At 41.8% G+C, this 102,610-nt stretch overlaps 1 protein-coding gene across 4 annotated transcripts; it reads left to right on the forward strand.

The window, feature by feature from the left end:
• Positions 1–308: 308 nt before the first annotated feature.
• On the forward strand, positions 309–78,256 carry adam9 (ADAM metallopeptidase domain 9). Of its 4 annotated transcripts, none has more exons than XM_021606716.2 (23): positions 328–851; positions 10,241–10,344; positions 14,086–14,144; positions 24,733–24,811; positions 40,426–40,502; positions 47,045–47,261; positions 47,360–47,425; positions 50,517–50,588; positions 52,411–52,580; positions 52,941–53,022; positions 61,316–61,449; positions 61,704–61,875; positions 62,792–62,884; positions 66,788–66,983; positions 67,200–67,305; positions 67,436–67,619; positions 67,900–67,980; positions 68,076–68,181; positions 68,523–68,664; positions 70,281–70,359; positions 74,174–74,203; positions 75,447–75,514; positions 75,602–78,256. In XM_021606716.2, exons 1-23 carry the CDS (start codon positions 767–769, stop codon positions 75,660–75,662), a joined length of 2,463 nt encoding a protein of 820 aa, XP_021462391.2. In that variant the 5' UTR covers positions 328–766; the 3' UTR covers positions 75,663–78,256. The 4 variants fall into 4 exon arrangements, with proteins under 4 accessions (XP_021462392.2, XP_036836283.1, XP_021462391.2 ...); XM_021606718.2 differs by lacking the exon at positions 328–851 and adding an exon at positions 1,201–1,284; XM_021606717.2 differs by lacking the exon at positions 74,174–74,203 and having other exon boundaries at positions 309–851.
• The last annotated feature ends 24,354 nt before the right edge of the window (positions 78,257–102,610 follow it).

The raw sequence follows: 102,610 nt of genomic DNA on the forward strand, positions 1-102,610 counted from the left end.
CCAGACAAACTGGGCTTATTGATTATTGATCAGTTCTCTAATTGCCTAAATTCAGCACACCTGGTTTTTCAGGTTGGTTATATCAAGTGCCAGCGACACTCCAGGATCACTGTTACCTAAACCTTTAATAGTAGTTATATTTGTGCTTTTCGTAACGTTATAGTATGCACGTAGGAGTGCATAATTTAGTGCATGCAACTGTCACAGACGAGCTATGTTATTTTGGTTGGTACACGCTTAGGGATTTCCACTAGATAACACAGCCACAAAGTCAAAATTGTATATCGTAAAAATTCAAGAAAAAACATACTTTTTGGTCTTCATTTGAGATCAGCGTTATGGGTTATAAATGGGAGGGATATATGACTTACTGGCTGGCAGCTAGTGACGACCGCACTACAAAGTCTGACGCATCAACACGCATGCGCTGTTTTATCCATTCTATTCGGGTTTACTGGATATGACATTAGGACTCATTTGATCTAAAACGAAACTCGATTAAAAAAGATTAGTAAATCTGTATTATTGTTCACTATTATAGTCACTGATCATGCGATCCTGCTAGATCTATCGTCTGAAAAGAGCCAAAGCCAGCAGCAGTAAAGCAGTTGCTTGTTGGTGAGCTAGCAATAGTTGTTACGATATGGCAAGGTAATTGTCTAAAGGATTTTTACAGAATGTGGAGAAGGCACTTCGTAATTGCTTGGAAGGCAACGCCTGGATAAGAAGATCCCTACTTCAATATTTTGTTGACAATTAGATAAACATGGGTATGCCGTTATTGTCCCATCCGTGCTTTAAAGCAATTTGTGTCATCGCTTTACTCAATGGGCTTGGCGACTGCAGCGAGGGTGAGTGAACGTTACATTATAGCGAGCAACGGCTACAACATAGCCCGAGCGGCTTTCCTTCTCGGATATTCTAGGTTTCCAGTCACAAAGTCCAAATTGTCTATCGTAAAAATGTATATATAAAATGTTGCTTTTGGGTCATAATTTTAAGTCGTGGTTTATTACTTTGTTAATGTGGTAACGACCGCTACTATGTAGCAAGAGGGATTCTAGAATTTGGCTAACTATATGAGAAGGGTGCAACTGCAGCCCGCTATTAGGGGCGTTCCTGCATCTGTAGGAACCCCTCTTTATACTAATATTGGTAACTTGTTAAGCTATGACACCAGTACATGGACGGTCCACTACAGTAGATGACGCTAATGCACCATTAGCATAATGTTGGATGCCAACCGCTGATACACCTCAGAAGAGGGGGAGGGGGGACAAGACGGTAACTACCTATATCTACTACATACTGTCTAGCGAAAGATATTGTGCTAACTTAGCCAACTACTCCCAAGGAGGACACTGGTACACAGCAGGTGGGGGCGAGGGTGACATTGTCTGCTAGTACTGTTAGCTAGCTCACGTGTCGCCCGTGCCTCCTGTATACCTGCGTAGCTAGCGGTAAGCGGGGGAGACACCGTGTGCTAGTTACCTAGTAAGCTAGCACACAGTGTCGCTCCTGCCCCTGCCTGCTGTACTAGCGAGAGGCAGGGGGCGACCGGAAGAGGGTGACCTTCGTCTCCGCCTTTCGGGCACTGTTTTCCATTAGTCCTGTGAAAGCGGGAGCGAAGGACTCTGTCTATCGGTATCGCTAGCAAAGAGGACTCCGTTACACGGTGGTGAATGTTATTTTTATTTCCCTTTCGATCCACATTCAAAAGTGTCACACCAGCATGAAGATGTTGTGCACGAGGCGGAGAGTTTATGAAGGAACCAATGGGATGCGCGAGGGGGTGTTCCTGCAGATTCATAAATGCCCACATGCAGGAGCACCCCGAATTGCGGGCTGCAGTTGCACACAATTGAACTACATCCCTGCACGTGCTTTGAATGTTTTCTCAATCCAGACAGATACACGGCCCAGTCTAGTAATGGAAGTAGTTGGCCCAGTCTAGTAATAGAAGTGCTAACTACGCTACCATGAGCTTTCTACTTCCTAGACGTCATTATTTGACCAGTGTGTTGTTGGTTACAACATTAGCGTGAGCAACAATAGTGGAATTGGTGTTTCACCTTTAAAAGAAAAGTCCCTAATTAGTGGAATCAAGTTATTTTAAACTACACTGCTGTTTTATATTAGTAACACCTTAATTAACCACCAAGGCCTTATGAGTATTGCCATGTGTCATTGGTACAATTATAGTAGCCCAAGGCTATCAAAAGCTTTGAAACCTCATAAACCCAATCATATCGCTCATGGGTATTCAACTGGGGGTCCGCAAAAAATATTTTATTTGAATGTTTTTATGAATATCGCTAGCAATAACAGAAAAAAACTATTTTGAATTGCATACATACAGTAGAAAATAGGATAATATCTTTCTAATAATGTCAACTTTATTTATCAACTCTTAATATTGGGCAAATTATCCTCATTTGAGCCAATTACTCACTGGAGTATCTGACATAGGCTTTGACAAAGCACCTGTGAATAGGCTACCAGTGTGGCAAGTGCTGCTGGTAAGCTTTCTTGACTTGGACATACATTTTTGGCAACACATGGGTAACCTTTGTTTAAACAGCTGCTCTCAGTGAAAATGTGTTTTGAGTTAGTCTATTAGTTAGAAAGATATGTTAGTTTACACTTCCAATTCCAATTATGGGGGAGGTCAAAATAAACTGTCTACCGGTGTTGTAGTACTAAACTGCATGTAGTTCAACTTGTAATATAACTACACTTTGCAGTAGCTTGGTGTTAGTTGAACTAAATTCAAATCTTGCAATTGTTTTCAGTAGTTAATACATTTTATGTTGTATTGGTGTAGCTAAATACTGGAACTGCATGCTATTTGTTTTGATAAAATAAGATCTGGGTGAGTAGACAATTTCCTTTTTATTTTTGGGTTTCAGACCTGCCTAATTGTTACTTGAAACCATGTTTGTATTTTAATAGGCTTAATTACACATTCTGTTAACACCTGACACCAGAGTGATCTGTTATTGCAATTCATAGTCAATGTAATTTATTTTAGATTTAGATATGATAATTTATCAGAAAGTAGTTTGGATGTAGTGAACTACTTTTTCAAAGAAACAAAGTAAACTATATATAGTGTAGCGTATCTTCTTCCAGTGTAAAGTAATTGGTAGCTTGGTTAACTATATATATTTCTCCAACTGTCTACCAAATCTATTATTTTTAAAATGTTAGTTACTTCTCCTTGCCATTGTCATTCACCTGTATAGACAAGACTGGAAACATTAATGTTTTTGCTGAAGTGTGATACAGTCCCTGAGTTGCCGGTTTGCCTGGGAGGGGGTCCCTGGAAAAGAAAAGGTTGAAGACCCCTGATATAGCTAACAAACTCCCACAAGTGAACATTTTCAACAGTTATCTTGGTCAGGTGTAATATTAGTCCACTTTCAATAGAGTCTGTAGGCTACTGTCAGCACTTAGGCCTATATTACCAAGCTTGCTATGTTGGACTGGACAGGGTTGTGTACACACTTAACCATCTTACCACCTTTTATAAGGACTTACATCTAGCCAGCATATCCAACCCACTTGCTTACAGCTGCACTAGGTTTGAACAAGCCTCCTGTTTAGATTAACACACAGTGGAGATGGCGCCAGATATTGGTCGGAAAACGTAAAAACATGTACTTCCCTCTTTGTTAGGGCTGGGCGATTTATATTGAATTACTTAGATTAATTAGAATTTGTTTTTTCATGGTATTCCAAATGCCTGTGTTGCAAGAATTAACGCTGTTATAGTTTGATTTTTTCCCACTCGTGATGTCTTATCTCCTTCACTCATTCTGTGCTGTGTGTACCTTCCCATTTACACGAGGTATCTGTATATAATGATGAGATGCATATGTCTCCGCCCTAACAATGGGAATTGTTGTCCCTAAGGCAGGCGACAAGCTTAGGTCTAAAATAAACCCATATAAATGCATTGGGATTGTTTTGGAAAGATTTTAGGGAGAGTGAAACCTCTCGCTTTGCCTCTTCCTCTCTGTTTACACGCACACACCAAGTCCCTGCCACTCACAACAACAATGATGAGAGGAATTCTTCCTCTCTGACAAGCTGTTTCAACTTGCTATTTGAGGTTTGGTCTAACATAATCGGTCATATGGACACTGAAGCACATTGAGACATTATTTTACTGTAAAATGGAAGTTAACCTTTCTAACGATACCTTTTTATGTCACACAACTCATTGTGTGCAGAGCATACTACTAAAACAAGAGTATCAATGAACCTTGATTCTGGAAAATCAATGCTCAGCTTGTTGCGCACAGCATTGCGTTACTAAGTACTGTTAGGAGCATCAGGGTTGGGGAGTAACGGATTTCCAAAGAACGGTAACTACGTTACCAGCAAAAAATATTGTAATAAGATTACAAATACTTTTGAAAAACTAGAGGATTACTTTTAAATTCTGTTTTCTCAATGACATTCAAATTAGCATTGAAAAAAGGTGCAAGTTTAAGTTTGTTCCACCTGAGAAAGTCTTACCACAAGTCAGAGACCACTATGATGACGCACCAAATGGGTTTGATGGATTACAGGAAAATAACAGTTATAGGCTTTTGTAGGCTACAGTCCAAGCTATGTCTTCCAAAGTTGCGACTGCTGTCGGCATCCAAAGATGATCCAACTTGAATAAACTCTGAGGTAAGGATGACTGCAATGGTGTAGTCTACGGCGATACTGATATCACTTCATATTGATATCTACATGGCGCATTGATGTGAATCACTCTGCTGCTCTCTCATTTAGCTATTTGCGCCTTACGGATTGTGGTTGTTGTGGATGGCTGTTCACAAATCTCAATGTGTATTTGAACCCAATAATGGGTTGAATTCAAGAAGTTTAAGCTGCCTATCAATCTTTGTTTTTGAAAACAGTGGACAGCCAGTGAAAAATGTGCTCTTGCAACAGCTGCACAGTGCAGATCCAAGCCTACGGAATAAAGGTGGGGCTTTTATTGCTCAATCCAATTCATACTTAAATCTATGCTGGTTCTATATACACACTCTGCTGGTCAAAAGTTTTAAATCCTTGTATGTGTTCTTTATTTTTACTATTTTCTACATTGTAGAATGATAGTGAAGACATAACTATGAAATAACAGAGTGTGCAAAGGGTGACTCCTTTGAAGAGTTTAAAATATATTTTGATTTGGTTAACTTTTTTTTTTTTTGTTACTACATGATTCCGTATGTGTTTGTCATAGTTTTGATGTCTTCACTATTATTCTACAATGTAGAAAATGGTAAAAAATAAAGAAACAATTGAATGACTGGTACTCTAAATATATTGTGATTTGCCCGTAAGTTGGAAGAAATGTTGAGGATTTTCAGGCCATATCTCCCAACCCTACTTTTCGTCCTCATGCTAAGTAGCAGATGCCACAGCAGTCATTTTGTAATGGCCCTAGAACAGGGGTATTTAACCGGGGGCTAGGGGTTCACAAGAAAATGTGTTTTTTTTAATGAATATTGCTATCAACAACTGAATTAAAACATTTTGAATTCCATACCTACAGTAGAAAAGGGAATATCTTCTCTGCCATAATGTTGAGCAAATTATTCATTGGAGTCAATTACTCACTGGAGTGACTGACAAAGGCTTTGAAAAAGCACCTGCGAATAGGCTACCAGTGTGGCAAGTGCTGCTGGTACGCTTTCTTGACTTGGACATACATTTTTGCAAACACATGGCTAACCTTTGTTTAAACTGCTTCAGCCCTGCTTAATTGTCACTTGGAACAGTTTGTGTTTTAATAGGCTTAATTACACATTATTTTAACATCTTATTCCAGTGTGATCTGTTATTGCAATTTATAGTCTTTGATATTTCAGTTTTAGATTTAAGAATTTATCACAAAACAGTTTAGATGTAGTGAACTACTTTTTCAAAAACTTTTAAAGTATATTTTCTTAAGTGTAGCTTAACTTCTTCCAGTGTGAAGTAATTTGTAGCTTGTTAAACTATATTTTTACAGTAGCTTCCCCAACACTGTCTACCAAATCTATTCATTTTAATATGTTGATTACTTCTCCTTGCTATCATCATTCACCTGATGATAAAAGACATGGATTTTTTTTGGCTAATGTTTAAGACCCCTGCACTAAAACATTGGGTTGATCTACAAAGTATAGTCAGCCAATCAGGCTCCATGCGGACTACATCTGTGGAAATGTCAAAATAAAATGTCTTTGATTGGCTGACTATCCTTTTGTTGTTCAACGCTATGTTCTAGTGCCATTCCAAAAATGGCTGCTGTGGATTCTGCTACTTAGCATGATGACAAAGTGCTTGTTTTTCCAGAACTGCCGTCGTTCAATCTTCTCTGGGGGATAATGGCTCAGAAAATATACCTGAATTGTCCCATGTCTAGTGCCAGCTCCGCAGTGTCTTAATCTAAACAGGAGGCCTGTCTGAACCTAGTGCAGCTGTAAGCAAGCGGATCGGATCTTCTGTCTAGCCTACATCCGTCTCAATATTATATTCCGTCTCAATATTATCCGTCTCAATATTATCCTAAATGTGCCTATTTCATTTGTTGCGGACTTAATGCCACTTTTGCTTCAAAGCCAGACACGACTATGCCCATTGAGACGTGTTCCAAATGGCCCTCTTCCCTATAGTGTGCTACTTTTGACCAGGGTCCAGAGAGCTCTGGTCAAAAGTATTGTACTTTAAAGGGAGTGGGGTGCCATTTGGGATGCATCCTCAACAGGAAGTGGTGGTGGGTCATGGGAGTTTTCAGCTATTAGTTTTTCCTGCGACAGTGTTTCCTAAAAGTATCAATCAAATCAGATAATATCATTGGATGGACAGATGGCATGGGCACCGGAGTGAGCAGGGACTGGAGGTGTGTAGGGTCAGTGTTTGTGATGATATAGAGAGCTAATCGGCCTACCATACAGTTGTTAATTTCCTAGATGCAAGGCATTCATTTATAGCTTGACGGCTCACACTTTATTCTTCCGCTGCTCTGTCGTTCGCTACATACTTTAGACTTACAGGCTGACTACATTGCTCGCGTCACTTTGCAAAATAAATGTAGAAATCTATATCATAAAATTTTTGCACCCACACTGCTCATGCGCGCCAACCAGCGTCTGCGTTGCCAAGGGCTTAAATAGAATCAGTTCTATTTCTTACGCAGATCGCTCTGCAAGTCCTGCCTCTCCCATCTCCTCACTGGTTATAGTCACGTGGGTGACTGAAAGACGAACAAGGTCAGTGGCGGTAATGCACCTAATTTATGGAAGTTGCCAATCGCAATATAAAGTCAAAAGTCAAGGCCTGGAAGGAAGAGAGATGACGAGAAACGATTCAGTTGGCCGTTTTATGTGTGGATTAATTGTCTGAGTAGAGGACCTTGTGCATTTCAAGTAAAATAACAACTCAATGTTTATATCCCAGGACAAATTACCTAGCAAAAGCAAGCTAGCTAAAATGGACAAATTAGCTAGCATGTGCAAACTAACTAGCTAAATTGCCATAAATGTTTAATCCTTTTCGACCTGTCTCCAAATTAATATAATTGGTTGAGTTTGTTTTGATATTTTAATCTGCGTGTCATGATCGCGTTTGGTGTGGGGGGACAAAATACATTTATGGACGATGGCGCACCGCGCAGCCAGTTTGGGTTCTGTGTTAGACTGCCATCATTGAAGTTGTATGTGGTGACGAGGGGTGATGTATAAAAAAAAAAAGTAATCAGCGATTGGATTGTCTAACCAATCAGAGTATCAAAGCCAATGACAAATTTTCAAACCATCGCTTTACCCACGTGTTCTGGCCTAACCCATTGGTTTCTGAACCAACCAGATGGCCCCAAAGTGTTCACATTTGAAGTGTCGGAGGTACCTAGATCAATACTCATTGTGGAGAAGAAACTAACGTTCATGGGTGTGGTGTAGAGTTTGGCCGTAGCCAGGAAAATTAATTTAATGGTGAAGGTCCCCTTTCTGTGACAAATAAACCAAGCCTAATGGCATGTTGTGGTTATGTAAGTGTGTGTTTGTTGAGCAGGGACAAAGCCCTTACTGTATGTTACATCGACCTTGGTTGTTTAGTTTTTTTGTTGTCCAAGATGCAACCATAGTAGACCAGTCTGGGCAACTTGATCGTTTCAAAACCTGTAAGGATGTTGAGTAATTGAGATGTAGATTGTTCCAAAATCCAGCACAGATGTACACTCCAACAGGATGTGACAAGGTTGCCATTTTTACTCGTCAACACAGACCTCACCATCCCCTCCAACCCACTGAGGTATAAAGAACTGGAGATTGTTTTCAACGTAGTCTACTCTCGATTGCGTATGCCGATTCAGGGACCGGCTATATCCGGGTTGCATATAAACAACTTCACATGCACTAGCACTCAATGTGCACAGGGAGCAGCGTGAACAGTGATAACATTCCGTTGTCCAAAAACATGGCAGACATTAACTTTTTATTTTATTTAACTAGTCAAGCCAGTTAACTTTCTTATTTACATTGATGACCAAACCCTACCCTAACCTGGACGACGCTGGGCCTATGGGACTCCCGATCACTGCTGGTTGTGACACAGCCTGGGGCTGATTATCAAATGTTAATATATTTGGCTGTGAGTGATGGGGAATAAATCTAGTCATCACCTTTGTGCACAAAATATACATAAGAACATTTCTATTAAGATGGGGAAGTCAAACTATGTGGCCATCTATGGAAATGGTTTTTCTAGACTGAGCATCAGTTAAAGTGCAGTACCGACGCAAGACTGTAGGAGCAGTCAAAACCGTGATCCTAGACCGGAACCTTGGCCCGTTGCTTCGTGTGGGTTGAAGCAACGAGGTGACACTCCATGGAAAGTGTGACAGGCGGAGTTTCACTACACAGTTACATCTCCACACACCCATTGGCCTTTACTAGACAAAAGAACCAAAGAGACAGTGATGTTATTGTTGACCAGGCTCATCATATTCCTGTCTGCTGTTCACACACAACCCACTGTCTTTTATGTTGTCATATAACCTGGAGAGTTTGGAAAACAGCATCTAGGCCTAACATTAACTAATAGGATATGTCAGATAATAGTCCCTATTTCATGTTTGTAGGCCCTATGCACATGTTTGTTATCCACCAGTATTTTTTGTAAACTGAGCAACATGTCCTAGGGGCTCAGCTGCTTATATGCGTCACTGTTTAATTACAAACATCTTTCCCTGTCAGTGAGTTTAGCCTTTCCTTGAACGGAGTGTTGGGACTCTACTGTACATTATGTAGCCCTATGGGATTGTGTGGCATTTTCCTTCCATTTAGCCTTTCAGGAAACACCAATGACCCCCACAAGCCAGGTGACAGAATAAACGAAAGAATGCCTATTTTCTTGCTAATCTCTACAACAAAAATGATTTGGCCACTGTTTGAAGAGATTGTAATTGTTTGTTGTCCATCTCTCACAAAATGTATCTCCGTGTAGGATTGCTCTCATCCCGAACTAAGATGACGATCTACCAATATTTTCCCCAAACCAGACATGGTCGACGCCTACTATATAATCTGTTGTTTTTCGACTCAAAGAATAATTAATAAATTTGCTAGATGTTAAGTTTGAGCAAATATTTATAGTACTATTTGTTCTACGACTCATTCTCTATAGGCCACCCCACAAGGCAGCTCAGGTGAGAAGAAGTAAAAGAGTCAGTTGTCCTTTTGTGTTTGGGAAGGACACTCACACAGGAGGGGCCAGGCTGTGAGCCAGCGCAGTGTTGGCAACCAGGCCCAAACGTATGCTTGACGTCGGGCAGCCGGAGAGACTGTGGGGTTAGCATCATCAGCACTTCTATCTCATATCTTCAGAGAGCAGTTTTCCTGACTGTGAGGGGGATGGAAGATGCCTGTATTTTCCCCTGCTCTTTGCCCTGACCTCAAGCCTCCAGTGAAACAGTGGTCTCTCCCTCTCACTCACAAAGCCTCAGTAGGTCACGTAGCAGTTGAATGAATATAAATGATTTGCTATAAACATGACCATATACAGTAGCGTAGACTGAAAAATATTTCTCACATTGGCAATGTAGTGGTATTTCTAAGGTATGACTGCTTTGATACCACACTGCTCCTTGACTACTGTTATGGTCCTCTGAAATTACTAATGTAACTGTCTGTTGATGATCTATTGCAATACTATGCACAATATAACAGTCATAATGGTGTTATTCCTCTTGTAGGGTCAGCATCGCATCAGACCTCGCAGTTCTCCTCATATGAAGTCACCATACCCAAGCGCTTTGGGAAGCAGAGGAGAGACATGGATAGTTCAGATTCTAACCAGGTAAACCACGGCAATACATACAGAGAGAAAGCATTGTTGCTGCTGTTCAGTCCTTGCTGTCAGCGTTTATCAGTGTGTGTGGTGCTGATAGTGAGTTAGTTTCCTCCTGACTTCCCTCCCTGTTTTGGGATCCCTGTCTCTCCCTCTCCAGCTCTCTAACAACTCTGGCAGGAAATGTCAGCGTGGTAATATTTCTAGGTAGCCCACTGCCACTTCCTATTCACTCTGACCTCAAACTCTGAATAAGAAATAACTCTACAGTATTTGTACTCTGAAAAGCCATCCTCCACATTTTGTTTGTAGATTGTCTGTGATGTCACATCTTCGAATTCTGGGAGTCGCTGGTTTTATGTTCTAGACTCTCAAGACAGTGGATGAACCAGAGTTTTTACTATGGTTGTGTATTAGCTGCTTTTCCTTCCTGGATAGCGTGTTGGAGCATGTTGCCTTCCAAACAGACAGCCCCCCCCTCCCCCCCCTTTCGTAGAGACTTTGAGGAGTGGGTGAAATGTGAGAATTCCATATGAAGGAGTGTGAACGTTTTGAGGGTGTGTTCAGACAAAAGAGCTCTCATTTCTTTGTGGACCTTGGACTTTGAATCGCCGAGCCTACTAGGGGAAAAATCTCTGCCCTTGAGCAAGGCACTTAACCCTAGTTTCTCAATCCTAGTTCCTCCTGTAAGTCACTCTTAAAAATGACTAAAATGTAGTGTATGTGCACCCTTACATAAGTGACTGGAGTTTATTAATTTGCATGGCTTGGATGGTCTAGCCTCTAGTGGTCGGCATGAGTTCGAACCTGGCCTACTGCCTTGTGACACATTCTCTCTCTACCCTCTCTGTCATCTTGTCTATCTCTTCCCACTCTTTAAAATATGGTGAATTTGCTAACTCAAGGCATTGCAGTCATAAACCCTGGGTGGTTGAAGATGAGAGGGTGAATATCAGTTTTTGGCTGTGGTGTGTGGATGGATGGATGGGTGTTGGCCTCAGTTATCCTGGGACTAGAAGGCACTGGGGGGGGGGGGGGGGGAGTGCTAGACAGTGCTAGGGGAATGTCAGTCAGCCTCAAAATGGCTGAAGCAATGGAATTGACATGGAATTGACAGCATTTAGAACACCTGTCCAGAGCACCTCTAGCCTATGCCAAAACTTCTCCAACCAGCCGTGCTGCGGATTTTTCACAGGAACCATCTGTGAGAAACAGATGCCTACACACTATGGGGGGGTAGGAGGAGTCTGAAAAAGCACCAACACCTGTGGTTAGCCTCCACCTCATGTCACACCTGCTATATGGCACAAACAAACAAGGGCTTTTCTCCTGTTTTCTAGAGTATTTTAAAAAATGTATATATTTTTTTTATTTAACCTGGCGAGTCAGTTAAGATTTTGTTTTTACAATGACGGTCTTCCAAGTAAATACAAGGCCAGTGAATCAAGTTGACAGCTGCAGACCTGGCCCTGTCTTTATTGGTCCCCTACACCCAACCTAGGGCTGGGCAGTATACTGTATTTTACTATATACTGGTATTTATGCACAGACCGGTTTGGGTTTTTACTTCACCTTCTATAACGGTATTTTAATGTTTGGTTTGTTAAATGTGATACGCTGTGTGTAACGTCCATTGTTAGAGGTTACTCCACTACTTGAGTCCTCTCTCACACACACACACACACACACACACACACACACACACACACACACACACACAGAGATCTAGTCACTCAAGGAGTGCATTTGTTGTTGCTTGACCACGAGACACATTATTTCATTCTGCATGGTCAATGCAACAATGTCGATGACAATATAAATCCATAAGCGTTCTATAATTACAATATTAGATTGTGTTTCTTACTCCTGCAAACAACAAGTTTGTATTTTCTTAGCAAGTTAAGCTAAATCATGTTAGCCACTAATGCTAATCGCTAGTTAGCTAACTAGCTAATAAAAGTACTGTGTCAGAGCAAACGTAACTAGCTAATACAGCCTGATACCAGTACTGGTGGAGGCTTAAATCAGCATGTTGTTTGTGCAACAGTATCTTCTAAATCAAAGAGGAATAGGCGAAGCATGAATATGTTGGCTATGTAAATAAAGATTTAATTTGGCCAAATATTTATAGGGTCCCCTAGGAAACACTGAACATCACTTTGGAGCCTACCCTGTCACAATAACTCGCCCATGGTATTTTCATTTGTTGTCATGTCAAACAACACTAATCAAAGTGCCCACCATTATTTATATTTTAACTATAGAATTAAAATAAACATATTTCCATGATTACATAAGTTCACCCAAGTGTTTTGATCTAAATCGCAATTGCAACATTTGTTTAAAACTAAGGCCTAGTATTTTTGCCCATATCGTGGCAGTGTGGAAATGGTTTCAAGTGAGTGCAGAAATTGATGGAAATGCAGGAAATTATTTTAGATTGAAGTTGAATTGAACAGTATAAAACAATCCGAATGGAGAAAGACCCATTTTGAAATCATTTAGAATATGTTGCCACTGTAGGGTCACGCACTACTCATAAAGCAAATTTAGAGCTTTTATTAATCAAAAACATAAAATACCATCATATTTGAAAAATACCATACTGTATTTTGGCCTTATCTCCCTGCCCTACCCCAACCTCATCTACCTCTGTCAACAAGGAAAGATATGTTTTTGTCACTAATTCACTCACTCATTCACTCAGACAAGCACACACGCTTGCACTGACTGACTGGCATCAGCAGAACTAAACTAACTAATCTGCCTCCAGTTACAACTGGTCTTCCTCTCTGCAGCCTCCTAATGTCATGATTGAAAGGTCAGAGACTAGTGGCACAATTACACAGTTCAACCATCTGTCATGCCTCTGAGGCTGCTTCCCAAATTACACCCTATTCCCTATATAGTACACTACTTTTCACCGGAGCCCTATGGGTCCTGGTCTAAAGTAGTGCACTATGTAGGGAATGGGGATGGGGTGCCATTTGGGACGCAGCCTCTGTAAACCCTGATGAAGGTCTATTGACCAAAACACTGTTTCAAAAAAACAAGAACTACTAAATTGTTGGTGGAGCATTCAAGATGACCAGTGTTTACTGTTTTCGGCCTTCAAATGCATCTCGAGGGTTTGCGCCTCGATGAAAGTGATTAATCTGTAACCAAGAGACGATTCTGATTCACTGGAATAACTGTGTCAAAATTAGTCTCTTCACAGGGTTTCACAACACACAGTGCCTCAGAGGCACTGTCAATGTCCTTTCAGGCTAGACAGCATTTAACCTATTAAGAAATTCTGACTCCAGACCGAGGGCACTGACTGACTGGCTGCCTTCTATTTTCTCAGCTTCAATGACAGTATCTTGAAGACATCTACAAATAGCTTTGGTCTTGCTTTTATTTGGTTTGCCTTGATTGGTGAGTCATATAGCCCATGTTTATACATCGACAGGCATCCAAGTACTACTTGCTTGCTTTCATTCCTCTGGGGTCTGTTGGTTACACACCTAAGTACTGGGTACATTCACTAGGAACCAATTGAAAGCAAACTGCCTGAAACAGGGAGGTACTAGCCTGAACGTTTTCGATAAGAAATGCTTGTTTTTGTTGCAGCGTGTTTCTCATTGCAAAATGTTTTGCTACGGTGTGCACTAATGAATGCACCCAATGACTGAGTTACCCTGCCACTCCCCTTTGTTTGTCCATCCAAATCCAGCATTGAAATGACTCTAGTTGTCTTTGCTTTTACAGGTGTCCTATATCATCAGTGCCATGGGAAAAGAGCACGTTGTTGTCCTGGAGAAGAATGAGTATGTATTGACCTCCCATGTTCTCCTTTGTCTTCTCTTGTAGATAGGCTTAGGCGGTATCCAGATTGTCATACCTTCATACTGACCTTGCTCCATACCAGGATATTTGTTAATACCGGCACTGAATACAAGGGGCGCTATTTTCAAACCCCATTAATCCTCTAATCCAAAGCTTAGCAATGCTAACAAGTACACATCCAATGGAGAATGTTAACTAACTACTAACAAGCACTTTGCGTACATTTTATCCATCCTCTGACCCAAGTATTTGCAGGACAGATAGCCCAGATCATTAAGTTATACAAGTAAATAAAACATGTTACACACAGTTTGCATCATGTACAAAACAAATACATTGCTCAAAAAAATAAAGGGAACACTAAAATAACACATCCTAGATCTGAATGAATGAAATATTCTTATTAAATATGTTTTTTCTTTACATAGTTGAATGTGCTGACAACAAAATCACACATTATCAATGGAAATCAAATTTATCAACCCATGGAGGTCTGGATTTGGAGTCGCACTCAAAATTAAAGTGGAAAACCACACTACAGGCTGATCCAACTTTGATGTAATGTCCTTAAAACAAGTCCAAATGAGGCTCAGTAGTGTGTGTGTGGCCTTCACGTGCCTGTATGACCTCCCTACAACACCTGGGCATGCTCCTGATGAGGTGGCGGATGGTCTCCTGAGGGATCTCCTCCCAGACCTGGACTAAAGCATCCTCCAACTCCTGGACAGTCTGTGGTGCAACGTGGCGTTGGTGGATGGAGCGAGGCATGATGTCCCAGATGTGCTCAATTGGATTCAGGTCTAGGGAACGGGCGGGCCAGTCCATAGCATCAATGCCTTCCTCTTGCAGGAACTGCTGACACACTCCAGCCACATGAGGTCTAGCATTGTCTTGCATTAGGAGAAACCCAGGGCCAACCGCACCAGCATATGGTCTCACAAGGGGTCTGAGGATCTCATCTCGGTACCTAATGGCAGTCAGGCTACCTCTGGCGAGCACATGGAGGGCTGTGCGGCCCCCCAAAGAAATGCCACCCCACACCATGACTGACCCACGCCAAACCGGTCATGCTGGAGGATGTTGCAGGCAGCAGAACGTTCTCCATGGCGTCTCCAGACTGTCACGTCTGTCACGTGCTCAGTGTGAACCTGTTTTCATCTGTGAAGAGCACAGGGCGCCAGTGGCAAATTTGCCAATCTTGGTGTTCTCTGGCAAATGCCAAATGTCCTGCACGGTGTTGGGCTGTGAGCACAACCCCCACCTGTGGATGTCGGGCCCTCATACCACCCTCATGGAGTCTGTTTCTGACCGTTTGAGCAGACACATGCACATTTGTGGCCTGCTGGAGGTCATTTTGCAGGGGTCTGGCAGTGCTCCTCCTGCTCCTCCTTGCACAAAGGCGGAGGTAGCGGTCCTGCTGCTGGGTTGTTGCCCTCCTACGGCCTCCTCCACGTCTCCTGATGTACTGGCCTGTCCTGGTAGCGCCTCCATGCTCTGGACGCTACGCTGACAGACACAGCAAACCTTCTTGCCACAGTTCGCATTGATGTACCATCCTGGATGAGCTGCACTACCTGAGCCACTTGTGTGGGTTGTAGACTCCGTTTCATGCTACCACTAGAGTGAAAGGACCGCTAGCATTCAAAAGTGACCAAAACATCAGCCAGGAAGCATAGGAACTGAGAAGTGGTCTGTAGTCACCACCTGCAGAACCACTCCTTTATTGGGGGTGTCTTGCTAATTGCCTATAATTTCCACCTGTTGTCTATTCCATTTGCACAACAGCATGTGAAATTTGTCAATCAGTGTTGCTTCCTAAGTGGACAGTTTGATTTCACAGAAGTGTGATTGACTTGGAGTTACATTGTGTTGTTTAAGTGTTCCCTTTATGTTTTTGAGCAGTATATTAGACAGCAAGGCTCTTGATCCAGGATGGGATTCTTTGCTGTTACCAAAATAAGCTTGATTTTGGAAGAAGCTAACCACTTAGCTAGATCGCCATCTGGCTACTAAATTAGCAAACCGTAGAGCAGTTAGTACATTTTTGACAGTTAACTTAATAGGTATAAGATATCTAGCTGGCAAACGTTTAGTTGTGAATTCCATATTCTAACTCGATCACCTGGTGAGTGCTGCACAACAGTGTGTGACTCACAAGGCTCCGATCTTGTCGTTGTGTGCTTGTTAACAAACACCACGTGACTGGGACTACCAATGATTTTTCGTTATGAAGTTATTGTGACAGGTGATATGAAGAACGCAATGAACTTTATCTCTAAACTTATACCTGCAGTCTAAATTGACTGCAGGTATTTACTTAAAGTATCTACAAATATTGCAATTTATTTAAAAAAGACCTTCCCGTGGCTATTTCCAAATATCCCGGTATACAGCCCAAGCCTACTTGTCGAAATTGTTTATCTAATTTAAAGTGATTTAATGTAATGGTGTTCCTTAAATATCTTTAACAACAGTCATGCAGATGATTATTGACAGGGTTTTAGTATAGCAGTATCACACACTGATTTCAAATCTACCTCTAGTCCCCAATCCCCTGCATGTAGGATTTGTTGGAAAATGAACAGAATTTGGCGGACGATATTCTGGTCAGAGGCACTCGGCCACTATTCTGTTGTGTTTCTCTCATAGTTAGTATTAGCAATATGTTAAACTCAACCTAGCTTATTTAGAAGTCAAGGTGCAGTAATGACAACATCTATGATTATTTCTGCAGGAGTAACCAGGGGTTAGGGGTTGATTTTGGGATTCAGCAACTGTCCAATAGCACTCCTGTCAAGTGATGTGACAGGTTGTTCCCGACCAGGGATGGGGCAGAGTGCAAGGGCCTTGGGCAACTCGGCCTGCAGCCCATTAGACCTTTTGAAGGGAATGGTTTATGAAGCAATTCAATATACACCGCAGCATTTCTGTTTCATCTATAAAAGTTGCAGAGCTGCCCCCAAATGAATTTGCGTTAGGCTGGTCTGTGGCTAGGTCCATTATGCCATGTTATCCTGCACACTGCGTGGCTAAGAGGCAGTGCTCTACTACCAGTCTGTTAAAGCTACAGTGACGCTTTCCTCATAGTGATATCGGAATCCAAAGGTACACTTGTAGTTTGTCTTTTGGAGAGCTGCCCCCACGGCAAACTTGAGGGTTTTCTGAAATTGTGCACTTTGACAGAGAAATGCAGAGTTGACAATTTTCTAGTTGTTAACACTACCTGCTTAGGAGACTAAGTTTGTCAGCTCAATTGTTGTCAGCCAAGGACATGGCCAGAAGTTACAGATGCAGTTAAATGATAGTTTTGTTCTTATAGGCTCTGTTGTTCATAAAAAAATACCCTGCCAAAGAGCATATGCTAATTGTCTGCTATTGTGAGGTGGGAGGGGTGACAATATTTGACGTGTGTCCTTAAAAACGAGGGCAAAAGTGACAATTTCATGCTATGCGAATGTGACTGTTTTAAGAGCCACAAAAAAACAGGTCTTAACGGTAACGCAGTTGATAATGACATGGATTTTGAGTGAGGAAGTGCAGCCTATCTAACCATGATGCACAGTTCCCATGGAAGGAGAGCTGTGCCTTTTGGGCCAGTGAATTTCATATTGATAAACATTACGCTGCTCTTGATAGTATCACTGATCTTTAATAAGCTTACGTATCAGCCTCACGGCCTTCGTCAGAGCTGGATAAAGGCCGAAACGTAAGCTTATTAAAGATCAGACATACTATCAAGAGCAGTGTGCGATTTCCGTTTTCCTTCATCTTGTTCAACCATGACCTGTAAAAAAAAGATTGCTCAGATGTACGAGTGCCTTTTTTGAATATTGATAAACGATTGCTTTCCCCCCATTTTCATTTATATTGATTTAAAAACCAATCACGGCCTACCCTCCCCTTAATCAAGGCTGGTTTAGCAGCATCACATAGGTGCGTCTTTTTATCCTGGTCATCAGCCAAAAGTAGCCTATGAATAAAGGGTTTTTAAAGGGTCTACTGAGCGTGCGTTGAAATATTTTCGTTCTTTTCCCCCCTAATGTGTTTTCATTATTCACATGCATTACTGTACCTGCATTTTGCTTGTACCTGCGTTTTGCTTGTTTTGCTTGTTCTTCTCTTGTTTTCAAAGAGTGCCCTTCGTCCCATTACCAAAGACACGCTCCTGGCTGCTCTAAAGTACTCTATCCTCCTACATTGCCATATCAACGGCAGATATACAGTACCAGTCAAAAGTTGGGGGACACTTACTCATTCAAGGATTTTTCTTTATTTCTACATTGTAGAATCATAGTGAAGACGTCCAAACTATGAAATGACACGAATGGAATCATGTAGTAACAAAGTGTTAAAATAAATCAAAATATATTTTATATTTGAGATTCTTCAGTAGCCACCCTTTGTCTTGACAGCTTTGAGCACTCTTGGCATTCTCTCAACCAGCTTCACCTGGAATGCTTTTCCAACAGTCTTGAAGGAGTTCCCATATATGCTGAGCACTTGTTGGCTGCTTTTCCTTTACTCTGCGGTCCAACTCATCCCAACCCATCTCAATTGGTTTGAGGTCTGGTGATGGTGGAGGCCAGGTCATCTGATGCAACACTCCACTCTCCTTGGTCAAATTTCCCTTACACAGTCTAGAGGTGTGTTTTGGGTCATTGTCCTGTTGAAAAACAAATTATAGTCCCACTAAACGCAAACCAGATGGGATGGCATATCGCTGCAGAATGCTGTGGTAGCCATGCTTGTTAAGTGTGCCTTGAATTCTAAATAAATCACTGACAGTGTCACCAGCAAAGCACTATCACACCACCACCTCCATGCTTCACGGTGGGAACCACACATAAACTCATGTATGATGTCGATGTGGTAGTCTTACCTTACTATTAATACTGCAACAACCCATCATCAGTAGGGTAAAACTAACCTGACCAAGTCATCCATTCACCTACAAAGGCACAGCGGTTGGAAACAAAAATCTCAAATTAAGGACTCATCAGACCAAGGGACAGATTCTCCCCTGAACAGTTGATGTTGAGATGCCTTCTTGAACTCTGAAGCATTCATTTGGGCTGCATTCTGAGGTGCGGTTAACTTTAAGGAACTTGTCCTCTGCAGCGGTCCTCATGAGAGCCAGTTTCATCATAGCGCTTGATTGTTTTTGGAACTGCACTTGAAGAAACTTTAAAAGTTCTTGATTTTTTTCCCCCTAATTGACTGACCTTCATGTCTTAAAGTAATGATGCTGTCGTTTCTCTTTGCTTATTTGAGCTGTTCTTGCCATAATATGGACTTGGTCTTTTACCAAATAGGGCTATGTTCTGTATACCTCCCCACCTTGTCACAACACAACTTGTTGGCTCAAATGCATTAAGAAGGAAATAAATTCCACAAATTAACTTTTAACATGGCACACCTGTTAATTGAATTGCGTTCCAGGTTACTCCCTCATGAAGCTGGTTGAGAGAATGCCAAGCGTGTGCAAAGCTGTCAAGGCAAAGGGTGGTTACTTTCAAGAATGATGGCTACTTTCTCACATGATTCCATATGTTATTTCATAGTTTTGATGTCTTCTATTACTCTACAAAGTAGAAAATAGTAAAAATAAAGAAGAAAAAACCCTTGAATGAGTAGGTGTGTCAACTTTTGACTGGTACTCTATATAGTGCCCATTTAAAATCAGTGTTGCAGAGAATGCAAACGGATTTCAACAATATAAAAAAAATAAAAAAACTTGACTTGAACTTGGCAAGAAGTCAACTAAATTACAACTAAAGACATAAACAAAATACATTAGTGATTTTTGTTTTTTCCTGCAAATTTCTGAGATGCCACAGGAATGCCCGTCTGCATGCGTATCTCTACTCTTTGTGTAGCCGTTAGTGAAGATTCTAATGATAACCCTGGTAGAGATGGAAAGGCTTTCCCAAAAAAACTAATTTAAATGTTAACTAGTATCCTATGCCTTCCTGGCAGAATTATGTAATGATTATTTGTATAAATCCAGTGGCCATTTGTTTCGAAAATGCTGCAGTCACATGAGCGCTACAGAAACCTTGCGAACCAAACCACATTCTCTTGCTGGTGCGCACTTGTATTGAAAGGTAATTACACCCAAAAATGCAATTTCTTCTATTTTTGACAGACCTCAAAAGTGGTCTCCTGATGTGGTTTAAGCACATCCAATTTGGTTGTTTTTATAAGTATGAATTTGAGAGTGAGAGTGGAAATCTGGTAAAACGGAATCAGGCAAAAAAAATAATAAAACCAAGCGTTGCTCAGTTAACGTTTGTGTTCCCCCAAGAAGTGCTCCAAGGGAAGGGGTTCCCCTTTACGGTCATTGGATCCCTCTTCCCACTTATTCCCCTCCAGCCCAGAGAGGACTTCATGAACATGCCGCTATCTTCCAAATACGTTTTTTTTTAAATACTCAAAGCTTATTTAAAACTCCAACAATGCCTCATTGTTTTCTGTGCGCTATTATTAGTCTGCTTATACTGTGGTATTCTAGTAGGAGAGTGTATAAACATGTAGTCAATGTAGTAATTTCTGATAATGTGCCCCACATCCAAAGTACACTGAACTAAAATATAAACAACAATTTCCAAGATTTTACTGAGTTACAGTTAATATAAAGAAATCAGTCAATTGAAATGAATTCATTATGCCCAAATTGATCGATTTCACATGACCACCATTTGCCTCATGCAGTGCTACACATCTCCTTTTTCATAGATTTGATCAGGCTGTTGGTTGTGGAATGTTGTCCCACTTCTTTTCAATGGCTGTGCGACTTTGCTGGGTATTGTTGGGAACTGGAACACGCTGTCATACACTTTTGATCCAGAGTAACCCAAACATGCTTAATGGGTGACGTCTGAGTATGCAGGCCATTGAATAACTGGGACATTTACAGCCTCCGGGAATTGTGTACAGATCCTTGCGAAATGGGGCTGTGCATGAGGTGATGGCGGCAGATGAATGGCATGACATTGGGCCTCAGTCACGCTATATCTGTGCATTCAAATTGCCATCGATAAAATGTAATTGTGTTTGTTGTCTGTAGTTTATGCCTGCCCATAACCCACCGCCACCATGCGGCACTCTGTTCACAACGTTGACGTCAGCAAACTGCTCGTCCACACAACGCAATCTGCCTGGTTACAGTTGAAACCGGGATTCATCTGTGAAGAGCACACTTCTCCAGCGTGCCAGTGGCTATCGAAAGTGAGCATTTGCCCACTGAAATCGGTTACGACGACAAACTGCAGTCAGTGGTGGTGGCGCTTGGCTTGCACGTGCAAATAGTGTTATTGTCAAATAGTGTAATTTGACGTGTATCTTTTTTGACACGCAAAGACCCAAACGGCGTTCCATAGTATGTCGTGAAGTTAATAGCAGTGACACTATTACTGTAACTCCGGTAGGGCAACATCTGAAAAATAGCACACTTAGTAGTGTGTACTGGTGCTCGACCATTCACGAAAGCAAACTTCACCCACGACAGAGAACGGTTGATTGTCAAGGGCGATGAATACCATTATCTTGGTGTTAATGGATTTCGCCTTTGAGTTGTCTCGCTGAAATGTTCTTACTCTTTCAAATGAGTGCTTGACTTGTTGACTGCTCGATCCACACAGCAGACATTGTTGGCTAGGTTAGGAATGCTGTGTCGCACATCTATTGCAACATTTTACGTGGAATCATTGTCATGTGCATACCTATATAAAGTAGGTACGTCAGGTTTGCCATCAGATTTGCACATCGGCGTTAAACTAGACATCGAGACAATATTGATGTTGGAATTTTTAGGTAATATCGTCCAATTCTGATATGTTCACCTATATATTGTGCATCCCTAATAATTACCTTACCAACGTTCTCTAGTAATACTATTCCCATGCTATATGTCTTTGGTCACGTGCATGAGACGCATACATGTATCACGTTAACTGGGCAAGAGTTGAGAGAATAAGGAGTATTTTTCCTAAACAAATTAGAGATTTCGGTAACAACTTTTCAGTCACAAATGGCTGTAATTAGGTTCCAGCTTCAGCAACACGGACAGCGCGTTTAACACTTTGATGTTCTGTGGTGGTCGCTGGAGCAGGGAGGAGAGCGAGACTTGCTGTCTTTTTAAAATATATATATATTTTACATACCGCAAGTCTGAGCTTAAAGAATCAGACAAGCTCAGTTAATATATTTGATTAAAACGCATAGGATGTGTCCATATATGGAAAAAATATGTTTTAAAAATGTTAACCAATCAATACGTTGCAAGAACCGAGGACTTTTGGTCATCCAATATATGGCTTCTGGACAAGTCTCTGAATGTCCTTGAGTGGCCCAGCCACAGCCCGGACATGAACCCGATCGAACATCTCTGGAGAGACCTGAAAATAGCTGTGCAGCGACGCTCCCCATTCAATCTAACAGAGCTTGAGAGGATCTACAGAGAAATATGTGAGAAACTCCCCAAATACAGTCGTGGCCAAACGTTTTGAGAATGACACAAATATAAATTTTCACCAAGTCTGCTGCCTCAGTGTCTTTAGATATTTTTGTTAGATGTTACTATGGAATACGGAAGTATAATTACAAGCATTTCATATGTGTCTCAGGCTTTTATTGGCAATTACATGAAGTTGATGCCAAGAGTCAATATTTGCAGTGTTGACCCTTCTTTTTCAAGACCTCTGCAATCCACCCTGGCATGCTGTCAATTAACTGCTGACGGCAGCCCATTCTTGCACAATCCATGCTTGGAGTTGGTCAGAATTTGTGGGTTTTGGTTTGTCCACCCGCATCTTGAGGATTGACCACCACAAGTTCTCAATTGGATTAAGGTCTGGGGAGTTTCCTGGCCATGGACCCAAAATATTGATGATTTGTTCCCCGAGCCACTTAGTTATCACGTTTGCCTTATGGCAAGGTGCTCCATCATGCTGGAAAATGCATTGTTCATCACCAAACTGTTCCTGGATGGTTGGGAGAAGTTGCTCTCGGAGGATGTGTTGGTACCCTTTATTCATGGCTGTGTTTTTAGGCATAATTGTGAGTGAGCCCACTCCCTTGGCTGAGAAGCAACCCCACACATGAATGGTCTCAGGATGCTTTACTGTTGGCATGACACAGGACTGACTGTAGCGCTCACCTTGTCTTCTCCGGACAAGCTTTTTGTCCGGATGCCCCAAACAATCAGAAAGGGGATTCGTCAGAGAAAATGACTTTACCCCAGTCCTCAGCAGTCCAATCCCTGTACCTTTTGTAGAATATCAGTCCGTCCCTGTTGTTTTTCCTGGAGAGAAGTAGCTTCTTTGCTGCCCTTCTTGACACCAGGCCATCCTCCAAAAGTCTTCGCCTCACTGTTTGTGCAGATGCACTCAGACCTGCCTGCTGCCATTCCTGAGCAAGCGCTGTACTGGTGGTGCCCCGATCCCGCAGCTGAATCAACTTTAGAAGACGGTCCTGGCGCTTACTGGACTTTTTTGGCCGCCCTGAGGCCTTCACAACAATTGAACCGCTCTCCTTGAAGTTCTTGACGAACCGATAAATGGTTGATTCAGGTGCAATCTTACTGGCAGCAATATGGATATTGCTGCCAGCAAGATTGCACCTAAATGAACCATTTATCGGTTCGTCAAGAACCTCAAGAAGAGCGGTTCAATTATTGTGAAGAAGGCCTCAGGGTGCCCAAGAAAGCCTGTGAAGCCCTTTTTGAGCAAAGAAATGATGATAGCACATGTTTCCTTTTTAAGTAACTATGGTTGACAGAGGAAGAACAATGATTCCAAGCACCACCCTCCTTGTGAGGCTTCCAGTCTGTTATTTGACTTAAATCAGCATGACCGAGTGATCTCCAGCCTTGTCCTTATCAACACTCACACCTGTGTTAATGAGAGAATCACTGACATGTCAGCTGGTCTTTTTGTGGCAGGGCTGAAATGCAGTGGACATGTTTTTGGGGGATTCAGTTCATTTGCATGGCAAAGAGGGACTTTGCAATTAATTGCAATTCATCTGATCACTCTTTATAACATTCTGGAGTATATGCAAATTGCCATCATACAAACTGAAGCAGCAAAATTAATATTTGTGTTATTCTTAACTTTTGGCCACGACTGTACAGGTGTGCCAACCTACTCGAGACTGTAATCGTTGTCAAAGGTGCTTCAGCAAAGTACTGAGTAAAGGGCTGAATACTTGTGTAAATGTTATATTACATTTTTTTTATTTTGATTTAAATTTTTATTTTAACTTTTTTTTGCTTTGTTTGGGGTGTTGTGTGTAGATTGAGGGGGAAAAACATTTGAATCCATTTTAGAATAAGGCTGTAACATAAAATATGGATAAAGTCAAGTGTTCAAGTAAATATGAACTGCTTTAACTACCACAACAACAAAATATAACCGGTAAAGCAAGTCTCACAATTTTACTTAATTTAAAATTACCATACATTTTTAATCAGACTTTATGATGTTGACTCTTTGCCCGGCCCTGATACTTATGTTCTGATGTGTAATTCCTGACAGAGGGTGTAACTTCAGCGTGTGTTTTGTTTTGAAGGCTACTGCTCCCCGAGGACTTCACTGTGTACACACATGCCAAGGATGGATCTCTAATAACCAACAGACCTCCAATGCAGGTAAGACCGTTTAAGATAACCTAGGGGTACTAAGGCTTGGCGATATCCATATTTTCATATCAATGATATGTCCTTGATGTTGTGGTATACATTAGGAACACCTGCTCTTTCCATGACATAGCTTTCATCTGGTCAGTCTGATCCCTTATTGATGTCACTTGTTAAATTGACTTCAATGAGTGTAGATGAAGGGGAGGAGACAAGTTAAAGAAGGATTTTTAAGCCTTATAACTGATCAATTATGTAGTACATCGTGAAATCATGCATGAATTACCCTACACCATCGCAAAGCATGTGAAATATATTCACATGCGTGCTGCCTAGTTTCAGCGGAATATCATCTGCAGGCAGTAATAGTGTGACCTAAAGTTTGGCGTGTAACTGACAGCGTTTTAACTACTTAGACGTGTTTGTGCCTTATCCAAATCATGTCCAGTCTATTTGAATATTCCCCAACCAAAGAGCGAACCACAGCTTTTAACCTGTCTAGCGGAACCCCTCGCCTACAACCAATGAAATTGCAGGACGCCAAAAACAAATCAACTGAAATCTCATAAATCAAATTTCTCAAACACACAAGTATTAGGCACCATTTTAAAGATAAAAGTCTCGTTTATCCAGCCACAGTGTCTGATTTCAAAAATGCTTTACAGCGAAAGTTCCACAAACGATTATGTAGGTCAACACCAACTCACAGAAATACCCAGCCATTTTTTCAGCTGAAGAGAGGAGTCACAAAGCACAAATGGAGGTAAAATTAATCACTAACCTTTTGATCTTCATCAGATGACACTCATAGGACTTCATGTTACACAATACATGTATGTTTTGTTTGGGAAAGTATTTATATCCAAAAATCTTATTTTACATTTGCGTGTTACGTTCAGTAGTTCCAAAACATGCAGTGATCTTGCAGGGAGCCACATGAATTCAGAGATATTCATAACTATTATACATGGAACTTTAGATACACTTCTCCTTAATGCAACCGCTGTGTCAGATTTTTAAATAACTTTACGGAAAAAGCATAATCTGAGAACGGCGCTCAGAGCCCAAACCTGACAGAGAAATATCCACCATGTTGGGTAGTCAACATTATTCATAAAAAGCATTATAAATATTCACTTACCTTTGATCTTCATCAGAATGCACTTCCAGGAATCGCAGTTCCACAATTAATGCTTGTTTTGTTCGATAATGTCCATCATTTATGTCCATTTATGTCCAATAGCTTTTTTTGTTAGGGCGTTTGGTAAACAAATCCAAAAGCTCGATCTGGTCCATTCGGACGAAACATTCAAAAAGTTATATTACAGGTCGAAGAAACTTGTCAAAATAAGTATAGAATCAATCTTTACTATGTTTTTATCATAACTCTTCAATAATGTTCCAACCGGAGAATTCCATTGTCTGTAGAAAAGCAATGGAACGAGAGCTACCTCTCAAGTGAAAGCGCGTGACTGAGAATGAGGCTGCAGGCAGACCCCTTGGTCAAACAGCTCCCATCTGGCCCCCCTTCACATGAGCAGCCTGAAACAACGTTCTAAGGACGGTTGTCATCTAGTGGAAGCCTTAGGAAGTGCAAAATAACCCATATCCCACTGTGTATTCAATAGGGGTGAGTTCAAAACCTACAAACTCAGATTTCCCACTTCCTGTTTAGATTTTTTTCCCATGTTTCTGCCTGTCAAATTAGTTTTTTTGTTATACTCACAGACATCATTCAAACAGTTTTAGAAACTTCAGAGTTTTTTTTCTATTCAATACTAATAATAATATGCATATATTAGCATCTGGGACTGAGTAGGAGGCAGTTCACTCTGGGCACGCTATTCGTCCAAAAGTGAAAATGCTGCCCCCTATCCCAATGAAGTTAATCAGGGCAAGGTGACTGGAAACATGACCGAATACAAACAGTGTAGTTATTCCCTCCGCAAGGCAATCAAACAAGCTAAGCGTCAGTGTAGAGACAAAGTAGAGTCGCAATTCAACGGCTCAGACACAAGAGGTATGTGGCAGGGTCTACAGTCAATCACGGACTACAAAAGAAAAACCAGCCCTGTTGCGGACCACGGTGTCTTGCTCCCAGACAGACTAAACAACTTCTTTGCTCGCATTGAGAACAATACAGTGCCACTGACACGGCCCGCTACCAAAACATGTGGGCTCTCCTTCATTGCAGCCAAAGTGAGTAAAACATTTAAACATGTTAACCCTCGCAAGGCTGCAGGCCCAGGCGGCATCCCCAGCCGCATCCTCCGAGCATGCGCAGACCAGCTGGCTGGTGTGTTTACGGACATATTCAATCAATCCTTATACCAGTCTCCTGTCCACACATGCTTCAAGAGGGCCACCATTGTTCCTGTTCCCAAGAAAGCTAAGGTAACTGAGCTAAATGACTACCACCCCGTAGCACTCACTTCCGTCATCATGAAGTGCTGTGAGAGACTAGTCAAGGACCATAACACCTCCACCCTACCTGACACCCGAGACCCACTCCATTTTGCTTACCGCCCCAGTAGGTCCACAGACGACGCAATAGCAATCACACTGCCCTAACCCATCTGGACAAAATAAATAACTATGTAAGAATGCTGTTCATCGACTACAGCTCAGCATTTAACACCATAGTACCCTCCAAACTCGTCATTAAGCTCGAGACCCTGGGTCTCGACCCCGCCCTGTGCAGCTGGATCCTGGACTTCCTGACGGGCCGCCCCCAGGTAGTGAGGGTAGGTAACAACATCTCCACCCCGCTGATCCTCAACACTGGGGCCCCACACGGGTGCATTCTCAGCCATCTCTTGCACTCCCTGTTCACCCACGACTACGTGGGCATGCACGCCTCCAACTCAATCATTACGTTTGCAGACGACACTTCAGTGGTAGGCTTGATTACCAACAACGACGAGACGGCCTACAGGAAGGAGATGAGGGCCCTCGGAGCGTGGTGTCAGGAAAATAACCTCACACTCAATGTCAACAAAACAAAGGAGATGGTTGTGGACTTCAGGAAACGGCAGAGGGAGCAGCCCCCTATCCACATCGACGGGACAGTATTGGAGAGGGTGGAAAGTTTTAAGTTCCTCGGCGTACACATCACGGACAAACTGAAATGGTCTACCCACACAGACAGCGTGGTGAGGGTGCAGCAGCGCCTCTTCAACCTCAGGAGGCTGAAGAAATTTGTTTTGTCTCCAAAAACACTCACAAACTTCTACAGATGCACAAACGAGAGCATCCTGTCGGGCTGTATCACCGCAACTACGGCAACTGCTCTGCCCACAACCGTAAGGCTCTCCCGAGGGTAGTGAGGTCTGCACAACGCATCACTGGGGGCAAACTACCTGCCCTCCAGGACACCTACACCACCCAATGTCACAGGAAGGCCAAAAAGATCATCAAGGACAACAACCACCCGAGCCACTGCCTGTTCACCCCCCTATCATCCAGAAGGCGAGGTCAGTACAGGTGCATCAAAGCGGGGACTGAGAGACTGAAAAACAGCTCCCATCTCAAGGCCATCAGACTGTTAAACAGCCATCACTAACATTGAGTGGCTGCTGCCAGCATACTGACTTATGTTGGCAGCAGCCATACTGACCAATATACCACTTTAATAATGGAAAATTTATGTAATAAATGTATCACTAGCCACTTTAAACAATGCCACTTTATATAATCTTTACATACCCTGCATTCCTCATCTCATATGTATATTCTGTACTCTATACCATCTACTGCATCTTGCCTATGCCGTTCGGCCATCACTCATTCATATATATTTTATGTACATATTCTTATTCATTCCTTTACACTTGTGTGTGTATAAGGTAGTTGTTGTGAAATTGTTAGGTTAGATATTACTGCATGGTCGGAACCAGAAGCACAAGCATTTCGCTTGCATTAACGTCTGCTAACCATGTGTATGTGACAAATAAAATTTGATTTGAATTTACCACAGGTGGAATCCAAGTTGTAAAAACATCTGAAGGATGATCAATGGAAACAGGATGAACCTGAGCTCAACTTCGAGTCTCATAGCAAAGGGTTTGAATACTTATTTATATAAGGTATTTCTGTTTAATACATGTGAAAAAATGTTGAACAACCTATTTTTGCTTTGTTATTATGGGGTATTTTGTGCAGATTGCTCAGGATTTTTTTTTTTAAATGTAATCCGTTTTAGAGTAAGGCTGTACCATAACAAAATGTGCTGAAAGTGAATGTCTGAATACTTTCCGAAGGCACCTGTATATACTCCTTACTTGAAACATGAATATCTTAACAGCCTATCTGTTATTATAGACATGTTTGCACAGTGGCGAACCAATAGGCCTTCAGTGTGTGACAGGTTTTTGATTCTGAAAGGACAGAAACCATAATGCCAGCGCACTCATGTAGGAGTGCACTTTTTGTAAAACGCGAAGGGCCAGTGTTGTAGACGCAGGTATAATCCGTATACCCACATTTCGTTCAGTGGGCATTGCTTATACTCACTACTTAATCCCTACGGATGTGTATCAAAGTAGTGTAGTGGAGGTATACAGTGGAAACGGGTTCTCTGGAGTGATGAATCATGCTTCACCATCTGGCAGTCTGAATCGGGGTTTGGCGGATGCCATGAGAACACTACCTGCCCCAATGCATAGTGGCAACTGTATTGTTTGGTGGAGGGGGAATAATGGTCTTTGGAGTTTTTTCTTCGTTCCACTGAAGGGAAATCTTAGATTTCAAATGGGTTTCCATGGCACACAATCCATGTCTCAAGGCTTAAAAATCTTTCTTTAACCTGTCCCCTCCCCTTCAGCCACACTGATTTGAAGTGGATTTAAAAAGTGACACCAATAAGGAATCATAGATTTTTACCTGGTCAGTCTGTCATGGAAAACGCAGACGTTCCCAATGTTTTGTACACTCTGTGTGTGTGTACATGCACAGTCAGTCAGGTCCAAAATTATTGGCACAAATATATAATACAGATACTGAGCTATATTGCATGCTCAAAATTTGGGAAATTATATTCTTTAACTAATACATCTGTTTTGAATACCTTGAGCCTTTTTCTATAATGTTTTATGAGATTGGAGAACACATTGGGAGGGATTTTAGACCATTTCTCCAAACATAATCTTACCAGAACCTTGATATGCTTTGTCTGCGCTTATGTACTGAGATGGCCATTGCAAAATGTTGATTATGTGGTCAATTAATAATTTCTTTGTGGATTCTGATGTGTGCTTGGGGTTATTGTCTTGCTGGAAGATCCACTTGTGGCCAAGTTTCAGCCTCCTGGCAGAGGCAACCAGGCTTTTGGATAAAATGTCCTGATACTGGAAAAAGTTAGAGGCCATTGTTGACCTTAAAAAGGGCCCCAGGACCAGTGGAAGCCAAATAGCCCCATAACATCAAATATCCACCACCATGTTTTGTAGTAGGTATGGGGGTTTTTCAACCCAAAACCCACCACTGGTATGTATGGCCAAAGAGCTCTGTTTTCATGAGCAATTGTATTAGTATAATAAAAATACATTTTAGCTCAGTATTTTAATCATTTATTTTATGCAGTCTTTTTTGTTCATCTTTATAATCGGTGCCAATAATTTTGGACCTGACTATCATTTATCGTGATATCATGGATATATGATAATACCGGTATGCTCATCACCTAACCCAACAGGGCACTGACAATGTATCACCCATTTAACATCTCTCAAATGCACTTCTTTCTCATAGCTTTTTATTGACTGATTTGCGACTGCCTTGTATAGAAACGTGTGCTGTGGAAATGGCCTCTTCTACCCAACCTGTTTTTGTGTGATTTAATGGATAACTATGTTTCTTTAAAACAGAAACTCATGTTAAAAGTATCATACAATCCGATAAAAACAGTCACTTCAGTACAACCATCCACAGTGAATTCTTAGTCTTTTTGATTGGATGTCCTATTTGTATGAGACCGACTGGGTTGAACTTGGGTCTCCTGTGCGCTACAAGACTGTTACAGCCCTGCTGTCAGGATCGTGAAGGTACAATAAAATAGTTCTATCTACTAATTAATTGGCGTTCATTTCTAGGGATGCACGGTATATCGGAATCAGCCGATATTAGCTAAAAATGCCAGCATCGGTATCGTCCCGATGTCTAGTTTAACGTCGATGTCAAAGCTGACGTGCATACCTATATAATGTAGGTACATGAGGTAATGATGCCACGTAAAATGTTGCACTACACCTGCCACACAGCATTCCTAACCTAGCCAACAACGTCTGCTGTGTGGATCAAGCAGTCATTTGAAAGAGTAAGACTTTCAGCTAGACAACTCAAAGGCGAAATCCATTAACACCAAGATAATGGAATTCATTGCCCTTGACAATCAACCGTTCTCTGTCGTGGGTGAAGTTTGCTTTCGTGAATGGTCGAGCACCAGTACACACTACTAAGTGTGCTATTTTTCAGATGTTGCCCTACCGGAGTTACAGTAATAGTGTCACTGCTATTAACTTCACGACATACTATGGAACGCCGTTTAGGTCTTTGCGTGTCAAAAAAGATACACGTCAAATGACACTATTTGGCAATAACACTATTTGCACATACAAGCCAAGCTCCACCACTACTATTGGTAGCACTGTCAAAGCTGTAAAAAACATTATTCAAACAAGCTAACACCGGCCACGAGCTATGTGTTTACAATGCCACGTTGGTAATAAAGCATTATTTGTTCGTCCACAACTTCTGGGGTAGCTAGCTTTAGCTTGGTACCGAGCTAGCATCAATACAACCAGCCTGAAAACAATGCCCAGTAGAAACTGCAGTCGTTTTCATTATTCTTAGAAATGATTTAGGAATCTAGGTAGTCACTTGTTGTTCGCCAAATGAACTTCAGTTCATGAAAATACATAGCTAGCCTGCTACTTAACCATGTTGCCCAAAGCCAATGTTATAAGCAGGCAGCTTGCTTGTGAGGCTCGACCTGACCGGGTTATGTGTCGTGAAGCTAGCCACAATAAGGATTAGGCACAATAGGATAATTTGTGTTTTGCCTTCAAAATTAAAGTACCTCTTTGAAAGTGATGAAGGTTACAATTGGTGGAATCATGCCATATTTAGACTAGATAATGTTAAACACGATTGGAATGTGAAGCAATGATATGGGGTATCCGTCTACTCGGTGACAGAACACAACTGTGAAGAGTTTACCCAAATATTAGCGTTGTAGCTCTTTTCGCATGACCTTGTGAAATCACCTCCCCAGTCAGCCTATTGTGTGTATTGACATTCACATTGTACAGCTTTACCTAAGGATTGGGGATCAATGACATGGGGTAACAGTCTACTCAATACTAGAGGTCGACCGTTTAATCGTCATAGCTGATTTAATTAGGGCGGATTTAAAGTTTTCATAATCTGTAATCTGCGTTTTTGGATGCCGATTACATTGCAATCCACGAGGAGACTGCGTGGCAGGCTGACCACCTGTTACGCGAGTGCAGCAAGGAGCCAAGGTAAGTTGCTAGCTAGCATTAAACTTTTCATAAAAAACAATCAATCTTAACATAATCACTAGTTAACTAGACATGGTTGATGATATTACTGTTTTAACTAGCTTGTCCTGCGTTGCATATAATCAATGAGGTGTCTGATAAATTAACATCGAATCACAGCCTACTTCGCCAAATGGGTGGTGATTTAACAAAAGCACATTCGCGAAAAAAGCACATTCGTCCCACAAATGTACCTAACCATAAACATCAATGCCTTTCTTAAAATCAATACACAGAAGTATATATTTTTTTAACCTGCATATTTTGTTAAAATAAATTCATGTTAGCAAGCAATATTAACTAGGGAAATTGTGTCACTTCTCTTGCGTTCAGTGTAAGCAGAGTCAGGATATATGCAGCAGTTTGGGCCACCTGGCTCGTTACGAACTGTGTGGAGACCATTTCTTCCTAACAAAATCCGTAATTAATTTTCCAGAATTTGAAATAATTATGACATAACATTGAAGGTTGTGCAATGTAACAGCAATATTTAGACTTAGGATTGCCACCCGTTCGATGAAATACAGAACGGTTCCGTATTTCACTGAAAGAATAAACGTTTTGTTTTCAAAATTATAGTTTCCAGATTTGACCATATTAATGACCTAGGCTCCTATTTCTGTTTGTTTATTATATTGTAATTAAGTCTGATTTTATATTTGATAGAGCAGTCTGACTGAGCGGTGGTAGGCAGCAGCAGGCTTGCAAGCATTCATTCAAACAGCACTTTCCTGCGTTTGCCAGCAGTGCTTTGCAATGCTTGAAGCGCAGCGCTGTTTATGACTTCAAGCCTATCAACTCCCAAGATTAGTCTGGCAATACTATAGTGCCTATAAGAACATCCAATAGTCAAAGGTATGTGAAATAGTAATGGTATAGAGAAATAGTCCTATAATAACTTCAACCTAAAACCTTTTAACTGGGAATATTGAAGACTCATGTTAAAAGGAACCACCAGCTTTTATATTTTATGTTCTGAGCAAGGAACTTAAACGTTAGCTTTTTTACATGGCACATATTGCACTTTTACTTTCTTCTCCAACATTGTGTTTTTGCATTATTTAAACCAAATTGAACATGTTTCATTATTTATTTGAGACTAAATTGGTTTTATTTATGTATTAAGTTAATGTTAGTGTTAATTCAGTATTGTTGCCATTATTACACATATAAAAATCTTTCCATTTTAATCGGTATCGTTTTTTTTTTTGGCCCTCCAATAATCGGTCTTGGCGTTGAAAAATCATAATCGGTCGACCTCTACTCAATACCCAAGATTTTCTCCCAACGTCCTCAGTTATCGGACTCCAAAATATCCATGCAGTATTGTTTTTCCTCGGGAATAGTGTTCAATACACATAGGTTGACAATAAATTTGGCTCAATAAACAGTTGTTTCAGTCCCACAATAAGAGCTATGATAATGTTCTCTGGGTGTCACTGAGTAGACTGAAACCCCCATGTCATTGATCCACAATCCGTAGGCAAGGCTGTACAGTGAAATAAGTATGCCCCCAATGAAATTCTAAAGTATAATACATCCAGTGTGATTTCAAGACTTTTGTCAAATTAACAAATTGCCTTTTGTTGATTTTATGTAACAACATTCCAACCTCATTTAGCATGATCTTTTCAATTATTGCTTAATTCTACTATTTGTATGCATTTGCATCACTGTCAATGACACTTTTTTTGAAGGCTAACCGCAAAGTCCACTATTGTGGCTAATCCTTATTGTGGCTACCTTCAACTAGATGGGTCCGACCACCATTAAACAAATAAGAACTGTCTTATAAATTAGGGTTATTTTAGATGACACCTAGCTATATAGTTAGCTAGCTATATTTCAGTAGCTATATAGTTAGCTAGCTAACTATATAGCTACTGAAACAGATGTCGTTTTGCTATGTTTTTGGAGAACATTCTTTGCATCTATGAGCTAACAAACTTTTTATGACCAGCACCAGCGAGACACCTGAAATACAATTGATAGTGTAATCAATGTGTAATAACTACGTAAACAAGGTATGAACGTGTTAAATTATCTGCAGTCATATTCAGGTCCTGATTGGTCAACAAGCTTATTGTTAATGTATCTTTTTTGACATGCAAAGACCCAAACGGTGTTCCATAGAAATCCTGATTGAGAATGAAACGACTGAACAAATTAACAACGAAACAGCACAGCAAGTAAGTGAAAGAAATGGGGACATACGTAAATGCCAAAATAACTTTTTGGTCAATATGGTGTGTCTAACCTCTAACTAGGAAAGTCAGTTAAGAACAAATTCTTATTTACAGTGACGGCCTAACCCGGCCAAACCTGGACAACGCTGGGCCAATTGTTCGCCGCCCTATTGGACTCCCAAGCACAGCCAGATGTGATAGTCTGGATTCGGATCAGGGACTATAGTGACACCTCTTGCCCTGAGATGCTGTGCCTTAGACCGCTGCGTCCGTGTGTGTGTGACTATTTAACTGTACTAAAATGCTTTAAAAGCCGCTAAAATTTTACATATCGGTTATAGCTATTGTTTTTTTTGGCAAGGAAAATATCGGTATCGGCCAAAAAAATGTAATATTGGTGCGTCACTAATTTCCTTTTCGGATGGAGCCAGAACAGGCGGAAGCAACTCCCATTCTGATGGAGGAAGGGAGTTGTGTTGGGTTAAAGACACACACATTCATCACGTCATCATTGTTGTCCTCCACACTATTTACTGCTGACTCTGTTTTACTTCCTATATGACGCTGACATTTTAGTACTGGTATCAGCTATGTTTTGTGGAAATGTATGCATTTTGCAGAAGAAAGCGTATGGCGCGTTCTTACTTTAAGCACTGGTTTCCCCCTCTGCATATTCATAATGAGTCCAAACTTAGCTCACAAAAATCATGACTAAGAGCAGCAGTTCTGGGAAGATGATGTAACAGTCTGGCATACAGACAGACCTACTGTACAGTCAGGAATGCTTTTAAACGATTTAATTTGAAATAAAACATGTTTTAAATGTGTAGTCTTTTATTGATCACTGAAGAAGTGATGGAGAGGGACATAGAATAGAACTAGACCATCCCCAGCACTTTCTCTCCTTTTTGGCTAGACAGATGAAATATGGGTGGTGTGTGAAGACGTCCATCTTCTGCATTTGTTTTACATTGAGAAGGTCACAGAGATGGTAATCTTGCCATGTTAACAGTATATCACAAGACATTACAGAGACGGGGGCAGGACGTTTGTAGACTCTTTGTTTGACCCCTAGAGGGTGGGACTGTAGAAGGCTGTGCTGTCCGGTTGTCATGATCCCCCGTCGTCTGACTCAGGATCCCCAGGGAGCCTATCAGAAAGGGGGATTTGTGGATCTGGATTAAAGGCTCATGGTCGTACTGGCATGTTGTGACATCGCTGTCTAATGACAAATGCTGAGTAACAGGAAACACACTTAAATATTTTGATTAAAATCAGTACTGTTGTGATCAAGTCAGTCAAATGTTATTGTAATTGACAATCGGGAGTCTCACATGTTCCTTTGTTCACAGCAGGAGGCAAGAAATGGCCTATCATATTATTTTTGTATTGCCAATCTCATTCAATTCTACATCAAGCCTATGTTGGAACTGGTCTGTTTGATGCCTCCATGCCATTGCCTACATTTCAAATGCAACCAAATTATGATTCCTGAGCCATAAGGGCATCGGCAGATGAGCTATATAATCTAATTGTGCAGACTGTCGTGAAAATGTTAGCAAGAGCCTAGAATGACAAAAATTGCCATATTCTGTCTGTTGTAGAAGGCTGTTCCTATTATCAACACCTGGAGAACCTTCTCACAGACACTGGGCAGGGCCATGGCGCAATGTGACATTCTCAGTTGCAACATACGACTAGAGTTTTTTTTTTAGGATATTTTTCAGTTGTCTTATTCTGTTTAAACATCTCAAAGCGCAGAGATTTAGACATGGTGTACAGTGCTAAATACTGACCTTTTCACTTTGGCAGTTTAAAAATGACACTCCTGTGAACAAAATGTGAATGGGGCCTATACTTACTATATTCTGATATACTATTTTTATTATACAATACATTTTCCTCAGCCATGCTGGAGGACTTTTTGTTTTGGTATTACTGGGAAGAAGTCAATGGAGGATGTCTGGAAAAGAGGGGATTTTCCTGTAATGCTTTAACTTGGATCCCTTCCCTTGATATAGCTCACATATCTTCCCTGCTCTACGACTGACTTTTTTTTGTGCCACAAAAATGAGTCTGATTTCGAAGTTGTCGGCAAACCAGAGTTTGCGGGTATTTTCTCGTCACTGGATCTGGGGCGAAATAGTAGGACAAGGTTGATCAGGATCAAGAAATATATGTTTGTGTTGGATACTGTCAGTGTGCTATAGTATGATGTCTACCCAAAGTGGGTGAAAACACACTTTGGTGGTAACTTCACTTCCTTATGTTATACATTTTACCAAGACAAATATGATTATTCATATATTTTTCAGTGGGGTCTTTCTCTAACATACTGTATCATTAACATTATATCCAAAAAGTCAGATTTCGTAACCTAATTTCTTAACCATCTGATAATAAACACCAAGCTCTGACAGTGCAAGTTTCGTGTAACAACTTTTGAGGATTTTACATTTTGTGGTCAAAGTTGTTTTTGCGGGTCGAAAAATGTGCATGACACGAGCTGAATTAATTAAAAAGCTTGGTATACGCTCAGTGCTCCGTTGAAATTTCAGATACTCTTGTTTTTGTGAGAAATCTAAGAATTACAGGAATTTCTAATATGAAAAGCATATACTAAAATGCTACATGTAATGTCTCAATCGATATCCATCTTACCTTTTTATAGCTTGTCCTGCGGATTCAAGAAGGAAGATTAGTGTAATGGGAAAGTGAGCTTGTCAGGTAGCCTTTAATTCTTGCACAGAATCCAACACAGCTGACATGGTGCATACTTTTTTTTTCTCCTCTGAAATACGGATTATGCTCAATACATGAGGTTTGGACCATTAGTCTTAAAGGATTATCGACACAACGACCATATTATTTTACCCATTGGTCAAAATGTGTTTTAGATTGGGCACCCTAATTCTAGTATTTCAGCTCTCAATCTTTTTGATAGTCTAACATTTGTTAGTGAAAATGCAATACAAATGAGAACATTTTTAAATGAAGTCAAAGAATTGAGAGGGAAAATTCTGCTCTACGTGTGATTTGTTAACTTCATATTGTTTTGTTATTTTAACAAACCTTTTATGGAGCGAGTCACAGGAAGTAAGAAATGTGACCGTCCGGCTCAAATCGGTCTTATGTAACCAAATTTGAAATAGTTTTTTACTTTGGATAAAAGTAGAGAGACAGAGCCAGGAAATTGTATATCATACACTACAGTTGAGGAACAATGGGAAGATAATTTTGGTTTGAAAGTTGATAAACTTGTAAACTCACTTTTGAGAAAACGGCCTTTGAATGTTTTGGTACTACTACTGGAGAGCCTTTCTTTGTCTACACCCATTCAGCATCGTTCACACCCTCTTAAGTTTTAGCCCCACCCATCTTTTTAAAGGTTTATCTGAGCGTTCTGTACTAACAGCACTCAAGCTAACTTGCTAGCTACTTCCAGATGCAAATGCCCGAACAGCTCACATTTAACATTACTCGCCCTTACAGAGCTGGTTAGGCTGTTATGTTATCCAGAGCGTTGGTGACTGCAACTGTGCTGTCATATTGTCCGTTAATAAATTCAAAGCATTTCGCTCTCGGAGCGTTGAGCATGCACACCGGACACTCTGGCCGATGAGTAGGGTTGATCCGAATGTTCTGACCTCACAATGGCAGTCAAGCACCCAAGCTAACATTGGCTAGCTTGCTAGCTACTTCCAGACACAAATGAGAGAACCTCACTCTGACCATTTTACTCACCCTAGCAAAGCTGGTTAGGCTGTTTTCATGTTATCCAGCGCTTTGGTGACTAACTGATGTTGACAACAATTGAATTACGCTTTTTACTGACACAACCATATTTTAACGGATGTTGAGTGTTTGTAAATTCATCAGTTATTCACTTAAATCAGTTCTACCAAATCTCTATCAACATGTTAAATGTGCAACCAGAGGGGGAAAAATCTAGATCACCTGTACTCCACACACAGAGACGCGTACAAAGCGCTCTCTCGCTCTCCATTTGGTATATCCAACCACAACTCTATCCTCCTGATTCCTGCTTACAAGCAAAAATTAAAGCAGGAAGCACCAGTAACTCGGTCTATAGAAAAGTAATCAGATGAAGCAGATGCTAAACTACAGGACTGTTTTGCTATCACAGACTGGAACATGTTCCGGGATTCTTCCGATGACATTGAGGAGTACACCACATCAGTCATTGGCTTTATCAATAAGTGCATCGAGGACATTGTCCCCACAGTGACTGTACGTAAATACCCCAACCAGAAGCCATTCGCACTGAGCTAAAGGGTAGAGCTGCCGCTTTCAAGGTGCGGAACTCTAACCCGGAAGCTTACAAGAAATCCCACTATGCCCTGCAATGAACCATCAAACAGGCAAAGCGTCCATACAGGGCTAAGATTGAATCATACTACACCGGCTCCGACGCTCGTCGGATGTGACAGGGCTTGCAAACTATTACATACTACAAAGGGAAGCACAGCCGCGAGCTGCCCAGTGACACGAGCCTACCAGATGAGCTAAATCACTGCTATGCTCGCCTCAAGGCAAGCAACACTGAGGCATGCATGAGAGCATCAGCTGTTTCGGACGACTGTGTGATCACGCTCTCCGTAGCAGACGTGAGTAAGACCTTTAAACAGGTCCACATACAAGGCAGCGGGGCCAGACGGCTTACCAGGACGTGTGCTCCGGGCATGTGCTGACTAACTGGCAAGTGTCTTCACTGACATTTTCAACATGTCCCTGATTGAGTCTGTAATACCAACATGTTTCAAGCAGACCACCATAGTCCCTGTGCCCAAGAACACAAAGGCAACCTGCCTAAATGACTACAGACCCGTAGCACTCACGTCCGAAGCCATGAATTGCTTTGCAAGGCTTGTAATGGCTCACATCAACACCATTATCCTAGAAACCATGCAATGTTCCAATATCTATTGGAAACCCTTTCCAGAAGAGTGGAGGCTGTTATAGCAGCAAAGGGGGGACCAACTCTATGTTAATGCCCATGATTTTGTAATGTGTCTTGATACATTTGGTCATGTGTATATCCCTAAAGTGTCTGTGTAAGATCTAGGATCCGTTTTGCCTTTAAGATTATATGGACAGAATTATTGATGGGTCTACCATACCATCCGATTGCCCTATACTCTGAGAGGAAACTCTCTGAACCTTTGTTTCAGTGAGCTCCCATAGTTCTAACTCTCTACATGCTGGGCATGAAGGCTAAGACAATTAGCTAATGCTATTGTTAGAGAGCAGGGTGCTGCCAAGAATGCTTAAAAGGATAGGACACAGCATTTCCCTATAGATAGCCAGGGGGAGATTACAGACAAATGCCAAACATGTTTAATGGTGTTATTTAAATTGGAACTCAATTAACCCCTACAACACTGTCAGTTCACGTGAAACCATTTCAGTTGACTTTTTAAAATCATGTCTAACTTTGAAAGGACATTGCTCTGAAATATGTGCATGGGTTAGAAGTAGGCCTCATAATTTATTTGCAAACCTCGACATGAACTCAGGACCAAATCTCTACCTCCACGTCAAGCCCCATCTTGAATCGTCAACATTGAGTGACGCGCTTGCCTGGCGCTACACCAAATCAAGATTCATCACCTCACCCAAAGATTTCACATTTTCTGTCACAAGAAATTAGGCTCTTAAATTGACTGTGGCTAACACGATGATATAACTTGCCATGCAATTTGAGTCAACTGTAACACTGACAATGGCCTTGCCAGGTTGACATTACCTCATGTAGGGGCCTTGCCTTCGAGCATCTCCCCTATAGCCTCTCTTGATACATGTGGTTGTTTGACTCTTTAAGACATTACTGAGCCGCCATTCTCTTTTATCCCTTCCGCAGGATCACTGTCACTATCGGGGCTATGTGGAGGGCGTGGAGGGATCATCTGTGGCCATGAGTATCTGCTTTGGACTAAGGTAACCCTTAACAAAAAAAAACAGGCTTCTGGCCAATCTTTTGCCAATTTGCCGCAAATTTGGGGTAAGCTAATTTGCATGTAAAAATATGAGTTTTGTGGAAAACTGTTGCGGCAAATTTGTGCCGAACATTCTGTTTGCTGAAAATTTGCTGCAAACTCATTATGGATATGCCAATTAGATCAGGTTTTTGGTTACTTTGTGTATTAACAATATTGAAATGTTGTATCTCCAAACCAACTCGCATAACTTTAAAGGAAAAATCCACCCATAACCAATCATTCCTTTAACTTGTTCTCACAGTGTTCTCCCAATACAGCCTCTTCCAACACCACGGGTAGGGGGAGAGTATCCATCTGCAAAAGTGAAAGTTTGCTTTGATGCCAAGTCAGCTCATATTGTTGCTACCTTAGCTGTTGTGCTAGCTAACATGCTACTGAACAGTGACACTAGCATATTGGCATGCATATTATTGGTATTAGCTTAAAGACAGCAACTTAACACCTACAAATATCAGTGTTTTAAGCAAATCATTAGTTAGTTAGCTAGCTATCACATACATTTTGCAACATTTTGTATTCTTATTGTCCATAATTTTGTTGCGTTGTTGAGGAATCTGCAAAAACGCATTTTGTTGGACGATGTATACCATGCGTACCTTTACATACTACTAATAACATTTGAAACTTGAAATATGTTAACACCAGCTAGCCAGTTAGTGGTGGTGACAGATTGATATAGCAACAAAAAGTGTTGCACTCTATCCCATAAAACATGACATTGCTAGCCACGTATCAATTAGCTAACACAATTTAAGAGTTGTTTGGAAGTTGAATAACTTGGACAACTTCGGTAGGTAGCTAGATAGCTAGCTAGCTTGACTGGTCGTTAACAGTTACTGGTTTTCAAACTCGTGATCACAAGAAATGGCTTCTGGTAATATTTTTCCTACTAGTGCCAATAAATATTGTTGCCACGTGTGCCCCAGATTCACAACTAGTGGCATATATTTGCAAACTTCTGCCGACATTTTGTTGCACACTATTTATACTGAACAAAAATATAAACTCAACATGTAAAGTGTTCCATGAGGAGAAATAAAAGATGTCAAATGTTCCATACACATATTGTACATTAACAAGTTAAACCATCCACCTGACTGGTGTGGCATATGAGGTGCACCTTGTGCTGGGGACAATGAAAGCCCACACTAAAATGTGTAGTTTTTGCTACAGATGCCTCAAGTTTTGAGAGCGCGCAATTGGCATGTTGCCTGCAGGAATGTACACCAGAGATGTTGCCATAGAATTTAATGTTAATTTCTCTACCATAAGCCACCTCCAACATCATTTTAGAGAATTTGGCAGTATGTTCAACCAGCCTCACAACTGCAGACCATGTATAACCACCCCAGCCCAGGACCTCCACATCCAGCCCCTTCACCTGCTGGATTATCTGAGACCAGCCACCAGGACAGCTGAGGAAACTGTGGGTTTGCATAACCTCAGAATTTCTGACATTGTCAGAAACCATTGCAGGGAAGCTCATCTGCATGCTCATCGTCCTCACCAGGGTCTTGACCTGACTACAGTTCCTCGTCGTAACCGACTTCAGTGGGCAAATGCTCACCTTCGATTGCCACTGGCATGCTGGAGAAGTGTGCTCTTCATGGATGATTCACAGTTTCAACTGTACAGGGCAGATGGCAGACAGACATAGTGTCTGGTGTCATGTGGGCGAGCGGTTTGCAGATGTCAATGTTGTGAACAGGGTTCTCCGTGGTGGGGTTATGGTATGGGGCAGGCATAAGCCATGGACAACAATTGCAAACACAATTAGCATTTTATCAATAGCAGCTTTAATGCACAGAGATAACGTGACAAGATCCTGAGGCTCATTGTTGTGCCATTCATCCACCGCCATCATCTCATGTTGCAGCATGATAATGCACAGCCCCATGTTGCAAGGATTTGTACACAATTCCTAGATGCTGAAAATGTTTGTTCTTTCATGGCCTGCATACTCACCAGACATGTCACACACTGCGCATGTTTGGGATGCTCTGGCTTGACATGTACGAGAGAGTTCCAGTTCCCGCCAATATGCAGCAACTTTGCACAGCCTTTGAAGCTGAGTGGGACAACATTACACAGGCCATAATCAACTATATGCGACGATGTTGCACTGCATGAGGTCACACCACCTTTTTTTGAAGGTATCTGTGACCAACAGATGCATATCTGTATTCCCAGTCATATGAAATCCATAGTGTTATGAATATGAATTTATTTCAATTGATTTCCTTATGTGAACTGAAATTGTTGCATGTTTTGCTTATATTTTTCAATCTAGTTTGCAGCAAATTTGCAAGAACAAATACTTTTTTTGTGTGTTCGGTTATAAAGTGACAACGCTCTGGACTTGAGAGGTTGGGGGGATTTAAGCTGTCAAGATTACCAGGACGGTGTTCAAAGCCTGTGGTTTAGTAGCAAAACAAGGTGCTATCAAATAGGCCTCCCCACCGGAGAGCGGGGTTCAAACCCCATAATGACGAAGCAAAAGCAGTTATAAAAAATATATCTAATTTACACAAGTATTCAGACCCTTTGCTATGAGACTTGAAATTGCTCTCCGGTGCATCCTGTTTCCATTGGTCATCCTTGATGTTTCTACAACGTGATTGTAGTTCACCTGTGGTACAGTCAATTGATTGGACAGGTACACAGCTGTCTGTATAAGGTTCCACAGTTGACAATGCATGTCAGAGTAAAAACCAAGCCATGAGGTCAAAGGAATTGTCCTTGGAGCTCCAAGACCGGATTGTGTCGAGGCGCAGGTCTGGGGAAGGGTACCAAAAAATGTCTGCAGCATTGAAGGTCCCCAAGAACACTGGCATCCCTCATTCTAAAATGGAAGAAGTGTCAAACCACAAAGAATCTTCCTAGAGCTGGCCACCCGGCCAAACTGAGCAATTAGGGGAGAAGGGCCTTGGTGAGGGAGGTGACCAAGAAAACAATGGTCACTCTGACAGAGCTCCAGAGTTCCTCTGTGGATATGGTTGTCCTTCTGGAAGGTTCTCCCGTCTCTGAAGGACTCTACCCATCAGGCCTTTATGGTAAAGTGGCCAGACAGAAGCCACTCCTCAGTCAAAGGCACATGACAGCCTGCTTGGAGTTTGCCAAAAGGCGCCTAAAGGACTTTCAGACCATGAGAAACAAGATTCTTTGGTCTGATGAAACCAAGATTGAACTATTTGGCCTGAATGCCAAGCGTCACGTCTGTAGGAAACCTTGCACCATCCTTACGGGGAAGCAACATGTTTTTCAAGGACAGGTTAGGATCGAGGCAAAGATGAACACAGCAACGTACAAAGAGATCCTTGATGAAAATCTGCTCCAGAGCACTCAGGACCTCATCCTGAGGCGAAGGTTCACCTTCCAACAGGACAACGACCCTAAGCACACAGCCAAGAAAATGTAGGAGTGGCTTCAGGACAAGTCTCTGAATGTTCTTGAGTGGCCCAGCCAGAGCCCGGACTTGAACCCGATCGGACATCTCTGGAGAGACTTGAAAATAACTGTGCAGCGATGCTCCCCATCCAACCTGACAGAGCTTGAGAGGATCTGCAGAGAAGAATGGTAGAAACTCCACAATTGTGCCAATCTTGCAACGTTATACCCAAGAAGAGTCGAGGCTGTAATCACTGCTAAGGGTGCTTTAACAAAGTACAGAGTCAAGGCTCTGAATACTTATGTAAATGTTACTGTTTTTTTTATTATATTTTTATGTAATAATTTGCACAAAATAATTACCTGTTTTTGCTTTTGTCATTATGGAGTATTGTGTGTAGATTGATGAGAAGAAAAACAACAATTTAATCCAAGAATATATACACTACCGTTCAAAAGTTTGGGGTCACTTAGAAATGTCCTTGTCCATAAAAATAACATCAAACTGATCAGAAATACAGTGTAGACATTGTTAATGTTGTCTCAACGTCAACAGTGACGCTACTCCAGCTACTCCGGGATGCTGGCCTTCTAGGCAGAGTTACAAAGAAAAAGCCATATATCAGACTGGCCAATAAAAAGCAAAGATTGATGGGCAAAAGAACACAGACATTGGACAGAGAAACTCTGCCTAGAAGGCCAGCATCCCGGAGTCGCCTCCTCACTGTTGACGTTGAGACTGGTGTTTTGCGTGTATTACTTAATGAAGCTGCCAGTTGAGGACTTGTGAGGTGTCTGTTTCTCAAACTAGACACTAATGTACTTGTCCTCTTGCTCAGTTGTACACAGAGTCCTCCCACTCCTCTTTCTATTCTGTTTAGAGCCAGTTTGCGCTGTTCTGTGAAGGGAGTAGTACAGAGCGTTGTACGAGATCTTCAGTTTCTTGGCAATTTCTCGCTTGGAATAGCCTTCATTTCTCAGAACAAGAATAGACTGATGAGCTTCAGAAGAAAGTCTTTCTTTTTGGACATTATGAGCCTGTAATCGAACACACAAATGCTGATGCTCCAGATACTCAACTAGTCTAAAGAATACCAGTTTATTGCTGCTTTAATCAGCACAACAGTTTTCATCTGTGCTAACATAATTGCAAAAGAGTTTTCTAATGATCAATTAGCCTTTTAAAATTATACACTTGGATTAGCTAGCACAACGTGCCATTGGAACACAGGAGTGATGGTTGCTGGTAATGAGCCTCTGTACTCCTATGTAGATATTTCATAAAAAATGTGCCGTTTCCAGCTACAATAGTTATTTACAAAAAAATTGCTTTTCTTTCAAAAACAAGGACGTTTCTAAATGACCCCAAACTTTTGTGTGTGTGTGGTGTATCAGTTGCAACTTGGACACACCTACTCATTCAAGGCTTTTTTTCTAATGTAATAATAATATTGAAGACATCATACTATGAGAATAACACATGGAATCCTGTAGTAACCAAAAAGTGTTAAACAAATCAAAATACATTTAATATTTGAGATTCTTCAAAGTAGCCACCCTTTGCCTTGATGACAGCTTTGCACACTCTTGACTTTCTCTCAACCAGCTTCATGAGGTCGTCACCTGGAATGCATTTCATTTAACAGGTGTGCCTTGTTAAGTTCATTTGTGGAATTTCTTTCCTCAATGCATTTGAACCAATCAGTTGTGTTGTGACAAGGTAGGGTTGGTATACAGAATATCTCCCTATTTGGTTTAGGACCAAGTCCATATTAATGCAAGAACAGCTCAAATAAGCAAAGAGAAACGACAGTCCATCACTACTTTTAAGACATGAACGTCAGTCAGTCCCGAAGATTTCAAGAATCTTTGAAGTTATTTGGATTTTTACGAATTATCTTTGAAAGACGGGGTCCTGAAAAGTGGACGTTTCTTTTTTTGCTGAGTTGATGTCCATTTTAAAGTGTTTAACATTCATTACAATGTTGGTGATAGTATGATTAACTGAAGAAAATATACATTTTCATCAAGTGTTTGACCTTTTTTTAATGTGTACTTTTTTGAAAATACTCATATTAATGGACCAGAATACCAACAAATCTCATAATGTATAGGTAGAGGCAAAAATGTAATTTCAGTTTGTAGTGCCTGGCCTAAATTGTAATTAACAGGCTCAGTTTTCAAGCTGTTTTGTTTTTGTCTTTTTCACCTACCTCCCACACACCATATGATCATGCTTTCATGCTTTTGTATCACAGCAAGGACAAGCCAGTTTATGCAATGTTTTGTGGGTGTGGAACATTTAACATCTTAGTTAAATGACCGTTAGTTGATTATCTTTAGGAAAGAACCTGTACCATCCTTCCTCTTAAAACTGCTAATTATTCTGTTCTGTATGTGCCATTCCCCTACTAAACTAACTGAAACGGGGAGGGACTACCCAGACTTGTTAACATCCACTGAAGTTGCTTGAGAGATTACTATATAGCTGCAGTAGTTGCCCTGGTAACCAAACAAACATACTTGCTAGTTTTGCTAACCAAATATCAGTCCTTGTTTGCTATTATGAACATCTACTTCAACAATGCCAATGTTTTCATTTTGACTTTTGCATTCAAAAACAGCTCAAACATTGAACATGTAACAATGAACTATAGCCATTGAATTCTACCATGCTGATATACCATGCATTATAGGGAAAAAATGGACCCTCTCGAATGCCATTCAAGCCAATCAGAAACGAGTATTTAACAATGCCATGGTGTAATTAAGCAATAAGGCCCGAGGGAGTGTGGTATATGGGCAATATATCACGGCCAAGGGCTGTTCTTGTGCAGGATGCAACACAGAGTACCTGGAAACAGTCCTTAGCCGTTGTAAATTGCCCATATACCACAAACCCTGAGGTGCCTTATTGCTATTATAATATTGTTACCAACATAATTTGAAGAGTAAAAATACATGTTTTGTCATACCCATGGTATACGATCTGATATCCCACAGCCTTTTAACCAATCAGCATTTAGTTAATAATGAATAATATTGACCCCTTATGACTCTGGTGTGATCAGCCTTTTGTGTTTGAACCTCCAGAGGGGTGCTCCGCATGGACAACTCCAGCTATGGGATTGAGCCGCTGGTGTCTTCCTCGGACTTCCAGCACCTAGTGTACCGGCTGGAGGACGTGGTGTCGGAGCCGCTGGTGTGTGGCACTCCACACACGGAACAACTAGCCCCATCTGAACAGGACCACTCAGAGCATCACACCCACTCTGACACACACAAACAGCCTGTCAGCCACCTCCTCAGGGTGAGTTACCACGGTGTGTATGTGTGCGTGCTAAGTGTGCCTGTGCCTTCGTGCTGATTTTCTGCTTATGGTACTGTATGTGCTTTCTCTCCCTTCAGAGAAAGCGGGCAGTGCTGCTCCAGCCACACTATGTAGAGCTGCTCCTGGTGGTGGATAATGAGAGGGTGAGTGAATGTCCAACGACTGATAAACCTAGACTGTGTTTTATACATCATTTAAAATCTCTTCCCTCAACAGTACATTTTGGAAAGCAGTGGATGTGGTTGTGTTTAAAGCGGTTTTGATTGAGAAGTGTTTTTTAAAATTCCACATCTTACACCACAAAACCGTCTTGAGTGACAACAAATCTGTCCAATTAGCTGATTCGCTTTCCATACACCCACTCGCCCAAACTCCGGTCGCCGTATTGGACGGCAGTTACACATACTTGTTTTTTTGGGCTGGCTTAATCAATACAGTGTAAAACAAAACATTTTTTTATTTTTTATTATTTTTATGGAAGAAAGATTTCAGTGTAAACTTAAACTACTCAAATCAGACAAATGATGTAGATAAGATAATGTACCCTACTGTTCAAAAGTTTGGGGTCACTTAGAAATGTCCTTGTTTTGAAAGAAAGGCAAAAAAAAAGTCCATTTAAAATAACATTAAATTGATCAGAAATACAGTGTAGACATTGTTAATGTTGTAAATGCCTATAGTAGCTGGAAACGGCTGATGTTTGAATGGAATATCTACATAGGCGTACAGAGGCCCATTATCAGCAACCATCACTCCTGTGTTCCAATGGCACGTTGTGTTAGCTAATCCAAGTTTTTTTTTAAATGTAAAGGCTAATTGAGCATTAGAAAAAATATTTGCATTTATAGTAGCTCTGCTGAAAACTGTTGTCCTGATTAAAGAAGCAATAAAACTGGCCTGCTTTAGACTAGTTGAGAGTCTGGAGCATCAGCATTTGTGTGTTCGATTACAGGCTCAAAATGGCCAGAAACAAAGAACTCGTTCTTCTATTCTTGTTCTGAAAAATGAAGGCTATTCCAGAAATTGCCAAGAAACTGAAGATCTCGTACAACGCTCTGTACTACTCCCTTCACAGAACAGCGCAAACTGGCTCTAACCAGAATAGAAAGAGGAGTGGGAGGCTCCGGTGCACAACTGAGCAAGAGGACAAGTACGTTAGAGTGTCCAGTTTGAGAAACAGACGCCTCACAAGTCCTCAAATGGCAGCTTCATTAAATAGTACCCGCAAAACACCAGTCTCCATGTTAACAATGAAGAGGTTACTCTGGGATGTTGGCCTTCTCGGCAGAGTTCTTCTGTCCAGTGACTGTGCTCTTTTGCCCATTTTAATCTTCGCTTTTTATTGGCCAGTCTGAGATATGGCTCCTCTTATCTGGTTAGAGCCATTTTGCTCTGTTCTGTGAAGGGGGTAGTATGAGATCTGTATTTTTTTTAAAAATATAATTAACTTTCAAAGATAATTCGTAAAAATCCAAACAACTTCACAGATCTTCATTGTAAAGGGTTTAAACACTGTTTCCCATGCTTGTTCAATGACCCATAAACAATTAATGAACATGCACCTGTGGAACGATTGTTAAGACACTAACAGCTTACAGATGGTAGGCAATTAGGTCACAGTTATGAAAACTGCAGATGTGGCCAGGGCAATACATTGCAATGTCCATACAGTGCTAAAGGGAGACAGGACGGACATCTGACCATCCTCGCAGTGGCAGACCACGTGTAACATCACCTGCACAGGAACGGTACATCCGAACATCACACTTGCGGGACAGGTACAGGATGGCAACAACAACTGCCTGAGTTGCACGAGGAACGCACAATCCCTCCATCAGTGCTCAGACTGTCCGCAATAGGCTGAGAGAGGCTGGACGGAGGGCTTGTAGGCCTGTTGTAAGGCAGGTCCTCACCAGACCTCATCGGCAACAACGTCGCCTATGGGCACAAACCTACTGTTGTTGGACCAGTCAGAACTGGCAAAAAGTGCTCTTCAATGACGAGTTGCTGTTTTGTCTCACCAGGGTGATGGTCGGAGCCGCGCTTATCGTCGAAGGAATTAGCTTTACACCGAGGCCTGTACTCTGGAGCAGGATCGATTTGGAGGTGGAGGGTCCGTCATGGTCTGGGGCGGTGTGTCACAGTATCATCGGACTGAGCTTGTTGTCATTGCAGGCAATCTCAACGCTGTGCGTTACAGGGAAGACATCCTCCTACCGCATGTGATACACTTCCTGCAGGCTCATCCTAACATGACCCTTCAGCATGACAATGCCACCTACCATACTGCTCGTTCTGTGCGTGATTTCCTGCAAGACAGGAATGTCAGTGTTCTGCCATCGAAGATCCCGGATCTCAATCCCATTTGGCACGTCTGGGACCTGTTGGATTGGACGGTGAGGGCTAGGGCCATTCCCCCCAGAAATGTCTGGGAACTTGCCGGTGCCTTGGTGGAAGAGTGGGGTAACATCTCACAGCAAGACCTGGCAAATCTGGTGCAGTCCATGAGGACTGAACTTGTTCAGTTTATGCCTCAGTTGCTGAATCTTGTTTTGTTCATACAAATATTTACACATGTTAAGTTTTCTGAAGATAAACGCAGTTGACAGTGAGGACGTTTCTTTTTTTGATGAGTTTATTTGAGAACTATCACCAAAATTCAAGCTAGACGGGGGAGAATTTAAAATGTTTGCGCATCAGAAAACAGTGTTAGCCATGACATAAAATCTTTCTCTCGACTCCAAGGCACAATATGTAGAATTACAGGCAATTAGCTTTAAAACTGCAACATTTTCTCAGCTCCATGGAGAAATGTGTAAAATTTCAGTGAATTGGCTTAAAAATGCGAACATTTCCCAACTTCACCAAGGTGGGGGCCTTAAGTTTTCTTGCCAAGGGCCCGGAGCAAATTCAGTTGCAGCGACTGGCCGACCGCACCCATTACCACGTCCACCACCTAATCCCCTTTTTGATCAAGAAAAACCCCTTAAATTCATTTCTTGATGGCCTGTGTGAATTCTAGCTTTGGTACCAGACCTATTTTTGCTATCATTACACTCTTTGCCAAATGCCAAAGATATGACAAGGAGTGGCATGATTGCACAAACATGATGCCCAGGCTAATTGAAATATCCATTGGGCTTAAGAACTTTTGGTCCAGTCCGTTTTAAACGTTTTGAATGAGGCCTAAAGGAAACTCTAGCCAATGCTTACTTCTGTCCTTTCCCTCTACAGTTCACCTACATGCACAGGAATGAGACTGCAGTGCGAGACGAGATGATTCATCTTGCAAACTACGTTGACAGTGTAAGTATACAAAAAAATATGCATACAACAAGTGCTCAATCAGGGTCAAATACCCTCCGACACAGTATGGTATGAGTTGCAGTCAACGTTTGCAATACCAAACAAGCCAATTCCAAGAATATACAGCAATGATTTCTTCATAGATTGTTTCATATTGCATAGGAATTGTGCACAGTGCAAAATATAATATAAACCTCATTATAATCTGGAAGTGTGATTTAAATTTTTTCTTTAACAATCTGCATTATAAAGAGGGGATATCTATTTTTTTTTTAACTATTAAGTTTAATAAATGCTAGTATAGTAAAAAATGCTCATTTTAATTCTTGATCACACTACGAGATAAATGTTAACAGTTGTGTCTTTGTCGTGTCTTTGGCATCATTAAAGTGAAGACTGTTATTTAAAAAAATATTTTATCAAATATTATTACGTGATTAAACTAATCATGTAAATGTAATTAACTAGAAAGTCGGGGCACCAAGGAAAATCTTCAGATTACAAAGTTATAGTTTTCCTAATATAACTTTCAGATATTTTAATATCTGATCAATTAATGAATTATTCTTTATCTCACGTTGGTCTCATTCCAAATGTCGTAAATTGTTGGTTATCTGCACGAACCCAGCCTTTACTATGAATCATCCATACATCAATTGTCTTAATCATTTATTTACTAAATAATCACAGAAATGCATAAACAAACAGTAGATATAGTTAAAAGGAAATGATAGGGGTGGTTCTCTAGTGGGCTAAGCCGATATGACGGCTTGATGGACAAAGGGAAGTGGGTGTGGACTGAGAAGGGCGGGAAAGACGAGTCACTACAAAGTTGATAATTAAAAATGGAAATGCTAATCCTTTGCACATGAACGCTCACTCATTCGGGAATCATTGCAATCAATATATATTTACGCTCAGTGTGTCATCAGAGATCTCTGTTGGAATCATCCGTCTTTCTGTTGGAAAGTTCATCCGCTCGTCTCTCCATCTGCTTCCAAGAAGTCTTTCGTGGTTAGAATGGATTCTTCAGAGTCCCATTCAGAAATGTTCTTATAGAATAGATGTTTCGGCGGTTGTCGGTCTTCGCATTCCATGGTACATAATTCCAAGCTGCAGACTAGTAATTAGTATCGAAGATTTGCTCTTATTCTGTCGGTATCAATAGTCTGAGTTCAACCATTTCCACCAGTGTAGCCAATGCTCCACATGGTTTGGTTAGGAATTCAACAACCATTACAACCTTAGCTTCTACTGAAGTTTTTTGTGGTCTCTACTCAAACCTTCGCCCCCTCAGCGTACCGAGGTCCTCTAAAGAGGATTTATTCGGAAAACAGTAGAAAAGGGCTGTCCCATGACGCCAGATCAATGTCTGTGTTCATGGGGCGGGCCAATGACTTCATCTTTACTCATTCATTTTATACAATAATTAGATGCGAACCTCCATAACAGAGGCTCCTGTATAAACAGAGTTATGGTAATGTGGCTGTATCGTTTTCCATGAGATCACAACATGAAACAAAACAGACCCGTCGTAGCTGTCTTCTCCACCGACCGTTTACACATTCTCCAAAACATGGATTTTGTTCAGTTCTCAAGTTCTGTGACGTAGAAGAAGTTCCTTTGTTCTACTGTGAAACTCTCTCTCTATACTGCCTGGCCCTGAGGAGAGTCTCCTCCAGGAATCTGGGAGGGAGAGAGGGGTGGTGAGGGGGAGGGCCACGTCATGACACAGTATTTTTTGCACGAAAATGACACCCTAGATGTGTCTATAGATCTGCCTCAATTTGTGACACTCTTCCCATTTCTCTGTAACATGCAGATGTACATGGAGCTAAACATCCGTGTGGTGTTGGTGGGCCTGGACATCTGGACCAGCAGGAACCCCATCAGCATTGAGGGCAGCGCCGGGGAGGTGCTCAGCCGCTTTGTCCAGTGGAGGGAGAAGGAGCTGGTGCCACGGCGACGCCACGACAGCGCCCAGCTTATTCTGTGAGTCCTTGTACAGTTTTGCATCATATGAGGCATTATACATCATCATAGTTTTTGCTCTCTACTGAAAGTGCTTCAACTTAACCACTGACATCAACAAAAAAAATATATATATATTCATCATTTTTGAGTGTAGTTATCCTTTAACCTCATAGAATACAGAGTGCTGATCTAGGACCAGTCTTGCCTTTACGATCATAATAAGTAAGATTACATGGGCAGGGGAACCTGATCCTAGAACAGCAGTCTTACTCTGAGACACTTGATGAACATGGGCCCAGGAGAGACAAAATAGTAATTTTTCACTGGGTTTATTATGTCTCTCGCTACATAGACTCTCTGTATTTTTTGTCTCTCCAGGAAGAAGAGCTTTGGGGGCACTGCTGGGATGGCCTTTGTCAGCACTGTCTGCTCGCGGAGTCACGGGGGAGGGATCAACGCAGTAAGTTGCTGTTAAAGTTCATGTTTTAAGTATCCCTATATTTCTGTTATTACGGGGCTATCACTCTGTCAAGTGTGCGCCTGCGTGGGAAGTGTTGATGGACCTAGCCTGGAGTGCGATGGCTACCTTGTAGTGTGTTCATATGGTATAGTAAACTTTGTTAAACTGGAACCTTGTCGTTGTGTCATTTCGAGTTAACATTGGTAGCAGAGGATGGCTAATAACTACAATGTGCCACCTCGCTTCGATGAGAAGAGAGGAATCTGGACACGGGTTACTAAAAAGCAAGCACTTGTGGTGGTATTATCGCTCGAGGGAAGAGCGAGAGATACAGCACTGGAAATACCGTTGAGGATTTGAACAAAGAGGATGGTATGGGAACTTTGATCAGAGCACTGGATTCTGTATTTCTTAAAGAAGAGAAAGACCGTGCCTACGAGGCATATTCAAACTTTGACAGTGTTACGAGAGATATTTCGGTTGCAATGACGGACTACATCATTGATTTTGAACAGAGGTACAATAGGATGCGCAAGTACGACATGGTTCTCCCGGATGCGGTGTTAGCTTTCAAGTTGCTAGATACTGCCTGTCTATATGGTAGGGAGAAACAGTTGGCTTTAACTGTTTGTACTGTGCTGACTTTTGTATCAATGAAGTCGGCACTAAAAATAGTTTTTGGTGAAGACGTCTGTCGCGCCAATAACAGATGGAATGCAAGTGAGTGACGCAGCATGTTACACTGAGCAGCAGAGAAAAGGTGCCAACAAGTCACGTTCTCAAGACAACCAGAAGAGGGCGCCATTGCCCGGCACAAATCCGCTGGACAAATATGGAAGATCAAAATGTGCTATTTGTCAAAGCACTTATCATTGGGTTAAAGACTGTCCTCATAAAAATGAACAAGTTAAACTAACAGAGGAAGAGCAGTGTAAAATTACACTGTTTTCAAACGAATCTGCTTCTGATACTGAGAGTTTTATAGTTGAATCTTTAGAAACTGCTGTGATTGATACTGCATGTACACGGACAGTGTGTGGTGCAAAATGGCATGATAGCTATGTCAGTGAACTAAATATGAAAGAAGTACACAATATGATTGACACACCAAGCAACAGAGCTTTCAAATTTGGAGATGGGAGAATCGTCCATTCTACCAAGAGAGCTAAGATACCAGCAAAAATTGTTCAGACTAAGTGTCACATTGAAACAGAGGTGGTCCCTACAGATATCCCCTTACTATTATGCAAAGCTTCCCTCAAGAATGGATTGGCTGTACTAGACATAAAAAATTACAAGGCAGTGATGTTTAAACAACCAGTGACTCTTGAACTTACTACCTCAGGCCACTGTTGTGTAAACATTTTAGACAAAGACATCATACAGAGTCCATGTAAATATGAGAAGTTGAAACTGGAAACCAAGTGTACTACAAACGAGTTGACTGTCGAGTGGAGAGAACCGGGAGTAGTCATTGGCCAAGATGGTGTGGGGATATTTGTGAGGCACGGGCGCACCATTGTCAGGGTGCATCACTCAAGATTGCGGAAAGTAAATGATCAACAAGATAGAGGGGCTGTTGCTGAGAATCAGTCTCCTAATGAAAATGACAAAAAGGACACAGTAACAGACACAAACCTACCAGATGTCGCGTCCAATGATATGGACACTGAAACTGCCACAGGAAATGGAGCAGAGCCCTTCAACCATGCCACAGATAATATTGTTGAGCGTTCAAATGAGGAAAACATTTAACAACAGCCACGTGTTAAGACAACATGGTTGTTCCAATCTGGACAATCAAAACTGGACAAACTGTTAAATACATGGACAGAGAAAGTGGTATTCCACATACAGCAACCGCCATTGGACGAGCAGGAAAAGCAAAAGGAAAACACCAGAACTGGTACAACAAGTACTCTGAGCCAGCTACACTTTCTGGTACAACAGGGTCAGCTGACCTGTCACTGGTAGATAATCTCAGAATTGAACCAATGGAAAATAGAGAAAAGCAGAATGACATTCAAATGATAATGTTCTTGAAACAAAGGATGTGTAATTTGACTCAGCAAAGCCAGATGAGCTCAGTAATTGGAGGAAAAATTGGAGTGTTTGAGGAAGTCAAAGACATTGGCCAAAAATGTGTCTCAACAAGGTGGATGTGTACCCTTAAAGAATCCTTAACTGGAATAGTGCCTAAAGCACGTCTAGTGGCTAGAGGTTTTGAGGAGCTGGCTGCTAAAGAACACCCAAAAGAGTCACCGACATGCGCCTCAGAGTCACTCCGATTGCTGATGACAGTGATCTGCCAGAAAAAATGTAAACTTAATTCCCATAGACATCAAATCTGCATTTTTGCAGGGAACAGAGCTGTCAAGGGACATTCACATCCGACCTCCGCCTGAAGCTAAGAGCGAAGGAACACTGTGGAAACTAAAAAAGTGTGTGTATGGCCTGGCAGATGCATCACTCTACTGGTACAACAAAGTCAAGGCAACAATGCTGAATAGAGGTGGAAAAATGTCACAAGTGGATCCTGCTGTCTTCTATTGGCTTGATCAAGACTGCAATGTGACTAGAGTACTTGCCTGTCATGTTGATGACTTTATCAGGGGTGGCTCACAGACCTTTGCTACAACTGTGACTCCACACCTCAAAGCTGTTTTCCAGGTCGGCCGTGAGGAGCATGATAACTTTTGTTATGTTGGCATAGAGTTTATTACAGTTGATGGAGCAATACTGATGCAACAGGAGAGCTATATCAAGAATCTTCAACCCATCCACAGATTCTTCAAGAGCCGTACAAAGGAATTCCCCTCTGGAATTGAAGCTGATCAATTGAGGTCAAAGATAGAAATTGTCCTATGGGTTGCTAGACAGAGTAGACCTGTTATTTGATGGTTGCAACTTGGCATCTAACACAAAACACGCCACTGTACAAACCATTCATGAGACAAACAAAGTTGTTTGTGAACTGAAATTACAACAAGTGACTTTAAAGTTTCAGCTTGTTGGAAAAGGTGACTATTTGAAACTAGTTGTCTTCAGTGATGCGTCGCTAGGGAACCTTACAGATGGAGGCACACAAGGTGGACATCTAATTGTGTTAATGGGTGAAGGAGGAAGATTCTCACCTCTTTTGGCAGTCAAAAAGGATAAGAAGGGTTGTCCGAAGCACACTTGCTGGAGAAACTCTTGCTCTTGCGGATGGAATTGACAATGTGATCTTTCTTCTCAGAGCTTACCACTGATGAGACAAAACGGCACATTCTACCTGTAGTTTGTGTCACTGACAACTACTCATTATTTGATGCTGTGAAGTTAACCAAGTCTGTCACAGAGAAAATACTTAAACTTGAGATTAGCAGCATCAAGGAACTTATTCAAGCACAGAGAATCCAGCGGATGCTATGATCGACCACTGTCTGACTAAAAAAGGAGCATCCAGTCTTGTGCTACTACAAGCTCTCGGTAATGGAAAGTGGCAGCTTGAGTAAAACAAATAAAAACTTTGTCACACAACCCATTTGTAATGGGGAACTTGAATAATCTTGGACATTTAATTATGTTTTATTTGTTTTTAAAGAAAAGTGGGAGATTGTTTAGTTCATGGTTTAAGTATCCCTATATTTCTGTTATTATGGTGCCATCACTCTGTCAAGTGTGCGCCTGCGCGGGAAGTCTTGCTGTTGATGGACCTAGCCTGGAGTGCGATGGCTACCTTGTAGTGTGTTCATATGGTATAGTAAAGTTTGTTAAACTGGAACCTTGTCGTTGTGTTTCGAGTTAACAGTTGCTCCTTTGAGACTCCACTGATTACTCTCCCAAATGCATCATGTCATGTAAAACACATCATACCTGTTATTTCTCTGTACTGAAAGTGCTCCATCTTAACTGCTGACATGCAACATTTTGGGGGATTGCATTAACAGTGGACTAATGACCAAAATACTAACAGATATAGTTTGAGTGTAGTATTCCTTTAATATCCTCACCTCACACTCCGTGCATGTCTCTGCGTAGTTGCTTCTTGTTCGATAGATACTAAACAGCCTTTCATCATATAGAAACTGACAACCTTTATTTTTTGCAGGCATCCACACTAAGGATGATAACTATAATGATTAGGTATAATTTAACTATAAAACGTTGGCGAGCATCCACACTAAGGATGATAGGTATAATTTAACTATAAACGTTGGCGAGCATCCACACTAAGGATGATGGGTATAATTTAACTATAAAACGTTGGCGAGCATCCACACTAAGGATGATAGGTATAATTTAACTATAAAACGTTGGCGAGCATCCACACTAAGGATGATGGGTATAATTTAACTATAAAACGTTGGCGAGCATCCACACTATAGGAAAGTCTCCACCTTTTTTTTACGTTATTGCTTTCCTCGTTGCTCAAGTGGTTTGCAAGTGATTTCTATTTTTCTGCTGGTTATCAATTTGTTTGGATCTTTTTCACTCTGCTCATCTCTGTCTGTGCAACCATTTCCATTGCAAAAATGTTATCCCTTGCCAAAAGTGATCCCCGACAGCTCATTTGGCCTACATTCAGCAATTAACAGCAGCAAGCCTGCTTCTCTCCATGTGAAGGCTATTAGGACTAGAATACAAAATACATGAAATAAACATCGTAAGTCTTTTGTAGCCTATAGCTTTTCCTGGAATTTCACGAGAACGGAGTAGGGATGAGGATTTTAAATAATTTCACAATTCGAATAGTATCATGAATTTTTGTTGGATATCCGGATCTTCAAAATACATGTTTTTTTTTTAAAATGGCTGTTTTTAACCTGAGCATTGCTACCTGAGGAAAAACCTGGTGCACTATTGCTGCAAAGGTGCCTGGTGAGATGGGAGCCAGCAGACGGAGGCAGAGAGTGAGACGCTACAAGACCAGCAAACTTGTAGCAGACAATGTCATTTATCATCCCATATAACAGTGCCTGTATTAACTGGAGTAGCCAATGGAGACCCCATTCAAATAAAACATAAAACAACAGCCTACCTGAAGGTTGCTCGTTGTAGTCTACTCTTTCTCATTTCGCTAACTTTTAACTCTGTGATTTTATTCCGTCTGGCATTGCATTAGTGAACTGCCACTACACTTGTTACACATTGAGACTCTTTGCTGCTTTGATTGGCCAAGATAAACAACAAGCTACACACTTGAAGGCTACCGGACGGCTACCAGGCTTTTTTATGGGGCGCATGTCTTTAAAAACGACATTTAAAAGTTTGTTTTATTAAATTGATCATTATAAATGTCATGGTATAGCCTTGTAAGTAACAATGTCATGTGGATATTTCAATTTAATGGAGAAAAACATTTTCAATGTTAAAATAGGCCTATTTTTGGGCCACAGAAATTCATACTCACACATCAGTTCGTATATTCGAATAACGTGCACATACTAAAGAGGCTTGCGTCCGTAGCTTATAACGTAAACTCACTCACTTTTGCACATTGCCTTGGTCCGTACAATTGACCTTATTTTTGCGCCCCAAAAAACGTAATACTTCCAGATCAACTGTAATATCAATGCCATTGTAAAGCACAATTTCTCCCCTTTCCAACAAAATGAATGCTGTGCTGGCTTTTGAGTGTCATGATGGCTCGCAGTAATGGCGTGCAAAAAAATGCAATTGGCACCCTAGTCATGAAATATTAGTTTAATATTAACAATAATTATATTAATTTAGACAAAAATCATGAATAATGAAGTTTTCTTACAAGTGTACAGTGCCTTGCGAAAGTATTCGGCCCCCTTGAACTTTGCGACCTTTTGCCACATTTCAGGCTTCAAACAAAAAGATATAAAACTGTATTTTTTTGTGAAGAATCAACAACAAGTGGGACACAATCATGAAGTGGAACGACATTTATTGGATATTTCAAACTTTTTTAACAAATCAAAAACTGAAAAATTGGGCGTGCAAAATTATTCAGCCCCTTTACTTTCAGTGCAGCAAACTCTCTCCAGAAGTTCAGTGAGGATCTCTGAATGATCCAATGTTGACCTAAATGACTAATGATGATAAATACAATCCACCTGTGTGTAATCAAGTCTCCGTATAAATGCACCTGCACTGTGATAGTCTCAGAGGTCCGTTAAAAGCGCAGAGAGCATCATGAAGAACAAGGAACACACCAGGCAGGTCCGAGATACTGTTGTGAAGAAGTTTAAAGCCGGATTTGGATACAAAAAGATTTCCCAAGCTTTAAACATCCCAAGGAGCACTGTGCAAGCGATAATATTGAAATGGAAGGAGTATCAGACCACTGCAAATCTACCAAGACCTGGCCGTCCCTCTAAACTTTCAGCTCATACAAGGAGAAGACTGATCAGAGATGCAGCCAAGAGGCCCATGATCACTCTGGATGTACTGCAGAGATCTACAGCTGAGGTGGGAGACTCTGTCCAAAGGACAACAATCAGTCGTATATTGCACAAATCTGGCCTTTATGGAAGAGTGGCAAGAAGAAAGCCATTTCTTAAAGATATCCATAAAAAGTGTTGTTTAAAGTTTGCCACAAGCCACCTGGGAGACACACCAAACATGTGGAAGAAGGTGCTCTGGTCAGATGAAACCAAAATTGAACTTTTTGGCAACAATGCAAAACGTTATGTTTGGCGTAAAAGCAACACAGCTGAACACACCATCCCCACTGTCAAACATGGTGGTGGCAGCATCATGGTTTGGGCCTGCTTTTCTTCAGCAGGGACAGGGAAGATGGTTAAAATTGATGGGAAGATGGATGGAGCCAAATACAGGACCATTCTGGAAGAAAACCTGATGAAGTCTGCAAAAGACCTGAGACTGGGACGGAGATTTGTCTTCCAACAAGACAATGATCCAAAACATAAAGCAAAATCTACAATGGAATGGTTCAAAAATAAACATATCCAGGTGTTAGAATGGCCAAGTCAAAGTCCAGACCTGAATCCAATCGAGAATCTGTGGAAAGAACTGAAAACTGCTGTTCACAAATGCTCTCCACCCAACCTCACTGAGCTCGAGCTGTTTTGCAAGGAGGAATGGGAAAAAATGTCAGTCTCTCGATGTGCAAAACTGATAGAGACATACCCCAAGCGACTTACAGCTGTAATCGCAGCAAAAGGTGGCGCTACAAAGTATTAACTTAAGGGGGCTGAATAATTTTGCACGCCCAATTTTTCAGTTTTTGATTTGTTAAAAAAGTTTGAAATATCCAATAAATGTCGTTCCACTTCATGATTGTGTCCCACTTGTTGTTGATTCTTCACAAAAAAATACAGTTTTTTATCTTTATGTTTGAAACCTGAAATGCAAAAGGTCGCAAAGTTCAAGTGGGCCGAATACTTTCGCAAGGCACTGTATATGGTTAAGCATGATTTTAATCTGCGAGAGAACGGCTACCCCTGGTGGAAAGAGGCTGTACGGCACAAAATGAGTTGCAAATGCGAGCTGTACGTTACGTAGTGACACATGTAACGTACAGCGTCAGATGGGTCAGTTTTCTCATCTTTTCCTCCAATACTGTTAGTCCATGACCATCTCAATCAACTCTGAATCGAAACGTAGTTCACACCCCGGAGTTTGATGCCAACACAGTCACTACAGTCCCATTTTAGTTTTCAGTGCAGCCTCGTTTGAATGTCGGGGTTACGCACATTTGTACGGAATGGGGTGAGGTTACGTTAGTCTATTGCGCACTGTAACCGCTGGAAGATAGAGGCTATAGTTGTGTAGCCAAATTTAAGAAGCTTATTAGTGCTAAAAATATTAACCTGTCAACGTGCAAGAATCAAAGCTCCACTATTGACTCCACTCTCTCCTCTTCGAGCATCCTCGCGCACCTACAACCAAGTACACTTCAATAGAATGCGTTTTTGATTGGTTGTCAATGTTTTATAAAGAATCTCTCTGAAAGTGATCCAAACGTTGGCTCTCGTTATCGTTCTCAACTGCTTTTGTAGTTATCGTTGTAGTGTGAACACTCTTGTTCACTCGTTATTGTTATAGTTATCATCCTTGGTGTGGACAGCCCTTAACACCCAAGTCAAGTTGAACTGGTCTTACACGCAATTAGAGTAAAGATGGGCAGGGTGTGTGTCGCAAATGGCACCCTTTTCCCTATGTAGTGCACTACTTTTGACCAGAGCCTGGTCAAATTTAGTGCACTATATAGGGAATAGGGTGCCATTTGGGATGTATCAATTGTGTGTCCACGCTGTTTAGCCTATAGCCCTCATTTGATTTCTAATGAGTGTTCTTTGTCTTTCTCTGCCTTCAGTTCACCAACAACAACATCCCGTCCTTTGCGTCCATCGTGGCCCACGAGCTGGGCCACAACCTGGGCATGAACCACGACAACGAGCGTAACTGCCACTGCGGGGTCACCAGTTGTATTATGAACTCGGGCGCCACGTGAGTTTTCCTCGACCCTCAGACTAATTTCACCACTTTTCCCATCTGATCTGTCCTTACATAAGGAGGGTCAAATATTACTGTGGTGCAAAGTTTCCCCAAAGAACATATCTAGGATCAGCTTCCCCAGCCCCAATCCTAGCTTTAACCATTAGTGGGGAAAATGCATCAGTGTCGTCTCGGGGAAACTTCACTCTACACCATCACATATCCTGGTACTAACCCAGCTTCTTCTGTCTCTTACTCCCTCTCAGTGGCTCGCGGAACTTCAGCAGCTGCAGCGCCGATGACTTTGAGAAGATGATCCTGAACACGGGAGGAAGCTGCCTGCTTAACATCCCGCGTCCGGAAGAGGGCTACAGTGCCCCCTACTGTGGCAACAAACTGGTGGACATGGGAGAGGAGTGTGACTGTGGCTCAGACAAGGTGACCGTTACAAAGTGATATGGTGCAACGTTGGTATCATTTCCATTTCAGGTAAGTCAATTCAGGAAGTAAACTGAAAAAGAGGAATACTTCCTGAATTGACTAAATTAAAATTGAATATACTCCAACCCTGATATGATGATAGGCCCATAGACAGGGCTCTAAAGTGCTACCATGATTACAGATAATCATGAATGATGAGTGAGAAAGTTAGAGGGATTAATATCATACTCTCCAAAAATCCTAACCTCCCCTGTTATTGGTAATGGTTAGAGATTCGCATATCTTGGTGGTATGACCTCAAACTTTTTCACTCATCATTATTCAAGGTTAATTCATGATTATCTGTAATCATGGTAGCATCCACATTAATATAGAAGTTTTCAGAAATATATTCTTATGCAAAATAAAAGTTACTCCAAAATGACACAATACATTATTTACCATTTAATTTCTACTGGTCACAACATCATCTAAAACACAAAACATAATGCATAATGTATTCAACAAGTTTGTAAAGTCACAAGGCGTGCTAGGAATATGGGACATTTAACTACTTTAAAAAACATATAGAGAGTGAGACATAGAGAGTGAGATGATAATCGGCTACAGCCAAGACTAGCTAATTCGTAGCAGCCAGCCACAATGTTATTTATCATCCCATATAACAGTGCCTGAATTGACTGGAGTAGCCTAGAGAAGCTAGCTAGCTAAGCAAGCCAGCTAATTAAGGCCACATTTTGCTCTTTTTCTCCTTAACCCCATTCAGAACTACTGCCGCCAGTTGACGATCCCTGATATAGGGAGTAGGGTGCCGTTTCGGACTACAGCAGTATTTTTGAAGAATGCCGTAATAGTCTGTGATGGTGGCCTCCTGCTCACTGATTGTTCATGGTGTTTGTTTCTCCCCCTACAGGAATGTGAGAAGGACCCGTGCTGTGAAGCCAAGACCTGCAAGCTCAAGGGTAGAGCACAGTGTGCTTATGGAGAGTGCTGTAAAAATTGTCAGGTAACTTCCATTTAGTGTAGCACTGCTGTCTATGTTATTTGGTATTAAAAACCAAGTCAACCATCACATTTTTTTTTACATGAACTACAACTTAGGGACAGATTAGAAAGAAAGGAATTTGAACAGCAGCAATATTCACCAGATACTTCAATAATTAAATACGATTAAGCTTTTTTCAAATACTTTTAGCGTTTGCTTTCGTCTACCTAGTTTGCTAGATACAGTGCCTTCAAAAAGTATTCAAGCCTCTCGACTTTTCCACCTTTTGTTGTTACAAAGTGTGATTCAAATTGATTTAATTATAATTTTCTGTCTACGATCTACACAAAATACTCTGTCAAAGTGGAAGAAAATGTTAAACTTTTTCATTATGAAAAATAAAACACTAATATACAGTTTTATTCTGAAAGTATTCAGACCCCTTGACTTTTTCCGCATTAAAGCTTTTCTGTAATTGGTTACATTTATTTTTCCCTCATCAATCTACACACAATACCCCATAATGATGGAGCAAAACGATTTATATATATTATATATATATATATAGATCCTCTCAAGTTCTGTCAGGTTGGATGGTGAGCGTCGCTGCTCAGCTATTTTCAGGTCTCTCCAGAGATGTTCGATCGGGTTCAAGTCCGGGCTCTAGCTGGGCCACTCAAGGAAATTCAGAGACTTGTCCCGAAGCCACTCCTATGTTGTTTTGGCTTTGTGCTTAGGATCATTGGCCTGTTGGAAGGTGAACCTTCGCCCCAGTCTGAGAACCTGCTCCAGAGCGCTCAGGACTTATTTAAATATATGTCTGATTGGTGGAGTGCTGCAGTGATGGTTGTCCTTCTTGAAGGTTCTCCCATCTCCACAGAGGAATTCTGGAGCTCTGTCAGTGACCATTGGGTTCTTGTTCACCTTCCTGACCAAGGCCCTTCTACCCCGATTGCTCCGTTTGGGCGGGCAACCACCTCAAGGAAGAGTCTTGGTTGTTCCAAACTTCTTCCATTTAAGAATGATTGAGGCTACTGTTTTCTTGGCCTTCAATGCTACAGACATTTTTTGGTACCCTTCCCCGGATCTCCGCCTCGACACAATCCTGTCTACGGACACTTCCTTCGACATTATGGCTAGGTTTTTGCTCCGACATGCACTGTCAACTGTGGGACCTTTTTATATAGACAAGTGTGTGCCTTTCCAAATCATGTCCAATCAATTGAATTTATCACAGGTAGACTCCAATCAAGTTGTAGAAACATCTCAAGGATGATCAATGGAAACAGAATGTACCTGAGCTCAATTTCATATTTTATAGCAAAGGGTCTGAGTACTTACGTAAATATGGCTTTGTAATTATGGAGTATTGTGTGTCGATTTAAGAGGGCCATTTTTTTTTAGAATACGGCTATTAGGAACTAAATGTAAAAAAAGGGGGAGGGGTCTGAATACTTCATGAATTCACCTGTACCTAGATTAGGTAAGTGTTCAACCCCCTGAGTCAATACATGTTAGAATCACCTTTGACGATTACAGCTGTGAGTCTTTCTGAGTAAGTCTCTAAGAGCTTTGCACACCTGGATTGTAAACTAAACAAAAAAAGAAACGTCCTCTCACTGTCAACTGCGTTTATTTTCAGGAAACTTAACATATTTGTATGAACATAAGATTCAGCAACTGAGGCATAAACTGAACAAGTTCCACAGACATGTGACAAACAGAAATGGAATAATGTGTCCCTGAACAAAGAGGGGGGGTCAAAAGTAACAGTCAGTATCTGGGGGGAATGGTCATAGCCCTCACCCTCCGATCCAACAGGTCTCAGACGTGCTAAATGGGATTGAGATCCGGGCTCTTCGCTGGCCATGGCAGAACACTGACGTTCCTGTCTTGCAGTAAATCACGCACAGAACGAGCAGTATGGCTGGTGGCATTGTCATGCTTGAGGGTTATGTCAGAATGAGTACCACATGAGGGAGGAAGCTGTCTTCCATGTAACGCACAGCGTTGAGATTGCCTGCAATGATAACAAGCCCCGTTCGATGATGCTTTGAGACACCGCCCCAGACCATGACGGACCCTCCAAAACGATCCTGCTCCAGAGTACAGGCCTCGGTGTAACGCTCATTCCTTCGACGATATGCGTGACTCCGACCATCACACCTAGTGAGAGAAAACCGCGACTCATCAGTGAAGAGCACTTTTTGCCAGTCCTGTCTGGTCCAGCGACGGTGGGTTTGTGCCCATAGGCTACGTTGTTGCCGATGACTTCTGTTGAGGACCTGCCTTACAACAGGCCTACAAGCCCTCAGTCCAGCCTCTCTCAGCCTATTGCGGACAGTCTGAGCACTGATGGAGGGATTGTGCATTCCTGGTGTAACTCGGGCAGTTGCTGTTGCCATCCTGTACCTGTCCCGCAGGTGTGATGTTTGGATGTACGGATCCTGTGCAGGTGTTACACGTGGTCTGCCACTGCGAGGATGATCAGCTATCTGTCCTGTCTCCCTGTAAGGCGGTCTTAGGCGTCTCACAATACGGACATTGCAATTAATTGCCCTGGCCACATCTGCAGTCCTCATGCCGCCTTGCAGCATGCCTAAGGCACGTTCACGCTGATGAGCAGGGACCCTGGTTATCTTTCTTTTGGTGTTTTTCACAGTCTGTAGAAAGGCCTCTTTAATGTCCTAAGTTTTCATAACTGTGACCTTAATTGCCTACCGTCTGTAAGCTGTTAGTGTCTTAACAATCATTCCACAGGTGCATGTTCATTCATTGTTTCTGGTTAATTGAACAAGCATGGGAAACAGTGTTTAAACCCTTTACAATGAAGATCTGTGAAATTATTTGGATTTTTATGGATTTTACGAATTATCTTTGAAAGACAGGGTCCTGAAAAATGGACATTTCTCTTTTTGCTCTTTTTTTTTATAATAGTTGTCCATTATTCTTTAAAAAATTCTTCAAGCAAGTTGGTGTTTATCATTGCCATTTTCAAATCTTGCCATAGATTTTTGCAAACAGGATGCATGTTTTGGAATACTTGTATTCTGTACAGGCTTCCTTCTTTTCACTGTTATTTAGGTTAATAGTTACTACAATGTTGTTTCTCCTATCACAGCCATTAAACTCGGTAACTGTTTTTAAGTCACCATTCGCCTCATGGTGAAATTCCTGAGTGGTTTCCTTCCTCTCCAGCAACTGAGTTAGGAAGGAAGCCTGTATCTTTGTAATGACTGAGTGTATTGATACACCATACAAAGTGTAATTAATAACTCCACTATGCGCAAAGGAATATTCAATGGCTGCTTCTTTTTTTTTTTTTTTTTACCCATCTACCAATGGGTGCCCTTCTTTGCGAACCATTAGAAAACCTCCCTGGTCTTGAATCTGTGCTTGAAATTCACTGCTTGACTGAGATAGTTGTATGTGTGGGGTACAGAGATAGGGTAGTCATTTAAAAATCATGTTAATTAAACACTAGTATTGCACACAGTGAGTCCATGCAACGTATTATGTGACTTCTTATGCACATTTTTACTCATCAACTTATTTAGGCTTGCCATAAGAAAGGGGTTGAATACTTATTGACTCAAGACATTTCAGCTTTTCATTTGTAATCATTTGGAAACCTTTCTAATAACACATTTCCCCTTTGACATTGTGGGGTATTATGTGTAGATCAGTGACACAAATCTACATTTAATCAATTTAAAATTCAGGCTGTAACACAACAAAATGTGGGGAAAGTCAAGGGGTGTGAATACTTTCTGAAGGCACTGTAGGCTGGGTTTGCAGTTTTGCAACTATTTCATTTACTTTCATTGCAGCAGGCAAACTTAGTCAAGCCCAGCTAAAGTACTGAAGTTAGTTTGAACTGTTCATAATATTCACACTGTTCATGTGATGCCTTTACTCTCTTAGTATTTGCCAGGGGGCTCAGTGTGTAGAGGTAGCAATGATGAGTGCGACCTCTCGGAGTACTGCAACGGCTCATCTGCACTGTGTCCAAGCGACGTCTTCAAGCAGAATGGCCACCCCTGCAAAGTGGATAAGGCCTACTGCTACAATGGGAAGTGCCAGCACTACGATGGACAATGCCGGGCAATCTTTGGCCCAAGTGAGTTCCCCTTTGCTCTGCATAAGAGGAATTCTGCTGCCTTCTAAATCACAATGTCCAGAACAATTGCTTATGAGTGCCCTCTAGTGGTACAGTTGTTCTCCCTGCTGTTCCTACTCTCTTTCTCCTGGTAGTACAATATTTATAGACAAATCAGTGCAAATAAATCAATGGACACTGTACTGTAAATTCATCCATTTCCCACTTGTTGTACAGAGGCAAAGGCTGCCCCAGAGGTGTGTTTCAAAGATGTCAACTCCAAGGGGGATCGTTTTGGAAACTGCGGCTACCAGAACAATGGCTACAAGAAGTGTGAGAGCAGGTCAGACAAATTCTGTGACTTGCATTCTTGTCAATGTATAATCGGCAGCAAATACAGTTGTCAACAATGTATGTTGACGGCATGAGGAAAATGTGTACTTGTGTGTGCACCTGTCTGTCACTCTGTATAGGAATGCCATGTGTGGGAAGCTACAGTGTGAGAACGTCCAGTCAGTCACCGTCTTTGGCATAGAGCCCTCCATCATCCAGACGCCCATCGCCGGAATCAAGTGCTGGGGTGTTGACTTTCTGCTGGGTTCGGACGTTCCAGACCCTGGCATGGTGAACGAGGGGACCAAGTGTGGGGAGAACAAGGTAAGAGGTGCCAGTCGAACCAGTTGCAGGACCACTTTGGAAATGGGTTGGTTTTAGGAGCTATCCTCTGGGGAGCCATTGTACATTGTATAATTTTTTTCACCCAAATAAATTCCATTCAATTCCATAGTCTTATCTTTGTTAGAGACCATTTCCAGGCGATACAGTAGTTGCAAAGCCCAGATGCAGTTATTTGCGTCTGCGTACAGAATTAGGTACGCTGTTCTCCATTCTCGTAGGAGCGTTTAGCTAAGCGACTTCTCACGTTATCGCTCCACAGGTCTGTTTGAATTACGACTGTCAGAGCGCCGATGTGCTCAACTACGACTGTGATATCCAGAAGAAATGCCACAGTCACGGGGTAGGTCATTCACTACTACTAAATTAATTGATTCCCGGGGTGTGTCCTACAGGTGTCTGGGCTTTGTCTAATACGCTTGCCTTTTCCACTTTTAGGTGTGTAACAGCAACAGGAACTGCCACTGTGAGAACGGCTGGGCACCGCCCTACTGCGAAGCTAAAGGTTACGGCGGCAGCGTGGACAGCGGCCCTACGTGGAACGGTGAGTGACCAGCACAAAGGCCCTCTCAGAGCAGACTCCATGGGCGCATCTGAATCATAGTCCAAAGAAGAATCTTCTTCTCCTAATCTACCTGCTATGATCTGAAGACATCTGTGTGTTTTGGATACCAAATGGGTGTAAGAATTTACTCATTTAGTCTTACCTGTCCAGATTTTTTTTTACATTTCAAAGAGGACAATAAGACGCTACTTGAAGCCAGTTGAGATGCAAGACCTTGTCAGTCTATGTTATTTCCCAGGATACATTCAAGTTCAGTATTGTTAGACAGGTTGACTGGGACTGCTGGTCCCTACCCCTGACTTGGTTCCTACCCCCTACAGACAAGGACACCGCCACAAGGGATGGGCTGCTGGTTTTCTTCTTTCTGGTACTGCCTCTGATGGCACTGGGCCTCTTCGTCTTCTTCAGGAGGAATGAGCTGCAGAGGCGCTTCTGCAGGAGGAAAAGATCCCAGGGCTACGAGTGAGTCCACTTCATCAACTTCTCTTAGTCTGCGTCTGTTATGAGAATTATGTTCTCAATGTTCATAACCCAATTCAATTAAACTACTCGGTCTGCGACCCAGGATTTGTAAGATACTGGTTGAATGAAACAGACGGAGGCCCAGCTATGATAGCAAAAATGTTTATTCACGAGAGCGCCAGTTCGTTGTACAAAACCATTCATTTTATACTGGCTCCTTACGCACATACTTTCACACACAAACAGAAGGTATCCTACGCACATACTGTCTCCCTACCCAGCCGTCATAGATTATGGAGACCGTGAGAAGCACTCCCTATCCTCCCCCAAGATTGGGGAGGCCGTGAGAAGTACTCCCTGCCCTCTCCCAAATCTCTGTGGCCCCTAGCCAAGGGCGGCACAGAATTTTGCTCAGACAGTCTGTGTTTAAGATACAATAGAGACATATTGTACAATTGTTGTTTTACCCTAATTCTGACTAAAACTACACGCATCATTAATAATAATTTTATGATCCTAATCAATTTCATACAATTATATGGTTTCAGGGTGGAATATTCTAATCGTTCATTTAAACATATAAATTCCATTAACAGCGTCCCAAATGTTATTCTATTCTATACTCTGAATTTTTGCCATATACACCATATTTATTTCATGATTGCCCTTGACTTACTTTAAAGACGCAATATGTAGAATTTAGCTCTGACGATTACTGGTTTCAACAATTCTGAAGTTTCTGCCTGATTCCAGCTTACGTGACACAACAAGCAAGTGTAGAGAATCATTGTACCATCTAAACCACTGTGAAATATGTGTTCAATAACAAAGAATATATTTTTAGCTTTTGAAGTTGATGCTACAAAGAAACAAAAACGAAAGTTATGGGGAAGCAAGGCCAAGCATACAAATAGTACACATAGAACAGATCTACCGCTTGTCAGACTTGATGTCACTAACCACGTTTCCATCCACAATTTTTAAGCGAGTAAAGTCATGTCGTTTAAAAACATAATCACGACAGCTGTGATGGAAACAGGAAGTTTCGGTATAATTTTATTAATGCCGACAGATGATTTGTTCGTTCGACATGGTGGCACGGTGATGAGCTTAATGCCGCTTTCCTACAAATATTGAGGGTCTTCTACTGGTGACATGGTGATCGATGCTTGACTGCTGTTTGACAAATAAAAATATTCTCGCTCTTATCCGTAATAATCTTGTCATGTAGACTAGCCTACCCTCACAGCATACCCGCACTGTATCTGCAAGCTGTTGACTAGAGCGCAGGTGCCAAGACCAGAGTAGGCACATTTGCTATTTAACGCAATAGATTTTGTTACAAAACTATCAGTACAGTTGAAAACGCGATGGAAACGCATTGAACTTTAAATGTTTATTCTGTACAAGAATACAAGAACAGTGGAAACATACCACTGGTGGGAAAATGCTCATATTTTCTTGATGCAGATTCTAGAAAATTTGCATGAAAATCTGTTGCCAATCGGATGGAAACCTAGCTACTGAGAATGACAGATTTATATCTTGCATTTGTATCTGAAATTAACACAAAACTTGATAATAGGAAATACTTGTTTTTTACCTCCTGTGCACAGGGCCGACAGCAGACCTCAGGCCAACACTAGCCGAGGCCCTCCTCCGAGAGCCAACCCCAACACCATTGTCAAAGACAGAGTGAGTCTCAGTCACCAAACTTTCCCCATGAAAGTTTCATGGTGGCATGGATGTAATCTTTAAAACCACAAAATGTTTTAAAATAATTCTCTAACCCATAAATGACAGAGTTGAGTCTAGTAGATTCTCGCCCTCTATCTCATCATCTGTCTGTCTTTGACTGAGAAACATTAAACGGGCTATGCACCAGGTTGTCTGAAAAGCAGAGGTTGCAACCAAAATAATTTTCCAATCATTTTGTTCTGAACAGTACCATTTTTTTTTTGTTCCATTTTGAAACGGTTTAAACACCAAAAAAGTAAGTTCATCGTTCCTTTTTTAAATATTTTTTTGTTTGTTCACTTAGCTCGACATTAAATTATTTCACCAATGGATAGATCAGCTTGCTATGGAGCGGGAAAGCTATGTACATGCATTTAGCAGACAAGTGTTTTGCATAGGGTGCGACTGAAATTTTGCCGGCGAGGAGCGCTCTGTGTATGAAGCGCTGGGCATCTTGATGTTATGACATGCCAAGTCTGAATTACACCCACGGAATTATACCTACGGAGGGAGCGGCTTCTATGAAGGAACTTTGAATGTCTTTGAACTTCAGAGCGTTGGCTTAACTAATGTTGGACTAGAGCTAGCCCTTGATCATGCCTCTCAGTTCCATTAATGAATCGGAGGTGAAACATTTACTGCTCCTTCTGGACCAGGCCCAAATCCCCGTCATTCGCATGAAGAGGAGACGCTGATACACGGGCCGCAGATCTGGGTGCTTGGTGAGAATTTGTCCGCGAGTGGATAATCCGCCTTTATCTACTGTCCAACAGTGAACGTGCAATCACTGGAGAGTAAACTGCACGAGCTCCATTTGAGACTATCCTACGACCGGGACATTAATAACTGTAATATCTTATGTTTCAACAAGTCTTGACTGAGTGAAGACATGGATAATATACAGTTGGCTGGGTTTTCCATGCATCGCCAAGACAGAACAGCTACCTCTGGAAAGACTAGGGGTGGTCTGTGTCTATTTGTCAATAACAGCTGGTTCGCAATCTCTAATATTAAGGAAGTCTCATGATAAACTGTAGACCACACTATATACTAAGAGAGTTTATCTATTTTTCATAGCTGGCTATTTACCACCACAAACTGATGCAGGCACTAAGACCGTACTCAACGAGCTGTATAAGGCCATAAGCTAACAAGAGAATGCTCACCCAGAAGTGGTGCTCCTAGTGGCTGAGGACTTCAATGCAGGAAAACCTCAATCCGTTTCTAACAGCATGTCGCGTGCAACAAGAGGAGAAAATATGTACACGGAGATGCGCACAAAGCTCTCGCTCACCCTCCATTTGGCAAATCTTAACATAATTATATCCTCCTGATTCCTGCTTACAACAAAAACTCAAGCAGAAAGTACCAGTGACTCGGTCAATACGGAAGCGGTCAGATGATGCGGACACTAAACTACAGGACCGTTTTGGTAGAACGGACTGGAATGTATTCTGGGATTCATTGGGAGGCATTGAGGAGTATACCACATCAGTCACCGGCTTCATCAATAAGTGCATCGACGACGTCGTCCCCACAGTGACCGTACGTACATATCCCAACCAGAAGCCATGGATTACAGGCAACATCCGCACCAAGCTAAAGGCAAGAGCTGCCGCTTTCAAGGAGTGGGACACTAATCTGGACGCTGATAAGAAATCCCGCTATGCCCCCACGACGAACCATCAAACAGGCAAAGCGTAAATACAGGATGAAGATTGAATCCTACTATACCACCTCTGATGCTTGTCTTATGTGGCAGGGCTTGCAAACTATTACGGATTATAAAGGGAAACACAGCCGCGAGCTGCCCAGTGATGCGAGCCTACCAGACAAGCTAAGTGCCTTCTGTGCTCCGAGGCAAGCAACACTGAACCAAGCATGATATCCCCAGCAGTTCCGGATGACTGTGTGATCATACTCTCTGTAGCCAATGTAAGACCTTTAAACAGGTCAACATTGTTTGAAAGGCTGGTCATAGCTCACATCAACACCATCATCCCAGAAACCCTAGACCCACTAGAATTCGCATACCGCTCCAACCGGTCCACAGATGATGCATTCTCTATTGCACGCCACACTGCCCTTTCCTATCTGGACAAAAGGAACGCCTAAGTGAGAATGCTGTTTGTTGACTACAGCTCAGCGTTCAACACCATAGTGCCCTCAAATCTCATCACTAAGCTAAGGACCTTGAGACTAAACACCTCCCTCTGCAACTGGATCCTGTACTTCCTGCCAGGCTGCCCCCAGGTGGTAAGGGAAGGCAACAACACATCTGCTACGCTGATCCTCAACATGGGGCCCCTCGGGTGCATGCTTAGTCTCTTCCTGTACTCCCTGTTCACCCACGACTGCATGGCCACGCACAACTCCAAAACCAAGTTTGCCAACAACAACAGTGGTAGGCCTGATCACCGATCAGCCTACAGAGAGGAGGTCAGAGACCTGGCAGTGTGGTGCCAGGACAACAACCTCTCCCTCAATGTGAGCAAGACTAAGCTGTTTGTGAACTACAGGAAAAGGAGGGCCGAGCATGCCCCATTTATATCGACGGGGCTGTAGTGGAACGGGTCAAGAGCTTCAAGTTCCTTAGTGTCCACATCACTAACAAACTATCATGGTCCAAACACACCAAGACAGTTGTGAGACTGAAAAGATCCTCATTGGTGGCATCACCGCTTGGTATGGAAACTGCTCGGCATCCGACCGCAAGGAGCTACAGAGGGTAGTACGCATGGCCCAGTACATCACTGGGGCCAAGCTTCCTGCCATCCAGGACCTATATTTCAGGCGATCTGAGGAAGGCCTTAAAAGTTGTCAGACTCCAGCCACCCAAGTCAGACTGTTCTCTGCTACCTCATGGCAAGCAGTAGCGGAGCGCCAAGTCTAGGTCCAAAAGGCTCAACGGCTTCTACCACCAAGCCATACGACTACTAAACAGTTAATCAAATGGCTACCCAGACTATTTGCATACACCCCCCCCCTTTACGCTGATGCTACTCGCTGTTTAGTATCTATGCATAGTCCCTTTACCCCTACCTATATATACATGTTACCTTACTTTTAAGAAAACTCTACATTGTTGGTTAAGGGCTTGTAAGTAAGCATTTCACGGTAAGGTCTACCTACACCTGTTATATTCGCCGCATGTGACATATTTGATGTGATTACATTACACCATAATGCCGCCTAGAGTTTTCGAAGACACTGGAATAAGTTTCTTAATGACAGTGAGGGCTTTGCATAGGCACTTTGTTGCAGAACGTGATTACCTGATTCCCATTCTTTTAAAATAACAGTTCTGTTCTGTAACAGAATAGATCGCTTTCGTCCTCGGTTCTGGTTCTGTTACTTGAAAAAAAATCAATCACCCTTTTTCGATTCTGTTTCCTGAACCGATTCCTACCCCAGCTGAAAGCGACCTCTTTTACCATGTACAGAGTCCATTGTTGCAACATTATGTTAAGTTGAGGCATGTTTACTGTAACCACTTTATGTTTTTAGTCACTTGAGTGTGTGACCAGGTCTTGGTGATTTTTAACTGTCTTGAAAGTCATAGACCTAATCTGAGTCCCAAATAGTACCCTAATTCCTATTCCATAGTGCACTACTTTTGATCAGGGTCCCTACACACACAACTTTTGGTTGAGTCCTATGGGCCCTGGTCAAATTGTATGCATTAAATTGGGTGCCATTCGTGACGCAGACCTGTATTGATGGATTCTTTGTTTGGTAATGACGAGGCTCCTTCTTCTTTCCCCATGTAAAGCACCAAGCTCAGTTATTACCACCAGAGGAGGTAAAATACACACATTTGCTCTTAAGAGGGTCTGTGGGGCATTGCTTCTGTATTCCCTTTTATTCTTATTTTCTACCAATCATTGGGGCTCTGCTGAATAAGACACAACACAAATATTTGAACACCACTTGAATATTCTGGGCTTTCTGTGTTATTCTGGGCTTTTCTTCTATAGAAAAGTTTAAAATGATGAATGTGCTTATGTAACTATACATGCTAAATGTTTTGGCATCTACTGTACCCAACTTAAATAGAGGATTCTCTCTCAGCCCACTGGAGTGGCAGAAACACAGCAGTAATGCAACGTGGCTCAGTATAGCCTTTTCAACTGAGGAGTTTTGAATTGCCGCTGTTCTGCTGTTAGGGCGCATGCTGTCCTATTCTATCCTAACCATAGTCATTTACTCCCATACTAATCAATGTTGTAACCAGACCTGGGTCACGTACAAATGTAAAATACTTTCAGTTATCATGTTTGGGGTGATCTAGCAGTTAGTGCCGCTGCCACCAACACCCGTTTGCACATGTGCATGGGTTCGAATCTGGCACAATGTCTTTGTGACACACACTACATCTATCTTTCCCACTATCTCTCCTCTGTATAATAAAATATAGAACATCTTTCAAATAATTTAAAGTGCTTGAGCTGCACATTATTTAGTTTGCCTGGTACAATTATACCAATGGAATAGTCCCAAAAGTGTACAGTCAAAGCCAAAACAAGCGCACCTCATTTGGAAGTATTTGACTTTTATATTTGACCCAGGTTTGGTGGTAAGATCACAGCAAGTTGCTTTGTGTTTATTGGTTTTCTGTTCCGTCACCTTTTGTCTCTCTACCACCTCTTCTGTCTATGCTGGAAAATAGCTGCACATTTTCAGGGCAAATTCAAAGCAGGATATAGACATTTATTCACTTCAATTGCAGACTTTCTGTTCATCTTGATGGAATAGAGTTTTTTGTTCACATAAGAGTCAAATATGTTAGTAAACTTGAAATAGACAAATAATAGGTGTTTTGAGGGTATGTTGCATTTATTGAATGTTAGTTTGGGGAATCCTACTATTTAGTGAGTTTACTCATGTATTCATCCCCGCATTACAATCTTTCCTCAGTTATGATTCCTAACCCTCACACCCACCCACAGCTGCCATTACCTGCACCCGATACATAGGCTCACAATTGTTATGCTGAAGTTGTTTTGGTGTTACCTTCCACTGAGAGTGATATTTGTTCATTGCAGGTTGTGCAGACGAGCAGGACCGTCTCTGTGCCGTCTTATGCTGTCAGACCACCTCCTCCCTACTCAAAGTAAAGATTGTACTTACTAGGCCTACCTTTTTATATGATGTAAGTGTCAGCCCTCAATTGACAAATGTTTGTTTATTTTTCTCTTAGACCAACACCTGCTACAACACAACTTGTGCCTCAAAGACCTGCGCCCCCACCCCCAGTCTAGCCCATGGAAACGCGGTCAGCCAAAATCTACACAGGAAATGCAGTCACTTGACATAAGAGGCACACCTGCAATACAGAGTTGTAAAACGAACCGGACCAGTTTCTGATCCACTCCAAGGTGTCTTTTTTGTTGTTGTTGCAAGAAGCAGAGATGATGTTTGGCTACATAAGACCGCTGCTACCAATTGCATACACTTCACTTCACCTTGAGCAACTGTCATAGGAATGTCAAGATGATGACACACAAGCCCTTGATGATCATAGTGGGGAGTTTGTGTTGGTTAAGTAAAACATTTTAATTAACATTTTAGACAAACCTGATGGTGCTGGTGGGAAGGTAATCCATGCGCCGGCTTAACTGATACTGCAGAAATGTACCTGGTTTGGATCATACTGCCTGCAGTTTACCCTCTCTTTGGTCCTACTGTATGATGATTTGTGTTCTTTATTCCCTGAAGACAGTTGACGACTCAGATGCTTTTATCAGATTCAGGCCACATGAGTTTAACATAACTTTTTTTTTTAATTTTCACTTGGTTAATGGTAATATGCAGCCTTTCATCACTTGATAACCCTCAGATATTTAAAGTTTTGCAGTATTACATCTTGTTTGAATTAGTTGTCTTATAAGTGTGTCCCATACAGTACAATAATGTTGCTCTTACAACCTTAATCTTATGTTGCTGTTAATTTAGCTTAAAAACCATGCTGGATATCAATCTTCATTTTTCACCTTTTGGAAATTAAGACAATATCGTGGACATATTGGATGATGAGCGAGATTATACCTGGACCTTTTGACTGATAAATGGTTTCTGCATTTGCTGACCCAATACAGATATTCATAGCCTGTCCCTTTGTTACCGTTCTTCTATTCAATACATTTTATAGGATACTTATATTTTCCAATTTAGCCATTACCCCCCAATGGATTGCCCAAATTTAGACCTTTATTAATAATTTGATTAATAAACCGGGTCTAAGGGCATTCCGTTGCGACAGCTTGTGAGATAATCCATGGTCCAATGAACGTACATGCTAGTAGCATGCGTGACGGCGTCCGAAATGACATCCATAATCGGTAGACGGGTATGATTCATAGGTTGCCGTTTGCATCGCCGAGCAGTGAAGAAACTATCAAATCGCATTTTTAGATGCTAACCCCCCTCCCCAAATCAAAATCTAATATGGATGCCAGTGTTTTGTTGTCGCTTTGTGCGTGCAAATTTCCTCAATTTCCCGCAGGGTGCCTATATTCCATGGCTGATTAGCTTGACAGACAGGTGTGAAACACAGCAAAATGAGAACACAATATAGAATCCAGAATTGGTTTTGATTTGAGGAGGTGGGAGGTAGCATCTAAAAGCTGAATTTAATAGTTTATTCACTTTTCTACGATGCAAACAGTGACCAATCACTAGGCAAGTCAGTTAAGAACAAATTCTTATTTACAATGACGGTCTACCCTGGACAAACCCTAACCCGGACAATGCTGGGCCAATTGTGCGCTGCCCTATGGGACTCCCAATCACGGCCGATTTGCGATACAGCCTGGAATCGAACCAGGGTCTGTAGTGACACCTCTCATACTGAGATGCAGTGGCTTAGACCACTGCACCACTCGGGAGCCCCAAAATGTACTTAGACCACTGCGCCACTCGGGAGCCCCAAAATGTACTTAGACCACTGCGCCACTCGGGCGCCCCAAAATGTACTTGGACCGCTGCGCCACTTGGGAGCCCCAACAGGTACCGTCATTAGTGCATGACTTATCTCGCAAGCTGTCGCTATGGAATTCCTTTAGACCCAAGCTACACACATTTTTTGACTTATGAATTAATGATATATACCCATTGTTCGCTTAATTGTTTCAGCTGCTGATTGCCACTTTAATGTGTGTCCATTTTATTTGACTGGTTTTGTTGTATCCCTGATTTGTTTGAAAAAAATATGACATAAAATAAGTCAATATTTAAGGGCTATGTAACATTTCATGTGATCATGCCATGTATGCATTTTGAGAAACTATATCGAGGTCAATGGCCTATGCATTGAAAACTGGTGAACATTCTGAAATGTGTTTACTGTATATTCGGACATGATGATTTTCCAATGACGGGAAGGAGGCAGGTCAAGTGGCTTTAGAAGCATCCTGTCTCAGACATTTGAAAGACACTGCCTGCATAAACGTTACTGAGGCATCCTATAGCAATATGGCAATCCTCCCACCTCTTTAATGGTGCATACAACAGCCAACTTCCTTTGCCACAATAAAGACTGACTTCTTCAAGAACAAATGTCATCATGTGTCATGTGTAGGCTACATGCGGAAGTAGACATTTGAGGATCATGTACGTCTGTGGTTGACATTTCATGTTTTATGTTTGCAGAATGTGAAAATGGTTTGATTGGCCTGATAGAACTGCATTTCCTACATCTTCCAGGTTCTCTATATGATTATGATGATGTGATAACTGGCAATAGTGAAAATGTCTGACACTTTGTGATTCAAAGAAAGTCATGACTGCCTTGATTGGACTAATTGGTGGTGGTGATTTGTAAATGCATATGAAATAAAAAATCCACATACTCACATAAATGCAGCCATCATTTAAATGTATAACGTGTTTTAAGCTTTGTACTAAAAGCATGTCTATGATATTAATGACTGAGAAGGCCCTTGTGCCTTCTCACACTGCTGAATGTGTGTGGTTATTCCATGATAACATCAAACAAGATTTCCCCATATACTGTGCCTTCAGAAAGTATTCATGCCCCTTATTCCAGATGTTGTTACAGCCTGAATTCAAAATGTATTACATGTTTTTCTCACCCATCTACACAATACCCCATAATGACCAAGTGAAAACAGGTTTTTGATATTTTAGCAAATGTATGTATATATAAAAAACAGATATTTACGTAAGTATTCAGAACCTTTGCTATGAGTCTCGAAATTGAGCTCAGGTGCATCCTGTTTCCATTGAACATCCTAAATGTTTCTACAACTTGATTAGAGTCCATCTGTGTCAAATGCAATTGATTGGACATGATTTGGAAAGGCGCACACCTGTCTATATAAGGTCCCACAGTTGTCAGTGCAAAAACCAAGCAATGAGGACGATGAAATTGTCCGTAGAGCTTCGAGACAGGATTGTGTCGAGACACAGATCTGGGGAAGAGGACCAAAAAATGTCTGCAGCATTGAAGGCCCCCAAGAGCACAGTGGCCTCCATCATTCTTCAATGGAAGAAGTTTGGAACCACCAACACTCTTCCTTACGCTGGCCGCCCGGCCAAACTGAACAATCGGGGGAGAAGGGCCTTGGTCAGGGAGGTGACCAAGAACCCAAATGGTCACTTTGAAAGAGCTCCAGAGTTCCTCTGTGGAGATGGGAGAACCTTCCGTAAGGACAAAAAGTCTCCAGGCTATAATCGCTGCCAAAGGTGTTCAAAGTACAAAGGAAAGGGTCTGAATACTTTTGTAAATGGTTTATCAGATGTTTTTATAAACATTTGAAAAAATGTATTTTTTGCTTTGTCATTACGGGGGTATTTTGTGTGGATTTATGAGGGGAGGGAAAAACGATAAATTTTAGAACAAGGTTGTAGCGTAACAAAATGTGGAAAAAGTGAAGCGGTCTAAATACATAAGTATGTGGACACCCCTAATAATTACTGGATTTGGCTAGTTCAGCCGTTGCTGACCGGTGTATAAAATCGAGCACACAGCCATGCAATCTCCATAGACAAACATTGCGAGAAGAATGGCCTTACTGAAGAGCTCAATGACTTTCAACCTGGCACCGTCATAGGATGCCACCTTTCCAACAAGTCAGTTCGTCAAATTTCTGCCCTGCTAGAGCAGCCCTGGTTAACTATAACTGCTGTTATTGTGAAGTGGAAACGTCTAGGAGTAACAACAGCTCAGCAGCGAAGTGGTACTGTAGGCCACACAAGCTCACTGAACAGGACCGCCGGGTGCTGTAGCGCGTAAAAATCGCCTGTCCTCGGTTGCAACACTCGCTTCTGAGTTGCAAACTGCCTCTGGAAGCAACATCGGCACAATAACTGTTTGTCGGGAGCTTCAAGAAATGGGTTTCCATGGCATGCAAGCCTAAGATCACCATGCGCAATGCCAAGCATCAGTTGGAGTGGTGTTGAGCTTGCCGCCATTGGACTCTGGAGCAGTGGAAACGCATTCTTTGAATGATGAATCACACTTCACCATCTGGTAGACTGACAGACGAATCAGGGTTTGGGCAGATGCCGGGAGAACTCTGCTCCAATGCGTAGTGCCAACTTGTAAAGTTTGGTGGATGAGAAATGATGGTCCATCCGGGTGCAGTTTTTCATGGTTCGGGCTAGGCCTCTTAGTTCCAGTGAAGGGAAATCTTAGCGCCTCAGCATACAATGGCATTCTAGACGATTCTGTGCATCCAACTTTGTGGCAACAGTTTGGGGAAGGGCCTTTCCTGTTTCAGCATGACAATGCCTCTGTGCACAAAGCGAAGTCCATACATAAATGGTTTGTTGAGATCGATGTGGAAGAACTTGTCTGGCCTGCACAGAGCCCTGACCTCAACCCCATCGAAGGCCTTTGGAATGAATTGGAATGCCAACTGCGAGCCAGGCCTAATCGCCCAACATCAGTGCCCGACCCCACTAATGTTCTTTTGGCTGAATGGAAGCAAGTCCCTGCAGAAATGTTCCAACTAGTGGAAAGCCTTCCCAGGAGAGTGGAGGCTGTTATAGCACAAAGGGGGGACCAACTCCATATTAATGCCATTAATTGTGGAATGTAGTGTAATTATTGACACCCCTGAGTCAATACTTTGTAGAAGCACCTTTGGCAGTGATTACAGCTGCCTTCCTGGATAAGTCTCTAAGAGCTTTCCACACCTGGATTGTGAAACATTTTACCATTATTCTTTTCAAAATTATTCAAGCTCTGTCAAATGTGTTGTTGATCATTGCTATACAATCATTTTCAGGTCTTGCCATAGATATTCAAGGAGATTAAAGTCAAAACTGTAACTTGGCCACTCTGGGATATTCACTGTCTTTTTGGTAAGCAACTTCAGTGTAGATTTGGCCATGTGTTTTAGGTTATTGTCCTGCTGAAAGGTTCATTTATCTCCTAGTGTCTGGTGGAAAGCAAACTGAACCAGGTTTTCCTCTAGGATTTTGCCTGTGTTTAGTTCCATTCCGTTTCTTTTTTATCCTGAAAAACTCCCAGATCCTTAAAGATTACAACCATACCCATAACATGATGCAGCCACCACTATGCTTGAAAATATAGAGTGGTAGTCGGTAATGTTTTGGATTTGCCCCAAACATCACACTTTGTATTCAGGAAAATATTACTTCAGTACCTTGTTACAAACAAGATGCATGTTTTGGAATATTTATACTCTGTATAGGTTTCCTTTCCACTCTGTCAATTAGGTGAATATTGTGGAGTTACTACAATGTTGTTGATCCGTCCTCAGTTTTCTATCAAAGCCATTAAACTCTGTAACTTTTTAAGTCACCATTGGCCTCATGGTGAAATCCCAGAGCGGTTTCCTTCCTGTCCGGCAACTGAGTTAGGAAGGATGCCTGTATCTTTGTAATGACTGAGTGTATTGATACACCATACAAAGTGTAATTAATAACTTCACCATGCGCAAAGGGATATTCAATGGATGCTTCTTTTTTTTACCCATCTACCAATGGGTGCCCTTCTTTGTGAACCATTGGAAAACCTCCATGGTCTTAAATCTGTGCTTGAAATTCAATGCTTGACTGAGGGACCTTACTGATAGTTGTATGTGTGGGGTACAGAGATGGGGTAGTCATTTAAAAATCATGTTAATTAAACACTATTATTGCACACAGTGAGTCCATGCAACGCATTGTGTGACTTCTTAAGCACATTTTACTGAAATGATTTAGGCTTGCCATAAAAAAAGGGGTTGAATACTTATTGACTCAAGACATTTCAGCTTTTCATTTTTTATTAATTTGTAAAAATTTCTAAAAATGTATTTCCCCTTTGACATTGTGGGGTATTATGTGTAGATAAGTGACACAAATCTACATTTAATCCATTTAAAATTTAGGCTGTAACGCAACAAAATGCTGGACAAGTCAAGGGGTGTGAACACTTTCTGAAGGCACTGTAGGCTGGGTTTGCAGTTTTGCAACTATTTCATTTTTTTTAAGTCACCGTTTGCCTCATCGTGAAATCCCTGAGCCATTTCCTTCCTCTCCGGCAGCGGAGTTAGGAAAAGGACGCCTGTATCTTTGTAGTAACTGGGTATATTGATACACCATCCAAAGTGTCATTAATAATTGCTCAACGGGATATTAAATGTCCCCCCCAATGGGTGCCCTTCTTTGCGAGGCATTTGAAAACCTCCCTGGTCTTTGTTTAATCTATTTTTCAAATAAGGTACAATTATCTGTATGTGTGGGGTACAGAGATGAGGTAGTCATTCAACACTCATGTTAAACATTATTATTGCACACAGAGTGAATCCATGCAACTTATTATGTGACTTGTTAAGCTTTTTTTTCTCCTGAAGCTTACCATAAAAGGGGCGAATACTTTCAACATAGTGAAATTCCACTTTGACATTATGGGGTATTGTGTGTATGCTGTTGACAAAACATCTCAATTGAATCCATTTTAAATTTAGGCTGTACCACAGCAAAAATATGGAAAAGTCAAGGGGGTGAATACTTTCTGAAGGCACTGTAATATAGCTGTGTGCCATGATAGTTTTCTCATATGACTCTTACGCTCTGCTTTTCACAAAGTAGTTCCACAGTATCTGTAGTCTTCTGGACCATAGACCTGGGGTTCTCAACCTTTTCTCTTCCGAGTCTCTGGGGTGAATCACTAATTCAAATGATTAGAAATCGCCTTTAAAAATAGGGTACAACAAAACTGTGTAGTGTACATAATCGGAGTTAGGAGGCAAACAAACTACTCCTCTCACACTGCATTGAGATCTTTGTTGTCCAGTCACAGTGCAGATGCAAGTCACGTGATCTGATGGCGAGCACATTATGCAGTGCAATAGCTGCTGTATCCGATCACGGGTTAGATGCAAGTGACGGCAGGTGCCAAGATGGCTGCTTGAACAGACGCTTTTTTTACCGAGCTCCGTACCAAACTTCAGAAAGATTGTGAAAAAAAAAAAAAAAGTTTAGTCATTATTATTTTTTATTTGTTCAATATATAAGACCTTTCCTGTGACTGGAATGATAATTGGATAATTTATTTCAGCATGCCCAAGCAAAGTCGTGACAAAAAAAGAAAGGAAGAAGTTAGCCGTTCTATTGCTAATCAACAAGAGAGAAACGTGCTTATAGACAACAGCCAAAACTGCGCTTCGCCTATGGATAATAGCATGCTTTCGAATGCTGAAGATGACGAATTCTCCTCTTCACCGGTTACTCCGTGCAAACCTCCACCCTCCAAAAAACCCAACATGAACTCTGACATCGTGGCTACCCTCTCCTTACTCATCAACTCCAGGTGTGACGCCATTGAGAAAATGGTAAGCGCGAACACCATGGTTACACCATGGTTATCGAAGGCTTGAAAAAGACTGGAGTTTGCATGTGGTGAAATTAATGATGTGAAAACGAGAGTGGCATTTTAAAAAATGTGGAAAGTGTGGAAAATAATAACAATGTCTACCATAGACGTCTCACTGATCTGGAACAATATAAAAGAAAATGGAACCTGAGACTCTACGGCTTGCCAGAGGTGGAGAATGAAGATGTGCGAGGAGAGGCTATCCGTATCTGCCAAGAAGTTTTGCCTGCAGAGAAGAACAAAGTTGGTGATACCATCGACGTTGTACATCGCCTCGGCAAGAAGCAACAGCAAAACGATTCAAGACCCAGGGGTATCATCATCCTATTCACTACCAGATTCTACAGGGATGCTGTCTGGAAAGCTGCTAGGAAGAACGCCTTCCTTCAGAGCCATGGTATGCGTTTCGCCGAGCATCTCAACCCGGAAGACATAGAAAGAGGGAACAAGTTGTGGCCAACGATCAAGATAGCACGAAGTGAGGGGAAGGCTGCTTACTTCGTCGGAGGACGAGGTTTCATCAACGGTTCAGAAATCCATATTCCTCCCTAAAATATCACCAGAAGGAACAGGTTGATGGTTTCAGCCATGGTATTCTCATTTTCCTTATGTGGTTTACCTAACAAGCATCAGGTGACTATTTTACAGGAATACTCAGGAATTTAAATTCATTAGTTTGTTCTTGTATGACCAGAATACCTATTTTGTTTACAAAATTACGAAGAAGATTGAAAGCTGAATTTATGTTTTATGTATACAGTAACCAAGATACTGTTTTAAATGGTATACAGGTCTGCTCTGACTTTACACGGTTATTGTTCTATTTATTTATTAATACTTATTTCCAAAAAAGGTCTTAAGAAAGTTTATATGTAAAACATTTTGTTATTCAATTATTTGATGACCAGTTTTCATATGTACTTAAAATAGTAGGTACCCTTTTATTTAAATTATTATTTGTTGTTTTATTTCTCAGAATAGTTCCTGATTATACTAAAGAGGGTTTTTAGTCTCTGATACTACAAGAACCCATGGTTTGGTCTTGAACATAATTTCCAGTTGAGTTGAATTTCAAAGGTTATGGAATAAGCTATTTTCACTTTAAATTGACTTAAATGGTGCAGATCTCGGTTCCTTATCGTTTACGTTCACTGCTCCTACGTCTTTGTGTCATGTACTGTCATGTTGTGTCTTGTTTCTGTCCTTTCCCTTCACCCTGTCTCCCTCTGCTGGTCGTTGTTAGGTTACCTTTTCTCCCCCTCTTTTCCCCAGCTGTGCCTTGTCTCCTCCTAACTACCTCGTCACCCCTTTTCCCACCTGTTCCCTTTTTCCCTCTGATTAGGTCTCTATATCTCTCTCTGTTCCTGCTCCTGTCCTTGTCGGATTCTTGTTTGTGTTGTTCATGCCGGAACCAGACTATCGTCATGTTTGCTGCAACCTTGTCCTGTCCTGTCGGAACCTGCCGGTCCATCTGAGCCTACGTTTTGTTTTGTTATAAAAGAAGCTCTGTTTACGTTAATTCGCTTTTGGGTCCTCATTCACGCACCGTAACAGAAGAATCCGACCAAGAATGGACCCAGCGACTTCGGATCCTCTCCACTCAGCCGTCGAGATCCAGGGAGCGATGCTAGGCAGACACAAGCAGGAATTGTCTGCTGCTCGGCATGCCGTTGAGACCCTGGCCACCCAAGTCTCCAACCTCACAGAACAGGTTCACCATCTCCGCCTCGATCCACCGGCCACTTCCAGGGCTTTCGAATCTCCGGAGCCCAGAATCAATAACCCGCCGTGTTACTCTGGGGAGCCCACTGAATGCCGCTCGTTCCTCACCCAGTGTGATATTGTGTTTTCTCTCCAGCCCAACACTTACTCCAGGAGCACTGCTCGTGTCGCCTACGTCATATCTCTCCTTACTGGACGGGCTCGTGAGTGGGGCACGGCAATCTGGGAGGCAAGGGCTGAGTGTACTAACCAGTATCAGGACTTTAAGGAGGAGATGATACGGGTTTTTGATCGATCTGTTTTTGGGGAGGAGGCTTCCAGGGCCCTGTCTTCCCTATGTCAGGGTAATCGATCCATAACAGACTACTCTATTGAGTTTCGCACTCTTGCTGCCTCCAGTGGCTGGAACGAGCCGGCTTTGCTCGCTCGTTTTCTGGAGGGTCTCCGCGCAGAGGTAAAGGATGAGATTCTCTCCCGGGAGGTTCCTTCCAGCGTGGATTCCTTGATTGAACTCGCTATTCGCATTGAGCGACGGGTTGATCTTCGTCACCGAGCTCGTGGAAAGGAGCTCGCGTTCTCCGTTGCCCCCCTCTCCGCATCACTACCATCTTCCTCTGCCGGCTCGGGTGCTGAGCCTATGCAGCTGGGAGGTATCCGCATCTCGACTAAGGAGAGGGAACGGAGAATCACCAACCGCCTCTGTCTCTATTGCGGTTCTGCTGGTCATTTTGTCACTTCATGTCCAGTAAAAGCCAGAGCTCATCAGTAAGCGGAGGGCTACTGGTGAGCGCTACTACTCCTGTCTCTCCTTCAAGATCCTGCACTACCTTGTCGGTCCATCTACGCTGGACCGGTTCGTCAGCTTCCTGCAGTGCCTTAATAGACTCTGGGGCGGAGGGCTGTTTTATGGACGAGACCTGGGCTCGGGAACATGACATTCCTCTCAGACAGTTAAGGGAGTCCACGGCCTTGTTCGCCCTGGATGGTAGTCCTCTCCCTAGGATTCAGCGTGAGACGCTACCTTTAACCCTCACTGTTTCTGGTAATCATAGCGAAACCATTTCTTTTTTAATTTTTCGTTCACCTTTTACACCTGTTGTTTTGGGCCATCCCTGGCTAGTTTGTCATAATCCTTCCATTAATTGGTCTAGTAATTCTATCCTCTCCTGGAACGTCTCTTGTCATGTGAAATGTTTAATGTCTGCTATCCCTCCTGTTTCCTCTGTCTCTTCTTCACAGGAGGAGCCTGGTGATTTGACAGGGGTGCCGGAGGAATATCACGATCTGCGCACGGTGTTCAGTCGGTCCAGGGCCACCTCTCTTCCTCCACACCGGTCGTATGATTGTAGTATTGATCTCCTTCCGGGAACCACTCCCCCCCGGGGTAGACTATACTCTCTGTCGGCTCCCGAACGTAAGGCTCTCGAAGATTATTTGTCTGTAGCTCTTGCCGCCGGTACCATAGTCCCCTCCTCCTCTCCCGCCGGAGCGGGGTTTTTTTTTGTTAAGAAGAAGGACGGGTCCCTGCGCCCCTGCATAGATTATCGAGGGCTGAATGACATAACAGTGAAGAATCGTTATCCGCTTCCTCTTATGTCTTCAGCCTTCGAGATCCTGCAGGGAGCCAGGTTTTTCACTAAGTTGGACCTTCGTAACGCTTACCATCTCGTGCGCATCAGGGAGGGGGACGAGTGGAAGACGGCGTTTAACACTCCGTTAGGGCACTTTGAATACCGGGTTCTTCCTTTCGGCCTCGCTAACGCTCCAGCTGTCTTTCAGGCATTAGTCAATGATGTCCTGAGAGACATGCTGAACATCTTTGTTTTCGTTTACCTTGACGATATCCTGATTTTTTCACCGTCACTCCAGATTCATGTTCAGCACGTTCGACGTGTCCTCCAGCGCCTTTTAGAGAATTGTCTTTTTGTGAAGGCTGAGAAGTGCTCTTTTCATGCTTCCTCCGTCACATTTCTCGGTTCTGTTATTTCCGCTGAAGGCATTAAGATGGATCCCGCTAAGGTCCAAGCTGTCATTGATTGGCCCGTCCCTAAGTCACGCGTCAAGTTGCAGCGCTTTCTCGGCTTCGCGAACTTCTATCGTCGTTTCATCCGTAATTTCGGTCAGGTGGCAGCCCCTCTCACAGCCCTTACTTCTGTCAAGACGTGCTTTAAGTGGTCCGTTTCCGCCCAGGGAGCTTTTGATCTCCTCAAGAATCGTTTTACATCCGCACCTATCCTTGTTACACCTGACGTCTCTAGACAGTTTATTGTCGAGGTTGACGCGTCAGAGGTGGGCGTGGGAGCCATTCTTTCTCAGCGCTCCTTCTCTGACGACAAGGTCCACCCTTGCGCGTATTTTTCTCATCGCCTGTCGCCGTCGGAACGTAACTATGATGTGGGAAACCGCGAACTGCTCGCCATCCGCTTAGCCCTAGGCGAATGGCGACAGTGGTTGGAGGGGGCGACCGTTCCTTTTGTCGTTTGGACTGACCATAGGAACCTTGAGTACATCCGTTCTGCCAAACGACTTAATGCGCGTCAGACGCGCTGGGCGCTGTTTTTCGCTCGTTTCGAGTTCGTGATTTCTTATCGTCCGGGCTCTAAGAACACCAAGCCTGATGCTTTATCTCGTCTCTTCAGTTCTTCAGTAGCCTCCACTGACCCCGAGGGGATTCTCCCTGAGGGGCGTGTTGTCGGGTTGACTGTCTGGGGAATTGAGAGGCAGGTAAAGCAAGCACTCACTCAAACTCCGTCGCCGCGCGCTTGTCCCAGGAACCTTCTTTTCGTTCCTGTTCCTACTCGTCTGGCCGTTCTTCAGTGGGCTCACTCTGCCAAGTTAGCCGGCCACCCTGGCGTTCGGGGTACGCTTGCTTCCATTCGCCAGCGCTTTTGGTGGCCCACCCGGGAGCATGACACGCGTCGCTTCGTGGCTGCTTGTTCGGTCTGCGCGCAGACTAAGTCCGGTAACTCTCCTCCTGCCGGCCGGCTCAGGCCGCTTCCCATTCCCTCTCGACCGTGGTCTCACATCGCCTTAGATTTTGTCACCGGACTGCCTTCGTCAGCGGGGAAGACTGTTATTCTTACGGTTGTCGACAGGTTCTCTAAGGCGGCTCATTTTATTCCCCTTGCTAAGCTTCCTTCTGCTAAAGAGACGGCACAAATCATCATCGAGAATGTTTTCAGAATTCATGGCCTTCCGTCAGACGTCGTTTCGGACAGAGGTCCGCAATTCACGTCTCAATTTTGGAGGGAGTTTTGCCGTTTGATTGGGGCTTCCGTCAGTCTCTCTTCCGGCTTTCACCCCCAGTCTAACGGTCAAGCAGAACGGGCCAATCAGACTATTGGTCGCATCTTACGCAGTCTTTCTTTTCGCAACCCTGCGTCTTGGTCAGAACAGCTCCCCTGGGCAGAATACGCCCACAACTCGCTTCCTTCGTCTGCGACCGGGCTATCTCCTTTTCAGAGTAGCCTCGGGTACCAGCCTCCGCTGTTCTCATCTCAGTTCGCCGAGTCCAGCGTCCCCTCCGCTCAGGCTTTTGTCCAACGTTGCGAGCGCACCTGGAAGAGGGTCAGGTCTGCACTTTGCCGTTATAGGGCGCAGACTGTGAGGGCTGCTAATAAGCGTAGAACTAAGAGTCCTAGATATTGTCGCGGTCAGAGAGTTTGGCTCTCCACTCAGAACCTTCCCCTTAAGACCACTTCTCGCAAGTTGACCCCGCGGTTCATTGGTCCGTTCCGTATTTCTCAGGTCATTAATCCTGTCGCAGTTCGACTTCTTCTTCCGCGATACCTTCGTCGCGTCCACCCGGTCTTCCATGTCTCCTGTATCAAGCCCGTTCTTCGCGCCCCCGCTCGTCTCCTCCCCCCCCCCCCCCCCCCCCCCCCTCGAGGGCGCACCCATCTACAGGGTCCGTAGGATTTTGGACATGCGTCCTCGGGGCCGTGGTCATCAGTACCTAGTAGATTGGGAGGGGTACGGTCCTGAGGAGAGGAGTTGGGTTCCCTCTCGGGACGTGCTGGACCGTGCGCTGATCGATGATTTCCTCCGTTGCCGCCAGGTTTCCTCCTCGAGTGCGCCAGGAGGCGCTCGGTGAGTGGGGGGGTACTGTCATGTACTGTCATGTTGTGTCTTGTTTCTGTCCTTTCCCTTCACCCTGTCTCCCTCTGCTGGTCGTTGTTAGGTTACCTTTTCTCCCCCTCTTTTCCCCAGCTGTGCCTTGTCTCCCCCTAACTACCTCGTCACCCCTTTTCCCACCTGTTCCCTTTTTCCCTCTGATTAGGTCTCTATATCTCTCTCTGTTCCTGCTCCTGTCCTTGTCGGATTCTTGTTTGTGTTGTTCATGCCGGAACCAGACTATCGTCATGTTTGCTGCAACCTTGTCCTGTCCTGTCGGAACCTGCCGGTCCATCTGAGCCTACGTTTTGTTTTGTTATAAAAGAAGCTCTGTTTACGTTAATTCGCTTTTGGGTCCTCATTCACGCACCGTAACACTTTGACTCATCCTACTACAGTTTGTACTTTTATATAATCTTTGCTGTTTTGTCTTTGTCTATATTATCTCTTAATGCTAGGGGGTTACGAAACAGTGTGAAGCGCAAGGCCTTATTTTTATTTGCTAAACAATTTCGAACAGATTTTTGCTTTTTTCAAGAGTCTCACTCAATTTTGGCTGATGCCAACTTCTGGAGGTCACAGTGGGGCAACGATATTTGGCTTTCCCATGGATCTGAACGCTCTGCTGGTGTCATTACAATGAAAAACACCTTTGGTGGTAATATTCTACACTTGGAATGTGACCCCTTTGGTCACTTTATTTGTCTTGTGATCAGTGACAATGACATTACGCTCATTACTGTAAACTTCTACGGGTACAACACCAAACATGAGAATGATGAGTTGCTTGAATCTATAGAGAAACATATACTTCATTGGTTATCTAAATTTCCCAATTCGTTATTACTGATAGGAGGGGACTTTAACATTACAATAGATAATTCAACTGATAGATGGCCCCCAGGTAGGCCAACCAATCAGAATTTGGGTTTAATACTTTTTATGGAAAAGTTTGATCTTACTGATATATGGAGAGAGAGGTTTCCGGCCGAAAGATCATTCACTTGGAGTAACAAAACAGGCTCCAGACAATCCAGAATAGATTTTTGGCTTATATCCAAATGTATTGATAGTGAGTGTGTTACTACAAATATTTGTACTACTCCCCTCACAGACCATAAGGCTATTTACATTGATATCAAAATATTTACCCCTGATACGAACCTTGGTAGAGCATCCTACTGGAAGCTAAATAGCTCATTATTAAATAATGATATAGTTACATTTGAGGTTAAAGATCTGCTCTCACACTTTTGGGAAAAGGCTTGTGAAGAAAAATCTTATTGCAAGAACTGGGAGCTCTTTAAATTTGAGGTGTCTAAATATCTTAGAAAATATGGTAGTAATCTTGCTAAGACCAGAAGAGCTGAGGAGGAAAAGGTGATCATTAAGATAACTTCCCTTTCTCAGAGGTCCCCAGCTGACCTCTTGGGGGAGGAGAAGATGGAACTAATTGAGTTACAAAATAAACTGGATAATATATATAGATTAAAAGCAGAAGGAGCCTTTATTAGATCTAGGAAAAAATGGATTGAGGAGGGAGAACAGAATTCATCCTATTTCTTTAGACTTGAGAAATTTCACTCTAAAAATAACACTATCCATAAGTTAAACATTGATGGTGTTATTACAGATGACCAAAAATGTATCGCTAAATACTGCAGCAATTTTTACAGAAAATTGTATAGCTCTACGTACTGTCAGGAATCCACAGATGTGTTTTTTAACTCACTGAATAATGTTCACTCTATCAGTGATATATAATCTAAACAGTGTGATGAACCCATCAAAGTTGAAGAGATTATAGAGTCTATCAAACATCTAAAGAACAATAAATCACCAGGTGTTGATGGAATTACATCAGAATTTTACAAATTATTTTCTGAACAAGTAGCTCCCTTCCTATTTGAAGTATTTTTAGAGAGTATTAAAAACAATGTTCTCCCTCCTACAATGATTCAGGGGTTAATAACATTGATACATAAACCCCAAAAAGAAGTGCTGCTCATCGATAACTGGCGTCCAATTTGTCTTCTTAATAATGACTATAAGATATTAGCCTCACTACTTGCAAAAATAAGAAAAAAAAAAAAAAAGAAGTCCTGGATGCAATCATTGATGAAACACAGTCTGGCTTCATGAGGAACAGACATATTTCTAACAATGTCAGACTAGTATTAGACATACTTGACTACTCAGACCTAATAACCGAGGATAGCTTCATATTATTTTTACATTTTTATAAAGCATTTGACACAGTAGAGCATCAGTTTCTCTTCCACTCCCTTGAGAGACTTGGCTTTGGGGATTTTTTCTGTAAGGCTATTAAGACTCTATGCAAATGGTAACAGCTCTATCAAATTGAAATATGGCACCTCACCTAGATTTGAGTTAAAGAGAGGAATTAGGCAAGGTTGTCCTATCTCTCCGTACCTGTTTTTATTAATCACCCAACTTCTTGCAAATTCTTTAAATAATAGTCCTGTACAAGGTATCTCCATAGCTGGTAAATAAATTATTATAAGCCAGCTGGCTGACGATACTACACTTTTTCTGAAAGACGCTAACCAAATTCCCATATCGATCAATGTGATACAATCCTTTTCCAAAGCGTCTGGTCTATATCTTAACATTAAGAAATGTGAACTCATGGCTGTCAAAGATTGTGTGACACCTTCATAATATGGTATTCCAGTAAAAGAATAACTTACATATTTAGGCATAACCATTACAAAGGATCAGAAGTCTAGAGGCTTTCTAAATTTTAACCCTCTTATTAAAAAAAACCAGAAAAAACTAAATCAATGGCTACAGAGGGACCTATCTTTAAAAGGTAGAGTCCTAATAACCAAGGCTGAAGGTATCTCTAGACTAACATATGGTGCGCTATCTTTATATCTTGACTGTGAAATAAGCAAGGAGATAGACCAGATGCTTTTCAACTTTCTTTGGAGAAACCGTACCCATTATATTAGGAAAACTGTTGTAATGAACACTTATGAGAATGGAGGACTGAATTTTCTGGATTTTACTACTTTAAATAATACTTTTAAGATCAATTGGATAAAACAATTTCTAAGAAGACCCACTTCTATCTGGAATTTTATTCCTCATCATGTCTTCTCTACTTTTGGAGGCCTTAACTTCATGTTGTTTTGCAATTATAATATTGACAAAGTTCCAGTGAAACTTTCTGCTTTTCATCGGCAGGTTTTCTTGTCATGGTCCTTAATTTATAAACACAATTTTTCTCCACACAGATATTATATATGGAATAATCGGGATATATTGTATAAAAATACCTCTCTGAGCCTACCTTCTGTTGACCCTGTTGACTCATCAGTAGGAAAGATTTGTTTCTCTTTTGGTCCATTCAACAACGATAGAGCGATACGAACCTTGTTTCAGCAGGATGTTGTATTATGCCTGTTGTATTATTATTATACCTTATGTCATGCCTTATTGGAATGGATTTATTGATAATATCTGTTGGAAAAAAGTTTGGATGTTGCCACACACATACCTACTTGTTAACAAAATTAAGGAAGTTTCCTTTAAAATTATTCATAAATATTATCCTGCCAACCACTATATGAAGAAGTTTAAGGAAAACATAAACTCAAATTGCTCTTTTTGTAATGACCACCCAGAAACAGTTGTGCATCTTTTTTGGCATTGTATTCATGTAAGAAAACTGTGGCAAGACATCAGTAGATTTATAATTGAACACATTTATGAAGATTTTACACTATTGTGGAGAGATGTACTGTTTGGATTCTTTACATACAATAGAAATAAGCGGAATCATTTTTATGTAATTAATTTCATTATTCTTTTGGCCAAATTTCATATACACAAATGTAAATTTACAAACAGAAAACCACATTTTCGTACCCTACAAAAAGAAATTGAACTGTATTTTAAGACAGTTAAATGCTCTACTAACAAAAAAGCTGTTAGAATTGTAAGTATATGCATGTCCCTTAAGGTTCTTGTGTAATTGTAATGTGATATTGTACCCCCTAGCTCGATTGTCTATTGTTTGTAATCTATGTATGCTTGTGTTCCCTCATGTGCTTTATGTATTGATTTGAAATTAATAAAAATAAAAAATAAAAGTTAGATGCAAGTGACGCACACGTATGCATTCGCTCGCGGATCACGTGACTTGTATCTGCTCTGTGATTGAACGATGCAGACCACAACGCTCATGGTTAGCGTCGTTTTTTGGTGCTCTTTGCACCAGCATCTGATGGTAAGAACATGAATTCTCAACAGAGGCTGAAACATTCATAACCGATGGGCACTACATCAACATGCAAATGATCTTGCAATCTCGGGATAAAATGAAATGTTTGTGGCACAGTAATATCGCTATCGTTAATATTTATTATCACAACGGGTGATTACATTGAGAATTATCTTACTGGAACCGGTCGTCTGTGCCCTATTGGGAAAACTCTTTGTTAATGGTAAAAAATTTAAAAAACAACACCCACCCAAGCAAGTTGTAATTTCAGGCAGTCTTTTCAAACAGCTCTTACACTAAAAGTGCATTATGATAAAATGAAATATATACAGTTGAAGTCGGAAGTTTACATACACTTAATTTGGAGTCATTAAAACTCGTTTTTCAACCACTCCACAAATTCCTTGTTAACAAACTGTAGTTTTGGCAAGTCAGTTAGGACATCTACTTTGTGCATGACACAGATAATTTTTCCAACAATTGTTTACAGACATATTATTTCACTTACAGTGAATTATATCACAATTCCAGTGGGTCAGAAGTTTACATACACTAAGTTGACTGCCTTTAAACAGCTTGGAAAATTATAGAAAATTATGTCATAGCTATAGAAGCTTCTGATAAGCTAATTGTCATAATTTGAGTCAATTGGACGTGTACCTGTGGATGTATTTCAATGCCTACCTTCAAACTCAGTGCCTCTGCTTGACATCATGGGAAAGTCAAAAGAAATCAGCCAAGACCTCAGAAAAAAATGGTAGACCTCCACAAGTCTGGTTCATACTTGGGAGATATTTCCAAATGCCTGAAGGTACCACGTTCACCTGTACAAATAATAGTACACAAGTATAAACACCATGGGACCACCAGGGGGAGGCTGGCAAGCCGAAGAACACCATCCCAACCATGAAGCACGGGGGTGGCAGCATCATGTTGAGGGGGTGCTTTGCTGCAGAAGAGACTGGTGCGTTTCACAAAATATATGACATCATGAGGAGGGAAAATTATGTGGATATATTGAAGCAACATCTCAAGACATCAGTCAGGAAGTTAAAGCTTGGTCGCAAATGTGTCTTCCAAATGGACAATGACCTCAATCATACTTCCAAATTTGTGGCAAAATGGCTTAAGGACAACAAAGTCAAAGTATTGGAGTGGCCATCACAACGCCCTGACCTCAACCCTATAGAAAATCTGTAGGCAGAACTAAAAAAGTGTGTGCGTGCAAGGAGGCTTACAAACGTGACTCAGTTCCACCAGCTCTGTCAGGAGGAATGGGCCAAAATTCCCCCAACTTATTGTGGGAAGCTTGTGGAAGAGTACCTGAAACGTTTGACCCAAGTTAAACAATTTGAAGGCAACACTACCAAATACTAATTGAGTGCATGTAAAGTTCTGACCCACTGGGAATGTGATGAAATAAATAAAAGCTTAAATAAATCATTCTCTCTACTATTATTCTGACATGACACGTTCTTAAAATAAAGTGGTGATCCTAACTGACCTAAGACAGGGAATTTTTACTCTGATTAAATGTCAGGAATTATGAAAAACTGAGTTTAAATATATTTGGAGAAGGTGAATGTAAACTTCTGACTTCAACTGTATATAAAAAATAGGAAATGGACGCCTGTGTCATTGTAGTAACTGTGTGTATTGATACACCATCCAAGGTGTAATTTATAACTTCACTATGCTCAAAGGGATATTAAATGTCTGTTTTTCTTTTTTTTGACCAATCTACCAATATCTGCCCTTCTTGGCGAAGCATTGGAAAACCTCCCTGGTCTTTGTGGTTGAATCTGTATTTGAAATTCACTGCTCGACTGAGGTACAATTATCTGTATGTGTGGGGTACAGAGATTAGGTAGTCATTCAAAAATAATGTTAAACGTTATTATTGAGTCCATGCAACGTATTGGGATAACTCTCTTTGTTAATGGTAAAAAATAAACAAATAAAAACACCCAGCCAAGCAAGATGTAATTTCAGGTGGTCTTTCAGCTCTTACACTAAAAGTGCATTATGCTAATTTAACAGTATTATTCCAACCTATAAATAAAAAGCATATACACAATATGACACTCAATTTGTGCAAATATGTACAAAAATATTTCAGCAGATTTCGGGTTTTTGTGTGGCTTAATTCATGTTAAAAGACACACATCTTTATGCGACTTAATATGTAGGAAAATACTCATTTTTGTGTGACTTCATTCATAGGAAAATACATATTTTGGGGGCAAACTAAGGAACAATATTTAGAAAGTTATTAGAGCAATGCATGATGGGCAATGATGTTCTACACTGTATTTTTTTGTGTCCCACATTTATTTATATATATATTTTTTTAAACGTGTTAACAACCCAATATTGTTAATCAATCAGGTTGTCACCAAAATAATTATGATATAATAGTAGCCTTACATTGTTGTTTTGTTTATTAATGCCAATACTGTTTTCTATGCTTGTTTTCGCTTAATAATTTGGGGTACTGGTGCACTTGTCGTCAGAAAGACCCTTTTTTCCCTGTAGGCAACAGTAGGCCTACACAATTTTCTTCATAACGCATGACATATTTTGTGGAGCCACCATTACACAATTTTCTTTATTATGCATTTTATACAAGGCTATGTTGAGAAATGCTCAGTCTAAAGCCATTCAGCTAAGGGTTTCATAGCCCTATAATAATGATTCAAGTTATATCACCTTTATAAGGGTTTATTTACAACCTCTGGGGTATAACATGTTGGGCAAAGTGGTATAAGAGAATCTGACATATAACCCCAACTTGAGTTCACTCTTCACCATTGAGAACCAAGAGGGGCCTAGATTCGTCCTTCATGACTGGGAAAGGCCTCGATTCTAGGCCGTTGAAAATCCTACATCCATCTCATTAGATCAGAACAGGATGGATGGCCTCCCGAGTGGCGCTGTGGGCTCAAACAGCCATTTCCATGAAATCCTAGTAGGTCTCTGAGCAGAGGCAGTAGGCCGATAATGCTGGCAAATGCCTTGTTACAGTAGCCTGAGTAAAAAGCATGATTGACACTAGAGGTCGACCGATTATGATTTTTCAATACCGATTAATCGGCCGATTTTAATGTTGTTGTTTTTTAAATAAAAAATGTATTTATAATAATGACAATTACAACAATACTGAATTAACACTTATTTTAACTTAATATAATACATCAATAAAATCAATTTAGCCTCAAGTAGATAAGTGTAACAGTATAGCTTTCGTCCCTCTCCTCGCTCCTCCCTGGGCTCGAACCAGCAACACAACGACAACAGCCACCACATTGAAGCAGCGTTACCCATGTAGAGCAAGGGAAACAACCACCCCAAGGCTCAGAGCGAGTGAAGTTTGAAACGCTATTAGCGCGTGCTAACTAGCCAGCCATTTCACTTCGGTCACACCAGCCTCATCTCTGGAGTTGATAGGTTTGAAGTCATAAACAGTGCAATGCTTGAGCACAAGGAAGAGTGCTGGCAAAACGCACGAAAGTGCTGTTTGAATGAATGTTTACGCACCTGCTTCTGCCTACCACCGCTCAGTCAGATACTTAGATACTTGTATGCTCAGTCAGATTATATGCAACACAGGACACGCTAGATAATATCTAGTAATATCATCAACCATGTGTCATTAACTAGTGATTATGATTGATTGTTTTTTATAAAATTAGTTTAATGCTAGCTAGCAACTTACCTTGGCTTACTGCATTTGCGTAAAAGGCAGTCTCCTTGTGGAGTGCAACGAGAGAGAGGCAGGTCTTTATTGCGTTGGACTAGTTAACTGTAAGTTTGCAAGATTGGATCCCCCGAGCTGACAAGGTGAAAATCTGTCTTTCTGCCCCTGAACGAGGCAGTTAACTCACCGTTCCTAGGCCGTCATTGAAAATAAGAATGTGTTCTTAACTGACTTGCCTAGTTAAATAAAGATAAAATAAAGGTGTAAAAAAATAAAAATAACCTGTCCTGGCTGGATACCCTGTAGCCCGGCAAGTGAGGCGGGGTGGAACAGACCGCACTGGGCTGTGCTGGCGAACCAGCGACACCGTGCTTAGGGTTGGTGCCATATACCCCGGGCCGAGGAGACGCACTGGAGACCAGATACTCTGAGCCCGCTTCATTTCTCCTGGCTCGATGCCCACTCTAGCCCGGCCGATACGAGGCGCTGCGATGTAGCACACCGGGCTATGCCTGCGTACTGGGGACACCGTGCGCCTCACAGCATAACACGGTGCCTGCCCGATCCACCTCTCGCCACGGTAGGCACGGGGAGTTGGCTCAGGTCTCCTACCTGACTTAGACTGTGTCCCCCCCCCCCCCAATACATTTTTGGGGCTGCCTCCCGTCCCTGTTGCGCTGCCGTGCTAACTCCTCATAATGCCGCCGCTCGGCTTTGGCTGCCTCCAGCTCTTCCCGGGGGCGGCGATATTCCCCAGCCTGTGCCCAGGGTCCCCTACCGTCCAAAATCTCCTCCCAAGTCCAGGAGTCCAGAACCCTCTGCTCCTGGTTACCACGCTGCTTGGTCCGGTTGTGGTGTGGACCAAAGCGCAGCGTTGTACGTGTTCATGATTTTATTAACTGAACACTGAAATACAAAACAACAACGTGAATAAACGAAAAAAACGAAACAGTCCTGTAAGGTGCAGAAAACACTAAACAGAAAATTAAACACCCAACCAAAATGGGGAACACAGGCTACCTAAGTATGATTCTCAATCAGAGACAACGATTGACAGCTGCCTCTGATTGGGAACCATACCAGGCCAAACACATAGAAATACCAAACATAGAACAAAAACATTGAATGCCCACCCCAACTCACGCCCTGACCAACCTAAAATAGAAACATGCAAAAGGAACCAAGGTCAGGACGTGACACACACAAAAAAGTGTGTATTTTCACACGAATTAAGCCACACAAAAAAGCACAAAATCTTCTGAAATACTTTTTGTACATACAATGCCAGTCAAATGTTTAGACACACCTATTCATTCCAGGGTTTTTCATAATTTTTTACAATTTTCTACATTATACAATAATAGTGAAGACATTAAAACTATGAAATAACACATGGAATCATGTAGTAAGCAAAAAAGTTAAACAAATCAAAATATATTTTATATTTGAGATTATTCAAAGTAGCCATCTTTGCAGACTCTTGGCATTCTCTCAACCAGTTTCATGGGGTAGTCATGGAATGCATTTCAATTAACAGGTGTGTCTTGTTAAAAGTTCATTTTCATGCGTTTGAGCCAAACAGTTGTGTTGTGACAAGGTGGGGGTGGTATACAGAAGCCCTATTTGATAAAAGACTGAGTCCATATTATGGCAAGAACAGCTCAAATAAGCAAAGAGAAATGACAGTCCATCATTACTTTAAGACATGAAGGTCAGTCAATCTGGAAAATGTCAAGGACTTGGAAAGTTTCTTCAAGTGCAGTCGTAAAAACCATCAAACGCGATGATGAAACTGGCTCTGATGAGGACCGCCACAGGAATGTAAGACCCAGAGTTACCTCTGCTGCAGAGGATGTTCATTAGAGTTTACTCCAACTGAGATTGCAGCCCAAATAAATGCTTCAATTACTTAAATTAACAGACGAGTCTCAACATCAACTGTTCAGAGGAGACTGCGAGAATCAGGCCTTCATGGCCAAATTGCTGCAAAGAAACCATTACTAAAGGACACCAATAATAAGAAGAGTCTTGCTTGGGCCAAGAAACACGAGACCGGTGGAAATCTGTCCTTTGGTCTGATGAGATTTTTGGTTCTAGCCGCCATGTCTTTGTGAGATAGAGAGTAGGTGAATGGATGATCGCCGCATGTGTGGTTCCTACCGTGAAGCATGGAGGGGGAGGTGTGATGGTGTGGGGGTGCTTTGCTGGTGACACTGATTTATTTAGAATTCAAGGCACACTTAACCAGCATGGCTACCACAGCATTCTGCAGTGATACGCCATCCCATCTGGTTTTTGCGCTTGTTGGGACTTTCATTTGTTTTTCAACAGGACAATGACCCGAAATACACCCCTAGGCTGTGTAAGGGCTATTTGACCAAGATTGAGAGTGATGGAGTGCTGCATCAGATGACCTGGCCTCCACAATCACCCGACCTCAACCCAATTGAGATGGTTTGGGATGAGTTGGACCGCAGGGAAGGAAAAGCAGCCAACAAGTGCTCAGCATATGTGGAAACTCCTTCAAGACTGTTGGAAAAGCATTCCTCATGAAGCTGGTTGAGGGAATGCCAAGAGTGTGCAAAGCTGTCATCAAGGCATAGGGTGTCTACTTTGAATAATCTTAAATATAAAATATATTTTTATTTGTTTAACACTTTTTGGATTACTACAAGATTCCATATGTTTTATTTCATAGTTGTGATGCCTTCACTATTATTCTACAATGTTGAAAATAGTAAAAACTCATTTTTAAAAACTTGAATGAGTAGGGTTGTCCAAACTTTTGAGTGGTACTGTATTTGCCTGAATTGAGTGTGAAATTGCATTGTTTAATCACTACTCTCACGAAAAGGCTCTTTCAGTGACTCTGCAACTCAAATCCCAATTTTTGGCCATTTCTGGCCTGGCTCAAAGTGTTGGTGGACTACAAATCTGAAGTCAACTCCACTTGACATTGTGTAGCACTATGTTAAAATAGCCACAATAAGGATTAACCACAATAGTGGGATTTGCAATGCACCTATAAAATAAAAGTCCATAATTGAAAGTGAACCAAATGGTTCTAGATAATACTAAACACGCTAATATTTGTGTTAACTGTGGGTGTCATCCCTTGTGTACCACACACTCCAGCAGCCCCCGCAAGGTGGTGGAGCTCACAGGCTTTGGTGGCCCTCAGCTCCCAACATAAAAGTATTATTTTGTCAGTATAGAAATTAGAATACTAGGATGGACATTATGGAGAATGTATCTGCACTGAATGTTTGTCATATTTTTGTTATATTTTTGTTATTTTATGAGGCCATCCCTTGTATCATTTTCTAGGCCTCCTAGGTATAATGTATATGATTACTGCCACTAGGGGGAGCTGTGACGTCAAATGGGAGCTTTAGTGAGATTGTGAGGTCTTGGAGGCAGTGTTGCCAACTTAGCGAGTATTCAGACCCCTCTAGCGACACATTTTCAAAAAAGTGACTAGCGAAAAATCTAGCGACTTTTTCTGGTGTTATTGGAGACTTTTGGAGACTCTGACGTGAAAGCAGTATTGTTCTTACTCTTCTCAACGAGCAGCAGGTGCTGCCATGGGCCCGCCCCACCCTCACGCACGCGGGAAGCCGCCACTGTCTGATCCCGCCCTGCCTTACATTTAAAAAAAACAATTAACCTGAATTAGGGCCAGACTAGTTACCATCATTTTCTCACATTGCCATTGACAGTTTTTTCTATTGTCTCTTTTTGGTTAATTTAGATTATTGTTAATGTAGATTGTACACAAAAAAATGTAAAACATTTTATAGTTAAAAATGTTAATGTTTTACTGTGACTTCTTGTAGGCTCCTAAGTGGACCATAAGGTTAAAAACCAAACCAAATTAAGAAAACTAAACTAAAAAACAATCAAATAAAAAACCAAATAAGTCCCCCAGTGTCTCTTTTGCCAGTCCCAAGCCCGGATAAAGGAGGAGGATTGGAATTGTGACATTAAATAAAACAAGAATTGACAGAAGAAAGTTCATTTGCAGTTCTAAACATATTTAGGGTGTTTTTTACTCACTTTTTGTCTCTCCCGCAACGTTATTCCTCTCTCCTACAGCTTCCATTACAATTACATGCACATGGCCAATTATGCAAATTATGTGATGACGTCATTTTGCGACTTTTAGGACAGACAATAGCTACTTTCCTTACTGTGGAGTTGGCAATACTGCTTTGCTTGGAGGTTCTTCTTCAATCTTGGAGAATGCCTACTACTAAACACCTCTAACCTTTCTCTGTCTCATCATTTTATTCTGTTAATTCAGGTATGTAATGTACAAAAGTGCAATATGACTCTCAAAATATTGAGGTAACATGGTTAATTACATAGTCCTTAAGTTTGGTGATGTTTGAAGGCCATTGGAGAGAGTTTTAATCGAGTGAAAAACTTGTTGGTATTTTCCCCATTGTAAGTAATGGAGGCGTGCTAGGTTGATAGGAGGTGTGCTAGGTTGATAATGGTTTATATGTAAGAAAAGATTAAGAAAAATGTCCCACCTTTATTTAACTAGGCAAGTCAGTTAAGAACAAATTCTTATTTACAATGACGGCCTACACCAACCAAACCCGTACGACGCTGGGCCAATTGTGCGCCGCCCCATGGGACTCCCAATCACGGCCGGTTGTGATACAGCCTGGAGTCAAACCAGGGTGTCTGTAGTGACGCCTCTAGCACTGAGATGCAGTGCCTTAGACTGCTGGCGTCTGAACTTTTTGTACTTTTTTAAACATCGTTTTAGCTCATATTTGCGATGTGACAATAAAATGTGGTAAAGTGTTGATATTTGTACAGAAATAACGTTTAACAGTTCGCTAGCTTGTGTTAGAGTTGCGTCAATTCGAATCTGGTATCAGGATAAATATGACAATGAGTCACAGATTGAATACTATGTCTTTTTTATTAGCTAAGCAATAAGTGGTAAATGCAATTTTCGTATATACGGGCTCTCTGTCCCACCTCGTAGGGCAAACAGAGAACTGACTTGTTCTTGACAAAGATATTATAAATAAAGTGGGCGTGGTTTAGACTCACCCAGCCTATCGTTGATTGTTGGCGTAGAGCTGGTCCCGGCCCCCAGGCGCTCCAGTTGATAGATGTAACTGTTGCTGTGAAGAATATCTATGCGCTTATGCTCGATACCGTTATCTTGCACCTGGCTCCTGTTATCTAACAAAAGACAGTTTGTTCTCGCAACACTACGTTCTGAATGTGCCCCCCCCAACTCATTGCACAGTTCCTGTCTTCATGTTATTCTGTATTTTTCCACCATGAGAAAGGCCCATGGCCCTGAAACTGTTGACAATGTTTCAAGTCAGCTATGTTGCATAACACATACATACATCCACACAAGCCAACAGCAGATAATATTCAATCACATATATGGTAACGGGCTATAGTTCATAACACAGAATCCTCATACTTGATGCTTACCGAATTTAGCTTGGCTGGGCTCTAGCTAGCCCTAGGCTAGTTGGTTTCGGTCAATGTTAGCTTACATTATTGGGGATTTATAGTGTTAATGGTTGTAGCATTGTGTAGC

Source organism: Oncorhynchus mykiss, chromosome 6, assembly GCF_013265735.2.
Source record: "Oncorhynchus mykiss isolate Arlee chromosome 6, USDA_OmykA_1.1, whole genome shotgun sequence".
Taxonomy (NCBI): domain Eukaryota; kingdom Metazoa; phylum Chordata; class Actinopteri; order Salmoniformes; family Salmonidae; genus Oncorhynchus; species Oncorhynchus mykiss.

Excerpts from the sequence above, each read along its gene's own strand:
- adam9 (XM_021606716.2), top strand. The coding sequence starts at position 767 with ATGGGTATGCCGTTATTGTCCCATCCGTGCTTTAAAGCAATTTGTGTC. Across the intron at positions 52,581-52,940 it reads GACAGCGCCCAGCTTATTCT|GAAGAAGAGCTTTGGGGGCA; the intron begins GTGAGTCCTTGT and ends TTGTCTCTCCAG. Across the intron at positions 53,023-61,315 it reads ACGGGGGAGGGATCAACGCA|TTCACCAACAACAACATCCC; the intron begins GTAAGTTGCTGT and ends CTCTGCCTTCAG.